The 144,179-nt window shown below is 41.8% G+C and overlaps 3 protein-coding genes across 3 annotated transcripts; 2 read left to right on the top strand and 1 right to left on the bottom strand.

The window, feature by feature from the left end:
- Positions 1-83,093: 83,093 nt before the first annotated feature.
- On the top strand, positions 83,094-118,007 carry LOC143746344 (uncharacterized). Its single transcript, XM_077238171.1, has 10 exons — positions 83,094-83,331; positions 85,206-85,508; positions 86,005-86,301; positions 87,234-87,365; positions 88,039-88,328; positions 115,025-115,091; positions 116,760-117,113; positions 117,233-117,250; positions 117,387-117,490; positions 117,883-118,007. The coding sequence occupies exons 1-10, from the start codon at positions 83,094-83,096 to the stop codon at positions 117,898-117,900; spliced, it is 1,821 nt and encodes a 606-aa protein (XP_077094286.1). The 3' UTR covers positions 117,901-118,007.
- Positions 113,657-121,862, top strand: LOC143746341 (uncharacterized). The gene is made up of 8 exons (XM_077238170.1): positions 113,657-113,705; positions 116,766-117,113; positions 117,387-117,474; positions 117,883-117,917; positions 119,414-119,479; positions 120,371-120,718; positions 120,987-121,090; positions 121,551-121,862. Exons 1-8 carry the CDS (start codon positions 113,657-113,659, stop codon positions 121,584-121,586), a joined length of 1,074 nt encoding a protein of 357 aa, XP_077094285.1. The 3' UTR covers positions 121,587-121,862.
- An 11,170-nt stretch (positions 121,863-133,032) lies between these two features.
- slc2a1c (solute carrier family 2 member 1c) lies at positions 133,033-140,185 on the bottom strand. The gene is made up of 11 exons (XM_077238162.1): positions 140,086-140,185; positions 139,889-139,926; positions 139,633-139,731; positions 138,893-139,053; positions 137,897-138,137; positions 137,621-137,783; positions 137,325-137,509; positions 135,786-135,890; positions 133,744-133,845; positions 133,454-133,657; positions 133,033-133,366 (listed from the first exon to the last, which is right to left on the bottom strand). Exons 1-11 carry the CDS (start codon positions 140,087-140,089, stop codon positions 133,187-133,189), a joined length of 1,482 nt encoding a protein of 493 aa, XP_077094277.1. The 5' UTR covers positions 140,090-140,185; the 3' UTR covers positions 133,033-133,186.
- Between the last annotated feature and the right edge of the window lie 3,994 nt (positions 140,186-144,179).

Here is a 144,179-nt window from a genome sequence, read left to right as displayed (position 1 = left end):
TATTGTCTGAACCCTGGTTTATTGAGTACTTTTATCAAGCATATAGTGATCTCACTGTATATGATCACAGTACAAAACACATGTTGCATAATAGACATTGCATTTGTGTGCAAATAAAAGCAAATATTTTCAATCCTCAAACCTAATAATAAACTTCAGTAACCGATCTAAATATTTAATATGGCCGTATGTACCTCATTGGTGCAATTACTATAAAGTCCACTAGGAGTCTCTTTTCAACCTGATATAAAGACATTTATCAGAGGAAGTGGGACAGGTTTCTGTGTCTCAGAAAACACTGAGAGAGTTTGTAATGTGTGTTTTATTCTGTGTATCACTGAGAGCTACAGCACTGAAGCTTCAACATGACATTTACAGTGTGTTTCATTTATTTCACAGCACTGCCATTCTTGATCTCAGGTATAGAATCATTCATTTATGTATTTTCATATGGCTCTAGACTTCCTCGTTGTTTTTAATGCACTTTTCCGTCTCTTTCAAACAGGGGAATCACAGAGTGACAAAGTTCATCAAACACAGAAAGATCTGCTGGTTAAAACTCATGAACCTGTTACTCTCACTTGCTCTCACACAATACCAGACTATTACATGATATTATGGTATGAGCAGCTGAAGGGTGATACTGCACTGAATCTCATTGGATATGTACTTTACACAAATCCGACCATTGAAAGTAAATACACAAATCAGTTCAAGATTGCAGGAGACGGTGCAAAAGAGTCTACTCTTGATTTCAAGCTGAATATATCTGGGATTTCTGTTATGTATTATTGTGCTGCCAGTAAAGCACAGTGTAAGAGATCATTCAATCTACCTACAAAAACCATCTGTTATTACCACAAACCAAAACTTTTAGCTGTGTGCATATACATATAGTGCTAATTATGAAACTAACCATAGCATGGATGGATGGATACTGTAATGAAACATTTTATGTCTTATAGATTTGGTTGGATACAAAAATAAATAAAGAATACGGTGATTTCACAATAAATGATTCTGACAAGGATATTAAAGTTGTTGAAACTGTAATACATAATGTCATATTTGTGAAAGTATGTGAATATTTTTTTTAGCGTAAAGAAACGTCTACGGTTACGTATGTAACCCTCGTTCCCTGAGTAGGGAACGGAGACGTTACGTCGGATGACGACGAATGGGGTTTCGCTTAGAAAGCCTATCAACTTCGAGTATTACAAAACGAGCCAATGGCAAAGAAATGCCATGGGTCTGCGGAATTTGCATGGCGTAACTCCGCCCCACCTCGTGGGTATAAAAGGAGGAAGCCGGCAGCAAGCAGATATGTTTCTTCGCTGAGGAGCCAAGACTGAGCTCAGGCGATCCCCGCGGTACAGCGGAAAGTGGCAGGCAGACGTAACGTCTCCGTTCCCTACTCAGGGAACGAGGGTTACATACGTAACCGTAGACGTTCCCTTTCGTTGTCACTCCGAGTTACGTCGGATGACGACGAATGGGGTTACCAGTCTAATCACGCCACCTTCTCAGCTGTCTTCCAGTGCCCTGCGTAAATCGAGATCCCTGTCAGCCTGGACAAAGGACTCCATATAACACAGGAATACCAAGGTACACTGGGAAGCATATCCCAAGCTTAGGGGAAGTATGCAATTAATGCCAGCCCGGAGGGGGGGGGACTTAGAGAATACACATATGACCCGAAGGAAGCATATGGAAAACACTGGGGTGTCCAGCCGCAGGTGGAATATTTCAACCCCAGGGGTGGCAAGGTGGCTTGCCAAGGGAAAGACACACGCTCAGAGAGGCTTACAGTGGAAATACACATGTGGGGGTCGCTCAGAGGAGGGACCATGCACACGGGAGGCACCTAGCCGACGCACAGGCAATAGACACTGGCGCCGACGTCAGGAGTGCTGGAGGAGCTCAGGGCTTTCGGAGAAGCTCACCTGAGGAAAGTATCGCACGTATCCAGTCCGTGGAGTGGAATGGCGAGCAAGCGAAGACACCTGAGCGGGTCCGGTACTAGCTGGTTGAAGCGAGTACACGAGAGGACACAGGCTCCACTCGGAGATTATAGAATCTGGCGAATGTGTTAGGTGTCGCCCAGCCTGCAGCTCTGCAGATGTCTGTTAGCGAGGCGCCATGCGCTAGAGCCCAAGAGGACGCCACACTCCGGGTGGAGTGGGCAGTCACACCAAGGGGGCACGGTCGACCTTGCTGCTGGTAAGCCAAAGCAATGGTGTCCACTATCCAGTGAGACAACCTTTGCTTGGAGAGAGCCTTTCCCTTCAGCTTCCCACCATAACAGACAAAGAGCTGGTCTGAGGTCCTGAAACACTGCGTTCTGTCTACATAGGCGCGGAGAGCGCGTACTGGACAGAGCAGTGCCAAGGCTGGGTCTGCCTCCTCCGAGGGCAGCGCTTGCAGGTTCACCACCTGGTCCCGAAAGGGAGTGGTAGGAACCTTGGGCACATATCCAGGCCGGGGTCTCAGGATCACGTGAGAGGAAGCCGGCCCAAATTCCAGGCACGCTTCGTCAACGGAGAATGCGTGCAGGTCCCCAACCCTCTTGATGGAGGCCAGTGCAACCAGGAGCGCTGTCTTCATAGACAGGAACTTAAGCTCGACTGATTGCAGGGGCTCAAAGGGAGCACTCTTCAGGGCAGTTAGAACCACTGAGAGGTCCCAAGAGGGAACGAGAGGAGGACGAGGAGGATTTAGTCTCCTCGCTCCTCTCAGGAACCTGATGATCAGGTCGTGCTTCCCCACCGACTTACCTTCGATGAGGTCATGATGTGCGGCAATGGCGGCAACATAGACCTTCAGGGTGGAGGGAGACAGCCTTCACTCCAGCCCCTGTTGAAGGAAGGAAAGCAAAACACTGATCGAGCATCTCCGGGGGTCTTCTCGGTGAGAAGAGCACCAGTCGACGAAGAGGTTCCACTTCAACGCATAGACGTGTCTCGTGGACGACGCTCTAGCGGAAGTGATGGTAGCCACCACCGCTGGTGGTAGGGTACTCAAACCTGCCTCGTCCCATCCAGGAGCCACACGTGGAGGTTCCAAAGATCGGGACGAGGGTGCCATAGGGTGCCCCGTCCCTGAGAAAGAAGGTTCTTCCTCAGAGGGATCGGCCAGGGAGGTGCTGTCGCGAGGAGTACTAGTTCGGGGAACCAGGTCCGGTTGGGCCAGTAAGGGGCAACCAGAATGACCTGCTCCTCGTCCTCCCTGACCTTGCGCAAAGTCTGCGCAAGAAGGCTCACTGGGGGAAACGCATACTTGCGGCCCTGCGGCCAGCTGTGCGCCAGAGCATCCGTGCCGAGCGTGCCCTCGGTCAGGGAATAGAACTGGGCGCAATGGGTCGAGTCGTGAGAGGCAAACAGATCTATCTGCGCGTCCCCGAACTGGTCCCAAATCAGCTGAACCGACTGGGGATGGAGTCGCCATTCTCCAGGGAGGGGCTGAAGCCGTGAGAGCTCGTCGGCTGCACAGTTCAGCGCTCCGGGAATGAAGATGGCTCGAAGCGACCTCAGATGCTTCTGACTCCATAGGAGGAGGTGGCGAGCGAGTTGTGACATACGGCGGGAGCGTAGACCACCTTGATGGTTGATGTATGCTACAGTGGCGGTATTGTCTGAGCGGACTAGTACGTGTTGACCCCAGAGCAACGCCCGGAAGCGGTGCAGGGCAAGGCGTACTGCCAACAACTCGGGGCAATTGACATGCCACAGCCGCTGGGGTCCTGTCCAGGAGCCCGCAGCAGCATGTCCATTGCACATGGCGCCCCAGCCCGTGGTGGAGGCATCTGTTGAGACAACAACATGCCGGGAAGCTCGTGCCAGGGGGACACCGGCCCTGAGAAAATCGAGGTTCGTCCACGGGGTGAAGAACTGACGGCAGGTCGGAGTAACTGGTACTCGGAACGTGCCGTGTTGCCATGCCCACCTCGGGACTCGGTCGCGAAGCCAAAGCTGAAGCGGTCTCATATGAAGCAATCCGAGCGGCGTGACCGCGGCTGCAGATGCCATATGCCCCAGGAGCCTCTGAAAAAGTTTCAGTGGAACCGCAATCTTGCCCTCGAATTGTCTTAGGCAAGTCAGCAGTGACTGCGCGCGCTCGCTCGTAAGCTGCGCGGACATGGCGACCGAGTCGATGTCCATACCGAGAAAAGAGATCCTCTGCACGGGGCAAAGTTTGCTCTTCTCCAAGTTGACCCGAAGGCCCAGACGGGCTAGGTGCCGAAGCACTAGGTCCCTGTGTTCGCAAACCTGATCTCGAGAGTGAGCTAGGATCAGCCAGTCGTCGATATAACTCAGGATGCGAACCCCTTGCTCTCGAAGGGGAACAAGGGCCGCCTCGACGACCTTCGTGAAGATGCGAGGAGACAGGGCTAGCCCGAAAGGGAGAACCGCGTACTGGTATGTCCGTCCCGCGAAAGCAAACCGGAGGAACGGTCTGTGTCGAGGAAGAATGGAGACATGAAAGTAGGCGTCCTTCAGGTCGATCGCTGCAAACCAATCCTGGGGCCGTATGCATTCGAAAACGCGTTTGGCGGTGAGCATCTTGAACAGCATCCGGTGAAGGGAGCGGTTCAGCACGCGCAAGCCCAGGATTGGCCGTAACCCACCGGTTTTCTTGGGGACAATGAAGTAGGGGCTGTAGAAGCCGGACCTCATCTCGGCTGGAGGGACAGTCTCGATTGCACCCTTCGCCAGCAGGGTGGCAATCTCTGCTCTCATGATAGGGGCATTGCCACCGACCAAAGTGGAGCGGACTCCCCTGAAGCGGGGAGGAGACTGTGCGAACTGAATCGCATAGCCGAGCCTGACGGTACGCGCGATCCAGTGGGACAGACGGGGAAGCTCTAGCCAGGCTCCCAGGAACTGAACCAACGGGATCATGCAAGCCACAGGCGTCCCCCCGGAGGGGCAGCGAAGCGGAGTAACTGGCCCAGATGTGGACGGCATAGCGGCCCGGAGAGGGGGCACAGTTAGCAACCGCGCCCTGGCAGAGGGGGCCAGGGGAGGACCAGTATATTGTCTGAACCCTGGTTTATTGAGTACTTTTATCAAGCATATAGTGATCTCACTGTATATGATCACAGTACAAAACACATGTTGCATAATAGACATTGCATTTGTGTGCAAATAAAAGCAAATATTTTCAATCCTCAAACCTAATAATAAACTTCAGTAACCGATCTAAATATTTAATATGGCCGTATGTACCTCATTGGTGCAATTACTATAAAGTCCACTAGGAGTCTCTTTTCAACCTGATATAAAGACATATTTATCAGAGGAAGTGGGACAGGTTTCTGTGTCTCAGAAAACACTGAGAGAGTTTGTAATGTGTGTTTTATTCTGTGTATCACTGAGAGCTACAGCACTGAAGCTTCAACATGACATTTACAGTGTGTTTAATTTATTTCACAGCACTGCCATTCTTGATCTCAGGTATAGAATCATTCATTTATGTATTTTCATATGGCTCTAGACTTCCTCATTGTTTTTAATTCACTTTTCCGTCTCTTTCAAACAGGGGAACCACGAAGTGACATAGTTCATCAAACACAGAAAGATCTGCTGGTTAAAACTCATGAACCTGTTACACTCACTTGCTCTCACACAATACCAAGCTATAACATGATATTATGGTATGAGCAGCTGAAGGGTGATACTGCACTTAATCTCATTGGATATGTACTTTACACAAATCCGACCATTGAAAGTAAATACACAAATCAGTTCAAGATTGCAGGAGACGGTGGAAAAGACTCTACTCTTGATTTCAAGCTGAATGTATCTGGGATTTCTGTTATGTATTATTGTGCTGCCAGTAAAGCACAGTGTTAGAGATCATTCGATCTCTCTACAAAAACCATCTGTTATTACCACAAACCAAAACTTTTAACTGTGTGCATATACATACAGTGCTAATTATGAAACTAACCATAGCATCGATGGACGGATTGATACTGTAATGAAACATTTTATGTCATATAGATTTGGTTGGATACAAAAATGAACAAAGAATACTGTGATTTCACAATAAATTATTCTGACAAGGATATTAAAGTTTTTGAAACAATAATACATAATGTCATATTTTTGAAATGTGAATATATTTTTAGTGTAAAGAAAGATCAGGTAATAGTCTCAATTCTCAGGTCTTCATATGATATCAACATCTTCTCAGATGTTTCTCCTAACATTCCCTTTGAATAAAAATACTACTACTGTATGTAATAAAACGTTTATCTGAGTAATACAATTAGCAAAAGCTCAGATAATTTAGTCTTGTGAGAATGTGATGATGAGAAATGTTAAAATTGAAAATGTTATTGCTGTGTCAGAGACACAATTGAGATATTAAATAGATCTCAGTTGTGATTTTTATTCCTGGAGTAAAAACATGTCACTTCCTGTCGCTTGTCATGACTTTTATTTTGTCTCAGTGTTGTCAGTAGGTGTTGAGGTGCTTTCCATCATACACTGACTATGTGCAGAATATCCTCATGATGATGTAACCTTTACATTTGCTAGTTCGTTATTTTATTTGATTTCACTAGTGGATTATTTAATTTGGGAAAAAAGAAACAGATGTCAAACAATAATAATTTAAGAAAATGTTTTATACATTTTTATTTGTCTTATACAAAGTTTTATATATATTGGTGTAGAGGTTATTTTGTGCTCCTGCCTCTTTAAGGCAGAGCGCGCTGGGGAAAGAAAAAAAAAAGGAGAGAGGGGAAGTGAGTTGTATGCGAGACGAGTTAGGCAGCTGTTCATGCTGTTATGCCGATGCTTCTGAGTAAAGAAGAAACGTGAATTATCACCATTGTAACCCGTGTTTTATTTATGTTACCCACGATGAAGAGACTGGAGTAATCGCCGATGCGGCATCAAGAAATAAGGGTTACAATGATAATGTTTGTCATATTCTTCGTTTTGTTGACAGGTAAGATTGCCCAAAGCATGTTCTTTAACAGAAAGAAATTAATGTTCTGAAAATACAATGTACCATTCACCATTTCACTCTGTTTAGGTCTTGCACAAAGTCAGAGAGTTGCTCAGTCTCCTCCAGACCTGATGAGAATCCTCACAGAATCTGCTGTTCTCACTTGCTCACATTCTGACCAGAGCTTTGAACGCATTCTCTGGTATAAACAATCTGATGACAGGGGATTCATTTTTCTTGGTCATCTCAACAATAATTTTAAAAATCCAGAAGATGATTTTAAAAACAAAATCAGCTTGGATGGAGATGGCAGAAGTCTGCCACACTAACAATCCACAATCTGACATCAGTCGACAGCGCAGTCTATTACTGTGCAGCAAGAACTCACAGTGTGTTAAATCCCCACAATCCAGCGCAAAACACATCTAACACATCAGAATATCTGCAGTGTGCACTTACACAGGTGATACCGTTCGTTCACCTTCTACAAACCACTAAACCTGTATGCATTTCACTGTAAGATTCACAAAAACAAACTACTTCTCTGCCCTTCCTTGTGACTGATAATGTGGATCTTTGACCATTAAATATGGCGGCAAATCAATGCCTTTTAGATCCCTGCAGTTCATTACAAAAAGCATCTCTTTGACTCTGTGATGAAAAGATAAACCAACAAGAAAGTGTTCATTTACACCTGTTCCTGTGGTGCATAGAGACTCAACCATGACAGTTGTCAGTGAGAGGATTTGTCAGACTTAATGTAATATGTAATAGTTTTATTGAAAGCTCATGTTGCCAGCGGTGAAGTAACTCTTTAAAGGTATATGAAAGCAAAAAATTGTCAGGCCTTAAATATAATGCTGAAAGTCTTTTTCATTAAAGAGCAGATTTTTTTTTTTATAACGCAACACTTTTATCAGTTGTAGTAGCCTGGCAAGTCAGACCCACATCAAGATGTTGGGTCAGGGAACTCACCATTGGCATGCCTCAATCCGAGGGGCGGGATAAACGGTTGTCTTTCAAATTCCCTCTGAACGCAATAGGATAGCGCTACAACCAACCAGAGCAACGAACGGTTGTGGCTGAGTGAGTCCCATGCGTTTTCCCACCAGCGGAGCAAGTTGATATTAAACTTTTGCCGTATCCGGTCAGCAAAACTCCGACATATATCTTCCTTTAAGAATGACTTAAGTGTCGTTCTTTATTATTTTCTCAAAGAAAAGCTTAACTCCAAGTCTAGAGTCGCGGCCAAAGCCGATTTGAAAGACCGCTGTTCGCCAGCAGCACCGGTCATCTTCTTTGTTTTCAAGTAGCAGGGAATTCACGCGGAACCATCGCAACTCTGCCGTCATTATGTTAAGATGGCCCACCGACTCTATACACAATGTGATTGGCCTGACTAGAGTTTGTTTTTTTGAGCTCGCAAGCCAACAGAGAGTTGCTAGACGACACTGGCTGCAAAATAAAAATTGCTGCTGCTAGGATGCTTCTAGATTACTAGGCTACAGTTGTACTGCTCTTTGAAAACATATTTGGTGCAATTACTATAAGTCCACTAGGAGTCTCTTTTCAACCTGATATAAAGACATATTTATCAGAGGAAGTGGGACAGGTTTCTGTGTCTCAGAGAACACTGAGGAAGTTTGTAATGTGTGTTTTATTCTGTGTATCACTGAGAGCTCCAGCACTGAAGCTTCAACATGACATTTACAGTGTGTTTCATTTATTTCACAGCACTGCCATTCTTGATCTCAGGTACTGAATCATTCATTTATGTATTTTCATATAGCTCTAGACTTCCTCATTGTTTTTAATGCACTTTTCCGTCTCTTTCAAACAGGGGAATCACTGAGTGTCAAAGTTCATCAAAGACAGAAAGATCTGCTGGTTAAAACTCATGAACCTGTTACACTCACCTGCTCTCACACAATACCAAGCTATAACATGATATTATGGTATGAGCAGCTTAAGGGTGATACTGCACTAAATCTCATTGGATATGTATATTACAAGGCTACAACCACTGAAAGTAAATACACAAATCAGTTCAAGATTGCAGGAGACGGTGAAAAAGAGTCTACTCTTGATTTCAAGCTGAATGTATCTGGGATTTCTGTTATGTATTATTGTGCTGCCAGTAAAGCACAGTGTTAGAGATCATTCAATCTCCCTACAAAAACCATCTGTTATTACCACAAACCAAAACTTTTAGCTGTGTGCATATACATACAGTGCTAATTATGAAACCATAGCATGGACGGATGGATGGATCCTGTAATGAAACATTTTATGTCTTCTAGATTTGGTTGAATACAAAAATAAACAAAGAATACTGTGATTTCACAATAAATGATTCTGACAAGAATATTACAGTTGTTGAAACCTCAATACATAATGTCATATTTGTAAAAGTATGTGAATTTTTTTAGTGTAAAGAAAGATCAGGTAATAGTCTCAATTCTCAGGTCTTCAATGTCAACATCTTCTCAGATGTTTCTCCTAACATTCCTTGAGAATAAAAATAATACTATTACTGTATGTAATCAAAAGTTTATCTGAGTAATACAATTAGCAAAAGCTCAGATAATTTAGTCTTGTGAGAATGTGATGATGAGAAATGTTAAAATTGAAAATGTTATTGCTGTGTCAGAGACTGATTTTTATTCCTAGAGTAAAAACATGTCACTTCCTGTCACTTGTCATGACTTTTATTTTGTCTCAGTGTTGTCAGTAGGTGTTGAGGTGCTTTCCATCATACACTGACTATGTGCAGAATATCCTCATGATGATAATGTTTGTCATATTCTTTGTCCTGTTGACAGGTAAGATTTCCCAAAGCATGTTCTTTAACAGAAATAAATTAATGTTCTGAAAATACAATGTACCATTCACCATTTCACTCTGTTTAGATCTTGTACAAAGTCAGAGAGTTGCTCAGTCTCCTCCAGACCTGATGAGAATCCTCACAGAATCTGCTGTTCCCTTTCGTAGTCACTCCGAGTTACATCGGATGACGGAGAATGGGGGTTTCGCCTAGAAAGCCAATCATCTTCGTGTATTATAAAACGAGCCAATGGCGATGAAATGCCATGGGTCTGCGGAATTTGCATAGCGTATGTCTGCCCCACCTCGTGGGTATAAAAGGAGGACGCCGGCAACATGCAGATATGTTTTCGCTTCGGAGCCAAGAGCTTCTCTTCACTCCACAAGCCAAATCCTGTGACATCATCTTCTTCGAGACGAGCGAACTCTCCGGTGATGGTGTGACGGCGGTACCCAGCAAGTTCACATTGCCTGCGATCTGAGCAGTGATCTGCCAGTCTGTGTGTTTCTCCCTGGTCACCTCAGCATCGCTGAGTTTTTCTCTAAAAGAGCTGCACGTGGCACGTCTTTTTAAAGATGTCTCGCCTGTGTTCTTCTGGGTGCGGTCGTTTCCTGTCTTCCTTCGATGGGCACAATCGCTGCTTTGCGTGTTTGGGCTTAGAACACGCTAAAGCAGCGCTTGTGGATGACTCATGTTCCTTCTGTGGGAACTTGGCCATCGCAACGCTAAGGTCTAGACTCAATGATCTCATTCGAGAGAGAGTACCCTCATCCACACCCCGATCTACATCCTCCACGAGAGGCTGTACTTCGGCTGGTGGACAGGGTGACTTGAGGGTGACGGTGTGGGACAATCCGACGATGCGTCCTCGGGCCACGCCCCCCTCTACAGTGTTGCAACCCGCGAGTGCTGCGGTGATTCTACCGGGTTCATCTTCTGATGCCCCGCGTGTTTCATTCGGCGCTCCAGAGGAAGACTTGATGTCGATCGCGGCATCACAAGGCGGGCAAGAGTCATCGGGAAGTGACGATGCGGCTGCGTTGCCTCCTTCTGGAGTTCTAGAATATTAAAGTTGTTGAAACCTCAATACATAATGTCATATTTGTAAAAGTATGTGAATTTTTTTAGTGTAAAGAAAGATCAGGTAATAGTCTCAATTCTCAGGTCTTCAATGTCAACATCTTCTCAGATGTTTCTCCTAACATTCCTTGAGAATAAAAATAATACTATTACTGTATGTGTCATGGCGGGGAACAGAACACAGGAAGCAATAGCAAGTTACTCAATTTATTAATGACAAAACCAATGACACGGGCGTGGAATGATGGCGCAGGGACTTCGATGGTCAGAAGTGATGACAGGAACCGTGAAGTGGTGAAACACAGAAGACGGAATCCACACAACCCAAACGATAATCCACAACGAACGACGAATCCACGAAGAACACGAACACCGGACGAGCGGGATGACAGGACTGGAACACCGACACAGGAGACATCAAACAACGATCTGACAAAGAGGACAAAAACCGGTGAGTATAAATAGGGTGAGGAAATGGACTGCAGCTGGTGGTGATAAGATGATCAGCTGGAGCGGATCAGGTAATGACACCACACTCACGCCCAGTACGCACGTGCATTCATACAACAACATAAACACGAGACGAGAAGGAACCAGAGAATAGTATACCGTGACAGTATGTAATCAAAAGTTTATCTGAGTAATACAATTATCAAAAGCTCAGATAAGTTAGTCTTGTGAGAATATGATGATGAGAATTGTTAAAATTGAAAATGTTATTGCTGTGTCAGAGACTGATTTTTATTCCTAGAGTAAAAACATGTCACTTCCTGTCACTTGTCATTTCTTTTATTTTGTCTCAGTGTTGTCAGTAGGTGTTGAGGTGCTTTCCATCATACATTGACTATGTGCAGAATATCCTCATGATGATAATGTTTGTCATATTCTTTGTCCTGTTGACAGGTAAGATTTCCCAAAGCATGTTCTTTAACAGAAATAAATTAATGTTCTGAAAATACAATGTACCATTCACCCATTCACTCTGTTTAGGTCTCGTACAAAGTCAGAGAGTTGCTCAGTCTCCTCCAGACCTGATGAGAATCCTCACAGAATCTGCTGTTCCCTTTCGTAGTCACTCCGAGTTACGTCGGATGACGGAGAATGGGGGTTTCGCCTAGAAAGCCAATCATCTTTGTGTATTATAAAACGAGCCAATGGCGATGAAATGCCATGGGTCTGCGGAATTTGCATAGCGTATCTCCGCCCCACCTCGTGGGTATAAAAGGAGGACGCCGGCAACATGCAGATATGTTTTCGCTTCGGAGCCAAGAGCTTCTCTTCACTCCACAAGCCAAATCCTGTGACATCATCTTCTTCAAGACGAGCGAACTCTCCGGTGTTGGTGTGACGGCGGTACCCAGCGAGTTCACATTGCCTGCGATCTGGGCAGTGATATGCCAGTCTGTGTGTTTCTCCCTGGTCGCCTCAGCATCGCTGAGTTTTTCTCTAAAAGAGCTGCACGTGGCACGTCTTTTTAAAGATGTCTCGCCTGTGTTCTTCTGGGTGCGGTCGTTTCCTGTCTTCCTTCGATGGGCACAATCGCTGCTTTGCGTGTTTGGGCTTAGAACACGCTAAAGCAGCGCTTGTGGATGACTCATGTTCCTTCTGTGGGCACTTGGCCATCGCAACGCTAAGGTCTAGACTCAATGATCTCATTCGAGAGAGAGTCCCCTCATCCACACCCCGATCTACATCCTCCACGAGAGGCTTTACTTCGGCTGGTGGACAGGGTGACTTGAGGGTGACGGTGTGGGGCAATCCGACGATGCGTCCTCGGACCACGCCCCCCTCTACAGTGTTGCAACCCGCGAGTGCTGCGGTGATTCTACCGGGTTCATCTTCTGATGCCTCGCGTGTTTCATTCGGCGCTCCAGAGGAAGACTCGATGTCGATCGCGGCATCACAAGGCAGGCAAGAGTCATCGGGAAGTGACGATGTGGCTGCGTTGCCTCCTTCTGGAGTTCTAGCGTTGCCCGCATCAGATCCCATGATGACGGCCATGCTCTCCCGGGCCGCAGCGAGCATCGGGCTTGAGTGGAACCCTCCGCCCTGCCCTGAGCGCTCGCGGTTGGATGATTGGTTTTTGGGTGCGGCTGCCGCCTCACGGCCACAGCCAACCCCAATGCCATTCTTCCCGGAGATGCATGAGGAGTTGACGAAATCATGGAAGGCTCCCTTGACCTCGCGTGTACGTTCGACAGCTTTCTCCGCCTTTCCTCCCCTCGATGGGGCGGCCGCCCATGGGTACACTGGGATTCCCCCGGTTGAACGCTCTGTTGCCATGCAACTATGTCCTCAGAGTGCTTCATCTCGTGGTAATCCTAAGCACCCGCTGGTTCAGTATCTGACAGCTTGGTTGGAGCGTCCCAGCCTTTCTCGCTGGGTTGCCCGAACTATCAGGCTCGGCTATGCGATTCAGTTCGCACGGTCTCCTCCCCGCTTCAGGGGAGTTCGCTTCACTATGGTCGGTGGCAATGCCCCTATCATGAGAGCGGAGGTTGCCACCCTGCTGGCGAAGGGTGCAATCGAGACTGTCCCTCCAGCCGAGATGAAGTCAGGGTTTTACAGCCCGTACTTCATTGTCCCCAAGAAGACCGGTGGGTTACGGCCGATCCTGGATCTACGCGTCTTGAACCGCTCCCTTCACAGGCTGCCGTTCAAGATGCTCACGGCCAAACACATTTTCGAATGTGTGCGGCCACAGGATTGGTTTGCAGCGATAGACCTGAAGGACGCCTACTTTCATGTCTCCATTTTACCTCGACACAGACCGTTCCTACGGTTTGCTTTCGAGGGGCAGGCATACCAGTACGTGGTTCTCCCCTTCGGGCTAGCCCTGTCTCCGCGCGTCTTCACGAAGGTCGTCGAGGCTACCCTTGTTCCCCTTCGGGTACACGGGGTTCGCATCCTGAACTATCTCGACGACTGGCTGATCCTAGCTCACTCTCGAGACCAGGTTTGCGAACACAGGGATTTTGTGCTCCGGCACCTAGCCCGTCTGGGCCTTCGAGTCAACTAGGAGAAGAGCAAACTCTGCCCCGTGCAGAGGATCTCTTTTCTCGGTATGGAGATCGACTCGGTCGCCATGTCCGCGCAGCTTACGAGCGAGTGCGCACACTCGCTGCTGACTTGACTTCGACAGTTCGATGGCAAGAGTGCGGTCCCACTGAAATTGTTTCAGAGGCTCCTGGGGCATATGGCATCTGCAGCCGCGGCAACGCCGCTCGGATTGCTTCATATGAGACCGCTTCAGCTGTGGCTTCGCGATCGAGTCCCGAGGTGGGCATGGCATCATGGCACGTTCCGAGTCCCAGTGACTCAGACCTTCACTCCGTGGAGGAACCTCAGTTTTCTACGGGCCGGCGTTCCCCTAGAACGAGTTTCCAGGCATGTTGTTGTCTCCACAGATGCCTCTTCCACGGGTTGGGGCGCCATGTGCAACGGACATGCTGCCGCGGGCTCCTGGACAGGACCCCAGCGCCTTTTGCATGTCAATTGCCTCGAGTTGCTGGCAGTACGCCTTGCCCTGCACCGCTTTCTCACGTTGCTCAGGGGTCAACACGTACTAGTCCGTTCAGACAATACCGCGACAGTAGCGTACATCAACCGTCAGGGTGGTCTACGCTCCCGCCGTATGTCGCAACTCGCACGCCACCTCCTCTTATGGAGTCAGAAGCACCTGAGGTCCCTTCGTGCTATCTACATTCCGGGAGATCGGAACTTTGCAGCCGACGAGCTGTCACGGTTTCGGCCCATCTCTGGCGAATGGCGACTCCATTCCCAGTCGGTTCAGCTGATTTTGGACCAGTTCGGGGACGCACAGATAGATCTGTTTGCCTCTCACGATTCGACCCATTGCGCCCTGTTCTATTCCCTGACCGAGGGCACCCTCGGCACGGATGCACTGGCGCACAGCTGGGCGCGGGGCCTACGCAAATATGCGTTTCCCCCAGTGAGCCTTCTCGCACAGACCTTGTGCAAGATCAAGGAGGACGAGGAGCAGGTCATTCTGGTTGCGCCGTATTGGCCCACCCGGACCTGATTCTCCGAACTGATACTCCTCACGACAGCACCTCCTTGGCCAATTCCTCTGAGGAAGGATCTCCTTTCTCAGAGACGGGGCACCCTATGGCACCCTCGACCCGATCTTTGGAGGCTCCACGTGTGGCACCTGGACGGGACGAGACAGGTTTGAGTACCCTGCCACCAGCGGTGGCGGCTACCATCACTTCCGCTAGAGCATCGTCCACGAGACATGTCTATGCGTTGAAGTGGAACCTCTTCGTCAACTGGTGCTCTCCTCGTCGAGAAGACCCCAGGAGATGCTCGATCTCTGTCGTGCTTTCCTTCCTGCAAGATGGGCTGGAGCGAAGGCTGTCGCCCTCCATCCTGAAGGTGTATGTGGCCGCTATCGCCGCATATCACGAAGCAGTTCAAGGTAAGTCTCTGGGGAAGCACGACCTGATCGTCAGGTTTCTGAGAGGAGCGAGGAGACTGAATCCTCCTCGCCCTCCTCTCGTTCCCTCTTGGGACCTCTCAGTGGTCTTAAATGCCCTGCAGAGGGCTCCCTTTGAGCCTCTGCATTCAGTTGAGCTTAAGTTCCTGTCTATGAAGACAGCGCTCCTGGTTGCTTTGGCCTCTATCAAGAGGGTAGGGGACCTGCACGCATTCTCCGTTGACGAAGCGTGCCTGGAGTTTGGGCCCGGTCACTCTCACGTGATCCTGAGACCCCGGCCTGGATATGTGCCTGAGGTTCCCACCACTCCCTTCCGGGACCAGGTGATGAACCTGCAAGCGCTGCCCCTGGAGGAGGCAGACCCAGCCTTGGCACTGCTCTGTCCAGTACGCGCTCTCCGTGCTTACGTAGACAGAACGCAGTGTTTCAGGACCTCAGACCAGCTCTTTGTCTGTTATGGTGGGAGACTGAAGGGAAAGGCTCTCTCAAAGCAGAGGTTGTCTCACTAGATAGTGGACGCCATTGCTTTGGCTTGACAACAGCAAGGCCGACCGTGCCCCCTTGGTGTGACAGCCCACTCCACCCGGAGTGTGGCTTCCTCTTGGGCTCTAGCGCATAGCGCCTCGCTGGCAGACATCTGTAGAGCTGCAGGCTGGGCGACACCCAACACATTCGCCAGATTTTATAATCTCCGAGTGGAGCCTGTGTCCTCTCGTGTACTCGCTTCAGTCAGCTAGTACTGGACCCGCTCAGGTGTCTTCGCTTGCTCGCCATTCCACTCCACGGACTGGATACAGGCGATTATTCCTCAGGTGAGCCTTCCTCTCTGAAGCCCTGAGTTCCTCCAGCACTGTTGACGCTGGCGCCAGTGTCTATTGCCTGTGCGTCGGCTAGGTGCCTCCGTGTCCTTGGTTCCTCCCCTGAGTAATCCCCACATGTGTATTTCCACTGTAAGCCTCCTTGAGCATGTGTCTTTCCCTCGGCAAGTCACCTTGCCTCTCCTGGAGTTGAAAGTTGCCACCCCACGGGCTGGTCACTCCAGTGTTCCTCCATATGTAGCCCTCCGGCCATATGTGTATTCTTAAGTCCTCCCTACGGGTAGGTATGCTGCGGCATATTTATTCTGAGATATGCTTCCCAGTGTACCTTGGTATTCCTGTGCTAAGTAGGACTCCTTCGTCCGTGCCAGTATCACGACAGGGGGATCAGACTTTCGCAGGGCACTGGAAGACAGCTGTGAAGGTGGCGTGATTACACGGGGACCCCCATTCTCCGTCATCCGACGTAACTCGGAGTGACTACGAAAGGGAACGTCTCGGTTACGTATGTAACCCTCGTTCCCTGAGTAGGGAACGGAGACGTTACGTCTCCCTGCCACTTCCGCTGTACCGCTGGGTAGACGCCTGAGTTCAGTCTCGGCTCCTCAGCGAAGACATATCTCCATGTTGCCGGCGTCCTCCTTTTATACCCACGAGGTGGGGCGGAGATACGCTATGCAAATTCCGCAGACCCATGGCATTTCATCGCCATTGGCTCGTTTTATAATACACGAAGATGATTGGCTTTCTAGGCGAAACCCCCATTCTCCGTCATCCGACGTAACGTCTCCGTTCCCTACTCAGGGAACGAGGGTTACATACGTAACCGAGACGTTCTCACTTGCTCACATTCTGACCAGAGCTTTGAACGCATTCTCTGGTATAAACAATCTGATGACAGGGGATTCATTTTTCTTGGTTATCTTAATTTGAATTTTCCATATCCAGAAGATGAATTCAAAAACAAAATAGTCTTCGATGGAGATGGTAGAAGTCGTGGCACACTAACAATCCACAATCTGACATCATTCGACAGCGCAGTCTATTACTGTGCAGCAAGAACTCACAGTGTGTTAAATCCCCACAACCCAGCGCAAAAACCCATCTTTAACACATCAGAATATCTGCAGTGTGCACTGACACAGGTGATACCGTTCGTTCACCTTCTACAAACCACTAAACCTGTATGCATTTCACTGTAAGATTCACAAAACAAACTACTTCTCTGACCTTCCTTGTGACTTATAAGGTGGATCTTTGACCATTAAATATGGCGGCAAATCAATGCCTTTTAGATCCCTGCAGTTCATTACAAAAAGCATCTCTTTGACTCTGTGATGAACAGATAAACCAACAAGAAAGTGTTGATTTACACCTGTTCCTGTGGTGCATAGAGACTTAACTATGACAGTTTTCAGTGAGAGGATTTGTCAGACTTAATGTAATATGTAATAGATTTATTGAAAGCCCATGTTGCCAGCGTGAAGTAACTCTTTAAAGGTTTTGCTTTACATGAAATCAAAAAATTGTCAGGCCTTAAATATAATGCTAAAAGTCTATTTCATTAAAGAGCAGATTTAAATATTTTATAATGCAACACTTTGATCAGTTGTACTAGCCTGGCAAGTCAGACCCACATCAAGATGTTGGGTCGGGGAACTCACCATTGGCATGCCTCAATCCGAGGGGCGGGATAAACGGTTGTCTTTCAAATTCCCTCAGCACGCAATAGGATAGCACTACAACCAACCAGAGCAACAAACGGTTGTGGCTGTGTGAGTCCCATGCGTTTTCCCACCAGCGGAGCAAGTTGATATTAAACTTTTGCTGTATCCGGTCGGCAAAACTCTGAACACATCTTCCTTTAAAAATGACTTAAGTGCCGTTCTTTATTCTTTTCTCAAAGAAAAGCTTAACTCCAAGTCTTCCAGAGTCACGGCCAAAGCTGATTTGAAAGACCGCTGTTCGCCAGCAGCTCCAGTCATCTTTTTTGTTTTCAAGTAGCAGGGAATTCACGCGGAACCATCGCAACTCTGCCGTCATTATGTTAAGCCGGCCCACCGACTCTATACACAATGTGATTGGCCTGACTAGAGTTTGTTTTTTTGAGCTCGCAAGCCAACGGAGAGTTGCTAGACGACACTGGCTGCAAAATAAAAATTGCTGCTGCTAGGGTGCGTCTAGATTACTAGGCTACAGTTGTACTGCTCTTTGAAAACATATTTGGTGCAATTACTATAAGTCCACTAGGAGTCTCTTTTCAACCTGATATAAAGACGTATTTATCAGAGGAAGTGGGACAGGTTTCTGTGTCTCAGAGAACACTGAGAGAGTTTGTAATGTGTGTTTTATTCTGTGTATCACTGAGAGCTCCAGCACTGAAGCTTCAACATGACATTTACAGTGTGTTTCATTTATTTCACAGCACTCCAATTCTTGATCTCAGGTACTGAATCATTCATTTATGTATTTTCATATAGCTCTAGACTTCCTCATTGTTTTTAATGCACTTTTCCGTCTCTTTCAAACAGGGGAATCACTGAGTGACAAAGTTCATCAAACACAGAAAGATCTGCTGGTTAAAACTCATGAACCTGTTACACTCACCTGCTCTCACACAATACCAAACTATTACATGATATTATGGTATGAGCAGCTGAAGGGTGATACTGCACTAAATCTCATTGGATATGTATATAACAAGGCTACAACCACTGAAAGTAAATACACAAATCAGTTCAAGATTGCAGGAGACGGTGCAAAAGAGTCTACTCTTGATTTCAAGCTGAATGTATCTGGGATTTCTGTTATGTATTATTGTGCTGCCAGTAAAGCACAGTGTTAGAGATCATTCAATCTCTCTACAAAAACCATCTGTTATTACCACAAACCAAAACTGTAGGGCCTTCCGTTAAACTATTGACAATTTACAGTACATTCGGGAAGGTGATAAAAAAACTATTAATGTCAGTTTATTTTGTTATATGCCAGCCACATTAAAACAGCATGGGGAACCTTTTACCAAATCTTCTGCATTTTAAGATATAATATATATTGTATAGATTGTTTTGTTCTACTGTACCCTAACAAATGTTCAGTACCATATAAAAGCCCATTAGAAAAAATAGCAAATTACATTTTAAAAACTATAAAAATCTAGAGTTAATGTCAAAAGCAAATTTTATTTTTTGAAAATAATTTATATAATATTTTTGTTAAATTAGGTTTAATTTAATTTCAGCAATATTTAGGTTGTTTAATTTAAGTAATATATTTTATAATTTGTAATACTATATATATATATATATTAATAATTATATTTTATTACAAATGGACAAAATTATGGTTCACAAAAATGACAAAGGTGACATTTGACCTTTCATTCATTTGACCTTCAAAAGTGTGTTAATTTTTACTGGTACAATCAAAATATCTAATCACTAAATTGCATTGTTTTGACTTAATTGTTAGTATATGAATATGTGAATATAGCATATGAAGTAGTGCAACATTACAACATTTAAGAAAGACCACTGTTGCATTACTATCAAAACCAGTAGAAGTCTATATACTAGACATATTTAAAATAAAGACATATTTAATATATTTTTTATGGGGGTGCAATGAAGTCATATATCATACTGCAGTCACGGGCTGCATCGAAAATAGCAGACTTCCTTACTATAGTAGGCGAAAAACAGTAGTGACACACCAAACAGTACGTGAGACACCAAACCCCCTCATGGGGAAAAAAGCAGTATTTACAACTGTGAGTGCTTAACAGAATCAACTATATGCTGGATTTTCAAAATATGCCAAGTAAACTTCATGGCATAGACTCTTTAAAAGACATCCAAGAGTTGTACACACCTGTCTGTTATTGTAGGGACAAAGACTTTACATTTCCTATACACCTAAACATGACGCTGGACAAAACGAACTGTGATTGGTTACTCTACATGTCAGTCAGACGGCCTCTGGGCCTTAGCCAATGAAAGCTGCGATAGAGTCCAGACCTTCTGAAGGCTTCATGAGATTATAGTGTCAGAGAAACAATCACTCATGACTGTAAGATTCATCTCTTCACAACTCAATATCATCATGAGAGTTTTCAGCATAATTACTGTTACACTAATCATTTTCTCTGGTAAGATTGTATTGTTAACCAGATCCAGGTAGTAAAACAATTCATATTCTTTTTTTAGAACTGCTTTTTTTCTTTGTTTACAGGCTTTTCTTACAGTTATAAAGTCGACCAGTCTCCAGCTGACGTGATCAGGAAACCAGAAGAAATAGCGAGACTGCAGTGTTTACACAGTGTGACCAGTTACAATCAAATCAACTGGTACAGACAAAACCAGGACCAAGGGTTCACACTGATGGGAAATTTATTCTTAACAACACAGAACAAAGAAACAGATTTCACAAACAAAATAGAAATGTCTGGGAATGGAAATAGCAATGGATCTTTGACCATTAAAAGTCTCTCGTCTAAGGACAGCGCAGTGTATTTTTGTGCTGCATATTACACAGTTTTTCAGATCCCTGCAGTTCATTACAAAAACATCTCTTTAATTCTGTGATAAAAAAAAAAAACTAGTCTTAATCCACACCTGCTTCTGTGGTATTCATTTCAGACTTCCTGTTTTATAGCAAACAATTCAGTTTCTGAAGTTTTTCTTTTGATGTCAAGTGATTCACAGTGAAGAATAAATCTAGTAAAATATACAAAAGGATGCCATAACTACCCAAACTCTATAATCCAGCAAACAAACTATAAAAGCACTTGAACAAAGATTCAAAGCCTTGGCTTGATGAACACAATGTTATTCCGTCTTTTCAACAGGTGGCGCTGTTTCACAACACATCGTCTCAAGAGGAGGAACATTGGACCTGTGAAAGAGGTTCAGATTCTAATTCAGATGAATTTGCAACAAAAGGAGAAGACGGATAAAAAAGCTAAGCTGTTTTGATAACTTATAGGCATAAGTATTTTTTTCTCTCTATATAAGTTTTGATAACTTATAAGTAGCCTGTGTTCTAAGAACCCTGTAAGAACTTGATAATGATGAGAAATCCAGTTCTATTCTCATATTTGCTCTGTTGGCATTTTGGTAAGTGAATTTAAATGCTTCTTTTTGGACACAAATTTCTGTGCACTCTTGTAACCTTATTTGGTGAAGTCTTTTTCTTCAATGCACAATGCAGTAATATTGTGATTTTATTTACGTCTGTTTAGCAGGACATTGTTTCAGCAGTGTTGATCAAAAGCCTGCTGCGGTCATCGTGAGTTCTGGAGCGTCCTGCACTCTCTCCTGTTCACACAGTATCTCCAGCTACAACACCATACTGTGGTACTACCAGCGTGGGCAAAACATGCACATTATTGGATATTCCTTTCATTCGACCCCCAATCTGGAGAATGCAGCAGATAAAAAATATGATCTGAAGGGCGATGCCAAGAGTTCTGTGACCCTGACAATCTCAGAGCTCATGCTGAATGAAAGCGCAGTGTATTTCTGTGCAGCAAGTGCACAGTGCTCTAGGGTCCCCATAAGCCCTACAAAAAGCCTATCATCTTTTGTGCATCTTTCAGTAACAGTTCACGCACTTGAATGGTTTCCATGAGAGGTACATGACAACTCATATTCATACTGATTACCCATGTGTTCTGTTGGCTTCTGTTTGAGCTTGTTTTCACGGATAGACATTGTGATTCAGATTCAGTCAGAGAAGAGTCGTGCTGTAATCTGGTGACTGTCAGCGTTGGACTATGTGAATTGGCCTTTATAAGTAAAAGTTCCTTTAAGGCCCTGACTGAGTCTGGTTTCTACCAAGGTTTTTTCCTCCGCTATACTGTCACCTGATGGAGTTTTGGTTCTTTGCCACTGTAGCCTTTGGCTTGCTCAGTTAGGGATTAAAAAGACAATTTTTCAGCAGGACTGGGAGACAAAAATTGAATCACCTTGCTATCGCAATTTTTTTTAACGATTTTAAAGTCTATTTTTTATTACAGAATAGACCCCTTTTCAGTTGGTAAACATGGTGACTTTTTTTTGTGGGCGGAGCTTAGGTGGAGGCAGAACGATCCCTCTGGCCGCTTCCCTAACATTAGTTTGCAAGTTTTGTTAGCTTGTTTTTTAACAATGACTGGAGAAAATCCAATTTTATCTTAATGTGCAAGGTCACTCACTATCCAGAACCGCGATTGTTATTTGCAAAAAACGGAACCAGATTGGCTGACCCGTACACGCTCACTCAATGGATCAGACATCCCAACCGACAAGAAATCATTTCAGGGAGGTGTCTCTTTTTCAATTCTCGATTCAAACCCCCACGATATCTTCTTCTGATTCATCTGTTTATTAAACCTTTGACAAAATCATATCGCAACATCAAATCTGTGTTGACCCAGAGAGAGTTGTCATGAAACTGTTGTCATGAAAGAGTTGTCAGCTTCACAAACAGGCTTTTCAACCTCATAGTAACATTATTTCTGTGGTACAATAGTTTGTATTATCATAGAAGTATGGCTACTTGGATAAAAGTTTAAAGTTCAAGAAAAAGAAAAGATAAGAAAATGTGTCTGATAGGTAAAGCCAATAAATAATGGATTATTTCATTTTGCTGAGACATGTTACGCACTGTTCACCATTATGGGCTTGAAATATGATTGGAATCACTTAAAAATGTAAATAGCCTATAGTTGAGTGCAACATGTGAAAGTGAATTAATGAAAGTCTGTCATATGAACTACATAAAATTATGATGAGAAAATAATTATAATTGTGTGCTTAGGACATGGAATTTATTGGTGAGAGTTTTGGCTCTCAAAAATTATATACAAATTTGGATTTAGATTTATCGGCTTTCAAATATAAAGAATTACCGGTTATCAGTATCGGACAAAATGTTCACATCGGTGGATCCTTATTGTTTAATGAGTACCAATGTACTCCACTATCCATTATCCTGAAAAGGGCTCCACCAATCAGAGGAGTCACTGTGGCAGAAGCGGGATCTGCAAATAGCTCAGCAACAACAACATATCTTTCTGATGAATTTGCAAATGGTGCAGTTAAGCCACTCTCCCTGCACACTCAAACTACTTATATATTTGTACATATGAAAATTTTGCAATACATTTAAAAATATTGATTTGTATATTAAGACTGAATTAAGACTTTTATGACTCAATCAGGTCATTTAAATGTTTCAGAAGAACAGTAGTTCATTCCCTCATATATATATATATATATATATATATATATATATATATATATATATATTGATCCTAACCAAAAAATTTTAATCTTAAAACTGGTTGATTTGCTTCATGCCTTATATACTTTTTATTCTATTGAGAAAAATGGTCCTGCCCATTAATTTCAACATGACATCACTTCCTGTGTCTAGTCCTGCTGCTTTACTGAAGACCTCAGTAGTGTTCCATGGCACGAGCATCATCCAACATGATTAGATTTGTATTTAAAACCATCTTCTTCCTGAGCTGGTTTACAGGTATCTTGATTTTAGTGAAATTATAAATACAATTGCAGATTATTATATAAAAGCTACAAAGACATCAAACTGAGTATTTGTGGCTAATAATATTTGATGTCTTCTCAGGTTGCCTGATTTGTGAGAAGGTACACCAGTCTCCTTCAGATGTGCTGTGTGAACCCAAGGAGTCGGTAGAGCTGACCTGTAAACATAAAATTAATAACTATGACACAATATTGTGGTATAAGAGGTCATTTGGAGATTCTAGCCTGAAACTCATCGGTTATGCACGATATAGCAACTTAAAGGACTATGAGGAATCGTATAAGGGTCATTTCAGTTTAACTGGAAATGGAGAAGAAGAAGTTACTTTAAAGATTCTTGAAGCAAGACCAGACCAGGACAGCGCAGAGTATTTCTGTGCAGCGTCGTATGCACAATGTCACAAAAATCCTCTCTTCCATGACAAAAACTGTTCTCTTATCTTCAACGCATCATGGTATACACCTGCATGAAACCACGTAAGCAAGTTCTAGAAAACATCACTGAACACAATAAGCTACCATGGACTGAAGAGAAAACACATTTATATGAATCATTTAATACAATGCATTTATTGTGTATATGTTTTTAAAATACCTGTATGAAATTACATTGTAACACATTTTGGTAGTTACATCTATAATTAAACTGTTACCCCACCTCAATAGCATCAAAAGTTTTGCAATACAACATTAAGTACATTGTATCTAACAATTATTTTTTAATGCAAGTTCACTGTAGACAGCGACACCTATATAGTGTGAACAAAAAGAAAAAACCCTAAATTATGGCAGCCGTCAGTGTTGTCATTGTGATGTCATTTCCTGTCTACAAGAAATGAGCTCAGTGCATCTCAGTGTAGTCGAGGACTCAACATGATGTCTCGCCTCTCCATCCAAGTTGTGACAGCGCTATTGCTAACAGGTGTCATATTTATTTACACACATACATATATATGTATCAGTTTTTAGTTTCAGATTTCAATTTTACAATTTAAGAAAAAAATACATGAATTGATTTTGCAACTTTTCTGTAACAATCAAGCTCTTCTCTCTGTACAGTCCCGGCTGTGTGTAAAGACGTGGATCAGTCTCCAGCTGCAGTGTTGAGTCATCCTGACAGTCTGGTTAAACTGACATGCAGTCATTCCATCAAGAGCTACGACACTATATTATGGTATCAGCGCTCTGGTGGAGACACACAACTGAAACTTGTGGCCTATATGTACTATAGAACCCCAAAGACTGAGGATCCTTTTACAAATCACTTTAATGTATCAGGTGACGGTGAAAAATCTGCTTCACTTCATATACAATGTAGCAAAGAAGCCAAAGTCACGGGCATGTATTACTGCGCTGCCAGTATCACACAGTGCTGCAGGAGTTCAGCCCTCTTTACAATTACCTTCCTCTGGGTTTGCTACACCTGCACAGACCCGCTCTGGCTCACACTCATCTGCTGATCACCACACATCTCACTATCATTGTGCTTATTATTGCGGTGTATGAGCAGGAGGTTCACTGCAGATTAGAACATGTTATTCTAAATGATAGGATAAACAATGATGATTGTCTTTTTATGGGAGTCAATAGGTGTCCTGAATTCAGAATTCATATAGGTATCTTGAGTAAGCTGATTATCAACTTCTTCATCAGGTCATAATTTGTGGGATTCTATCGGATCATCCTTCAGTCCTACTGGAAGTGTTATGAGCTTCATCTCGAATCGTTCCCACCTTTCACCCTATTAGTGAAAGCCCTGAATATTCATATTTTTAAAAAAATGTATGAAACAATTTACGATTAAAATGTACAGTAGTTTATTTTTAAAATAGGTTTCATTTCATTTTGATGGTTCGCTTAGGATATTCTTCCAACAATGACTTTACAACTACGTCAACTAACTCTCATTAGAGTATTAGTAGATGAGTAGGGTTAGAATAATTTGACATGTAGTTTCAAAGTTACTTATAGTCAGTAGAATGTGTGTTAGGGAGCATCACAATAAAAAGTTAGCAGATATTAAGCAGACAGTCTACTAATACTCTGACAGTTAGTTGACATGTAGTAGCAAAGTTACATAGTAAAATGTCTAAAGTGGACCATCAAAATAAAGTGTTAACTAAAAATTATTATTATTTCTCACTCACTGTATAACATTGTATAATATGTGGGAAAAAAATCAATGACCTGAATTAAAGTAATACAACTAAATTTGTTAAAATTATATCAAATTATTTAATCAAAATAAATGTTCTGATTAATTAAATTATTAAAATAGTCTAAATCAGGGGTTGCTATAGGCTGCTTCATAATGTCAGCAGTTGTAAGTTAAATATCAGGAAACATTTTGCACACATTCTAAATATTTTTATTTCTTTTAGAATATTGACATATTCTATAAAAAGACAAATATGTATTAATATTAAAATATTAACATATCACAATTGTCAAGCAAGTTGCAGCTTGTTATGCCCTTCAAACTGATGGGGCCGTATACACAACGTTATCAACTAAAAAATATTATTTTGTAAAAATTATGCACTTTGGCCGTTTTGCATTTATGTTCACTGCTCTTTATAGACAGAACCCTTTAACAGACGTTGTTTGTAGGAGGTGCACATTACCCATCACCCACTGCAGTATAAAATAAGCCACTTTAAAATGTCACATGCTGAATCTCCTCCTTACTTTTATGTGCACTGATATCTGGTCTTTAACATACATACCTGTACAACATGACAGGATCTCTTGTTTCTTCAACCACCGTGATTTGTTTAATAGGTAATACTATAAGATGTTTGGTCCTTTACATTTATATCCTACTGTACTTTACTGTTATCTTTAAATATACTTGTTCATTTTAAACTGAACTAGCTTTACGCTGAATTTGTAGCATTTGTCTTCATGTCTTCACAGGTATTGTGTTTTCTAGTAAAGTTGATCAAACTCCTTCTGCCATTTTTTGGAGTCCTGAAAGACCGGCTGAAATGTCCTGCCGTCATCAAATAACTAACTATGACACTTTACTTTGGTACCAGCGTTCACAGACAGACACGGAGCTGAAACTCATTGGTTATATGTACTATGCTCAAAGAACTGTTGAGAAACCATTTGAGAAGCATTTTAATGTGAGCGGTCATGGTCAAACACACTCCACACTTCATCTCATCCAGCTGAGAAGATCTGAAGACAGTGCCGTGTACTACTGTGCCGCATATTACCACAGCGGTGTTTCCTCCCTTTCCATCAAACAAAAACCCACCTTTAATAATCGCATGACAGAGAGCAGTTCTGCACAGCTGTCACATGATTTGATACATGATAGGAACGTTGTGTTTAAACATTTTATTTCTCCCAGCTCAGAATCACCATTACCAGGTTTTTGAAAAGCAACATATTGTTTTGTTTGGTAGTTAACCTATTAAAGATGTCTGTCTATAGATAAAATTATAATATGCACTATTAAATGACCTAGTAACCACCCAGAACACATTAGCACACACCACAATAAGCAATAACCTAGCAACCACTCAGAACCCCTTAGTAACAGCTCAGCAAATTCCTAGTAACCCCTCAGAACACCATAACAACCACCTAGCAAGGATTATATAGTCTTCAAAAAGTTATATTTTAAATATCTCTTTTAGGGTCAGACTTACTAACAGCATGCGCCAGTGCAAACCCCCCTTTGACATTAAAAAACTACTGTCAGGATTTACTAAAGATACGCAGTGAAAAATTTGTGCTGAAAAGGCGCGGACAATTGTTTTTGTGGCTTACCTTGCATATTTATTTGTAGGATTTTCCCTTTCACGGTATTTAAAGGAATCAAAGTGAAAAGTAGATTTACAGGTATTTGCACCATTATTTACAACCCATAAAAAACCAAGTCTTAAACCAGACGCTAATTTGCGCTGTTCTTGGTAGATTGTGTTGGTCATTATGGAAATGATCCGGCTGTGTCTGTGTTCTTTAATGTGTTCGTCGTCAATAGATCCCGCAGAACTTTCGGTAACACTTCATTTTACAGTCCTGATTCCCATGTACATACTATGTACTTATTATAGTAATTACAATAACTGGGTAATAACTGGGTCATAACTAGGTACTAACCCTGAACCTACCCCTAAACCTAACCTAAACCCCTGTACTTACCTTATATTACCCAGTACTTTCTAGGTAAGTACACTGTAAGTACTGTACTGTAAAATGAAGCGTTTCCGAACTTTCCACTCCCATCGTCGCTTTTATGGGATTGTGCTCTCACTCTAATTTACCGTTTAGTAAATCTGGCCCTTACAGTCTTTTCCATTGTTATTGTCTAGGCAAAATCTGTCAAACCAGCATTTGAAGTGTCAAACTTTCCTTTTCAATTGGTTTATTTTACTGTTAGAAAACAGGGTTTCACTTTATTTTACATTGTGTGTACTTAGAGTGACCTTATCCACAAAAGTACTCAGTAATGCAAGTTAACTTGAGTTAAGATAAGGTTTAGGGGTTCAGGGTTAGTACCTAGTTATTAGTTAGTGTAAGTGTAAGTGTAGTGTAAGTACATAGTATGTGGTAATGCGAAACAGGACTGTAAAATAAAGTGCTAGACTAACAGAAAAAAGGTAACACCGGTTACAATGCCATTGTTACATATTGTATATACACTTACAGTAGTTCTAACTATAAATGCAAATTTAAGTCAAGTCAAGTCAAGTCACCTTTATTTATATAGCGCTTTTTACAATACAGATTGTATCAAAGCAGCTTCACAGTGATAACATGAAAATAATATAACAGAGTTTGTTTCTAAAAGAAAACTGAGTCAACGTCCACCTTAAGTAAGGCAGATCAATAATATTATTTAATATTAAATGTCCCCAACTAAGCAAGCCAAAAGCCAAGGCAACAGTGGCAAGGAACCAAAACTCCATCAGGTGCCAGAATGGAGAAAAAAAACCTTGGGAGAAACCAGACTCAGTCGGAGGGCCAGTTCTCCTCTGGCCAACGAAGGAACAGTGCATGATTTATGATTCGGGCAGCATTACAAGGCAGATTGGATCGGAACATTTAGAATATTTATCCATTTCCATCTTTTAGAAGTCCAAGTAATCACTCTGGTGTTGAGACGAGTTGTTGAGGATCAGTGCCGTCCACCATAGAGGGTCCATATCGCCGGTGTTGAGTCGTCTCTTCGCAGGCTTTGTGATTGGGGTATCTGAAGTCTCCGTGAAAGGCTGGATACAAACTGGAGCATTTACATGCATCTAACACTAAACCACACCCTAACCCTATAGTAAGTACATGTTAATTAATATTACTCTATACTTAAATATTAGTTACACTGTAACAAGGACACCTTAAAATAAAGTGTAAAAAAAAAAAAAATGTTTGATAGCATAGCAGATTTTGCACACCAGAGGGCAGAAACAGTTTTCTTACTGATAAAGTTATCTTCTTTTCTGACATGAAAAAAAAAGTTTAAGAATGGGTTGGTTTGTGCTATCTTCATCATTTGTCTTTAGGTTCAACATGATTATACATTTGATTAACACTGCTATCTTGTTGCTCTTTTTGACAGGTAATGCAATGTTTTTAAACAGTATTTATCTGGATCTGGAGTTACAGTACAGAGCTACCGTTACATCAGATTTATTGTTCATTAATGAACAGTATTGCTACTGTAAATGCTTCTTTCTCTTAACAGGCTTCTCAGTGAACTCTATTATCACACAGACCCCTTCTGACCTACTGCCCCAAACCAACACAGAATCAGTGAGTCTTCACTGTTCTCACAACAGTTCAAGCTTCAATGTCATCCTCTGGTACAAGCTGCCTCTTAATGGAGAAATGCAGCTCATGGGGTATCTATACAGAGCAAATGACAACGCAGAACCAGTTTTCAAGGAGAAAATCGAGCTATCGGGGAATGGTGCAAGTAACAGCAATTTAACACTGAAAAGCCTTTCCTCAGATGACAGTGCAATATATTACTGTGCTGCAAGAGAACACGGTGCTGTGGGTTTCCTGCACTTCTGTACAAAAACCTTATCATGAATCTCCTATCCATTACATCACAATGTCACTCGTTCTTAATGTTAAGAGGGTAGGGTACAACAGGGCTAAAAGCGCACCGGGGTAAAAGGCGCATTGGACTTTATTCTCTTTTAAACCACTAGATGGCACAAAAATTGAGCTCAGCACTTTTGATGCACGTGGAAATTTGCAGTAGGGGTTCAATCTTCAGATGGCTGGCAGGAGCCGCCACTGGCATGTCACGTGACCCGTCAGCGGCTGGCTGGCAGTCTACCTTGGCAAGTTTAAGAAACCATTTATTTTTGCCAGTTTTTGTGTTTTGTGTTCCTCCCTCTCTAGCTCATTTAATATGCATCTGTTGATATGATTATGCTCTTTTGTATGATTGATGTTTTGGGTCCGGTTATCAGGCCGTCAGGCCAATCATATTGTGTATAGAGTCTGTGGGTTGACTTTAGATAATGACGGCGGTTGCAATGGTTCCGCGTAAATTCCCTGCTTCTTGAAAACAAAGAAGATGACTGGTGCTGCTGGCGAACAGCGGCCTTTCAAATCGGCTTTGGCCGCGACTCTGGAAGACTTACAGTTAAGCTTTTCTTTGAGAAAAGAACAAAGAACGGGACTGAAGTCCGTCGCTCTCACGACGTCACCTTCTTCGCACTCTGATTGGTTGTAGCGCTATCCTATTGGTGTAGAGGAAATTTGAAAGATCCCGCTGCTCGGATTGAGCCCTGCCAATGTAGTCACAATGTTGTGTCAGCTTGTCAGGCTAATGGATACCGCTAGTTGTGACGATTTTAATTGTTGCGTAAAAAGTTGTGTAATAATGTAGATGCAGAGTAGCCAATTAAAACGTGAATTAATCCCAATGACATGAATCTTTGTCATTGCTTTGAGCATTTTCTGCGACAACAGGACAATATACAGCAGTGCTTTTAAATAATTCAATAAAAGAAAGCCAACTTAAACTGTAAAATCACGGAGTTACACTCGCAGTTCAACCATGTCTTGGCGGCTGGCTGGATTGAGCGTCCAGCAAGCGTCAGTAAGCAACCAGTCGTGATCACAGCCATTTGACTGCTTTAATTGGGATAAAATTCTCTAAAACGACAATCATACAAAAGAATAAATGCAATGCATGAGATTACATTCATAAAAAGAAAACAATGTATTTCCTTGAAGCGAGACTGACAGACAACACGTTATACTCGCAGTTCTACTGCGGCGGGCTGGATTGAGCATCAGTAAGCAACCAAGTCGTGATCACGGCCATTTGACTGCTTTAATTGGGATTACCGGCCCCAAAACATCGATCATACAAAAGAACAATCATATCAACAGATAAATATTAAATGAGCTAGAGAAGGAAGAACACAAAAACTGGCAAAAATAAATGGTTTCTGAAACTTGCAAAGGTAGACTGCTAGCCAGCCGCTGACGGGTCGCGTGACATGTCAGTGGCGGCTGCTGTCAGCCAGCTGAAGATTGAACCCCTACTGGGAATTTGGCTGATCTTTGATGCGACTGTGGACATCAACGCAAAGTTGATTCTGCGGTAAATGGATCGAATGATCAGTGTCTTTTAACATGTAGATTTATGTTGCAAATGAGATTCGATACAATTATTGTCTGTATTTTGAGACAACAATCTTAATGTTTTTTGAGTTTTGTACAAGGCAATTAAAGCAACAGTTCTTCAATAATTGAAAAATATGTAAAAATATGGTATTTGGGGTAAAAGGCACAATAATGAACATGATAATGAACAGCCCACTGACTTTTTCATTTGTTGACATGACATGGTTAGATTCAGATCGTAAATATCATATACTAAGTTGGGTGTCCACCTTAAAAGTGACACCATCTTATTTAAAAATATGATATTAATAATAATTTGTTACTACTGTAAATATATATTAAATCATTATGGGATCTCATTTGATGCTTTCAGAATCTTTACTTTTTAAAATAATTTTGTTTTTGTATTTTTAAAATGAACATTTTAACGATAGTATATTTATTGAACAAAAATTTATAAAAATAAATACTTATCATAATAACTGTTCAATAAAAACCTATTTTTTCCTGCAATCATACACTAGTGAAAAGCATTTTTCGGGTGTGCCGTTAGCCCCGTTGTACCCTATATGTGTTGTGACCAACATTTATTTTAAACATGTCAAATGTAAAAGGTTACAGGGCCGGGCCTAGCCGTTACACTCCAGTGAATAATTCTCAATGCACATTTTTTGACAGACCATTTCTGTATAGTCACATCCTCTGGGTCTCAAGGTCCATGTATCCACCGGGGGGCAGTAGATGTAAAATCACATAGATGTGAACTGCATAAACAGGCTCCACCCACTTATCCATTAAACCAGGCTAGCTCCCTCATGAGTTCACATTTAAACCAGAATTCAACATGAGTGAATTTCCAGTCAAATGTTTCCTTCTTCAGTGTTGCATTGGTGAGGCGTGTGACATTACTTATGAAAGTGAACACTTATCTATAGCGTCACTGCAGTTTAACTTGTCTAACTGTCTTTCTACTGGCCTTACAGGGGTGTCTATGGCTTTAAAAGTCACACAGACACCTATCGACCTTTTCTTAGTCATTGGAGCCAGCATGAACATCACCTGCATACACAATGACAAAAGCTATGACAAAATCTTCTGGTACAAGCAGCCAGATGGGCAAAGTCTCGAGCTCCTTGGCCTCCTTTCCTTCAAACAATCCTTGGCTGACAGAGAGGGTTTCACGATAACCGGAGATGCAGAGAAAGAGGCGAATCTGCTGGTTTCGTCTGTGAAAGCTGAGCACAGCGCTGTGTATTTCTGTGGAGTCAGTGATACACAGTGCTTCAAGTTTATATGAGACTGCGCTCAAAAAACCCTCCCCCATCACATGATACATGTGCACCTGGATTGACAGCAGTCAAATGAGGTGAACAGTCTCGACCTCAAGATACGAGATAGCTGTACTCTTAAGACTGCGGACGAAACGTATATTTAGAGAGGCAACCATTGCACAGTGAATGTATTCTTCTGTTGGTTGAATGTTATCAGCATGATCAAAGCACTCATTTTAACCATAATCACTCTTTGCTGGTCAACAGGTAAGGATTCCCAATGCAATACAGTCTAAGTTATTTAATGTACATGCAGTACTTTGCTCTCACACTATTGTAGTGTGTGTGGTCTGTTCTCCTGTCATTCAGCAGTCTCCCAAACATCTTCTACAGACGGTGGAGGAGAAAGAGGCAAAACTTTCTTGTCATCACGGTGACAGCAGCTATCCATACCTGTACTGGTATCAGCAGAAAATCAATAGTGCTTCTTTAGAACTTATTGGAATGCTCAGATTTGGAGATGCTTCTCCAGAGGATAAATTCAAATCCAGATTTACAATATCAGGACATGCTACAAAAGATGCATTCCTGCTCATCTCCAGCATTTCTGCTGAGGACAGCGCAGTGTATTTCTGTGCAGCTAGTGTGCACAGCCGTACAATTTGTTATAATTGCTGGCAAAAAACTGACTTTGCACCTGTTTGCATCTTCATGCCAAAACAGGTAATAAGAACTTTTACAAATAGAGGGCACTAATGAAAAGTGGTGTTTCAGTATGCAACTATTTAAATTAGGAGTTTAATGGAGAACAGCAGCATAATGGCTTGTGCATTGCTCTCGACATACGATGAGCGTTTTTGGTCATTGGTATCGAGGTTCAAGACCAAACTGGGACATGTTGCAGTCCAGTTCCATCTCTTTCTTCTCGTACTTTCCTGGAATCAAATGAAGGCAAATAGGCAATAAACTAAGAAAGAAAGAATGCATACAAATGCTGGTCATTTTTTAATCCATTTTTATCACTTTTCAAAAAACATATTATAATTTATGGAGTGTCTATCAAGTGCAATTAGCCTTGTTGGCAGAGGGTATTTACACAAACTTTGCAGAAGACGAAATTACAAAAGAAATCCTGCTGATAACCAGTGCAGTGGGGTTAACTTTTGAAGTGACCAACTCAAGTTCAAATTCTCCTTTTCCTGAAACTCATTCTTCTCCCTTTCCCCATTGCATAACATCACTGAGAGACTTTGCTTTTAAATAATTAAGAAAATATTTTGAAAAATAGAAATCAAGCACCTAAGGGATATGTCACAGTGGAAATAAAGTGTTTAATGGCTATGGTGTAGGGGCTGTAGGGACAGGGACATTTACATTTATTCATTTAGCAGACGCTTTTATCCAAAGCGACTTACAAATGAGAACAATAGAAGCAATTAAACTAACAATAGGACAACAATATGCAAGTGTTTTGACCCTTCCCAGTTTAACCTAACGCAGTACGTGTACTGTTTTTTTGTAATAAAGATAACAGATATAGAATAGAAAATAAAGTGTTATTATTAATGGATCAAGTGTTGTCGTTACAAATAATGTCCCAATAAAGCAGCATCCATTTATGAGTTTAAAAAATATAATCATTAATACAGAATGTTGTTATTATTGCATACTATTTATATACTACAATAAACTGAGAAGCAAACAGTATCAGCCACTATTTGCAATAAGTATAAATAGCATCTAATAACTATTTACACTTAGTGCAAAGAAAACACTGCTATTTTTACTTAGTGTAAGCTTCTGCCTAAAACTTATTGTAAAAAGTTAATGTTTATCTGAAGACCAGCCGTGTTAGCTGCCAACTCCTACAGTAATCACACACAGTCCACATACTCTACATCTCTATACATACAGCACATACATAATCTTTGCATATAGAACATGAAGGAAGATCCATTTACTTGCAGTGAAGGAGGATCCACAGCTAACGTCTATAATCTCATAGACACTTGAGGGTGGGCTCTTTTGACTCGGACCAATAAGCAAACACGGAGCATCTAGCATTTTAGTGGTTGCTTTCTGAGGTAAAAAACAGTCTCGGCCTCAAGATATCAGATAATTGTAATATTTATGACTGCATAGGAAACAATTTAGAGGAGAAACCATTGCACTGTGAATTTATTTCTTCTGTTGCTTGGTTGAATGTTATCAGCATGATCAGAGCAACCATTTTAACCATTATTACTACATTATGGTTAACAGGTAAGCATTTCCAGTGCAATGCAGTCTAAGTTCTTTATTTTAATCGCACTGTATGCTCTCCTCACCCTATTGTAGTGTGTGTGGTCTGTTCTCCTGTCATTCAGCAGTCTCCCAAACATCTTCTACAGACGGTGGAGGAGAAAGAGGCAAAACTTTCTTGTCATCACGGTGACAACAACTATCCATACCTGTACTGGTATCAGCAGAAAATCAATAGTGCTTCTTTAGAACTTATTGGAATGCTCAGTTATGAAGCTCCTTCTCAAGAGGATAAATTCAAATCCAGATTTAAAATATCAGGACATGCAACAAAAGATGCATTCCTGCTCATCTCCAGCATTTCTGCTGAGGACAGCGCAGTGTATTTCTGTGCAGCTAGTGTGCACAGTCGTACAATTTGTTATAATTGCTGGCAAAAAACTGACTTTGCACCTGTTTGCATCTTCATGCCAAAACAGGTAATAAGAACTTTTACAAATAGAGTGCACTAATGAAAAGTGGTGTTTCAGTATGCATCTATTTAAATTAGGAGTTTAATGGAGAACAGCAGCATAATGGCTTGTGCATTGCTCTCGACATACGATGAGCGTTTTTGGTCATTGGTATCGAGGTTCAAGACCAAACTGGGACATGTTGCAGTCCAGTTCCATCTCTTTCTTATCGTACTTTCCTGGAATCAAATGAAGGCAAATAGGCAATAAACTAAGAAAGAAAGAATGCATACAAATGCTGGTCATTTTTTAATCCATTTTTATCACTGTTCAAAAAACATATTATAATTTATGGAGTGTCTATCAAGTGCAATTAGCCTTGTTGGCAGAGGGTATTTACACAAAATTTGCAAAAGACGAAATTACAAAAGAAATCCTGCTGATAACCAGTGCAGTGGGGTTAACTTTTGAAGCGACCAACTCAAGTTCAAATTCTCCTTTTCCTGAAACTCATTCTTCTCCCTTTCCCCATTGCATAACATCACTGAGAGACTTTGCTTTTAAATAATTAAGAAAATATTTTGAAAAATAGAAATCAAGCACCTAAGGGATATATCACAGTGGAAATAAAGTGTTTAATGGCTATGGTGTAGGGGCTGTAGGGACAGGGACATTTACATTTATTCATTTAGCAGACGCTTTTATCCAAAGCGACTTACAAATGAGAACAATAGAAGCAATTAAACTAACAATAGGACAACAATATGCAAGTGTTTTGACCCTTCCCAGTTTAACCTAACGCAGTACGTGTACTGTTTTTTTGTAATAAAGATAACAGATATAGAATAGAAAATAAAGTGTTATTATTAATGGATCAAGTGTTGTCGTTACAAATAATGTCCCAATAAAGCAGCATCCATTTATGAGTTTAAAATATATAATCATTAACACAGAATGTTGTTATTATTGCATACACTGTAAAAAATTCACCCGTATATTTACAGTAAAGAACTGGCAGCTGTGGTTCCAGCCCTTTACCGTAATTTTACAGTTTCAACAATACTGTAATTTCACAGTAAAGTACTGGCAGCTGTGGTTCCAGCCCTTTACCGTAATTTTACAGTTTCAACAATGCTGTAATTTTACAGTAAAGTACTGGCAGCTGTGGTTCCAGCCCTTTACCGTAATTTTACAGTTTCAACAATGCTGTAATTTTACAGTAAAGTACTGGCAGCTGTGGTTCCAGCCCTTTACCGTAATTTTACGGTTTCAACAATGCTGTAATTTCACAGTAAAATACTGGCAGCTGTGGTTCCAGCACTTTACCGTAATTCTACAGTTTTTAATTTTACGGCTGTGCTGTAATTTTTAAAGTACTGGCAGCAATGTTTCCAGCTATAATTTTACAGTATAAAAAAGTTAGAATATAAATACTGTTTTCTATTTACTCTATTGTCTGATATCTATTAGCATCCCTATATGTAGCATAATGTATACAGACATTCCACTCAATGGAAAAAATAAAGACAAAATAGAGTACATTCTTTGACATTTATTTAAAACAGGTACATGTTTTAACAATACATTAACATTATTTAAGAAAATAAAAAAAATAAAACAATCACAGAAAATACATTTTAAATTCCAATGAGAGGATCCAAAAACAGAAACCTTACGAAGAGGTAAAAAAACCAACAAAAAAAACAGCCAACCTCAGCCACCATGCCAGAGAAGAAGTCTGGGACATAATCAAGTGAACCCAACGTAGGAAGAGGCGAAAAACAGCCAACGCGTCCCACATCATCTTTTGACATCTGGTCTGAGGGGAAATCCAAGTCTGAGAAGAAAGAAAATCAAGAAAATCTTAGTGGTAAAATAAAGCACATGGCAAAAACTAGTGATCACATACTCTGCAAACACTTTTAAAAGATACATAAAATTATCATGTTTTCGTCTCTGGTCAGTATAAAGTACCTGTGAATTGTAAGTCTGAAAGAGGTCATCACTTCGCAAAACATCAATAATGGCACATATATCCCTTTCAGCAAGCTGTAATGCAACTAATTTGTCTCTTAACTTGAAAAGCAGGTGTTCCTTACTCATGTCATGAATTTCTTGAAAGTGACTAACAATTATTTGAATTACAGATGATGGAAGTAGACATTTAGCTTGTAATTTGAGATAAAATAAAGCAAGATGTCTCAAAAACAATGCTTCGTCAACACTTTCTGCACTGTCATCTTGTTCCATACTATGGCTTTCATCACATGGAGCCTCATGTAGTACTTCTGACAGGTGGTCAGAGCTCTCAGTCAGGCTACCAGGATTAACAGAAACAACCAGATTTCCCTCAGAACAATCACGATGTTTTCTAGACAAGTGTGCAGTAAATGTGGAAACGTTGGAAAACACTCTGCCACATCCCTGAAATGGACATGGAACTATTTTTCCCTCCTTAATATGCATCTTTATATGCATGTAAAAGCTTTTCAATGACTCACACCTGACCCGACATAACTCAACATGACATGTTAGGTCAAATGAGGTGAAGGACCTAGCACTATACTCCGTTTGGCCCTCTCCATGTCTATAGCTGTGAGACTTAAAGGCTTCAAACTTTCGAAATGTTTTGTTGCAACCAGGCAGAGCACAACTAAAAGTTATATTAGAAACATGCCTGTGAATTCGCATGTGCCTTACAAATGCACAAATGGTACTGCATGCTTGTGCACAAAGTTTGCAAGTATACATGGTGTGAAACTCACCAAAGATTAGGGCTGTGTATGGTCTCAGTAAAACATTAACGTCATCAAGTGAATAATTCCTAGAAAAAAAAGAAGAAGAAAATAATTATTTCGAAATCTTTAACCAAGCAAAGAAATTCGACGTCAGAGCACGGAGAACATTGAATAGTGATGTCTCAGCTGCTGAGATTGAACTGTCTGTCTGCAAAAACGCGTTTCGCGCCTAAAAGTGCAGTCAATAATATCCACCTCGTCTTTCAAAAAACAACCTCTTTGACTTTTTAATACTATGTGCATGTCAATCTCACAAAAACGCAGGTACTATCACCACTAAATCGAATATATATAAATATCTAACGTTATTTTGCTTTTGGGAATTTTAACAGCTTTACATTATTTGCATGGGAACTAACGTTAAACAAATTGACCACTAAATTTTAATTACTATAATGGTTCTGGATATTTCGAGTAGTTTTATAATTATTCTCCATCTTATGTGCATGATATTATGCGAATAAAATTAATGCATCTGGTAATTGCTAAGAAATTCGACGTCAGAGCACGGAGAACATTGAATAGTGATGTCTCAGCTGCTGAGATTGAACTGTCTGTCTGCAAAGACGCGTTTCGCGCCCAAAAGTGCAGTCAAAAATAGCCACGTCTTTCAAAAAACAACCTCTTTGACTTTTTAATACTATGTACATATGAATCTCACAAAAACGCAGGTACTCGCACCACTAAATCGAATATATATATATATATATATATATATATATATATATATATATATATATATATATATATATATAAATATCTAACGTTATTTTCCTTGTGGGAATTTTAACAGCTTCACATTATTTGCATGGGAACTAAACAAATTGACCACTAAATTTAAATTACTATAATGGATCTGGATATTTCGAGTAGTTTTGAAATTATTCTCCATCTTATGTGCATGATATTATGCGAATAAAATTAATGCAGTAAGATTCGCATCGTGTAACGTTAGGCTACTGAATCAGAAATTAATTTTAAATCGAGGTAAGGGTTAATACAAAAGAAAGCCAAACTAATTTATAAATGGTAACTTAACTTTAACCAAGCAAAGAATTCGCAGTCATAATTGGAGCTCAGAGAACATTCATGAGCAGGCGAAAGGCCTCGACCGTTGAGAGCTCTGTCTGCAAAACGCGATTCGCGCTCAGTAACTTAGCACAGTCAAAAATACCTCGTGAAAAAGGCGATTTTACAGGTTGGGAGCAACATAATAGAATAACAGCAAATAAATAAACTTACCTTAAACAGTGTCCTTCTTTAAAACAGCCTAGAGGAGTGCTGCGAAACAATTCTGCTCTTTGACGAAAATAGACGGCGTTGAATATGCCCCGCCCCCACGTGCTATTTTTTACAGTCCAAGACTGTTTTTTCCAGGAAAAAAATGGGTTTACACGTAAATGCTGTAAATTAACCGCAGGTAATTAATTTATGGAACATAGACTGTAAATTTACAGGATTAAACTGTTTATTGAAATAACAGTATTTTACTGTCGGAAATTGGCTGTATTTTTACAGCAATTTTTAACAGTGTACTATTTATATACTACAATAAACTGAGAAGTAAACAGTACCAGCCACTATTTACAATAAGTATAAATAGCATCTAATAACTATTTACACTTAGTGCAAAGAAAACACTGCAATTTTACTTAGTGTAAGCTTCTGCCTAAAACTTATTGTAAAAAGTTAATGTTTATCTGAAGACCAGCCGTGTTAGCAGCCAACTCCTACATTAATCATACACATTCCACATACTCTACATCTCTATACATACAGCACATACATAATCTTTGCATATAGAAGATGAAGGAAGATCCATTTACTTGCAGTGAAGGACGATCCACAGCTAACGTCTTTAATCTCATAGACACTTGAGGGTGGGCTCTTTTGACTTGGACCAATAAGCAAACACGGAGCATCTAGCATTTTAGTGGTTGTTTTCTTAGGTAAAAAACAGTCTCGGCCTCAAGATATCAGATAATTGTTACATTTATGACTGCATAGGAAACTATTTAGAGAAGCAACCATTGCACTGTGAATTTATTTCTTCTATTGCTTGGTTGAATGTTATCAGCATGATCAGAGCAACCATTTTAACCATTATTACTACATTATGGTTAACAGGTAAGCATTTCCAGTGCAATTCAGTCTAAGTTCTTTATTTTAATCGCACTGTATACTCTCCTCACCCTATTGTAGTGTGTGTGGTCTGTTCTCCTGTCATTCAGCAGTCTCCCAAACATCTTCTACAGACGGTGGAGGAGAAAGAGGCAAATCTTTCTTGTCATCATGGTGACAGCAGCTATCAATACCTTTACTGGTATCAGCTGAAAATCAATAGTGCTTCTTTAGAACTTATTGGAATGCTCACTTATGGATCAGCTTCTCAAGAGGATAAATTCAAATCCAGATTTAAAATATCAGGACATGCTACAAAAGATGCATTCCTGCTCATCTCCAGCATTTCTGCTGAGGACAGCGCAGTGTATTTCTGTGCAGCTAGTGTGCACAGCCGTACAATTTGTTATAATCGCTGGCAAAAAACTGACTTTGCACCTGTTTGAATAGAAAAAATTAGAAAGCCACAAGGGTTCTTGCATCTCGTGCCAAAACCGGTATTAAGAACATTTACAAATAGAGGGCACTAATTAAAAAATGAGAAGTTTCAGTATGCAGTGTTTAAATGAGGGGTTTAATGGAGAACAGCAGCATAATGGCCTTCATCACAGTCGTGTGCATTGCTCTCGATATGTGATGAGAAGTTCTGAGGTGGGATATGGGTAAGGTTAGGGACAGTTCCCTTTCAGTCGATAACGTCGGACGTAGTCGACGCCGACTGAAATGGGATCACGCTAGGGAGCCTATCATCTTCGATTACTATTGAACGAGCCAATGGAATTTGGCGTGCGTGATTTGCATCACACACTCCGCCCCCGCGGCGCGGGTATAAATACGGAAGTGGATGCACGCACTAGTTGCCTTTCGCTTCGGAGCCGTTCGTCTTTGATGTCTCTGAAGAGTGCTGTTGTGTTCAACGAGCGAGTGTGTCGGTGTTCTTGCGGGAAGACCTCTCCAGTGTTGGTGTTCTACAGCGTGGTGCAGCGGTGATCGCGAGCTTCTCAGCTCTCAACTGCTGTTTTAACAGCATCAAATTTCTACTGTTTGTTTGTGTGTTGACGGTTGGTTAGAGGGCGAGAAGTGAGTGCTTCACTGTTAGTTGAAAGACTATTCAGTGTTTGCCGCGGTCATTCCCTGTGTGCTCCGGCACTGGTGACGGTCCCATTTCCTAAAAGTGCAACACGGGTGTGAGTGCGTCTTTTTCAAGATGCCATTCCATCCGTGCGTTTCTGGGTGCGGTCTGGCACTATCCCCTTCTGGCGGTCACGAAAGTTGTGTCGCATGTTTGGGCTTACAGCATGCTGAGGCAGCTTTCGTGGATGAGTCATGTTCTCACTGCGGGAACATGTCCATCTCGGTGTTGAGATCTAGACTCGCCTTCGTCAAAAGCGTTGGTGCACTCCCCACCTCTGGGCCCCGCCCCTGTTCTTCCTCTGGGTTACCTTCCCAGAGGAGGACTGGGGTGCCGTCCAAGCTGGGTGATCTGAGGATCACAGTGAGGGGTAATCCGCCCGGCCACGCCCCGTGGGTCCCTCACTCCTCTTTCACACCGCAACCGGTGGAGCTCCCCATTGATCCCGCTGGTCCCTCTGTAATGGACGGGCCAGCCGTGTCATTTGGGGCCCCTCCAGGGGATACGTTGTCAATCGCAGCATCGGAGGGGGAGCTGAACTCTGGAGATGATGACTCGGCTGCACTGCCTCCCTCCGGGAGACCAGTGTTGCCCGAGCCAGATCCAGAGATGTCAGCTATGCTGAAAAAGGCCGCCGAGGCGGTAGGGCTCGTGTGGAACCCTCCACCGTGTCCCGAGCCGTCTCGGTTGGATGATTGGTATATCGGGGCGGGCCGTACTGGTTCTCAGTCCGCCGCCCCGGTTCCTTTCTTTCCTGAAGTGTATGAGGAGCTTACGAGGGCATGGATGGCACCTTTCTCTGCCAGAAACCGCCTGAGTAGCTCCTCCCCCCTCACTACCCTTGATGGGGGAGCGGTGAAGGGTTACGAGGCTATCCCTCCGGTGGAGCGGGCCGTTGCGATGCAGTTATGCCCAACGGCGGCCGCTTCCTGGAGAGGTGATCCTCGTCACCCCTCTAAAGCCTGTAAGTTCTCGTCCGCTCTTACGGGCAAGGCTTACAAAGCTTGTGGGCAAGCCGCTTCCTCCTTGCATGCCATGGCGTTGCTCCAGGTCCACCAGGCCCAGGCACTCATGAACATGCACGAGGGTAGTTCGGACCCTGAGCTCATGGGTGAGCTCCGCACTGCAACTGACCTCGCCCTCCGGGCGGCGAAGGTTGCAGCTCGCGCGGTGGGTTCGGCGATGTCCACACTAGTGGTCCAGGAGCGCCATCTCTGGCTCAACCTGGCCGATATGAGAGATGCGGACAAGGTTCGGTTCCTGGACTCTCCCATTTCCCAGGTTGGGTTATTCGGCGACGCTGTGGAGAACTTTGCCCAACAGTTCTCTACAGCTCAGAAGCAGACGGAGGCCATCCGGCACATCCTGCCTCGGAGGGACGCTGCTGCCTTCACCCGGCCCCCGAGGTCAGATCCTCCGCCTGCTCGTCGCCGAGGGCGTCCGCCTGCAGCCGCCTCAGCTCCCGCCGGACCACCGCAGCAGCCTTCACCCAGGTTCCGGCGCGGAGCCGGCCGCGGAAGGGGCGCCCAGCCCGCTCCAGGCGCTGCCAAGCCAGGTGGTAAGCTCCAGCGCAAAAGAAAACGCTGAACCTGGACGGGCTCTCAGGGATGGAAGAGTTGCTTGTGGAGTGGTCGCCGATCCACTCCCTCTGGCTGGTTGGAGGGCCGGCTGGAGTTTTTTGTTATGTGTGTGTCTGTTCCGCCGCCTGGCCCCTATAAAAACGGGGTCAGCGGTACCCACATATTCAGAAAAAGAGCAATTTTTCTATTCCTGAGTCCCAAGTGGGCCAGTATGGCGGGTGTGACCCTGTATTAGCCTTACATCCCCCAGCTTCCCTTGGTCGCCAACAGGCAGCTTGGGGCGTTCGAGGACCCGGTCATCCGCCTTCTCACGTCCCCTGCCACTAGTGGAGACAGGTAAGTGTTGCACTGCACACTAACACCACTACCTCTACTTTGCTGCCCCACCTCAGGCTGGGCTACCCCGCTCAAGTCAGTGATAGTCATCACATTAGGTGTTGAGCAGACGTGCTCCTGAAAATTCAGTGATATTCATCACACCGAGTGTTGAGCAGTGCTCCTGACTTGTGCGTGCTTATCTTATCCTGCTGGCGAAGGATTTGATATAGCCGCTCCTCCAGCCGGTACGAAGGCCAGTTGTAAACTCGTTCTTCGTGCTACTAGGTGGTGGGTCGTGACCATCTTGGCCCAAGATTGGTCTGCAGCTTTGACCTGAAAGACACGTAGTGTCCTTCCCCTCGAGTGCTCCAGAGCCCGTTGGGTCTTCAGGTCAACTGGAAGAGAGTAATCTCGCCCACGGTGAGTATCTCTTTTTCAGTTTTGGAGAGGTACTCGGTCCAACACGTCTCTCCAGTGAGAATGTGTCCAGCTGGTGTTGAAGTGAGAAAGGGTCCCACTGAAAAGATTCAGAGGCTCCTGGGGTAGACGATAGCCGCAGCCTTTGGCTTCCTCCGTATGTGACCGCTTCAGCGCTAGCTTTATGATCGAGTCCCGAGGTGACCGTGGCAGAGCAGCTCACCCTGTGTGACTATAGTTCATCCCGGTCGGCTGCCAAACCCTCCTCAGCAGAGGGGCCATGTACAAAGGGCGTGTTTTAACGGGGGCCTGGGCGACCCCCGACTACACGGGCATTCGTGCCCTCGAGTTGTTAGACATTGCGGGTGTCACAAACTCTCCCGTCACCTCCTCCTTGGAGTCAGACGCTTCTGAGGGCGCCTTGTTCCACTCCTCCCGCTTACTCAATCGTGCCGCCATCGAGCCTCACGACAGTTATAGCCAGGGCAAGTGGAGACTCCATCCCCTGGGTCCGCTGGGTCTTGACCATTCCGGGGCCGCTCAATTGCCCCCCCGGTTTTATTTTTCCGCCAGTGTTTGGGTAAACCGAGCGGACTACCCTTGGACAAACACTGGGTCCCAGCTGCCCCGGGGGCCCGCAGAATACGTTTAACCCCAGTGAGCCTTCTAAGAAGTGACTGCGACTCAGGGTCGCCTTGCGCTGCTCAAGTCAGTGAGATCATCACACTTCATGTTGAGCAGAGTTGCTCCTGAAACTCAGTGAAGTTCATCGCACTCAGGTGTTGAGCAGCAATGCTCCTGTAGCTCAGTGAGTCCATCACAGGTAGCTCAGTGAATTCATCACACGCAGTGCTGAGCAGAAATGCTCCTGGTGCTCAGTGAAGTTCCTCGCACTCAAGTGTTGAGCAGAAATGCTCCTGAAGCTCAGTGAGTTTATCACACTCAGGTGTTGAGCAGTAATGCTCCTGAAGCTCAGTGAACTTGTCACACTCAAGTGCTGAGCAGAAATGCTCCTGTCGTTCAGTGAAATTCTTCGCACTCAAGTGTTGAGCAGAAATGCTCCTGAAACTCAGTGAGTTTATCACACTCAGGTGTTGAGCAGGAATGCTCCTGAAGTTCAGTGAACTTGTCACACTCAAGTGCTGAGCAGAAATGCTCCTGTCGCTCAGTGAGGTTCTTCGTACTCAAGTGTTGAGCAGAAATGCTCCTGAAGCTCGGTGAGTTTATCACACTCAGGTGTTGAGCAGGAATGCTCCTGAAGCTCAGTGAACTTGTCACACCCAAGTGCTGAGCAGAAAATGCTCCTGCAGCCCAGTGATCTTCACATGTTGTGTTGAGCAATGCTCCTGTCTTTTGCGCCCGTCACTTGCACCTACGTGCCAAGTCAGGAGAGGAACAGGTCTTCATAGTTGCCCCTTATTGGCCCAACTAGACCTGGCTCCCATCAACAGCCTTCCTGACTTCCCCGGAAAACTCTTCGGGGGCGGGGCACGATGGCACACGCGTTCTTCCCCCGGGGATTCCGGGCGGTCTTACATCTGAATGCGGAGGTTCAGGTGGCTATCACAAGAATGTCGTTGAGTGCGTCTTCTCTCCAGAGGAGATCCTGAAAGCTTTCGATCACTTCAGTGCTCTCTTTCCTGCAAAATGGGTTGCAGTAGGCTGTTTTCCTTCACCCGCAAAATGATGTTGCCTCGGTGTTTAAACGACGCTCATCGTGTTGCAGAAGTATGCAGAAGCACGTTCTGATCGTCAGGTTCCTGAGGAGCAAGGTCTTGTAAATCCTTGTGTCCCTCTTTATCCTCTTGGGCCTTGTCCCTGGTGCGACTGCACTGCAGAGACCGCCCCTGAGCCACTGCAGGTAGTGAGTTAAAATTTCTGTTATATCAGTTCTCCTGCTCGCGTGGTCTCTACTAGAGGGTAGGGACTTGCTCGCTTTCGGTCAACGTATTGTGCCTGGAGTCTGGGCCGGCTAACTCTCACAAGTTGAGACCCCGGCTCGGATTGTGCCCAAGGTTCCTACCTCTCCAGTAATAGGAGCAGGTGGTGAGCCTGCAAGCGCTGCCCTGGAGGAGGCAGATCCAGCCCTGGCTTCTCTGTCCGTTCGCTTGGACGTGTACAGAATGCAAGTCATAGACCTCAGACCAGCTCTTCAAATATCTGTTGGAATTCAGCAGAGAGGGAAGGCTGTTTCCATGCAAAGTTGCACTTAGTGCTTGCCTTCATTTCGGCAAAGATCCGAGATGCAACATGTCCACTTAGGTGTTGAGCTCCGCTATGATGAGTGTAAAGTGCTCCGCCTGGGCGTTGACAATATACTTTGCTAAACAGATTCTAGAGTGGGGGGCTGGACGACACCTAGTTGAACCGCTGCTTCCCGTGGGCTCCCTTCTTATGAAGCCAGTTTCACCGTGAGCCCGGTTCAAGTGTCGGCTTGCTGCGCCATTCCCCTCCTATGGACTGGATACGTGCGCCTTTCTACTCCAGTTGAGTTCCCTTAAAATTGAACCCTGTTGAGTTCCTCCACACCCCTCCGACGTCGGACGTGCGGAACGTCTGGTGTTAGGCCTACCACTCGTAAGCAGTGTGGAACCTGTGTTAGGCTGGGTCCATATGTTGCGGTCCCTTCGGTGACCCCATATGGGTATTCTTCCACGATACGGCTCCCTGCGGTGAGCCCGTGTCTTCCCTCGGCAGAGTCTCTCTGCCGTCACTGTCCGGTGTGTCTCCCCCCGTCTTAGGCTGGAGCCACCACAGTGACATTCCATATGTTAGACTGCCCGGTTTCCGCCCAGTTCATATGTGTATTCTCCACATTACCTCCCTCGGGTTGGATGTGGCTCCGCAGCGTCCCTTCCTTCCAACGTACGGGGAACGCTTTCCCAGTGGTCCTGTAGGAACAGCAGTGACTTCCCTGGCCTAAGCCCTGTCTTTCCCCGCCTTAAGTTTGCGGGGGCATCAGGAGGCTTTGGTTTAGGCACTGGAAGGTGGCAGCGTTAGTGGCGTGTTCAATGGTTGATCCCATTTCAGTCGGCGTCGACTACGTCCGACGTTATCGACTGAAAGGGAACGTCCTGGTTGCGTATGCAACCCACCGTTCCCTGAAGGAGGGAACGGAGGACGTAGTCCCCTTGCCACTACCGCTGGACCACCGCTGACCCCGGGTTACTCTCGGCTCCTCAGCGAAAAGCAACTAGTGCGTGCATCCACTTCCGTATTTATACCCGCGCCGCGGGGGCGGAGTGTGTGATGCAAATCACGCACGCCAAATTCCATTGGCTCGTTCAATAGTAATCGAAGATGATAGGCTCCCTAGCGTGATCCCATTTCAGTCGGCGTCGACTACGTCCTCCGTTCCCTCCTTCAGGGAACGGTGGGTTGCATACGCAACCAGGACGTTTTGATGGAATGGTTAGGTTTAAAGATGGGTTAACGTGTAAGTCAAGGGGCAACATTGGAATTATAGAAGTAATTACAGAAATTAAGTACAGCTGAAATTACATGCAGGCAATATAATACAATGTAAAACATGTATGTGTAAGTGCATTGTATCAAATTATTCATTTAAATGTTAGTTAATAGTAATTAAAGACACCTAATATAAAGTGGGACTCAATTTATTGTAAAGTTTGATGTTTATCTGAAGACCAGCCATGTTAGAAGCCAACTCCTGCCTGCATTAATCATAAACATTTCACATATTACATCTCTATAATACATTATATAGAGACAGAACTGGATTGACCTTTTGTCTGTGAACTGAAACAGATTTGAATTAATACATAAAGACTTAGAATATGCTCAAATTCAAATTCAGTGTTTAACTCAAGCTGCGCAGCTCGTACTACAGACATGACAATGCCTCAAATTGTGGAGCTTTTTGCATATAGGTGTGCTATTACTTTTCTTAAATTATTAAACTTACAATTATTGCAGACAAAAGATGAAGCAAAATGAGAAAAATCCCACTTACTTGCGTTGGAGGAAGAGCCACAGCTATATAATGACTTAAATATCACAGACACTTGAGGGTGGGCTCTTTTGACTCGGACCAATAAGCAAACACTGAACATCTAGCATTTTAGTGGTTGCTTTCTGAGGTAAACAACAGTCTCTGCCTCAAGATATCTGATAGTAGTTACATTTATGACTGCATAGGAAACATTTCAGAGAGGCAAACTGCATTGTGAATTTAATGTTTTTTACTTTGTTGCTTGGTTGAATGTTATCAGCATGATCAGAGCAACCATTTTAACCATTATTACTACATTATGGTTAACAGGTAAGCATTTCCAGTGCAATGCAGTCTAAGTTCTTTATTTTAATCGCACTGTATGCTCTCCTCACCCTATTGTAGTGTGTGTGGTCTGTTCTCCTGTCATTCAGCAGTCTCCCAAACATCTTCTACAGACGGTGGAGGAGAAAGAGGCAAATCTTTCTTGTCATCACGGTGACAGCAGCTACACATTCCTGTACTGGTATCAGCAGAAAATCAATAGTGCTTCTTTAGAACTTATTGGAATGCTCACTTATGGATCAGCTTCTCAAGAGGATAAATTCAAATCCAGATTTAAAATATCAGGACATGCTACAAAAGATGCATTCCTGCTCATCTCCAGCATTTCTGCTGAGGACAGCGCAGTGTATTTCTGTGCAGCTAGTGTGCACAGTCATACAATTCATTACAACCACTGACAAAAAACTGTACAACTGTACACTTTGCACGTGTATGAATGAAAAAAAAAAAAAAGACACCTGGTGGCTTTTTTTCTTCATGGCAAAGCTGGCAATAAAAAAAGTTTACAAAGAGAGGGCACTATAAAAATTGGTGTGATGTTTCAGTGTGCAAGTATCTCAAATGTACTAAATCAAAACAACCAGACTAAAGTTAAACAAAACAAGACAAAAACCATGGAGTGATGGAAGGAAAACAACGACTTTTTGCACTCTACATATTGTATTTATATTTACTCTAATAACGGCAAATTAATTTAAGGCTCCGGAAAATCCATGTATATTTAAATAAATGGCAATAATAGTATTGCGTTAAAGATATTGCCCAGAAACATTTTAATTCGTGCATATTACTGTGTGCCATATGTACACATCAACTTTAGAATGAGTACAATATTTTTTTTTTGCTTAAATCCTATGAGAATCTCACTGACAGGGTGGGACTTAAGCCATGAATGTCCAATCACAGATGAGAAGTCGTCACATGTTTCCTAAATGCTTTAGTTTCAGAGTCTGCATCACAATAAGACTTTATTCCAAGCAAGAATGATGCTGCTTATCTTAATATCCCTCTATGAGCTGTTCTGGTTCACAGGTAACTTTTGTACTCTTCTTAATGCAGAATTTTTATAGATACAAATGAAGTAAAAAATATTGATTCGTTTGAGATTTGATGGCATCAACATGTGTTTTTCCCTGTAAAGACATTTCTCTGGGTGCATCCGTTGATCAGCCTGCTGTCATGATGACTCATCTGGGAGAGTCTGTGAACATCAGCTGCAGCCACACTTACAGCAACTATTACTACCTTTACTGGTACCAACAACCAACACAAGAAAATTCCTTCAAACCTCTTGGGCACCTTTACCAAACGAATTTCAATCCCGAGAAGGATTATGATCGCTTTCATATTTATGGAGACGCAAAAACCCAAGCAACACTTCAGCTCTCCAGTGTTATTTCAGAAGACAGTGCAGTGTATTTCTGTGCTGTGAGTGACACAGTTTGACAAGACACTGCTGTGTAAAACAAAATGCCTCCCCTTCTCATAGAGGCTTTGAGCAGTTCAAGGCTCTTCAAAGCTGTTGTTTTTAATTTTCAATATGTATATATATATATATATATATATATATATATATATATATATATATATACAATATATAAACCTCTGTAATCATGATATTTCTAACAATTCGAAGTAATGATATCATTGCTCTAATTTCTTTAAAATAATTAAAGAGTTCCTGCCATTATATGTTACTTGCTATATTAAATATGAAAGACTCAATGTTTAAGTTCAGAACTTCAGCCATATACTTGTAATTACTAAATAACTTTTACATTTGCCCCAAACTCACAGCCATAATAAAATGATTCATGAAAGCTACCAATGACCGTTTACCCTTGTGAAAAAAGTACATTTTAGCACAAGTTTAAAAAGATTTCTTATTGCGGAAACTATAACCATTAAAGGAATATACTCAAGTGTGAACTGAATTTTTGAGTCACTTTATTGCCTGTTAATTGATATTAACTTAAAATGTTTTATAGTTTAAATTAAACAAAATTAGTTAAATTTGAGAGTGCTTTTTTGACCCACTTAAGTAGAACTTAAGTTGTACATCTTTATATATAATTTCATAATTACATATTGTCTATAATTACTACATAATTACTTATTAAATATTGTCTTTGAAATATTTGTTGCTTGAATACTAACAAGCATTTATGGTATACTGACAAGTAAACTAAAACATACTTAACTGTAATATCTATTGAACTTTTTTACTGCACTTTAGACATTCTACTAACTATAGTAACTGCACAACTACATGTCAACTAACTCTATTAGTAGACTGTGGGTATACTGTAAAGGTTAGGGTTTGGGTCTGTAGAATAAGTTGACATGTGGTTACCGATCTTACACATTTGACCGATTTCAGCTGCAGCTTCAACATCTATTTGAGGCGGGCGGGACGCTTTAGATTCCAGAGAGCGTTTGATTGGACAGAAAATTTGACCCTGAAGTGTTTTTTTGAGAACCTGAAGTGCAGAGTGATGTCATCAAAATCGTTGATCCATATTGACAGAAGTAAGAGACTAAGTTTTGAACACTTATATCTTCTAAATGCGAATTTTGTCATTGTTTTGGAGCACACTTGCTTATAGATAACGGTAAGGTTAACATATTCATACTAAAAGCCAAAATACTTAAATTTTGATTTAATGGAAACTAAGTACACTTAAGTGGCTTTTATTTAATTCATATTATCTAAAAGTACAGTGTTTAAAAACTGCTTTTAGAATTTGAAGTACAATACTAGTGCAAATTCAATAAAATTAAGCACACATGGATAAGCAATAAGCATCAGTCAATCATGATAACTTTTAACCAACATATAGATAAACTAGAAATAAGGTTCAATTCAAAGGCACAAAACTTTAGAGAGTGCAACAAAATATTTATTTTATACACCAAAATTCTTTTAACAAAATGTTGTTTTAATAAGCATTACTATATTGTCTAAGTGTACAATCTGTGGTATTGTACATCTGCTTATCCATAACTCCAGCTTTGGGGTGTAGCAGACGGTAGGGGGAGGTGTAATTCTAGTGAATAAACTTACAGTAGAGATGCTGCTAAATCTTACTCTCTCAAAAGCTTCATGATAAAAGGATGTGCCGTGTTGCTTATAGACTAGCCATTTTTATCATCTTATATGCACGTATGATACTCTTGAATTATTTTACACAATTCATTCTCTTTTAAAAAACTCACTTTCTAAGAAAAAGATAACTTAATTTCATTTTCTTCATACAGGTCTGTCAGACTGTGTTTGGTTTGATCAGCCTTTGTCTCTCTTCAGAAAGCAAGAAGACAAGGCAGTGATCTCCTGTAGTCATGATGATAACAACTTGGATATCATGCTGTGGTATCAACAAGTTCATGACAGCAAATCGCTGGCCCTCATCGGTTACGGCTATGGCGCAGCTGACCCAAGCTATGAATCTGGGTTCCAAAAGAGATTCAAGCTGACCAGAAAGGACACCGTGACTGGAGCTTTGTTAATCTCTAAACTGAATTTTTCAGATTCTGCTGTCTATTACTGTGCTGCTAAAAGGCACAGTGTTATATTCTCAATCACTTGCCTGACTAAAAACCTGCGCATTAAAACAGGAAATGGAACCGTATCTGTGGTATATGGTTTAAATTACAGTGTAGTTTATAATCTGATAAACAGGCTTATGAGCTGAAATTCGTAAAGAGGGTGATTATTGGCAGCTATAATTAAGTGAATCACACAAAACTTTTTTATCTCATAAAAACTGTGAAGAAAAGAATGGAAACTTGTTTCTGCCATGGAATAAAATAAAAAGGCAATAGTGACTATTTCACAATTCAGAATTTTTTTCTTACAATTGCGAGTTTAGGCCTCGCCTAATAATTCTATAAACTCCCAACTCTGAGAATATAATTCATATAATTTGTTCCCTTTCAGTCGATAACGTCGGACGTAGTCGACGCCGACTGAAATGGGATCACGCTAGGGAGCCTATCGTCTTCGAGTATTATTGAACGAGCCAATACACATTGGCGTGCGAGATTTGCATCTCACACTCCGCCCCGCAGCGCGTGTATAAATACGGAAGTGGATGCATGCACCATTTGCCTTTCGCTTCGGAGCCGAGCTTCATGTCTGGATCTGAAGAGTGTTGTTGTACAACGAGCGAGTGTGTCGGCGCTTCTTTGGGAAGTCTCTCCTGGTGTCGGTGGTTACAGCGCGAGTGCAGCGGTGATCGCGAGCTTTAAGCTCTCAACTGCTGTTTTCACAGCAACCAAATTTCTGTTTATGTTTGTTTGTCTGACGGTCGGTTGAGGGCGAGAAAGTGAGTGCTTCACTAGCACAGGGTGCACCATTCCTGTGTTAGTGTTGCCGCGGTCATTCCCCTGTGTGCTCCGGCACTGGTGAGAGTTTTTCACTTCCTAAAAGAGCAACACGGGTGCGTTTGCGTCTTTTTCAAGATGTCATTCCGCCCGTGCGTTTCTGGGTGCGGTCGTTCCCTGTCTCTCTCTGATGGTCACAATTGTTGTATCACGTGTTTGGGCTTACAGCACGCTGAGACAGCTTTTGTGGACAGCTCATGTTTTCACTGTGGGAACATGACTGTCGCAGTGTTGAGGGCGAGACTCGCCTTCGTCCGCGGAGAGCGAGTCCCCATTACCATGCCCCACCCCCAGGTGCTGCATGGGATGGGTGACCGGAGGGTAGTGTTGGATGTCCCGCCCGGTAACCATTCCCTGTGGGCTCCTCACCCCTCCCTTCCACTGCTACCATTGGAGCCTCCGGTGTTATCTGCTGGTCCATCTGTAATGGGTGGGCCAGCGGTTTCACTCGGGGCTCCCCTGGAGGACAGGATGTCGATTGCAGCATCGGAGGGTGAGCTGATGTCTGGAGATGACGACTCGGCTGCGTTGTCTCCCTCCGGGAGTTCAATGTTGCCCGAGCCGGATCCAGAATTATCAGGCATGCTGAAACGGGCCGCCGAGGCTGTCGGGCTCGAGTGGAACCCTCCACCGTGTCCTGTTCAGTCTCGGTTGGATGATTGGTATCTCGGGGCGGGCCGTGCTGGTTCTCAGCCCGCCGCCCCAGTGCCCTTCTTTCCCGAAGTGCATGAAGAGCTTACTTGGTCGTGGACGGCATCTTTTACTGCTGAAAACGACTTAAGTAGTTCTTCCTCCCTCACTACCCTTGTCGGAGGAGCGGTGAAGGGTTATGAGGCTATCCCTCCAGTGGAGCGGTCTGTTGCGACTCATTTATGTCCAACGGCCGCTGCATCCTGGGTGGGGGATCCTTGTTTCCCCTCGCAGGCCTGTGAGTTCGCGTCAGGATTGGCGGTCAGAGCTTACAGAGCTTGCGGGCAAGCCGCTTCCTCTTTGCATGCCTTGGCGTTGTTGCAGGTCTACCAGGCCAAGACACTCATGGACATGCACGAGGGTAGTTTATATCGGGCGCTCATGAGTGAGCTCCGCACCGCTATTGACCTCGCCCTCCGGGGTACGAGCGTCGCGGCGTGTGCGGTCGGTCTAGCAATGTCCACCTTGGTGGTCCAGGAACGCCATCGTTGGCTCAGCCTGGTTGAGATGGCGGATGCGGACAAGGTTCGGTTCCTGGACTCCCCAATTTCCCAGGTTGGGTTGTTCGGCGACGTGGCGGAGAGCTGCGCCCAACAGTTCTCTGCCACCCAGGTTCGGACGGAGGCTCCCCGACACACCCTATCCCGGCGGCCCGCTGTTGCCTCCACCCTGCCGCCGGGGATAGTCCCTCCGCCCGTTCGTCGCCGAGGGCGCCCCCCTGCCGCTGCCTCCGGTTCCGCGGGGTCTCCGCAACAGCCTTCACCCAGGCCCCAGCGTAGAACCAGCAGCAGGCAGGCCGCCCAGTCTGTCTCAGTCACTGCCCAGCCAGGGGGCGAGTGTCAGAAACGTTCCTGAGACAGGCCACCCAGGGATGGGGGGACTAACTCTTCAGATGGTTACCGTTCCACCATTGGCTCTCCGGAGTCCAGTGGTACCCAAATTATCAAAAGAGCGAATTTCTCCGTCCCTGGGTCCCAAGAGGGCGAGGCTGGCGGTTTGCGACCCTGTGGAACAGCCTTGCCCCCCCCACCCCCCTCTTGTTCGCCAGCCGGCAACACGAGGCGTTCGAGGACCCGGTCATTCGCCTTCTCTCCCATCCTCTGTTGCCCCGTGGAGACAGGTAAGTGCAGCACGGCTCACTCAGAGGTCTATGAATCCATTGGACTTGTCTAAATTGCACTGACATGATTACAAACTTATGGAATACATGATTTTGTGAGATTACTGTAAGGTTTTATCTTAGTTTGGGGTGAACCAGATATGTAAACGAATTAGCCTATGTCATGTAACTCCTACTCAGCAAGTGTTTTTGGACACGTACCCTTTTTTTGCTAAAACACAGACTTGGCATTCAATGTAAAAGTTATTGAGCCCAAAAGTAACTTAAATTGGATTTGTATAACTTAGATCATAAAAAACTTATAACGAATTAGCCCGAACAGAGGCCTGTGTGTGAACCCTCTAAAATGGTCACTCATTTCAATTTGAATAAGGTAATACATATGTAATGCATCCTCTATAGATGTTTTTGAGTATAAAGGGGGCATTATACTAAACCCAACAAAACTAAATTCACAATTTTCAGCAATTGACATAGTTGAATTAGCTTGAGGAAAATGTACACTCCTAATGCAATTTTGACCATGAGTCATGTTGTTGTAAACCAAGAAACTTGCCCCATTTGCTGTAAAAACTTAAGAGATGGCTCTGATGTGGTTGAGGTTCATCAGAAGGGAGCTGATGGAATCAACAATGCAAGTGTACAAAGAGGCGATGACATACACATTTCCGCTGGTGAAATAGTACACTCAAAATGTCGACAGAAGTACATAAATAAAAAAGATATTAAAATCCAACAAGAGAATAAAGCTGAGCCACCAAAAAGAAGTGCCAGAGTAGCAACTGGTCCTTTCAACAGCCAAACCGATTGTCTTTTCTGTGGGACTACGATAACACATGGAAGTAAAGACACAAGTAGTGTTAAGACTGATACGCTCCGCAGAGTCCATTCTTGAGTGTCGTGACAATCGTGCGGATCAATGGGCTTTCACTGTGAAAGGCAGGATTGAGTATTATGGCCGGAATCTACATGCTGCAGACTGTGTTTACCACCACTTATGCAGTAGTAGTTTTCGTAACGGATATAACATACCGATACAGTTCCAGAAAGACCCAGAGGCAAAGCGCAGAAAGTTTGGCCGGACCAAAAATGAAGATCAGGACCACGCATTCATGAAAGTTTGCTCTTACCTCAAGAGTAATGATGAGGAACAGTTGACAATTACATATCTTTGAGAAAAAAATGAAGGAATCTCTGACAAACCCGGATTCTGAACCATATGGAAATCAATACCTCAAGAGAAAATTGAGGGAACAGTACCAGGACAATGTACATTTCACTGAAGGGGAAGGCCTCCATGACATAGTGACAATGAGAGAGAAGACATCACAAATACTACGATCTTATTTCAGCGAACAAGAAAAGGATGAGGAATCCCAGAAACAAGCGTTCATTCAAACAGCTGCGCGATTGATCAAAAGTGATATCAAGTCCAATGTCCCATCCGTTACGGATCAGTATCCGAGCACAAAGTCACTTGAGCTTGACTTCTGCCCTTTCGTTTGTTCCTGAGACTCTCAGTACACTTTTGAATGGTCTATTTGTGGGTAAGGAGACCCGCCGAAAGGCAGCACGACCACGTGCTGTGGTAGCTCCATTACAACTTGGCGTTGCAGTGCAGGCACATCATATGTATCGGTCACAATTCCTGGTGGATACCCTTCATGGAATGGGATTTGCTTCATCATACAAGGAAGTTTTGCGTTTTGAAAAGAATGCTGCAGATTCAGTAGCCCCAGATATGTTAGCGGATGACATAGATGTGCTGGACATGGCACTTCTTTTTGCTGGGGACAATGTTGACCACAACTTCCTTACTATTGATGGTAAGGGGACCTTCCACGGAATGGGAATCATAGCATCAATCAATCCAGGGCGAAGAAAGGACTGTATCATACCAAGGAGACACATTACCAACCACATTACCACATTACCACATTACCAACACATTACCAAGAACGTCTGCCTCCAACTGAGTCCTCAACCAAATACCACTGCCAAAGAGTTTACTTCCAGATCATGGTTTGGATTGGAAAGGATGGTGACATGAACACAGTGGATTGGGGATGAAAACTGGTGGACAACCGGTTCCTGCCAGTTATGACCAGTAAGACTGCTGCCCCACAAAGCCTCCTGCAGATGATCCACTGTAATTGCACAACTGCCTGCCAAACACGACGGTGCAGTTGCAGGGCATATGGACTACCATGCATGCCTGCTTGTGGACCATGTCAAGTTGGGAATTGTGAGAATCACTATAATCAACCTCTATGGGAGGAAGAGTGTGATGACTAATGGTAAATCTAGTGAAGGTCACAGTACAAAAAAGTATAAAAAAATAAACCAGAATAAGAGGAAACAACTGAATAAAATAGAAAAGTATAAAAAAATACTAAAAACAAAAGGCAAAAAAAAAAAAACATTATAAAAAAAATAAAACACAAAAAAATAAAAGGGGTTAGCGGTACTGAGCCTTCACGTGGCAGCCCTGTTTTGACTAATTTTACAGTGCCACACAGTTCTAATGAATTTATTCATTATTGGAATCAAAAGAATGGTTATGAACCACATGAACCACAGAAACCACCAACACTAGGCAAAACGATATGAGAAAGGAGAAATATCCAATTACTTAAGGGAAATTGTACTTATTTTTCACATAAATATGCTTGTAACCAATTGCTTTAATATATATTTGTACTTGAAATCACTTATCTACCATGCAAATATGCTATTTATAATATTACATGGCCAAAACATGTATCAGGCACCAGTATTCCTGGTCTAGGAGGAATACAAAGGAGTAATGGTCATTTTAAGGACCTGACAGCCGCCATTTTGAAAATAGGGCCTTTCTTGGAGTCAAACTTTGGTAAACTTTCAGTATGTTTTTAAGTACATCTGATACTACTGTAAACCACTGAGAAACCTTTTGTTAGAATTTTTTTGGGGTCAAGCCATATTTGCAGCTGACTACAGTGGCATTCGCCACACTTCGGTATCGAGCAAATCTGCTCCTGTCATGCGCGCGGAGATCGCGGTCCTGCTGGCGAAGGACGCGATAGAGCCGGTGTCGGTAGCCGATATGAAGGCCGGCTTTTACAGCCCGTACTTCATTATACCCAAGAAAGGGGGTGGGTTACGACCAATCCTGGACCTGCGAGTCCTGAACCGGGCCCTTCACAAGCTCCCGTTCAGAATGCTGACGCAGAAACGCATCTTCCAATGTGTCCGTCCCCAGGATTGGTTTGCAGCGATCGACCTGAAGGACGCGTACTTTCATGTCTCCATCCTGCCGCAACACAGGCCATTCCTGCGTTTCGCGTTCGAGGGTCAGGCGTATCAGTACAAAGTCTTACCCTTCGGGCTGGCCCTGTCACCCCGTGTCTTTACGAAAGTCACGGAGGCAGCCCTCGCTCCCATGAGAGAGCAGGGCATTCGCATTCTCAACTATCTCGACGACTGGCTGATACTAGCTCAGTCTCGGGAGCTGTTATGCGAACACAGGGATTTGCTGCTCCAGCACATCAGCCAGTTGGGTCTTCAGGTCAACTGGGAGAAGAGCAAACTCGCCCCTGTGCAGAGGATCTCTTTTCTCGGTTTGGAGCTGGACTCAGTCCAACACACGGCGCGCCTCACAGAGAATCGCGCCCGGTCGGTGCTGAACTGCCTGAATTTTATCAAGAGCAGAACAGTGGTTTTTCTGAAACATTTTCAGAGGCTCCTGGGGCATATGGCAGCCGCAGTCGCAGTTACGCCGCTCGGCCTGCTTCATATGAGACCACTCCAGCACTGGCTTCGCGACGAGTCCCGAGGTGGGCGTGGCAGAGAGGCACGCTCCCTGTGAAAATCACCCCGGCCTGCCTCCAAACCCTCAGCCCGAGGTCGGACCTTTCGTTTCTCCGGGCCGGTGTGTCCCTAGAACAAGTGTCCAGGCATGCTGTGGTTTCCACATACGCCTCCAACACCGGCTGGGGGGCCACGTACAACGGGCATGAAGTAGCTGGCACCTGGACGGGGTCCCACCTGCATTGGCACATCAACTGTCTCGAGTTGTTAGCAGTGCTCCTTGCTTTGAGACGCCTCAAGACGACGCTGCTCGGCAAACATGTACTGGTCCGTACGGACAACACTGCGACCGTTGCGTACATCAACCGCCAAGGTGGTCTACGTTCCCGTCGCATGTCACAACTCGCCCGCCACCTCCTCTTATGGGGTCAGAAGCATCTGAGGTCGCTTCGTGCCGTTCACATCCCTGTCCTGCTCAATCGTGCCACCGACGAGCTCTCACGACAGATTGTGGCCTCGGGAGAATGGCGGCTCCATCCCCAGGCGGTCCAGCTGATATGGGACCACTTCGGGGCCGCACAGATAGATCTGTTTGCCTCTCCGGACTCGTCCCATTGCCAGTTGTTTTATTCCCTAGAAACGGATGCACTGGCTCACAGCTGGCCCCGGGGCCTCCGCAAGTACGCGTTTCCCCCAGTGAGCCTTATTGCACAACTACTGTGCAAAATCAGGGAGGAAGAGGAGCAGGTTTTGCTAGTTGCCCCTTATTGTATTGGCCCAACCGAACCTGGTTCCCCGAACTTTTTCTCCTCTCGACAGCTCCTCCCTGGCCTATTCCTCTGAGAGAGGACCTACTCTCTCAGGGACGGGGCACCATATGGCACCCGCGTCCAGACTATTGGAGACTCCATGTGTGGTCCCTGGACGGGACGCGGAGGTTCTAGGTAGTCTACCACAGGCAGTCGTAGATACCATCACTTCAGCGAGAGCTCCCTCTACGAGGCTTGCTTACTCCCTGAAGTGGGAACTGTTCGTTGAGTGGTGTGCTTCTCAAGGAGAAGACCCCCGAAGGTGTTCGATCATTTCCGTGCTTTCTTTCCTCCAAGAGGCTTTGGAGCGTCGGCTGTCCCCCTCCACCCTCAAAGTGTATTTCGCCGCTATTGCCGCACATCACGATGCAGTAGACGGGAAATCCCTGGGGAAGCATGACTTGATCGTCAGGTTCCTGAGGGGAGCGAGGAGATTGAATCCGCCTCGCCCCCCCTCTATACCCTCTTGGGACTTATCTCTGGTGCTAAGCGCACTGCAGAGACCGCCCTTCGAGCCTTTGCAGGTAGCAGAGTTAAAAATTCTGTCCCAAAAGACAGTTCTCCTACTTGCTTTGGCCTCCATCAAGAGGGTAGGGGACCTGCACGCATTTTCGGTCAGCGAATCGTGCCTGGAATTCGGGCCGGCTAACTCTCACGTTATCCTGAGACCCCGGCCTGGATATGTGCCCAAGGTTCCTACCACCCCCTTTCGGGACCAGGTGGTGAACCTGCAAGCGCTGCCCCCGGAGGAGGCAGACCCAGCCCTGGCTTTTCTCTGCCCCGTTCGCGCTCTGCGCTTGTACGTCGACAGAACGCAAAGCTTTAGGACCTCAGAGCAGCTCTTCGTCTGTTATGGAGATCAGCGGAGGGGAAAGGCTGTCTCCAAGCAGAGGTTGGCCCACTGGATAGTGGATGCCATCATCTTGGCGTATGAGTCCCAAGGTGAACCCTGTCCCCCCGGACTGCGAGCTCACTCCACAAGTGCGCCATTCCCCTCTTACGGACCGGATACGTGCGCCGTTTCGCTCCGGTTGAATTCCCTTGTCCGGAACCTGTTGAGCTCCTCCGCACCCCCCCAACGTCGGACGTGGCGGAACGTCTGGTGTTAGGCCTACCACTCGTATGCAGTGTGGAACCCGTGTTATGCTGGGTCCATATGTTGCGGTCCCTACGGCGACCCCATATGTGACCCGTCACAGAAACCAGGGACACAAGTCGGCAGCACAACTTTCGAGCAAAATGAGAAAGAAGAGTTTTTTTTCAAAATTGGTGATTTTCAATTTTTTGGAGAATCTGTTAATTGAAATCACGAAGAAGCCTCTCCATGTTTGAGATAGCAGTATTGGTATATTTAAAAGCTTACATTTTGAGGTTGAAATCGGCTTGTTTTCGGAGATTCTACCATGCAGTAGGGGCGTGGCGTGTCATTGTCTGTGTGTATTTCCATACTGAATAACCCGGCGCTTTTGCCCCCGCCCTCCAAGTCAACCACATGGCTACTTATTATGCTGTGCTCTGGCCAGCTCTCTCTGATATCAAAATTCAATGAAGATGGATGCCGCAAAGATTGTCGCAGACGAGATGAACCGTCTGGCAGTTACACCGAAAATGTTTTCGCCGCACTTCGTGGGCTCGGGAAACTGAACCGGAGGTATGGGCGCAGCGCGCTCGCCCTCAGTGCTTCAATACGGCGGCTCGGCTCGCTGACAGCGGTGGCTGGCTGTTTCATATGTGACGGAGAATCGAAATAGAGGATGCAGTTAAGACCTTTGCTGCTGCGATGAAGGCCTGCCGTGCGTGTTTCTGAAATGTAAGTTAAGCTTCATTTGCTCTTTAGTCGTTATTTAAGATGCTGAACCTGCTGATGATATAATGTGCTTACGGACATTTCATTTGTGTGTGTATACGCACATAAGAAAGTGGTGTAAAGAGATTTGCAACAGTAATTTGAGGAGGTGAAATGTGATTATTTGGAAAATTGCAGAAATGACTGCTTAAAGAAAAATGCCAGCAGGCATTTGCCTCCTACATAAACTTTAATATTGTTGACATTTTGGGCACACGAGCGTTGCGTACTATTTGCGCTATATGTAGGCCTATGGCTTATTGGTCTTTGTTTGTTGTTGTTGGTTTTGCGTTATATGTATATGGCATATTGGTCTTTGTGTGTTGTTGCTGGTTTTGCGTTATACTGTATGTATATGGCATATTGGCCTTTGTGTGTTGTTGCTGGTTTTGCGTTATATGCAGGCTATATGGCATATTGGTCTTTGTGTGTTGTTGCTGGTTTTGCGTTATATGTATATGGCATATTGGTCTTTATGTGTTGTTGCTGGTTTCGCGTTATATGCAGGCTATATGGCATTATTGGTCTTTGTGTGTTGTTGCTGGTACGTTGCAAATAGAGGGGCAGCACAATTGTTTTTCGCCTAGTGCGGCAGAAGTGCACTCATTCGAAGTGTAAAAAAAGCTGTAAAGCACATGGAGGAGCTTTACAGGGGGTATGGCTTATCTAAATGAGATGTAAATGAGCCCTATTGTCACCCCCAGCAGCAGAGACAGGTGAGAACTGCACAATCTTTAGCTCGTTTTCTCCTCTTTGAGCTTTTTTAAGTGCCTACTTTAAAATGGCCACAACTTCTCCAAATATTATCAGATTTCCACATGTTACACATCGTTGGAAAGCTTGGATATTACACTCTCAGAATCTATGAATAACTCAAAATGCCCCAGAACCGACTTGTGTCCCTAGTTTCCGTGACTGGTCACATATGTGTATTCTTCCACGATACGGCTCCCCAAAGTGAGCCCGTGTCTTTCCCTTGGCAGAGTCCTGCCGTCACTGTAAATTGGTGGGTCTCCCCCCTCTCTAGGCTGGAGCCACCCCAGTGACATTCCATATGTTATACTGCCCGGCCCTCCGCCCAGTTCATATGTGTATTCCCCCCCCCCCCCCCCCCTTTTCGGGTTGGTTGGGCTTCCGCAGCGTCCCTTCCTTCCAATGTTGGGCACACTTTCCCAGTGTTACCAAGTCTAACTGAGTGGGTCTTGTGGAACAGCAGTGACTTCCTGGCCTAAGCCCTGTCCTTTTCCGCTAGAACGTCGGGAGGATCAGAAGGCTTTTGTCTAGGCACTGGAAGGTGGCAGCGTTAGTGGCGTGTTCAATGGTTGATCCCATTTCAGTCGGCGTCGACTACGTCCGACGTTATCGACTGAAAGGGAACGTCCTGGTTGCGTATGCAACCCACCGTTCCCTGAAGGAGGGAACGGAGGACGTAGTCCCCTTGCCACTACCGCTGGACCACCGCTGACTCCGAGTTACGCTCGGCTCCTCAGCGAAAAGCAAATGGTGCGTGCATCCACTTCCGTATTTATACCTGCGCTGCGGGGCGGAGTGTGAGATGCAAATCTCGCACGCCAATGTGTATTGGCTCGTTCAATAATACTCGAAGAAGATAGGCTCCCTAGCGTGATCCCATTTCAGTCAGCGTCGACTACGTCCTCCGTTCCCTCCTTCAGGGAACGGTGGGTTGCATACGCAACCAGGACGTTATAATTGCTGGAATAAAACTGACTTCGCACCTGTTTGAATAATAAAAAAAAAAGCCACAAGATTTCTTGCATCTTGTGCCAAAACCGTTAATAAGAACATCTACAAATAGAGGGCACTAATTAAAAAATTTGAAGTTTCAGTATGCAGTGTTTAAATGAGGGGTTTAATGGAGAACAGCAGCATAATGGCCTTCATCACAGTTGTGTGCATTGCTCTCGATGTGTGCATTGCTCTCGATATGTGATGAGAAGTTTTGTGGTGGGATACGGGTAAGGTTAGGAACAGTTTTGGTGGTATGGTTAGGTTTAAGGATGGGTTTAACGTGTAAGTCAAGGGTCAACATTGGAATTATAGAAGTAATTACAGAAATTAATTACAGCTGAAATTACATCCATCCATCCATCCATCCACGTTCTTCCGCTTATCCGGGGTCCGGTCGCGGGGGCAGCAGCTCCAGCAGGGGACCCCACACTTCTCTTTACCGAGCCACATTAGCCAGCTCTGACTGGGGGATCCCAAGGCGTTCCCAGGCCAGTGTGGAGATATAATCTCTCCATCTAGTCCTGGGTCTTCCCCGAGGTCTCCTCCCAGCTGGAAGTGCCTGGAATACCTCCCTAGGGAGGCGTCCAGGAGGCATCCTTACCAGATGCCGAAACCACCTCAACTGGCTCCTTTCGACGCAAAGGAGCAGCGGCTCTACTCTGAGCTCCTTGCGGAGCATCTCTAAGGGAGACACCAGCCACCTGCCTGAGGAAACCCATTTCGGCCGCTTGTACCCGCGATCTCGTTCTTTCGGTCATGACCCAGCCTTCATGACCATAGGTGAGGGTAGGAACGAAAATTGACTGGTAGATCGAGAGCTTTGCCTTACGGCTCAGCTCTCTTTTCGTCACAACGGTGCGGTAAAGCAAGTGCAATACCACCCCCGCTGCTCCGATTCTCTGGCCAATCTCCTACTCCAGTCTCCCCTCACTCGTTAAAAAGACCCCGAGGTACTTGAACTCCTTCACTTGGGGTAAGGACTCATTCCCTACCTAGAGTTGGCACTCCACCGGTTTCCGGCTGAGAACCATGGCCTCAGATTTAGCGGTGCTAATCCTCATGAACAGGGGAACCACCACCCCAGTCTGCCACTCCTTGTGCACTGTACCCGACTTCCACGCAATGTTAAAGAGAAGTGTCATCCAAGACAGCCCCTCCACACCCAAAGCCTTTAGCATTTCTGGGTGGATCTCATCAATCCCTGAGGCTTTGCCACTTTGGAGTTGTTTGACTACCTCAGTGATTTCCACCAGGAAAATTGACGAGAATCCCTGCCTCCCACTCTGTCTCTACTAGAAAGGGCGTGTCAGTTGGATTTAGGAGTTCACTATTTCAGTTGAGGTCAACAGAGTCCCATCCTTACTGTACACTGCTTGGATGGTTCCCCGCTTCCCCCTCCAGAGGTGGTGGGCAGTTCTCCAGAAGCACTTTGGTGCTGACCGAAAGTCCTTCATGTCTTTTCCGAACTTCTCCCACACCCGCTGCTTTGCATCTGCCACAGCAGAGGCTGCAGTCCTTTAGGCAAACAAGATGGTCACGTTCCACCACCTAGTAGCATGAAGAACGAGTTTACAACTGGCCTTCATACCGGCTGGAGGAGAGGCTATATCAAATCCTTCACCAGCAGGATAAGATAAGCACGCACAAGTCAGGAGCACTGCTCAACACTAGGTGTGATCACTGGATATCACTGGATTTTCAGGAGCACGTCTGCTCAACACCTAATATGATTATTATCACTGACTTGAGCGGGATTGCCGAGCCTGAAGTGGGGCAGCAAAGTGGAGAGTGTGGTGTTAGTGTGCTGTGCAACACTTACCTGTCTCCACTAGCGGCAGGGGGCACGTGAGAAGGCGGATGACCGGGTCCTCAAACGCCCCAAGCTGCCTGCTGGCGAACAAGGGGCGCTGAGGGGTGTAAGGCTATACAGGGTCAGGAACAGATTCATTTGCACTTTCTTTGAAGTGTGGGTACCGCTTGCTCTGATTTTTTATTTATTTTATTTTTTGGGGAGCCAGCGGCGGAACAGACACACACACAAACAAAGACTCCACCCGACCAACTCCAAGAGCATCCTCATCCACCCCTGAGTGGCTTGGCAGTGCCCGGAGCAGGCTGGGCGTCCCTACTGCGGCCGGCTCCATGCTGAGGCCTGGGTGGAGGCTGCTGTGGAGGCCCAGCGGGAGCGGTGGCCGGGGAACGCCCTCGGCGATGAGCAGGCGGAGGAACTGCCACCGGCGGCGGAGTGGATGCAGCAGCGGCCGCCGGGGCAGGATGTGCCGGATGACCTCCGTCTGCGCTTGGGCGGCAGAGAACTGTTGGATGCAGTTCTCCGCCGCGTCGCCGACCAGCCCAACCTAGGAAATTGGGGAGACCAGGTACCGAAGCTTGTCCGCATCCGCTTTATCAACCAGGCTGAGCCAACAATGGCGCTCCTGGACCACTAAGGTGCGACACGCCACGACAATCGTGCTCTGGAGGGCGAGGTCAGATGCAGTGCGGTCCTCACCTATGAGTGCACAGTCTGGGCTACCCTTGTGCATGCCATGGGTGCCCTGGCCTGACAGACCTGTAGCAGCACCATGGCACACAAGAGGAAGCGGCTTGCCCAGAGGCTTTGTAAACTCTGCCCGTCGGAAAGGACGAGAACTCACAGGCCTTATGGGGGGACGAGGATCCCCCCAAAAGGCAGTGGCCGCCAGACACAGGTGCACCTTTGTCGTGACAGACCGCTCCAATGGAGGGATACCTCGCAACCCTTCACCGCTCCTCCATCAAGGGTAGTGAAGGGGAAAAGCTATTCAGGCAGTTTCTGTCAGAGAAAGGTGCCGTTCACCACCTGATAAGCTCTCCATGCATTTCGCGGAAAGAAAAGCACTGGGGCAGCGAGCTGAGAACCAGCACGGCCCGCCCCCAAAATACCAAACCTCCAACTGAGACCGAACAGGACACGGTGGAGTTTCCACTTGAGCCTGGCAGCCTCAGCGGCCCGTTTCAGCACAGCTGACATTTCTGGATCTGGATCTGGCAATGTTACACACCCAGAGGGAGATAACACAGCCGAGTCGTCATCTCCAGAGGCCAGCTCACCCTCCGATGCAGCTATCGACATCTTATCCTCTTGGGGAACCCCCATTGAAACAGCTGATCAGTCCATTACAGAGACACCAGCATGCTCAACAGGAACTCCATCGGCTGCAGTGTGATGGAGGAGTGAGGAGCCCACAGGGAATGGTTACCGGGCGAGACATCCATCACTATCCTCCGATCACCGATCCCACACGGCACCCGAGGGTGGGGCATGGTAATGGGGACTCGCGCTTCGCGAACGAGGGTGAGTCTCGATCTCAACACCGTGACAGTCATATTCCCGCAATGAGAACATGAGCTGTCCACAAAAGCTGCCCCAGCGTGCTGAACATAAAAATATATATACACACATATTTATATATACATAAGTATATAGCTCAACACGTGATGCAACAATTGTGACCGTCAGAGAGAAAAAGGGAACGACCACATCCAGAAAAGCACGGGTGGAATGATGTCTTGAAAAAGACGCAAACGCACCCGTGTTGCTCTTTCAGGAAATAGGACCCATCACCAGTGCCGGAGCACACAGGGGAATGACCGCGGCAACACTGATCAGTGAACTGAAGCAGTGAAGCACTCACTTTTCCACCTTCTAACCAGCCGTTAACACATACAAACCCTTAGAAATTTTTTGCTGTTAAAACAGCAGTTGAGAGCTCAAAGCTCGCGATCACCGCTGCACTCGCGCTGTAGAACTACCAGCACTGGGAGAGTCTTCCTGAAGAACACCGACACACTCGCTTGTTGTAAACAACAGCACTCTCAGAGACATCAAATGATCGGCTCCGAAGCAAAAGGCAACTAGTGTGTGCATACACTTCCGTATTTATACCCGCGCTGTGGGGGCGGAGTGTGTGATGCGAATCATGCACGCCAATTCCATTGGCTCGTTCAATAGTACTCGAAGAACATTGGCTCTCTGACGCGATCCCATTTCAGTCGACGTCCACTACGTCCGACGTTATCGGCTGAAAGGGAACTCTATAATACATTATATAGAGACAGAACTGGATTAACCTTTTGTCTGTGAACTGAAACAGAATTTAATGAATACATAAAGACTTAGAATATGCTCAAATTCAAGTGCATTACTTTCTAAGTATTCAAATTCAGTGTTTAACTCAAGCTGCGCAGCTTGTACTACAGACATGACAATGCCTCAAATTGTGGAGCTTTTTGCATAGAGGTGTGCTACTACTTTTGTTAAATTATTAAACTTAGAATTATTGCATACAGAAGATGAAGCAAAATGAGAAAAATCCCACTTACTTGCATTGGAGGAAGAGCCACAGCTATATAATGACTTAAATATCACAGACACTTGAGGGTGGGCTCTGAACATCTAGCATTTTAGTGGTTGCTTTCTGAGGTAAACAACAGTCTCTGCCTCAAGATATCTGATAGTCGTTACATTTATGACTGCATAGGAAACATTTCAGAGAGGCAGACTACATTGTGAATTTAATGTTTTTTACTTTGTTGCTTGGTTGAATGTTATCAGCATGATCAGAGCAACCATTTTAACCATTATTACTACATTATGGTTAACAGGTAAGCATTTCCAGTGCAATGCAGTCTAAGTTCTTTATTTTAATCGCACTGTATGCTCTCCTCACCCTATTGTAGTGTGTGTGGTCTGTTCTCCTGTCATTCAGCAGTCTCCCAAACATCTTCTACAGACGGTGGAGGAGAAAGAAGCAAATCTTTCTTGTCATCACGGTGACAACAACTATCCATACCTGTACTGGTATCAGCAGAAAATCAATAGTGCTTCTTTAGAACTTATTGGAATGCTCAGTTATGAAGCTCCTTCTCAAGAGGATAAATTCAAATCCAGATTTACGATATCAGGACATGCAAAAAAGAATGCATTCCTGCTCATCTCCAGCATATCTACTGACGACAGCGCAGTGTATTTCTGTGCAGCTAGTGTGCACAGTCATACAATTCATTACAACCACTGTACAACTGTACACTTTGCACGTGTATGAATTGAAAAAAAAGAAGACACCTGGTGGCTTTTTTTCTTCATGGCAAAGCTGGCAATAAAAAAAGTTTACAAACAGAGGGCACTATAATTGGTGTGATGTTTCAGTGTACAAGTATCTTGAATGGAGTGATGTAAGGAAAACAACTACTTTCATTGAATTTATATTTACTAATTTACTAATGGCAAATTAATTTAAGGCTCCGTAAATCCATGTTTATTTTAATAAATGACAATAATAGTATTGCGTTAAAAATATTGCTCAGAAATTGTTTAATTTGATAGCTGTTTGAACATTTTAGTTTGTGCATATGTGCACATCAACTTTAGAATAAGTAAAACATTTTTTAGCTTAAATCCTATAAGAATCTCACTGACAGGGTGGGACTTAAGCCACGAAGTCATCACATGTTTCCTAAATGCTTTAGTTTCAGAGTCTGCATCACAATAAGACTTTATTCCAAGCAAGAATGATGCTGCTTATCTTAATATCCCTCTATGAGCTATTCTGGTTAACAGGTAACTTTTATACTCTTCTTAATGAAGAATTTGTATAAATACAAATGAAGTAAAAAATATTGATTCGTTTGACATTTGATGGCATTAACATGTGTTTTTCCCTGTAAAGACATTTCTCTGGGTGCATCCGTTGATCAGCCTGCTGTCATGATGACTCATCTGGGAGAGTCTGTGAACATCAGCTGCAGCCACACTTACAGCAACTATTACTACCTTTACTGGTACCAACAACCAACACAAGAAAATTCCTTCAAACCTCTTGGGCACATTTACCTAACAAATTTCAATCCCGAGAAGGGTTATAATCGCTTTCCTATTTATGGAGACTCCAAAACCCAATCAACACTTCAGCTCAGTGTTATTTCAGAAGACAGTGCAGTGTATTTCTGTGCTGTGAGTGACACAGTTTGACAAGACACTGCTGTGTAAAACAAAATGCCTCCCCTTCTCATAGAGGCTCTGAGCAGTTCAAGGCTCTTCAAAGCTGTTGTTTTTAATTTTCAATATGTAATATATATATATATATATATATATATATATATATATATATATATAGATAGATAGATAGATATAAATATAACTTATATATATAGGAGCAATATAGTAATTATACAAACTGTTTGTGGCTTTAGTTTCAACTCTGAAATCATGCTAATTCTCAATGTTTCAGTTCAGAACTTCAGCCATATACTTGTAATTACTAAATAACTTTTACATTTGCCCCAAACTCACAGCCATAATAAAATGATTCATGAAAGCTACCAATGACCGTTTACCCTTGTGAAAAAAGTACATTTTAGCATAAGTTTTAAAAGATTTCTTATTGCAGAAACTATAAACTTTAAAGGAATATACTCAAGTGCGAAGTCACTTAATTGCAACTTAATTGATATTAAATGAAGTGCTTTTTTGATCCACTTAAGTAGAACATAAGTTTTACATCTTTAAATATAATTTCATAATTACTTATATTGTCTTTGAAATATTTGTTGCTGTGTAACACTAGCATTTATGGTATACTGACAAGTAAACTAAAACATACTTAAAAGTAATTTCTACTAAAATGTTTTTTACTATACTTTAGACATTAACTATAGTAACTGTGCAACTACATGTCAACTAACTCTATTAGTAGACTGTGGGTATACTGTAAAGGTTAGGGTTTGGGTCTGTAGAATAAGTTGACATGTGGTTACCGATCTTACACATTTGACCGATTTCAGCTGCAGCTTCAACATCTATTTGAGGCGGGCGGGACGCTTTAGATTCCAGAGAGCGTTTGATTGGACAGAACATTTGACAAGAAGCTGAAGTGCAGAGTGACGTCATTAAAATCGTTGATCCATATTGAAAGAGACTAAGTTTTGAACACTTATATCTTCTAAATGCGAATTTTGTCATTGTTTTGGAGCACACTTGCTTATAGATAACGGTAAGGTTAACATATTCATACTAAAAGCCAAAATACTTAAATTTTGATTTAATGGAAACTAACTTAAGTGGCTTTTATTTAATTTATATTATCTAAAAGTACAGTGTTTAAAAACTACTTTTAGAATTTGAAATACAATACGTGCACATTCAATAAAATTAAGCACACATGGATAAGCATCAGTCAATCATGTTAACTTTTAACCAACATATAGATAAACTAGAAATAAGGTTCAATTCAAAGGCACAAAACTTTAGAGAGTGCAACAAAATATTTATTTTATACATCAAAATCCTTTTAACAAAATGTTGTTTTAATAAGCATTACTATATTGTCTAAGTGTACAATCCGTGGTATTGTAAGCCCGATCTCATGAAAGTGCATATCAATACAACGAATGTTATTTCTCGTGCCATTTATACGCCTAAAAGAGTTTTTGCGTGTATATGATACACAGTTTGCGCGTGCATATGATACGCACTTTATGGCGTGTAATGCGCACGCACCCCCTCCCCCCTTCCCCTAATCCTACCCAAGGGGATTTCAGTGCAGAGCATATACACGCAAAAACCATTTTTGGCGTATAAATGGCACGAGAAATAACATTCGTGGTATAGATGCGCACTGTCATGAGACTGTGTCGGTATTGTACATCTGCTTATCCATAACTCCAGCTTTGGGGTGTAGCAGACGGTAGGGGGAGGTGTAATTCTAGTGAATAAACTTACAGTAGAGATGCTGCTAAATCTTACTCTCTCAAAAGCTTCATGATAAAAGGATGTGCCGTGTTGCTTGTAGACTAGCCATTTTTATCATCTTATATGCACGTATGATGTTCTTGAATTATTTTATACAATTCATTCTCTTTTAAAAACTCAATTTCTAAGAAAAAGATGACTTAATTTCATTTTCTTCATACAGGTCTGTCAGACTGTGTTCGGTTTGATCAGCCTTTGTCTCTCTTCAGAAAGCAAGAAGACAAGGCAGTGATCTCCTGTAGTCATGACGATAACAACTTAAATGTCATGTTATGGTATCAACAACTTCATGACAGCAAATCGCTGGCCCTCATCGGTTACGGCTATGGCACAGCTGACCCAAGCTATGAATCTGGGTTCCAAAAGAGATTCAAGCTGACCAGAAAGGACACCGTGACTGGAGCTTTGTTAATCTCTAACCTGACTTTTTTAGATTCTGCTGTCTATTACTGTGCTGCTAAAAAGGCACAGTGTTATATTCTCAATCACTTGCCTGACTAAAAACCTGCGCATTAAAACAGGAAATGGAACCATATCTGTGGTATTTGGTTTTAAATTATAGTTTATTTTATAATCTGATAAAAAGGCTTATAGCAGAGCTGAAATTCTTAAAGAGGGTGATTATTGGCAGATTAAGTGAATCTCACAAATTGAAAACCTTTTAATCTCATAAAAACTGTGAAGAAAAGTATGGAAGCTTGTTTCCGCCATGGAATAAAAAAAAAAGGCAATTGTGAACATTTCACAATTCAGACTTTTTTTTTTCTTGCAATTGCGAGTTAAGGCCTCGCCTAATAATCGTATAAACTCCCAACTCTGAGAAAAAAAGTCTTTTCCCCCTCAGAATTGGACTCCGTTGCGATTTATATCTCACAATTCTGAGAAAACTGGTCGGTATTGCAAGATATAAACCCGCAATTGTGAGAAAAAAGTCCAACAAGAAAATAATTTTATTAATATGATTTCTTGTTGGACCCATATACTGTAATATGAAAATATGAAAATAAAATATTGTATAAAATAGTGTGTAATCTTTTGAACTGGACTTTTTTTATGCTGAATTTGCTGAATTTAAATAGTGATGTTTTTTATTTATTATTTTGATCTTTTTCATTTCATAATAAACTCACTCAATTACAGTATATCCTATTTTAACCCCAAGCATGATGTAACAAAGGGGAGTGGCTCATAAATCTCTAGTTTGTCAAGTAGTGAATAATATAAGAGGACCAGAGAACAGATCGCAGAGGCAAATTTAAATGGCAATGTTTCTTCTTCTATCCATGTCACTGCTTTTTCTCAAAGGTATTAAACTGTAATATCAAGGCAAGATTTGTATGTTTTTTCTGATTTAGACTTTATTGGGATGACAAATCTGATCTATTATTGTATTTCCAGCTGACTTCAGTGACAGTGTTTTGATCACTCAATGGCCGGAGTACATATCCAGCCTTCCAGGATCTTCAGTTGAAATGCACTGTTACCAGAATGATACAGACTATGACTACAAATACGTGTACAGGCATATAAAAGGTGAAGGGCCAGTTCTGGTTGGAAGCATCGTCGGGACTTCTGATTCTCTTGAGAAGGGTTTTGAAACTGGCTTTAAAGTGTCGGGTACAGAGACAAAGAAATGGACCCTGACTGTGGATGTTAAGGAGGGGATTGATGCTGTGTATCTGTGTGCTGCTAGTTTACACAGTGAATAAAAGACAATAAACTATATTACAAAAAACTCTTTGGATGGCAACCTGCAATCACACCTGCCTCAACCACAAATAAATGAACTCATATCTTTACAGACAAGTCAGTAGTGCCTGAGAACTCACACATACACTTGTATTGATGATGTTATACTCCTCCTTCCCCAAAAAACACCTTCACAATAAGACCTCTTTGATACAGTCAGTAGGGGGAGATGTGTGTTGTTTTTATCAATGCAGAAGATTCCTCTCTTATCTTTAGTAAAGTCACACTCTCTCATCACATTATTTTGGCTGTGTTTGACCCATGCATGTGTGCTAGAGTTTTTCTAACCCTGCTTTAGAAGAATGTTCAGAGTTGTCTATAGTCTGTGCATATTTTTCTTCTTGTATATAGGTAATATGTTATTTTTGCCAGCAATACGATCAAGTACTATTTTTCTTTAATACTTTTTGTTATTGTCTTTTGCTTGGAAATTGAATGTCTCAAATGTACAATGTTCTTCACAGGGAAGGCGACATGTGTGAAAGTTCAGCAGAACCTGACACCAATATTAGCCAACAAGAATAATAAAACAGAGATAAGGTGTAGTCATGATGACAGTAACATGTTATACATGTATTGGTATCAGCAAAAGGATACAGCCATGGTTTTAATAGCGTTAAGCTATGGTGCTACAAGTGACCCAACCTATGAGGATGGATTTAAAAAGCGGTTTACATTTAAAAGAACAGATACAATGAAAGGAGCTCTGGAAATCTCTGAACTCAGTCTATCAGACTCTGCTGTTTATTACTGTGCTGTCAGTATGCACAGTGCTGTAGTCTTTATTACCTGCCTGACTAAAAACCAAACCACTAAACACACACACACACACACACACACACACACACACACACACACACACACACACACACACACACACACACACACACACACACACACACACACACACACACACACACACACACACACACACACACACACACACACACACACACACACACACACACACACACACAAATTCATATAAAATGTACATTTGGGTTTCTATTCAAAAGATTTGTTGCAGGGGTTCATTTCTACATTAAAAAAGATCTTTGAATATTCTCTCAGTGTTTAATAGGCGACACAATCAGATGTAATATTAAGCGCTATCATATCAGGTAATGTATCCTTCAAAGATAACGCAATACTACACTGCAACCATCCCAGTGAAACAACTGAACCAAGATAGTGGACAGTCGAGAACATTTTTGACAGTAAATACTTAAATTGGATGCAACGTATCGATAAGAGTTGTTAGTAAATAGTAATATATCTTAGAAGCAACTCTTGCAGTCTTTGGCAATAGTGTTTTTTATCTGGTAATCACCAAGGCTGTGATTACCCGAGTAATATTGCTTTTTTACAACATTTCGACAAACATGAAGTCATTAATGAGTAACTTACTGTCAATATGTCAGTTTGTTTTGATTTCTGTTATTGTCTGTGGTTGCTTAATCTGTCAATTAGTTCAGTTCTGTCTTCCTCCGCCCCCTGCCTGTTTGTTTCGACAGTTTTTGATTGATTGTTAGTTCAGGTCAGGTGTGTCTTGTTAATTTGCTCTTCAGTTCTGTCTATTCAAAACGTCTCGGTTACGTATGTACCCTCGTTCCCTGAGTAGGGAACGGAGACGTTACGTCGGATGACGACGAATGGGGTTTCGCTTAGAACACCTATCGACTTCGAGTATTACAAAACGAGCCAATGGCAAAGAAATGCCATGGGTCTGCGGAATTTGCATAGCGTATCTCCGCCTTACCTCTTGGGTATAAAAGGAGGACGCCGGCAACAGGCAGATATGTTTCTTCGCTGAGGAGCCAAGACTGAGCTCAGGCGATCCCCGCGGTACAGCGGAAAGTGGCAGGAAGACATAACGTCTCCGTTCCCTACTCAGGGAACGAGGGTTACATACGTAACCGAGACGTTCCCTTTCGTTGTCACTCCGAGTTACGTCGGATGACGACGAATGGGGTTACCAGTCTAATCACGCCACCTTCTCAGCTGTCTTCCAGTGCCCTGCGTAAATCTGAGATCCCTGTCGTGAGACTGGCACGGACGAAGGACTCCTATTTAGCACAGGAATACCAAGGTACACTAGGGAGCATATCCCAAAGTTTAGGGGAAATATGCAATTACTGCCAACCCAGAGGGGGGGACTTAGAGAATACACATATGACCCGAAGGAGACATATGGAGAACACTGGGGTGTCCAGCCGCAGGTGGAATATTTCAACCCCAGGGGTGGCAAGGTGGCTTGCCAAGGGAAAGACACATGCTCAAAGAGGCTTACAGTGGAAATACACAAGTGGGGGTCGCTCAGAGGAGGGACCATGCACACGGGAGGCACCTAGCCGACACGCAGGCAATAGACACTGGCGCCGACGTCAGGAGTGCTGGAGGAGCTCAGGGCTTTCGGGGAAGCTCACCTGAGGAGAATATCGCACGTATCCAGTCCGTGGAGTGGAATGGCGAGCAAGCGAAGACACCTGAGCGGGTCCGGTACTAGCTGGTTGAAGCGAGTACACGAGAGGACACTGGCTCCACTCGGAGATTAAAGAATCTGGCGAATGTGTTAGGTGTCGCCCAGCCTGCAGCTCTGCAGATGTCTGTTAGCGAGGCGCCATGCGCTAGAGCCCAAGAGGATGCCACACTCCGGGTGGAGTGGGCAGTCACACCAAGGGGGCACGGTCGACCTTGCTGCTGGTATGCCAAAGCAATGGCGTCCACTATCCAGTGAGACAACCTTTGCTTTGAGAGAGCCTTTCCCTTCAGCTTCCCACCATAACAGACAAAGAGCTGGTCTGAGGTCCTGAAACACTGCGTCCTGTCTACATAGGCGCGGAGAGCGCGTACTGGACAGAGCAGTGCAAGGCTGGGTCTGCCTCCTCCAGGGGCAGCGCTTGCAGGTTCACCACCTGGTCCCGGAAGGGAGTGGTAGGAACCTTGGGCACGTATGCAGGCCGGACTCCAGGCACGCTTCGTCAACGGAGAATGCGTGCAGGTCCCCTACCCTCTTGATGGAGGCCAGTGCAACCAGGAGGGCTGTCTTCATAGACAGGAATTTAAGCTCGACTGATTGCAGGGGCTCAGATGGAGCACTCTTCAGGGCAGTTAGAACCACTGAGAGGTCCGAAGAGGGAACGAGAGGAGGGGGGCGGATTTAGTCTCCTCGCTCCTCTCAGGAACCTGATAACCAGGTCGTGCTTCCCCACCGACTTACCTTCAATGAGGTCATGGTGTGCGGCAATAACGGCAACGTAGACCTTCAGGGTGGAGGGAGACAGCCTTCGCTCCAGCCCCTGTTGAAGGAAGGAAGGCACAACGCTGATCGAGCATCTCCGGGGGTCTTCTCGGTGAGAAGAGCACCAGCTGACGAAGAGGTTCCACTTCAACGCATAGACGTGTCACGTGGACGACGCACTAGCGGAAGTGATGGTAGCCACCACCGCTGGTGGTAGGGTACTCAAACCTGCCTCGTCCCATCGAGGAGCCACACGTGGAGGTTCCAGAGATCGGGACGAGGGTGCCATAGGTGGCCCCGTCCCTGAGGAAGAAGGTTCTTCCTCAGAGGGATCGGCCAGGGAGGTGCTGTCGCGAGGAGTACTAGTTCGGAGAACCAGGTCTGGGCGGGCCAGTACGGCGCGACCAGAATGACCTGCTCCGCGTCCTCCCTGACCTTGCGCAAGGTCTGCGCAAGAAGGCTCACTGGGGGAAACGCATACTTGCGGCCCTGCGGCCAGCTGTGCGCCAGAGCATCCGTGCCGAGCGTGCCCTCGGTCAGGGAATAAAACTGGGCGCAATGGGTCGAGTCGTGGGAGGCAAACAGATCTATCTGTGCGTCCCCGAACTGGTCCCAAATCAGCTGAACCGACTGGGGATGGAGTCGCCAATCTCCCGGGAGGGGCTGAAGCCGTGAGAGCTCGTCGGCTGCACAGTTCAGGGCTGCAGATGCCATATGCCCCAGGAGCCTCTGAAGAAACTTCAGTGGAACCGAACTCTTGCGCTTGATAGTCTCAGGCAAGTCAGCAATGGCTGAGTGGAGAAGGCGACCAAGTCCATACCGAGAAAAGAGCTCCTCTGCACGGGGCAAAGTTTACTCCTTCCCCGGTTGACCCGAAGGCCCAGACGAGCTAGGTGCCGGAGCACTGGGTCCCTGTATTCGCAAACCTGGTCTCAGGAGTGAGCTTAAGACAGCCAGTCACCGAGATAGTTCAGGATGCGAACCCCGTGTTCCCATGGAGGAACAAAGGCAGCCTCAACAACCTTGTGAAGGCGCGAAGAGACAGGGCTAGCCCGAATGGGAAAACAGCGTACTGATATGTGCGCGCCCTGACAGCAAACTGTAGGTATGGTGTGAGTCGAGGGAGAACGGAGACATAAAAGTAGGCGTCCTTCAGGTCGATCGCTGCAAACCAATCCTGTGGCCGCACACATCCAGAAATGCGTTTGGCCAGGAGCATCTTGAACGGCAGCCTGTGAAGGGAGCGGTTCGGACCAGGATTGGCCGTAACCCACCAGACTTCTCCGGGATAATGAGGTAGGGGCTGTACCCCTGGACCTCCTTTCGGCTGGAGGGACAGTCTCAATCGCACCCTTCGCCAGTAGGGTAGCAACCTCCGCTCTCATGATAGGGCATAGCCATCGACCAAAGTGGAGCGGACTCCCCTGAAGTGGGGAGGAGACCGTGCGAACTGAATCGCATAGCCGAGCCGATGGTTCGCGCGGAAAAGAAGGGAAGCTCTAGGCAGGCTCCCAACTGTGCCAGCGGCGTCGAGAACCACAGACGTCCCTCCGGTGGTGCAGCGAAGCGGAATGACCGGCCCAGACGTGGACGGCATAGCGGCCCGGTGTGGGGGCAAGGTCAAAACCGCACTCTGACAGAGGAGGCCAGGGAAGGACCAGCGTTCCACGGGGGCCTGCTCTGTCAAGGGTCTGGCGACAGAGGGGGACAGGGGCGAAGCGGTCGTGGACGGCACGCCGTGTCAACCACCTCCGGGACAGAGGGGGACGAGGAGAGCACGGCATGTGGGCGGCGCTCTGTGTCGTCCGAACTCTCTGTGCTCAGAGACGGGAGAGTCAGTTCTTTGGAGAATAAGGATTCTTCCCCGGCCCTCACCCGGGGAAAGGAGTGGTCCTGCTACCAGCTCCTGGAAAGAACTGAGTCCCATCTCTGAGGAGCCCATCCCAAGAGCGCCGCTTAACCCGGCGTGTAGCGGGGGGCGGGGCTGGAGAGGACTGTTTTGGCGTCCGACCGCGGCCTCCAGAGCCGGCCCGGCTGAGCGGGCGGGATGGGAGCCGCGGGGTGGCGCCCACGGCGGTGGGCAGACCGAGGGACCTGAGCGGACAGCAAGGCCGCCGGGACAGAATCAACGTCAGTCTGCTCATGAGCGGCTGAGAGCTGTTGGTCAAGCCCTCAACCGCACAGCCGGAGAGGCCGACCTGGGATATGGGAATGTCGGACAGACGGGTCCGTGCGACATCCAGCACATCAGACAGGTTCAGCCACAGAATGGTGAGCATCACCTGACCCAGGGAGTGTACGGCCACTTTCGTCGCTCGGAGAGCAAGGTCAGTGACGGCGCGCAGCTCAGTGAAGAGCCCTGGGTCAGTCCCGCCCTCGTGCAGGTCCATGAGCATCTGGGTCAGGTGGACCAGCAGAATGACCATGGCATGCAGAGAGGCGGCTGCCAGTCCCGTGGCACTATAGGATCTCGCCACAAGCGTAGACGAAAAACTACAGGCCACGGGCGGGTGCTTAGGATTGCGCCGAGAAGAAGCACTCTGAGGACACATAGCATCGCAACAGAGCGTTCAGCCGGGGGAACCCCAGTGTACCCAAGGGCAGCGGCCCCATCGAGGGGAGGAAAGGCGGATGAGATCAGCGAGCGGTCCTGCGAAGACAAGGGGGTCTTCTAGGACTTCGAGATCTCATCATGCACGTCCGGGAAGAGAGGTATTGGGGTTTGCCACGGACGAGGGTCGGTGGCCTTACCCAAAACCAATCGTCCCAGGAAAGCATGACCGTCATCTCCGGATCAGACTCAGGCACAGCCGTATGCACACCGGAAGGTGGCAGCTGTGACGAGCCCTCACTTCCAGAAGACTCAAGCCCACCTAGTGATGCTGCAACAGACATGGCATCTTCCTCTGTAGCTTCAACTGAAACACGCGGGCCACCAGAGGGTAGACTCGCGGGAATCAGCAGTTCACTAGCGGGCACCGTCATTGAAGAGGGGGGCTGGGGTCACGGACACGTAGTCGGCGCCTTGTTCCAGACCGTAACCCTCAGGTCACCCTGGCCACCAGCCGAAGATCGGGGGGTGGATGAGGGGACTCTCACTCTTGCGAGTTCACCGAGTCTTGACCTATATATGACGCGATGATCACGTTCCCTTGCGAGAAGATGAGTCACCCACGAGCGCTGTTCAAGCATGATCAAACACACTAGACAGCGCTCGTGCCCATCAGAGTCCGATACCAGTCCGCTGCAACCAGAAATGCACGGGCGAGCCGTCTTTAAAAAGACGTGCCGCGTGCGAGCTCTTTTATGAGAGGAGAGAAAAAACTCCGCGATGTTGAAGCGCACAGGGAGACACACACACACTGGCAGATTACTGCACAGATCAGCAGGCACTGTGAGCTCGCTGCAGATCACCGTCACACCAACACCGGAGAGAGAAGCTCGTCTCTTAGAGCGAAGTCAGAGATGACTGTGGAGTGAAGAAATACTCTTGGCTCCGAAGCGAAAACATATCTGCCTGTTGCCGGCGTCCTCCTTTTATACCCACGAGGTAAGGTTCAAATTCGGTAACAAATTCCGCAGACCCATGGCATTTCTTTGCCATTGGCTCGTTTTGTAATACTCGAAGTCGATAGGTGTTCTAAGCGAAACCCCATTCGTCGTCATCCGACGTAACTCGGAGTGACAACGAAAGGGAACCTGTGTTCTGTCTTGCTCTTTGTCAGTTCTTAACATTGCATTGTGTTGGTTGTTCTGTTCCCGATCTTGTTCTTGTTCCTGATCCTGAGAATCTGTATGGTAAAGATTTGAGTTTATTTGTAAATAAAGACTGCTGCAGTTAGATCTTGTTTTGTCTCTGCTGCAACCTCTGCTGTAACACTTACATTTTTGACAACATTTTTATGGCTACTTCACTTGTTTTTGTTCCGTCAATGAAAAACGTTTCAATCATAGCCACAGCACAATGTTCAGTTGCTCTGACCCTCTCCAAGCAACACACAGAAGTGGTGTTCAAGAATGAACTAATTGGTTTAGTGAATAATTCAAAGATTCACTCAAAGACAGTAGCTTTGAATTTGGAATAGCATGCTACTCTTACTATTTGTGCCATATAAATACTGTATATGGGAGAAACAGTAAGATTATTAAGCTAGAATATTTGTATCTGTTTGGTTCAGTGTGATGTCGGTCATCATCCATATAAGACATGTTGAAGTTATCTGTTATCTTTCTGAGTATTCCAGTTCCTTTAAGGACTATTTAGTTCAATCTCCTGTTTCAAGTTTCTATGACCAGGACAGGATGCAACTAACTATTATTTTGATAATTGATTAATCAGTCGATTATGTTTTCGATTAATTGGATGAAAAATATAAAAATTATACATTAAAAAAATATATATTTTTAATTAAAAAAAAAAAAAAACATTAAAACATTAATAATTCCAAACTTTTGTAAACTGTAATATATATTAAGGGTCCATATTTGTGTCTTTGCTGTTTTTATTCTTATTACAGCATTAGCTTTGCAACATGCTAATGTTGAACTCCACTGGTATCTGCTGTTTCTTCATTTGAAATCAGTCATTTTAAAGAAGGCAGCTGCATAGACAAGAGGTCATAAAAAGAGGTCATTTTTCCACCACCATTGACTTAACAACAAATGGGTGTGTCTTAAAGAACAATGTTTTTTTTGTCTTTATGTCATTAACGGAACATCTGAGAACATCATATTTCATGAATAGCATCTCTAAATGGACTCCTTTCTACTTCTATTCACATTGCTTTGTCTTAAAGGTATTAAACTATAACTTAAAATATGAACTGACAGTGACGTTCGTGCTTTTGATCAAATGCAGATTTATAATGAACAGCGTAACCTGTGTTCGTTAACATATCTTTGTATTTCCAGCTGACTTCAGTGACAGTGTTTTGATCACTCAATGGCCGAAGTACATATCCAGCCTTCCAGGATCTTCAGTTGAAATGCACTGTTACCAGAATGACACAAACTATGACTACAAATACTGGTACAGGCATATAATAGGTGAAGGGCCAGTTCTGGTTGGAAGCTACATTGTTAACTCTCCTTCTAATGAGAAGGGTTTTGAAACTGGCTTTAAAGTGTCGGGTACAGAGAAAAAGAAATGGACCCTGACTGTGGATGTTAAGGAGGGGATTGATGCTGTGTATCTGTGTGCTGCTAGTTTACACAGTGAATAAAATACAATAAACTATACGACAAAAAACTCTTTGGATGGCAACCTGCAATCACACCTGCCTCAACCACAAATAAATGAACCCATATCTTTACAGACAAGTCAGTAGAACCTGTGAACTCACACATACAGATCTCATTAATGACGTTTTACTCCTCCTCCCCCCAAAACATTTCACATCGTTGATACAGTCAGTAGAGGGAGATGTGACTGTTAATTTACTGTGGAGTTTTTTTTCTCGCTCTCTTTTAGTCAAGTCTCACACACTGTCTCTCTTGTCACTTAATCTTTGCTGTGTTTATGACCAGAGTTTTTCTCACCCTATTTCAGAAGGATTTCTGAAGCTGCATATGGACTGTGCATATTTTTCTTATTGTACATATGTAAGATTTTCTTTGTTATAAAAATCATCAGTAATTATAATTTATCATGTTTGTTATTGTCCTTTGCTTTGAAGTAGAATATCTCTAAATCTAAATCCTTATCTTCTTTTTTTCCCCACAGGGAAGGCGAGTTGTGTTAAAGTTCAGCAGAACCTGACACCAATACTAGCCGACAAGAACAGTATAGCAGAGATTAAGTGTATTTATGATGACAGTGGCAAGCCAAATATGTTATGGTATCAGCAAAAGGATACAGCCATGGTCTTAATAGCGTTAAGCTATGGTGCTACAAGTGACCCAACCTATGAGGATGGATTTAAAAAGCGGTTTACATTTAAAAGAACAGATACACTGAAAGGAGCTCTGGAAATCTCTGAACTCAGTGCATCAGACTCTGCTGTTTATTACTGTGCTGTCAGTATGCACAGTGCTGTAGTCTTAATTACCTGCCTGACTCAAAACCAAAGCACTAAACTGACAGGAAACACACACATTTGTGGGTTTTATGAAAATTACATTTAGGGATTTTATTTTCAAAAGGCTTGTCACAGAGTTTGCTGTCAGAGAGTACACACGTTTACATTTTCAATATTTAATAGAGGACACAATCATAAGATAAAAGCTCTGTTTAAATACTTAGTAAACTGTCTAATTTAGAGGCCTTTGCTCCTGGAGAGCTTCCTTCCTGCAGAATTCAGCTCAAACCCTGCTTCAACATGCCTTCCTGTAATTTTCAAGGAGCTTGTCCCAATACCCATACTTGTGGTCTTTGCCCTATTAAGTTGGTGCCTCCTTTCAGGGAAACTGAGGTGAATGCATACGTCACTGCCTTTGAGCGGGTTGCAGCTACCCTGAGATGACCCAAAGAGATGTGGGCATTGCTACTGCAATGCAGGTTTGTAGGCAAGGCCCAGGAAGTGTGTATTGCTTTACCAATTGAACAAAGTTTGGATTATGAAGTTGTGAAGACGGCTGTGGTAAGGGCTTATGAATTGGTACCTGAGACCTACAGACAGCAATTTAGAACCCATGTGAAATCAGCTAATCAAACCTTTGTGGAGTTTCCCCATGAGAAGCAAGCTTTGTTTCAGAAGTAGTGTGTAGCTAGCCAAGTCTCCAATTTTGCACAACTGTGTGAGTTGTTATTGTTGGATGACATTAAAAGTTGTCTGCCAGACAAAGTTGTGTTTCATGTGAATGAACAAAAAGTCTCTTCTCTCTCTGAAGCTGCAGTCTTAGCCTATGAGTTCTACCTGACACACAAGACCATTTCCACCCTAGAGAGTCAGCAGGAAGATATCTGTTTAGACGCTGCTTCAAAAGAATAAAGATAAAAAAAAAATATCCAGGGTTGCACATAACTGGTACGCAGGTACGCATGCGTGACAAAAATCAGAAATGCATAACGCCACTTGTGTTACTACGCGCCTTTGTGTTCTTAACCGATCTTCTCATCTAACCTTACACATGACATGTTGCTTGTCAACTACTGTCAGAGATGTCCAAAAAGCAACAGACGTTAAGCAGCTTCTTTGGCGTTTCGCCACCTACAAGGAAACGCCAACTGGAGCCAGAGCCGAAGAAAATACTTCTTTCGGAAAAGTGGCTGTAAGATATGCAGTGGCTTGAAGCTAATGATGAGCGCACTGAAATGTGGTGCAAGATTTGCCGCTCAAATCCACATCTAGCAGACAAAACAGGTGCGTTTTATAAAGGCTCAAAGAATTTCAACCATCCTTTATTTGACAAACATGAAAAGAGCAAGGAGCACACGAATGTGGAGCAAGCCATTGCTATTAAACAAGCTAGCCGAGAAGAAATGTCCAGTCGCCCACTTGCCAGATGGCGAGACAAGCTGAATGAAGAACAGCGGCAAGCTCTGTTTAATATTTTTCTCCTCGCCTTCCATAAAGCTAAGCACGCACGTCCCATGTCTTTCTAGGACGCAGGCTTGGATGACTGGAGAACAAAGTTGGTCGCTGTGTGCACAGACAAGGCTGCTGTCAACGTCGGTATGTACAATGGCGTTGCGCTAAAACTCCGGCGACTTGCTGCGGTTGGAGACTCCCTTGTGCACATTCTGTGCACCGCACACACACTGGAGAATTGCGCAAAATCAGCTGATTGCAACACTGTGAGACATTTAATTGCTCTGTGGTCAAGATGCTGCAGTTTTATTTACAAAAGACGTGGAGCAAAAAAAAAAAAAAAACTGCTATGAAGAAGCTGTGTGAAGAAAATGGGATCTCCTTTGTGAAACTGGGTAAGTTTCATAATATCAGATGGTCTGCATGGAGGCATTAGACACTTATAAACATCAAGACGATTGCCAGCCATTAAAATGCAACTGGCTACGAGTGATAACAGTGACTTGCTGCATATCTGCACAGAGCGTTTTCAGTGCTTTCTGTCAAACATGCTTGACATTGGCAACATTTTGAAGATCATATTCACTAGGTTTCAGAAGGAAAAGCTGACCATTGAAGAATGTGAAGACGAACTCATGGTGGCCATTGGACAGTTCACACTTCTGGTTAATGGTGAAGGCCACAGGGCACACACTGTTTCTAATGCTGATGCTGACAACGACAAGACAAACTTACTCAGGGGTTTAATTGAAGAGTTTGAAATCAGATATGACTCCCTCAAGTCATGTGATCATTTCTTAGTATTTGATCCTTCAACATGGCCTCAGGAAATGCAAAACATCCACAGTTTTGGAAACACAACAGTTTGAAGGATTCAAGAAATATGAGGCCACCTTTCAACTTGACAAAGACACCACTGTGACAGAATGGATGCACTTAAAGCATGCAGGAAAACGCCTGGGAGCATCCTCTGTGTATGACTTGCTCCAAATAGTAAGTAACCCAGATGCTTACTGCAACATCAACAAGGTGGTTAAGCTGTCTCTTACACTGCCTTTAAGCATTGCAGCTTGTGAAAGGGGATTCTCATATCTCAACATAATAAAAACCAAGTACAGATCTCGTCTGTCACATGCTCGTCTCTCAGCCCTGATGCACATTCACCTGTCAAAGCAGACCACAGAGACATTTGACCCAAAGCCAGCTGTTTACCTGTGGATGGAGACAGCTAATCGGAGGCAGTGAGGAAGACTGCACTTATTAAGACCACGCTACATATGGGGTGAGTACCAAACACAATCTCCTGATACTCACCAGAGTAACTCACTGAAAAAGTTATGAAACCCCTGAAAATGTCCATGTTTTCTCTACTGAAATCCACCCAAAGAAAAAACACAAGTCTGCCCACCATTATAGTGGTAAAATGTGTGTTTGTTTCTATTGTCTTGAGCCAGATCATCTTCTGTGAGGCCTGGAAACGGAGAATTCTATGTATAATCTCTATCACTATCTCTATCTCTATCTCTCTCTCTCTCTGCTGAAAATTAGAGTTAAAATGTCAAACATTCGCTCACATTTAATGACACACGGATATCATTAAAACCTTTTTCATTTATGGAGTGTTGAAATAACGAGTTAATACATATGAGAAAATGTATTGAATTTAACCAAAAATACTTTACCACAAGAAAAGACAGTAACACGCAGAGACCTTCCGTGCTGGTTGGATGCCGGACTTTGGGCCGACCGAGCGCGAGATTACACACACACACACACACACACACACACACACACACACACACACACACACACACACACACACACACACACACACACACACACACACACACACACACACACACACACACACACACACACACACACACACACACACACACACACACATATATGTTTTCCATTAATCGGATGAAAAATATAAAAATGATACATTAAAAAATCGTATTAATTAAAAATGTATTTTTATCCATTATTTTAAACAATGTTATTCCACATAGTTGTTGCAGCCCTAACATATACAGTATATATTTTTAAATGAACCAATCAAAATTGCAAATGAACTCAACTGCCAGTAATTGCCTTACAGTTTCATGGATGGAAACTGCAGTAAGAACATTTTAATAACTGTACGTAAATTTCCCAGCCAAAAAAACATTAAAAAAATAATAATTTCAAACTTTTGTAAACTGTAATATATATTAAGGGTCCATATTTGTGTCTTTGCTATTTTTATTCTTATTACAGCATTAGGTTTGCAACATGCTAATGTTGAACTCCACTGGTATCTGCTGTTTCTTTGAAATCAGTCATTTTAAAGCAGGCAGCTGCATAGACAAGAGGTTTAGGAACAGAACAAGTGTCACTGTTTCTCCACCAAGACTTAGCAACAAATGGGTGTGTCTTAAAGAAAGAACAATAGTTTTTTTGTCTTTATGTCATTAACGGAACATCACAGAACATCATATTTCATGAATATCATCTCTAAATGGACTCCTTTCTACTTCTATTCACATTGCTTTGTCTTAAAGGTATTAAACTATAACTTAAATATGAACTGACAGTGACGTTCGTGCTTTTGATCAAATGCAGATTTATAATGAACAGCGTAACCTGTGTTCGTTAACACATCTCTGTATTTCCAGCTGACTTCAGTGACAGTGTTTTGATCACTCAATGGCTGGAGTACATATCCAGCCTTCCAGGATCTTCAGTTGAAATGCACTGTTACCAGAATGACACAGATTATAACTACAAATACTGGTACAGGCATATAATAGGTGAAGGGCCAGTTCTGGTTGGAAGCTACATTGTTAACTCTCCCTCTAATGAGAAGGGTTTTGAAACTGGCTTTAAAGTGTCGGGTACAGAGAAAAAGAAATGGACCCTGACTGTGGATGTTAAGGAGGGGATTGATGCTGTGTATCTGTGTGCTGCTAGTTTACACAGTGAATAAAATACAATAAACTATACAACAAAAAACTATTTGGATGGCAACCTGCAATCACACCTGCCTCAACCACAAATAAATGAACCCATATCTTTACAGACAAGTCAGTAGTGCCTGAGAACTCACACACATCTCATTAATGACGTTTTACTCCTCCTACCCCAAAAACATTTTACATTGTTGATACAGTCAGTAGAGGGAGATGTGACTGTTAATTTACTCTGGAGTTTTTTTCTCGCTCTCTTTTAGTCAAGTCTCACACACTGTCTCTCTTGTCACTTAATCTTTGCTGTGTTTATGACCAGAGTTTTTCTCGCCTTGTTTTAGAAAGATGTCTGAAGCTGCATATGGACTGTGCATATTTTTCTTATTGTATATTGGTAAGGTGTTCTTTGTTAACAAAATGATCAGTGATTATAATTCTTTATCATGTTTGTTATTGTCCTTTCCTTTGAAGTAGAATATCTCTAAATCTAAATCTTTTTTCCCCACAGGGAAGGGGAGATGTGTGAACGTTCAGCAGAACCTGACACCAATTTTAGCCAAAAAGAACAGTATAGCAGAGATAAAGTGTAGATATGATGACAATAGCAAGCCGTATATGTTATGGTATCAGCAAAAGGATACAGCCATGGTCTTAATAGCGTCAAGCTATGGTGCTACAAGTGACCCAACCTATGAGGATGGATTTAAAAAGCGGTTTAAATTGAACAGAACAGATACACTGAAAGGAGCTCTGGAAATCTCTGAACTCAGTGCATCAGACTCTGCTGTTTATTACTGTGCTGTCAGTATGCACAGTGCTGTAGTCTTTATTACCTGCCTGACTCAAAACCAAAGCACTAAACACACACACACACACACACACACACACACACACACACACGGACACACACACACAAACACAAACACAAACACACACACACACACACACACACACACACACACACACACACACACACACACACACACACACACACACACACACACACACACACACACACACAATCTATTACACTAACAAGGGTACACTAGCGGTCTTGTACCTCAGGTAATCACAGTCATGTTGATTTTCTGGAAAAACACTATATTTTGTGACTGCGATATAAATATATGGGAGAAATAATATGAGTAGTACAGTGTGCTAATACTATTACCAATGTAGCCAGTGACTTGAATAATTCCTGTATAAATACAAATTTTGTACAACTCAGTTAAATTATTTAATGACCCACTCTTTTACAGTATTATCATTCTTTACATTATCTTTTTACAGTATTATCTTTTCAGTATTATCTTTGCAACATGCTAATGTCAAACTACACTGGTGTCCAGTGTGAATCAAGCACTATTTTGGCCTGAATTGCTGTCTATGTCAAGCACTTGTATTCAGTCACTCAGTCATTCAAAAAACAGCTGACTATGAGGTCAAGAGCTTCTGGAAAAGAAGAATGGTGTCATCCTTTTCCACCAATGACTACTCAACAAAGGGGTGTGTCTTAAATAAAGATCCACAATTTTTTGTCTTTGTGTAGTTAACTGAACATCAGAGAATAATTCACGAAAACCATCTCTAAATGGAGTCTTTTCTTCTCTTATTCACTTTGCTTTGTCTTAAAGGTATTACTTTAACTTACAGTGATTCCCTTGGTTTTAACCAAATGTAAAATTTTAATGAACAACATATCTTGATTTTGATAATAAATCTTTGTATTTCCAGCAGATTTCAGTGACAGTGTTTTGATCACTCAATGGCCGGAGTACATATCCAGCCTTCCAGGATCTTCAGTTGAAATGCACTGTTACCAGAATGACACAGACTATGACTACAAATACTGGTACCAGCAAATAAAAGGTGAAGGGCCAGTTCTGGTTGGAAGCAACAATTTTAACTCTCCTTCTAATGAGAAGGGTTTTGAAACTGGCTTTAAAGTGTCGGGTACAGAGAAAAAGAAATGGACCCTGACTGTGGATGTTAAGGAGGGGATTGATGCTGTGTATCTGTGTGCTGCTAGTTTACACAGTGAATAAAAGACAATAAACTACGACAAAAAACTCTTTGGATGGCAACCTGCAATCACACCTGCCTCAACCACAAATAAATAAACCCATATCTTTACAGACAAGTCAGTAGTGCCTGAGAACTCACATGTACACTTGTATTGATGACGTTATGCTCCTCCCTTCCACCAATAACACCTTCTCATTGATGTAATACAGTCAGTAGGGGGAGATGTTACTGATTATTTTAATATAGAGGTTTCCCACTCTTTCTATCTTTACTAAAGACTCATACGCTCTGTCTTGTCACATTATTTTTGCTGCATGTGTGAGTTTGTGGAACCCTAGTTTAGAAGGATGTTAAGAGCTCTATATGGACTGTGCATGTTTGTCTTCTTTTACATGGGTAAGAATTAATTTGAGATAGCAATCAATATTTTTTTTATCAATACTTCATAGGTTTTTGAAGTGGAATTTGGTTAATTTGAAGCAGAATGTTTCTTAAAGCCTGACTTTTCTTTTCATAGGGAAGGCGAGATGTGTGAAAGTTGAACAGAAGGTGATGTCCTTATTTGCCAACAAAAATGACAAAACAGAGATGGAGTGTAGTCATGATGACACTAGCATGCTAAATATGCTATGGTATCAACAGAAGAATACAGCAATGGTTCTAATCGGTTACACCTATGGTGTGAGTGAGCCCACTTATGAGGATGAATTTAAAAAGCAGTTTACATTGAAAAGAAAAGATACACTGAATGGAGCTCTGGAAATCTCTAATCTCAATCTAACAGACTCTGCTGTTTATTACTGTGCTGTCAGTATGCACAGTGCCACAGACTAAAACTAGAGCTCAACTAAAACTCAAGCACACAGGAAACCAAAACATTTGGTATGCAAGTCAGCGATAATGTACATCCAGCCAGTTATTATCGCAGAATAACCCTCTTCAGGATGATCAGGGATCTTTTATCACCCTGATGGGATTTATTCTGCGATAATAACTGGCTGGATGTTGATTATCCCACTGATTACATGGCTATTTCCCAACGCATTCTCATCCTTTGGCGTCATATAGGTGACGCCATATGACATTTCGTCGAAATCTTACGCACATGGCATCCTTTAGCGTCAATATAACACACACTGTTATGTGTAGGTTTAGGTCTGGGGTAGGGTACGGTTATGACGCCTTGGGATCTGCGTCTCATATTCACGCTAAAGGATGCCATATGCGTTGGATTTAGACGAGAGTCACCTGTATGACGCCTTGGGTTCTGCGTCTCATATTGATGCTAAAGGATGCCATGTGCGTAAGATTTCAACGAAATGTCCAAAGCGTCACATGTATGACGCCAAAGGATGAGAACGGGCTGCTATTTCCCCACATGACATAAGTAAATAATTGGATTATTTTTTAAAAATATTTAATTAGCTCACTAAACTGAAAGATTCCCCGAAGAAAACAGTTGCCTTGCAACTGAACAACTTCAAACTAGACAAAAATTTCAGGGATGGAAGTACAGTCATACCACTTATTACACAGCTTTTCGACACAAGCAAGAGTGAGTCCGCCGTGTGATATGAGAAACATGAAAGACATGCAGGCTTCAGATACACGGATGGGCGGTATGTCATTCAGCATTGCTAATGACGACATGAATCGGGGAATAACATATGTCACAATTGACCAATCAGAATCAAGTATTCCAGAGAGCGATGTATAATATACTTTATTACACGGCTCTATGGAATACTTGATTCTGATTGGTCAATAGCCCCATCCAGCGGTAAGTTATTCCCAGATAACAACCGCTCAAAACAGATAACGCAGGCTCATCCGGGTCACTGAAGTCAGCAGGGCTATACGCCAGCTAGGAACGTTTTTTCTTAGTGGAAGTTTTGTGTTTGGTGAGCTAATTATATATAAAACTCAGTTGAATCAATATTTTGTGTACAGTTATTTAATTATACCATCCAGTATCGTGGACTCGCAGCTGCTGCCATTTTTGTTTTGTACACTGTTGGATTTGGAGATACAAACACGTACGATTTTAAAACAGTTTAATCTGAAATCAATATATCTTATCCCCATAATTATTTATGTGGTGAAATGCTGTGTAATAAGTGATTTGAAAAGCTCTCTCCACGGAAGCTTTGCGTTTAAAGCCCTAATAAAATATTTTAACTGAGATCAATATTTCGTGTCAAATTATTTACTTATGTGGCAAGTAGCCGTGTAATAAGTGGGATAATGTACATCCAGCCGTGGTTTTCTCAAAATAACCCCCTTCAGACTGATCAAGACCCCTCCGCTTCGTGTCGGGGTCCTCATCATCCTGTCGGGGGTTATTTTAAGAGAACCTTTGGCTGGATGTACATTATCCCTTGGATAAACTAGTTTTTCTCAATCTTTTGACTCGAAGACAGCCGTTGTTCATCACAATACTTGAAGGCCCACCCTCATACAGACTAAAACATTTTTACATTTAAAATAACTGGAAGTGATTCATTTTGTGATTCCAGTGGTTTTACATTTACATCTTGACTTTCAATTAAGTTTCAATTTGATGTCATCCTGGTGGGCCCTGGTTCAGAAACACTGCTTTAAACCATCACAATAAGTTAGTCACAGATTATAGCCAAGTCATTCTGCTATCAACATTTACAAAAGTGACTTTTAATTCATGCACTACATTTTAATGATGCCATTGGTGATCATTAACAATTTGTTTTATTCCTCTGTTGAGGGGTGAGGTTACTAGACACAAAGTATATTATAATTATAGATAATATAGACTTCTACAGAAAAATATAATTTAAATAATGCTGAGAAACATGAAAATTATTGGAATACATGAGCATTTGAACAAAGAACTGTGGGCCAATAGGGGGAGACGTAACACGGGTTTGTGACATTGATGTCTCTCTCTCTCTCTCTAATGTCTCTATGTATCTCTATAACACTTTCAATCTCTGTAACACTGTACTTCAGAGATGTATGGGGTTGCTTTTAGGCTGGGCATTTTTCTCATCATATTTTTAAGTATGCTTTTAAAGTAATTAATCAATTTTGACAGAATGTTGATTTTTTTTCCAGAATGTTTTCTAACTTTACAAATATTTTCTCCACAGGGACTGCAGATTGTGTACAGTTTGAACAGTCTCCACATTTGATTGCCAATCAAAATGGCAAGGCAGAGATCAACTGCAAGCATGATGACAGTAGCTTAGTTGTTATGCTATGGTATCGACAACAGAGAACAGGCATGTCTCTAGATCTAATCGGCTACGGTTACTCAGGATCTCCAGCAAACTCTGAGCCAGGATTCAAAGAGCGATTTACACAAACTAGACAGGACACAGTGACAGGATCTCTAATCATCTCAGAAATCACTCCGTCAGACTCGGCTCTTTATTATTGTGCTGCTAGTACACAGTGCTGCAAAATCAATAATTACTAACAGAAAAACCCTCTACCTCTATCTAAGATGTTTTTTTTTTCTTCAGTTTTATGTTACTGTAAAATATTGAGATATGATTTTGATGCAAGTGGTGAACCACTATCAGGAGTGTTACACAAACCATGACTTAACTGCCAGTACTAAATGAGCTTCCTTTCAGGTGAGAAGTAAACAAAAAGTTTACTAAAATTCTCTAAAAATGAATTGTCTGCTGTTAGTGCTGTTTATATGCACATGCTCATGCCTTCTGTGTTATTTTAATGTCCGATTTATTGAAGAAATTATGCAAATGCTCAATTTGAAGGCATAGTTTTTGACCTTGTAGCCAGATCTGAGTGCTACAGGATGCAGCAGATTACTGTGTTACAAGACTGTGTTATTTACCTCCCCACAAACCTGTTTTAGCTTATCAATATTTCTAGGTCTCCTTGATAGAACAGTCTTCTTTAGGTTATGTCACTGCATCTCAACTGGCTTAAAAGTCAGGAAAACACATATGTTCCTTTTTTTTTTAACCACCCTAACGAAAAAGAAGCATATTCAAGTGTGCTTTTAGTATACTTCTTATAAACTAAAAAAACTTTTTATGTAATTCTCAGAAATATACTTTATGTAATTCTAAGAAATTTACTTATAATTGCACTGAAGTATACTTGACTTTTATTGACAGAAAAGTCTAAGTATATTTGGCCTATACTTGTACCCAATCTTTTGACCGAGATATACTTAAAGTGTAATTAAGTATTCTAAGTATACTTGACTTTTAGTTGTGTTTACTCTTTTGATTGAGTAGCCTATTAAATACTTTTTTCACATAGTTTTACATCCGGTCTTATAAACTTACATTGTTTGAAAATATTGATTTATAAAGAAAAAAGGTATGTCCCTAATTCTGAGTATCTGAATTTTTTTTTAGGCTAGTCCACTGGTAGTGTACATAGTAATGCACTTCAAATCTACTTTACTCTTTCCCTACCATTGACTGAAATTTCAGGCTATCAGTTCACTGCTATACAGTAGGGGGCGCTATTACACCTCTTCTGTGATAGTACAGAATCTCCGGATCAAAGCACAGGTGAAGAAGAAGAAGATCGCTTACCCAAATGTGAAATAACGCGATCCTCAAACATTAAACAGCATTTTAATCAAAACGTTACTGAATGAAATGTTGACCCAGGAAGGGTTAACGACTGTGAAGCTTTGAGGGTGTTGATGGATTCGATCTACTCCATCTGTGTTTTGGTCATGCGATATTCTCAGCTTTTTGTTTAAAATAATAAAACTTATCCACATTCAAGTGTTGATAAAAAGGATGCTTGAAGCTACCTCGTCAATGATCACTCAATGTCTTCAATACATTTTCTGAGAAGTAGATGTATGTTAATTTAGATTATATCTTTAATTGTAACTTAGATGAAGTTAAGATGACATTTTATGAGTATTCAATGAAGAAATTCAAATATTTTCAATATAATATGTGAAGCTTCTATGGTACACACATTTGTCTTAGATTGAAAACTCAGCTGGGTGATTTGTAGTATGCAATTATTCTGCAATGTTACACTATTTCTCACAACATGACTTTTAACATAAGATTTTTTGATAGATGAAATTTACAATGCAATAAATGCTGCACACAGAAACAGAATTGGTGATAACAAATTGGTAAAGGCAAAGTTATGAGATCCCATGCCATACTCTGAACGCCAAGTGTATTTACACAAACTGAGAAAATCAAAAAGTATTACGTTGTGCCCCGCTTTCCCCTACTTGTGATTTTCATTCATATCTCTCTTAACATTATACTTTTTTCCATTTTGTTTAGTTTTGTTTGAACAATGGCCATGAATCATCATCTATAAAGCACAGCTCCTCCTCTTAGAGTATGTTACTTTTTGTAACTTCCACTTCCACTTGATCTTGTCTCAATCTACTGAGAGATGAGGAACAGCCGCATCTCAATATTTCTACTGAAATTGCTCCTTATTATCTGCAAAAGTGAGTGTCATATCTGCAATATGGATATTTACACAGTATGGACAACTTTTTTATTTATTCAAGACAAACAACTTGCTGAGCACATGCTAGACAACTATGCATGACATTATTCATTAAAATAAGTGCCGTCTCAGTGTTATTGAGTTATCTAACATTTGAATTTTTCTGTAGGCCAGACATCGGCTCATACCGTGCTTCAGTCGACACGTTTCATATCAGCGCTGCCAGGAGCTGAAGTGACTATAGACTGCAGCATGGCAGCAGGAGTGAGCATGAGTAGTTACACTATGCTTTGGTACAGGCAAGTCCACTATGGACAACCAGTAGAATATATTATAAAAGAGTATGAAAAAGCAACGCAGAACTTTGAAGCCATTCTAAAAACAAAGGACAGCTTGTTCAGCCTGATTGTTTCGAACCTCACTGCACAGGACAGTGGCACATATTACTGCGCTGCGAGACACAGTGAAGCCAGAACTGAGCACACTCTAACAAGAAGCTTGATATAATTGACACCTGATCTAAGAGAAACTTTGCTCTAAGGATATCCTGGTTGAAAGCCGTTGTGATTATAAGACATGGAAAATTCTGTAATCCATTTGCTGTGGTGTTGGGGAGCTGCTAAATAAAAGAAAAATTTTCATTGGAGTAACAGGCTACTTTGAGTTGTCAATCATGTAGTGAAGCTCTAAACGTAAGTTTGGAAGGAGGCTGATCTTTCGGTCCTGCCAATCATCATCATCATAAGCTCATATAAGCGGCCACTAGTAGTGACAATTCTTCTAACATTCCTTTTCAAGCCCAAATCCTCTATTCCAATTTACCTAATGTTATCAAAATGCATAGTCTGCAGATCAGCTCAGAGTTTGAGTCTGCTTCCTTTAAAGGAAGATGATCCAAATGTGTATACCTTTATTTATTTTAAGACTGGATGGGCAGTGAACTCTTGAAAGCCAGTTTGGTGAACGTTCTTTTGAATGGTTCATGTATCATTTTAAATTAGAAGTCTCTTTTGTTCCCTTTCGTAGTCACTCCGAGTTACGTCGGATGACGACGAATGGGGGTTTCGCCTAGAAAGCCAATCATCTTCGTGTATTATAAAACGAGCCAATGGCGATGAAATGCCATGGGTCTGCAGAATTTGCATAGCGTAACTCCGCCCCACCTCGTGGGTATAAAAGGAGGACGCTCGGCAACATGCAGATATGTTTTCGCTTCGGAGCCAAGAGCTTCTCTTCACTCCACAAGCCAATCCTGACTTCATCTTCTGTGACGAGCGAACTCTCTGGTGTTGGTGTGACGGCGGTACCCAGCGAGTTCACATTGCCTGCGATCTGAGCAGTGATATGCCAGTCTGTGTGTTTCTCCCTGGTCGCCTCAGCATCGCTGAGTTTTTCTCTAAAAGAGCTGCACGTGGCACGTCTTTTTAAAGATGTCTCGCCCGTGTTCTTCTGGGTGCGGTCGTTTCCTGTCATCCTTTGATGGGCACAATCGCTGCTTTGCGTGTTTGGGCTTAGAACACGCTAAAGCAGCGCTTGTGGATGACTCATGTTCCTTCTGTGGGAACATGGCCATCGCAACACTGAGGTCCAGACTCAATGATCTCATTCGAGAGAGAGTCCCCTCATCCACACCCCGATCTACATCCTCCATGAGAGGCTGTACTTCGGCTGGTGGACAGGGTGACTTGAGGGTGACGGTGTGGGACAATCCGACGATGCGTCCTCGGACCACGCCCCCCTCTACAGTGTTGCAACCCGCGAGTGCTGCGGTAATTCTACCGGGTTCATCCTTCGATGCCCCGCGTGTTTCATTCGGCGCTCCAGAGGAAGACTCGATGTTGATCGCGGCATCACAAGGCGGGCAAGAGTCATCGGGAAGTGACGATGCGGCTGCGTTGCCTCCTTCTGGAGCTCCAGCGTTGCCCGTATCAGATCCCGAGATGACGGCCATGCTCTCCCGGGCCGCCGCGAGCATCGGGCTTGAGTGGAACCCTCCGCCCTGCCCTGAGCGCTCGCGGTTGGATGATTGGTTTTTGGGTGCGGCTGCCGCCTCACGGCCACAGCCAACCCCAATGCCATTCTTCCCGGAGGTGCATGAGGAGTTGACGAAATCATGGAAGGCTCCTTTGACCTCCCGTGTACGTTCGTCAGCTTTCTCCGCCTTTCCTCCCCTCGATGGGGCGGCCGCCCATGGGTACACTGGGATTCCCCCGGTTAAATGCTCTGTTGCCATGCCATGTCCTCAGAGTGCTTCATCTCGTGGTAATCCTAAGCACCCGTCCAAGGCCTGTAGATTTTCATCCACCCTAGTGGCGAGGTCTCACAGAGCTGCAGGACAGGCGGCTGCCGCTCTGCATGCGATGAGCACCTTGCAGGTCTACCAGGCCCAGCTGATCAGAGATATGCATGAGGCGGGGACTGACCCAGGGCTCTTCAATGAGCTGCGTGCCGCCACTGACCTCGCTCTCCGAGCAACGAAAGTGGCCTCACGCTCCCTGGGTCAGGTGATGGCCACCTCTGTGGTCCAGGAGCGTCACCTGTGGCTGAACCTGGCTGATATGCGGGACGCCGAGTGAACCTGTCTGCTCGACGCCCCCATATCCCAGGCCGGCCTCTTCGGCGGAGCGGTTGAGGACTTTGCCCAGCAGTTCTCAACCGCACAGGACTCCTATGTCAGGACGCGGAGCATGACCGCGCCCCCGCACCGGGCCGCTTTGCCACCCTCGCCTGGGCCGGTCACTCCGCTTCGCTGCCCCTCCGGGGGGACGCCTGTGGTACGTATGACCCCGCTGGTTCAGTATCTGACAGCTTGGTTGGAGCTTCCCAGCCTTTCTCGCTGGGTCGCCCGAACTATCAGGCTCGACTATGCGATTCAGTTCGCACGGTCTCCTCCCCGCTTCAGGGGAGTTCGCTTCACTATGGTCGGTGGCAATGCCCCTATCATGAGAGCGGAGGTTGCCACCCTGCTGGCGAAGGGTGCAATCGAGACTGTCCCTCCAGCCGAGATGAAGTCAGGGTTTTACAGCCCGTACTTCATTGTCCCCAAGAAGTCCGGTGGGTTACGGCCGATCCTGGATCTACGCGTCTTGAACCGCTCCCTTCACAGGCTGCCGTTCAAGATGCTCACGGCCAAACGCATCTTCGAATGTGTGCGGCCACAGGATTGGTTTGCAGCGATAGACCTGAAGGACGCCTACTTTCATGTCTCCATCTTACCTCGACACAGACCGTTCCTACGGTTTGCTTTCGAGGGGCAGGCATACCAGTACGCGGTTCTCCCCTTCGGGCTAGCCCTGTCTCCTCGCGTCTTCACGAAGGTCGTCGAGGCTGCCCTTGTTCCCCTTCGGGAACACGGGGTTCGCATCCTGAACTATCTCGACGACTGACTGATCCTAGCTCACTCTCGAGACCAGGTTTGCGAACACAGGGATCTTGTGCTCCGGCACCTAGCCCGTCTGGGCCTTCGGGTCAACTGGGAGAAGAGCAAACTCTGCCCCGTGTAGAGGATCTCTTTTCTCGGTATGGAGATCGACTCGGTCGCCATGTCCGCGCAGCTTACGAGCGAGCGCGCACACTCGCTGCTGACTTGCCTTCGACAGTTCGATGGCAAGAGTACGGTCCCACTGAAATTGTTTCAGAGGCTCCTGGGGCATATGGCATCTGCAGCCGCGGCAACGCCGCTTGGATTGCTTCATATGAGACCGTTTCAGCTGTGGCTTCGCGATCGAGTCCCGAGGTGGGCATGGCATCACTGCACGTTCCGAGCTCCAGTGACTCCGACCTGCCGTCAGTCCTTCACTCCGTGGAGGAACCTCATTTTTCTACGGGCCGGAGTTCCCCTAGAACGAGTTTACAGGCATGTTGTTGTCTCCACAGATGCCTCTTCCACGGGTTGGGGCGCCATGTGCAACGGACATGCTGCCGCGGGCTCCTGGACAGGACCCCAGCGCCTTTTGCATGTCAATTGCCTCGAGTTGCTGGCAGTACGCCTTGCCCTGCACCGTTTCCTCACGTTGCTCAGGGGTCAACACGTACTAGTCCGTTCAGACAATACCGCGACTGTAGCGTACATCAACCGGCAGGGTGGTCTACGCTCCCGCCGTATGTCGCAATTTGCACGCCACCTCCTCTTTTGGAGTCAGAAGCACCTGAGGTCCCTTCGTGCTATCTACATTCCGGGAGATCGGAACTTTGCAGCCGACGAGCTGTCACGGTTTCGGCCCATCTCCGGCGAATGGCGACTCCATCCCCAGTCGGTTCAGCTGATTTGGGACCAGTTCGGGGACGCACAGATAGATCTGTTTGCCTCTCACGACTCGACCCATTGCGCCCTGTTCTATTCCCTGACCGAGGGCTCCCTCGGCACGGATGCACTGGCGCACAGTTGGCCGCGGGGCCTACGCAAATATGCGTTTCCCCCGGTGAGCCTTCTCTCACAGACCTTGTGCAAGATCAAGGACGACGAGGAGCAGGTCATTCTGGTAGCGCCGTATTGGCCCACCCAGACCTGGTTCTCCGAACTGGTACTCCTCGCGACAGCACCTCCTTGGCCAATTCCTCTGAGGAAGGATCTCCTTTCTCAGAGACGGGGCACCCTTTGGCACCCTCGACCCGATTTCTGGAGCCTCCACGTGTGGCTTCTGGACGGGATGAGGCAGGCTTGAGTACCCTGCCACCAGCGGTGGCGGCTACCATCACTTCCGCTAGAACATCGTCCACGAGACATGTCTATGCGTTGAAGTGGAACCTCTCGTCAACTGGTGCTCTTCTCGTCGAGAAGACCCAAGGAGATGCTCTATCTCTGTCGTGCTTTCCTTCCTGCAAGATGGGTTGGAGCGAAGGCTGTCACCCTCCACCCTGAAGGTGTATGTGGCCGCTATCGCCGCATATCACGAAGCAGTTCAAGGTAAGTCTCTGGGGAAGCACGACCTGATCGTCAGGTTCCTGAGAGGAGCGAGGAGACTGAATCCTCCTCGCCCTCCTCTCGTTCCCTCTTGGGACCTATCAGTGGTCTTAAATGCCCTGCAGAGGGCTCCCTTTGAGCCTCTGCATTCAGTTGAGCTTAAGTTTCTGTCTATGAAGACAGCGCTCCTGGTTGCTTTGGCCTCTATCAAGAGGGTAAGGGACCTGCACGCATTCTCCGTTGACGAAGCGTGCCTGGAATTCGGGCCCGGTCACTCTCACGTGATCCTGAGACCCCAGCCTGGATATGTGCCCAAGGTTCCCACCACTCCCTTCCGGGACCAGGTGGTGAACCTGCAAGCGCAGCCCCGGGAGGAGGCAGACCCAGCCTTGGCACTGCTCTGTCCAGTACGCGCTCTCCGTGCTTACGTAGACAGAACGCAGTGTTTCAGGACCTCAGACCAGCTCTTTGTCTGTTATGGTGGCAGACTGAAGGGAAAGGCTCTCTCAAAGCAGAGGTTGTCTCACTGGATAGTGGACGCCATTGCTTTGGCTTACCAACAGCAAGGCCGACCGTGCCCCCTTGGTGTGACAGCCCACTCCACCCGGAGTGTGGCTTCCTCTTGGGCTCTAGCGCATGGCGCCTCGCTGGCAGACATTTGTAGAGCTGCAGGCTGGGCGACACCCAACACATTCGCCAGATTCTATAATCTCCGAGTGGAGCCTGTGTCCTCTCGTGTACTCGCTTCAGTTAGCTAGTACTGGACCCGCTCAGGTGTCTTCGCTTGCTCGCCATTCCACTCCACGGACTGGATACGTGCGATTATTCCTCAGGTGAGCCTTCCTCTCTGAAGCCCTGAGTTCCTCCAGCACTGTTGACGCTGACGCCAGTGTCTATTGCCTGGGCGTCGGCTAGGTGCCTCCGTGTGCATGGTTCCTCCCTGAGTAACCCCCACATGTGTATTTCCACTGTAAGCCTCCTTGAGCATGTGTCTTTCCCTTGGCAAGCCACCTTGCCCTCCTGGAGTTGAAAGTTGCCACCCCTCGGGCTGGTCACTCCAGTGTTCCTCCATATGTAGCCCTCCGGCCATATGTGTTCTTAAGTCCTCCCTATGGGTAGGTGTGCTGCGGCATATCTCATCTGATATATGCTTCCCAGTGTACCTTGGTATTCCTGTGTTAAGTAGGACTCCTTCGTCCGTGTCAGTATCACGACAGGGGGATCAGACTTTCGCAGGGCACTGGAAGACAGCTGTGAAGGTGGCGTGATTTCACGGGGACCCCCATTCATCGTCATCCGACGTAACTCGGAGTGACTACGAAAGGGAACGTCTCGGTTACATATGTAACCCTCATTCCCTGAGTAGGGAACGGAGACGTTACGTCTACCTGCCACTTCCGCTGTACCGCTGGGTAGACGCCTGAGTTCAGTCTCGGCTCCTCAGCGAAGACATATCTGCATGTTGCCGAGCGTCCTCCTTTTATACCCACGAGGTGGTGGCGGAGTTACGCTATGCAAATTCTGCAGACCCACGGCATTTCGTCGCCATTGGCTCGTTTTATAATACACGAAGATGATTGGCTTTCTAGGCGAAACCCCCATTCGTCGTCATACGACGTAACATCTCCGTTCCCTACTCAGGGAACGAGGGATACATATGTAACCGAGACGTTTTTGAAGAAGAATATTTACTTAAGGTGAAAATCAAGTTTTTAATGTTGCTTATGTCTATGTGGCGTTTCTAATATGATTTAAGACAAACTATGTGGAAATTCATAAGTCAACACCATTGCTGAGTTTTTTCTCCTTGAACTGCAGTGAAAAAAAGATTGAACTGGCGGTTTGAAATCGCCTCTGTTACTCACATTACAAACTACCTTGTAACCAATCACGTCATTGTGCGGTTATGCCCAATAACAATTGTGGTTCCGAATGTTGATGGGTCGACAGATACGCACTAACTTACCCATCCACCAGGCTCTTTTGACACCTACAGGAGCAAACAAAATCAAAGCAGCAAAAAAAAAACATAATATCAAACAAAAAGAGAAGTTCAACAAGAAAGCAAAAACCCTGCAAAGACTCAAGCCTGGAGATAGAGTTTGGATCCTAATCCATTCAGGAACGGGGGCGCAACAAGGGTGCATTGAAAGAGAATAAGTGCCACGTCATTTAGACCGCATTAAGTCAGACCGCGGTCATTAAGACCGCAAATGACTGTTCAAGAAGTGGAGTTGCAACCAAATGACAAAGATGAGTCTGACATATTCACAAGTTTACAAGTTGACAACAGTTCTGTGAGTCACACTGAGTCAGATCTGTCACCGCTCTTCCTGGGAACTATTGCAGACCATAACACACTCTTAGACCTCCTGAAAGACTAATTGAAAACTGTTGAGTAAAAGTAAAAGTAAAAAAAAAAAAACGTTCATTGTAAAACATTTGTTATGATGTAATGAAAGTGTACTTTTTGGTATAAGAACAAATTGATAGAGCAAAAGATTTAAAAGGAAAATGATTTACTTTTAAAGGGGGGAAGATGTGCTGTTATGCCCGATAACAATTGTGGTTCCGGTATTGTGTGGCAGACACAGTGCTGGTGCTGTACCATCTGGTAGAGTTGAACGCTAAGTGTGTGTGCATTTAATAAATGATCAAAAACTATAGTGAGTCTTTGTCCAGTGACATTCATAACATTACAGTCATGAGGGAGGCGGGCTTTAGCATATCATTACTATGCTCCAGGAGTCTCAAGAGAAGCCCGGTCATCCCGGTATATTTTAAAAAATCCGGTACATTTAGCAATATAGTCTGTGAATTATGTTCATGATGTATATTCCAATGTTATGATGAAATATATGCTTTTCTCCACTGACGTTTTGAGTTGTTTAAAGCGTTTCTGTGGATTCTGATTTTTAGAAGGCTGTCTGACTTTGAGACGGTGAACGAGAACATGGTTTGTTTAACATTAGCAACACATTATTAGCTGTTTGAAAACATAGTCAAGCAAAAGGCTAATCATATTAATTACTGTTATGTGTCTGATGTTGTGTAGAGCGATACATAAAATGCATTTGCATTCTTATACATGATCCACTTGTATTCAAGCTTGTATAATTCACTTTTCCACTTCTTCTGGACCAGTTTCTGGTTCAAACATATATGGCTGAATTAAACCAGTATATCCACTTGCCATCGTGCAGCATTTACTAAAGTTCACAGAGTGGATCAGCTGTAAGGCCGGGACTAATTTGCATATTCATAGTTCCACATACCGGTATACTAAATGAAGCAAAGATGTAAAGTAACATTCAAGCTATTTTAAGGCATGAAGAATTTTTTTTTCACAGGAAAAAACATTTAAATATGTAATTTTGGTGAGTTTTAAAGGATAAAATTATTGACTACAGGAGAACAATCCTGCTTTTCATCATATTTTAGATTTTTTTTAAATTTATTATAAATATATCCCCTCTGTTCAATACAATGAGATATTTATTGAGTTGACCTCTTAATAGCTATATTTATTATTAGCCACGTTTTTAGAAACTTGCAGTCTACTTCTCTGAAAAATGGTAGGGTATTGTACTTTAAATATGCATGTATATAATTTCTTTTTACTAGAAATTATGAGTAGCTTGGTGTGTAGCTCATGAGCGCTGAAGAGGTGTGTTGTTGTCACGTGCTTTTCTTTTCACAGGAAGTTGACATCTGCCATACTGCAGACCCATAACTGTACAGGAAGTCAGTCACAGCATCACATCATTCATTCATGGGGCAGAATGGAGCTCAGCTGGCTCATATTCACGTTACTGCTGACTGTCTGTAAGGCTATTGGATTTAGATTTTTTTCAACCTTTTATATATTTATACATTTCCTTGTGAAGAAGTACAGCTTAGCATACTTTTAAAGAGCATTTACGGAAATAATATACTTTATATATTTTTGTGAAGTGAATTTAGTTTTCAGTTTGCAATTAAATGAAAATGTTTTATAGTTTAAATTTATATTAAATGCAATTAATAGAACTTTAGAGTGCTTCTTTACATTCTTAATTAGGATGCAAGTACATTTCACAATTGCTTGTAGTGTTTTTGAAAATTTGTTACTGCTTAATGTACTGACAAGCATTAATGGTGAACTTAATTATATTTAATGTAATTTCTTTTGAAACTTATGTATTTAAATATTTGTAACATTTGAATGTTTAGCCACTTTAAAATTTGAAGTTTAATTCAAATGTTACTTGCTTTTTCTTTATAATTATTTATAGAATTTACTCGCAATGTCTAAGGTAAACTTGTTTCAAAGTAAATACTACACCAAATTGTTTTCAGTGTATATTATCTAGAAGTATTTTTTTTTTAAATATGAGCCTATACTTTTTAATATTTGAATTACACTACAAGTGCTCATTCAGTACAATAAAGTGCACTTCTTTTTCACAAGGGTTACCAACAACATGATAGCAGTTATTTTTATCTTTATCTACAATCCTGTTTTCCAGATAAATCCAATGGAGAGATTCGTCAACAGCCAGAAATCTTTGCCAGTAATTCTTCTGTGACATTAACATGTGAACATGATAATCTCGATCACTACAGATTGTTCTGGTACAAGCAAACAAAGGTGGATGTGGGTTTGACTTTACTGATATTTTCTGCTGGCCAAAATATGGTGGTGATTGAATCACCATTTGATACTTCTAAGTATGAAGCAACCCGTCCTGAAATAAAGAAGTCCACACTGCAGATTATGAAACTAGAGACTGAAGACTCGGCTTTATATTATTGTGCCACAAGCACACAGTATCATACTCCAGCTGCACTGCTAAACAACAACCACAACTCCAACACTGTGCCGAGAACACGAGGATGAAAAATATAGACATTCATCTATATCAGTTAGAATAATGATGTGAATATGAATAGGTTGATAGTTGAAGACATGAAACCATTGCTTTACCATTTTGCAAAGTGGTTAATAATCCTTAAAGGAGTAGTTAACTTTCAATTAAAAATTTCCTGATAATTTATTCACCTCCATGTCATCCGAGATTTCCATGTCTTTCTTTCTTCAGTCAAAAAGAAATTAAGGTTTTTGAGGAAAATATTCCAGGATTTTTCTCCATATATAGACTTCAATGGCAACAAACGGTTTGAAGGTTCAAATGTGAGTTTCAGTGCAGCTTCAAAAGCTCGACACGATCCCAGCCGAGAAATAAGGGTCTTATCTAGCGAAACGATCAGTCAGTTTCTAAAAAAGATAAAAATTATATCATTTTTGGTTACACTTTATATTAAGGTGTCATTGTTACAGTGTAATTATATATGTAAGTACTAGGTAATATTAAGCAACTACATGTACTTACTATAGGGTGAGGGTAGGATTAGGATTTGGTTGAGGTTTAGTTGCATGTAGTTATGCATAATTTACTGTTATTACTTTGGTAAGTACATGTAACATATGTAACAAGGACACTGTAAAATAAAGTGTTACCTAATTTTTTAACGACAAACGTCCATCTTGTACCATCTCTGAGATGCACCACGCATTATGTCATCACGTTGGAAAGATCATGCGTGACGTAGTCGGAAGTTCCGACCCAGTGTTTACAAGTTTGGAGTAGGAGAACCGTTCAAAGTTATTGTGTGTTGAATGACACATATTTATATGTATTTGTGTCAGTTTTTGTTTAAAATGGTCCTTACGTGTGCATATCCTGGATGTTTAACAATGTCAAGCGTGACCTTTCCAACGTACTGACGTAATGTGTGCCACATCTCAGAGATGGTACAAAATGGGCATTTGTGGTTAAAAAGTATATATATATATATATACATTTTATGACCACCAATTGTTTCGCTAGATAAGACCCTTATTTCTGGGATCGTGTCGAGCTTTTGAAGCTGCACTGAAACTCACATTTGAACCTTCAAACCGTTTGTTGCCATTGAAGTCTATATATAGAGAAAAATCCTGGAATGTTTTCCTCAAAAACCTTAATTTCTTTTCAGCTGAAGAAAGAAAGACATGGACATCTCGGATGACATGGGGGTGAGTAAATTATCAGGAAATTTTTAATTGAAAGTGAACTACTCCTTTAATATGAATAATATTAATATTTTATAATTGGTGTTATTGTTTGTAAGTTGTAATCTTCAAGTAAAAAACTATAGTTTAATAGGACTAAATCAGACTTCATTATAGGTTAGAAAAAAGGGAAATAATGAAAAAGGTTAGATCAGGTAAAAATTGCACTGTTTTTCTTGTATGTATACCACATATGCAAGGCTTTCATATTGCATTTCCTGTTTCCTTTGTTCACTCACTAAATAGGGCAGTCAAATCTATCTAGAAGGGGTGAGAGACAGCAAGGGGTTGATTCTCCTCTTTTGTGTCATGGGACTGCTGCGTTTGGGGTTTATTTTCCTACTAGTTATTAGTAAGTTTATCCTGTAGTCAAACATTTATGTAGAAATCTTATTGTTGTAATACAAGTTGATATAATCAATTGTTTTCTACTCAACAGAGTCATTAGCAGCAATAACCATCTCTCAGAATGATCAAGTTAGTAAAACTCAAGTGATTACCCAACGGGATCAACCGGTTATTCTCAAGTGTAACCATGATGATGGCAGCTATTATTATATGTATTGGTACAGACAGAGAAGTCAAGGTGAACTGACCCTTGTTGCTATTTCTCTGGGAAAAGATACTGTAGAAATAGTTGCCCCGTTCACAGACACCAAATACACAATGAAACGTCCCGAGATTAAAGAATCTTCGCTGGAGATCAAGGATCTAGTAGAGGACGACTCAGGCATTTATTTCTGTGCCTCCAGCATTACACAGTACCTTAACTTAACCAAGCACCTGAACAATAACCCCAATCTGAGCCACAATGATCAGAGGGGAAAATACATGATAATAAAGGTAGTTGTGGGATATCCTCTCTTTGATCTCCCTATCATATAGCAAAGGGTACTAATCATATGGAATCTAAAAATATATATATATTTATAAAAATATGTATGAAATTATGAATATATAAGGAGTTTGAGGAATAATTACATAAAATACTCACACATAAATATACTATAAATTACCATACTTTTACTTATATGCATGTGTGTTAATATAAAATATTTATTATGAATTTAAGTTAAATTAGAAAGCTCTAAACTGAATGATAAATGTCTGTTGCACTGCTCAGCTTAATATGTTAAATGTCCACACAGTTATTAACAAATATCTATCTACCTTAAAGTTACACTAAGTAACATTTGGCCCTCTAGCGGTTAAAACATAAAACTGTATTCATTTTGCAGAAGAACTTGCTTTGGTTGTGCTTCAGCTCTACTGTACGGATGAATCTTAACAAAATGAATCATTCTTTCTCATTACAAAATTAATAATATATATATATATATATATATATATATATATATATAAAATAACCAGTTTAGATGGAAAGGATCTCAAGCTGACTAATTGAAGAGATAACTGTTGCTACACACATTAATAAACGCACTTCCTTCTTGCAAATAAATTCTAGCCCAGCGCTATACAACCTTAATGAAAGGAACCTTCACAATAGATAATTCTTTACAATGCTTTACAATATGGCAATTTATCTGTTCAATAGAATACATTAGTGACCTGTTGAGTTATAAAAGCATCATCATCTCCAGCCTCCACATCGCTTTTACAACATTTCAAATCCCTCAGGTCTCATCTCCGAAAAGCTAAGCCAATGTTGATCCTCGTTTTATTAAAAGCTCTGTCCTGTTCTCTTGTCGTTTTCTCCATTGTTTAAAACTGAAATTCCTTTGAGGTTCATGATTTAGTTGCTCCATGTCAAGCTTTCTCGCTCGTTGTGACAACTTACAACACCATACACGCCTTGAGCGACTTTTCATTATGTCGATATGACGAAACACCCAGGGGCGACAATGACGTGTGACGTGTGTACGTAATTTCCCGCGAAAATCATCCCGTCAGGTCTAAAACACTTATAGGCTTACCATTGTAAATCGGGGTAAGACATAAACACGAAAGAGGATTTGATGATGTATTCATTATTTAAATTTTGTTGATTTTTTAAACAAAAATGTACATAGTGTAGGCCTACCTATCCTTAATCTATTTTTAAAAATATGTATATTGTTAAAAAAATTACATTTATAACATTTGGCATTAAATTGAATCTTGATGACATCTTCATATTATGGCTGCTATAATGCATCTCTCTGTTTTCCTCTTTTGGAAAGTTGCCTAATTAAAATACAACACATTAAAATACTATTCAAATAGTGTTTTTCATCCTTTTTTTCCTCTTTGCTGTTGGAAACATAAGTATATGTACAAGTACAAGACATGTACAAGAAAAATAAAGCAATGTATGGGTTGCTCAATGCTTGGGTAAACAGAATGTGTGAATCTGTGTTTTTTTATGTGTATGAGTAATGATTCAATTCATTGCTCAAAAAGATGGTCATTTGGTGCCATCTACTTGAGAAAAAAATGTAACCTGCAGAAATAGAAACATCAGAAAAACAACAGAAAAATCCCTGTCACTAAAGCCTAATTCCTAATACACAGACAGACTGCAAACAATAAAAAAATCCCAGTGCTTATCCATGGACTACATTTCCATTCTCTTGGAAAGCTGTTCAGATTCAAAGTGACTTAATATAATCAGATGTACAAATATCTATTTGGGTTCACAATTATATTTTCATATTTTTCAATGTTTTTTTTTTATTCTTCAAAGTAATGTATTTTATACAATTTTTTTTTTTTTTTTGCTATTTCATAAGGTCATACAGGGGAGCTCTTGATCACACAATCCCCCCCAACAGCTTGGCTTTGAAAATCAGATAAATCATTTGCAATCTTATCTCTGGATCTGCACGTGTTCATAACCCATACAAAACAGATGCAGATATAATTCATGAAATATTTCTTGTCTATTAATCAATATAGCCGTGAGCTCTTCGTGCTGTATTCTGACATTAATACAGACAACTTTCAGAAGAGCAGTAAAGTTTAATATGAATTAATCATCGTCTGGATTAAAGATCATATGCTGACCTCTGCAGGATGATATGAGTAACTTTACGGCTGTTTTTATACTGTATTTTGATTTCCACATTCCCCACTGTAATTTTTGTTCTGTAATATTTAGAAAGATTGAGATCTTTTAAAACTATACTGAAAATAGCATTATTAACGAGCAAGTATTAAAGAGTTAACATAACTATATTTGATTCTTCTGTGGTCATTGTTATCATATGGCAGTTGTTTTATTTAGAGAGGACACATGCTGAAGTGCCCCATAAACTGCAATATTAAATGCATTTATGCAAATCTCTTTTACATACATTTTTTTTGTCTTTATGTTAAATAGATGTTAATTACAGTTTAATTAGTCTTACATGGATTTACACAATATTGAGAAAATATAAATGTTCCCAGTGCATAATATAATAGAATTGCAGAATAGGCCAACTGCATTTCTTCAGCTTTTATATACACAGGTAACAGTTATTTTATTGCAGTCATTAATTTTTTTGGAAATGTTTATAGCAATACACATGTATTTATGCATATAACAATTTTGATTAATGTGTTTTTGAAAGGGCAAAAATCTATAATTTTTGGAAGAATATTGAATGCTGATCATTAGTTGAATTAGAGGTGAATTTTATTCCAATTTCCAGTACATAAGTACATAACTAGATGGTAATAATTGTTAATTTAGTTAGTTTTTATCAACTATTTTTCTTGGCTATTCCATGTCCTTGTTTCAATGTTATAAATAACACATTTAAGTACTGAGTAATATTAACTAACCACATGTAGGCTACTTACTATAGGGTTAGGATTGGTTTAGGGTTAGTTGCATGTAATTATGCATAATTTACTATTAATTAATTTACTAGTATAGTTAGCACATGTAACGTGTATCAAATACAATTCTTTGAATAAAAAATAATCAATAACACTTTACAGTAAGGTCCCACTAGTTAACTATGTAATGCATTAACTAGCATCAACAATGATAAATACATTTGTCACAGTATTCTATCTATCTATCTATCTATCTATCTATCTATCTATCTATCTATCTATCTATCTATCTATCTATCTATCTATCTATCTATCTATCTATCTAATCTCTATCTATCTATCTATCTATCCATCTATCTATCTATCTATCATCTATCTATCTATCTATCTATCTATCTATCTATCTATCTATCTATCTATCTATCTATCTAATCTCTATCTATCTATCTATCTATCTATCTATCTATCTATCTATCTATCTATCTATCTATCTATCTATCTAATCTCTATCTATCTATCTATCTATCTATCTATCTATCTATCTATCTATCTATCTATCTATCTATATATCTATCTATCTATCTATCTATCTATCTATCTATCTATCTATCTATCTATCTATCTATCTAATCTCTATCTATCTATCTATCTATCTATCTATCTATCTATCTATCTATCAATCTATCTATCTATCTATCTGTCTATCTATCCATCTATCCATCTCTATCCATCCATCTATCTATCTATCTATCTATCTATCTATCTATCTATCTATCTATCTATCTATCTATCTATCTATCTATCTATATATCTATCTATCTATCTATCTATCTATCTATCTATCTATCTATCTATCTATCTATCTATCTATCTATCTAATCTCTATCTATCTATCTATATATCTATCTATCTATCTATCTATCTATCTATCTATCTATCTATCTATCTATCTATCTATCTATCTATCTATCTATCTATCTGTCTGTCTATCTATCTATCTATCTATCTATCTATCTATCTATCTATCTATCTATCTGTCAATCCATCCATCTCTATCTATGTATCTATCGATCAACTATCTATCTATCTATCTATCTATCTATCTATCTATCTATCTATCTATCTATCTATCTATCTATCTATCTATCTATCTATCTATCTATCTATCTATCCATCCATCCATACATCTCTATCTATCTATCTATCTATCTATCTATCTATCTATCTATCTATCTATCTATCTATCTATCTATCTATCTATCTATCTATCTATCTATCTATCTATCCATCCATCCATCCATACATCTCTATCTATCTATCTATCTATCTATCTATCTATCTATCTATCTATCTATCTATCTATCTATCTATCTATCTATCTATCTATCTATCTATCTATCTATGAAAACATTAGTTAATAAAAAATACATGTTAGTTTTTAATTTAATTTTTAATGTTAATTTTCTTTTTACATGTTACAGTAATTCAAGTTAATTTTTAGTTCATATTAGTTCAGGACAACGTGTGACTTTAGTAATGTATACTGTAAGTAAATGTTGAGATTAACATCAACTAAGATTAAGATTGATAAAATATTTACATTTTAGATCATGTTACTGTAACTAATTTAGTCAACTAATGATAAACAAATAGAACAAAAAATAAAATAAATTACCCGATAAATTATAACATCTAAATTAACTGGTTTACCTCGTCAAAAACATTTTTAATATCAACCTAAATTAATATATGCAAACAAATTTGATTTTTATGAGTTAAATCAAGTAAAACTAGCTCATTAAGGTATCAGTAGGCAGGTTACCACTTCTTAGAATGTTATTGTAAAGTGTTACCGAAGTGCATTACAGACTCAACACATTGAACAGATCCCGTTCTTGTATTGTTCCCACACTCTGATGATTGTTACATGAGGATGTGGGAGGGGTCGGCAAACTGTCATTGAGACATTTTTAGGTGGAGGAATCTGCACCTGCCCAAATTCTCAGTAATCACAGAAATAGCAACATAGACTTTATACAGATAGACATAAAAAAAGAACATGTGCAAGAGAATGATGAAAAATAAAGATAAAATGGGGGACGGGGGGAGAGTGGGGGGAAAGAGAGCAAGAGAAAGTTTTGTTTTTGTATAATGTTTTAGCACCGTGGGGACAGGGGGCCACGGTGATACAATCCCATAGAGCCGCTGTACAAAAACCTCCTGCCATGTACAGTCAATTACACAGCGACAGAGAATACAAACACTGCACTGATTTCTATTGGATTTCAACATTAAATATAATTGATATCTAGGAAAGAAGGAGCAATAATATTTCGAGTTATTCCAACATTTTAATAAATTTGATCACATTTTATTGGTGGTAAATACGTGTTCTTGAGGTTGGACTTGATTGGATAATTTGATATTTTTCCTGAAATATATATTTCACATTTACATGCTATTACATTGAACAGCCTTCTGGGAAACAACTATTATGGAATTAATGGATTTTTATATGACCGTGGAAAAAGAGGAATTCTAATGCAAATTTCGGAGCACTCGTTTACAATGTGCCTCTGGCTCACAAGCATACTTTGGAAATGGAACAAAACTGACCGTTCTAGGTAAGTTTGCTTGATTTAATTGTTTAAATGCTCTAACTGACCAGTGTTCAATAGATTAATATTGTCCTTTCATATGTTTATTATGACTTAACTATGAAAGCAGTAGGGAACAGGCCCATTCAATCATAATTGTGTTGAAAATTTGTGCATACCATCTCACTGTGACAATGCTTACCAAGCTCACTTTGGAGATGGAACAAAATTAACAGTTATTGGTAAGAAACACTTTTAACTATGCTAATATGTTGGCCTACATTGGGAATATTAGACAGTTACAAAACTATAAGTGGCTGATGATTGTCAGTTAAGACTATGCTGAGATTTTGTGTAAAATACAGTGTGATTCAAGTATTCAATTTGAGACTGTTTTTGACATGACATTGGTATGCTGTGCCAATTATCAAGCCTATTTTGGTAACGGCACCAAATTAACTGTTCTTGGTAAGTACTTCATCCTCCATTGGAAACTTTTACAAATATACTGTACAACTGTCTTATGAGTGGATCATTTAAACTAACATGATTGAAAATATAAAATATGTCATTTGGGAAAACCGAGAGCACAAATATATCACAATACTGTCAAAAAGAACCACATATAAGTTTAGTAAATGTAAGGGTTATGCAGTCGAAGTAATTTTATCAGTGAGCCCGCATGCTGTGCTTTGGATCCAGCCAGGCTGTCTTTGGCGAAGGGACAAAATTGACTGTTCTAGGTAAGTAAATGTAAAAGACAATGCAATAATGCCTTGGACATATAATTACCAATGGGAATTGCATGATATAGTGGAATAAGATTTCGTAAGGTAGAAGTTAGTGATACGGTCTTGATACTCTGTGCTCAAACACGCCAGCATATTTTGGAAACGGCACCAAACTCACTGTTTTAGGTAAGAAAAACAATGATTGTAATTTTAAATCGTCTAGAAATACAAAGTGTAATGATACAAAAAGTATCAAAACATCAAAAATAGTGTGTCATTGTGAATTTGTTCGTGACCAAGATTTTGCTAAATATTTTTAGCCAGTGTGTTTGTATCATTTTTTATTCACCATGTTCTATTAAGTCGTTCCTCATAGAAGATGTTAAAGCCAGTGTCAGTTGGATGTAGTTAGTATAAAATCTTTAGTGGAGTTTTTTACCGTCGCTAGACATCAGTGTAATCAGTACAGTCCTGCACACTTTGGGAGTGGAACTAAACTTACAGTAACAGGTGAGATACTTTTGACTGAGTTTGTTGGATTAGTATTATTATGTACTGAAGTTTGAGGATAATTCTTTTGGAAAAAAGTCTATTGATCAATCTCCAGACCTGGCACATATCCTAGGCATTTTATTAGTGCATACGTGTGCTGTGTCTACTACTACTCCGGCTTATTTTGGTGAAGGAACGAAGTTAACTGTACTTGGTAAGAAACACACCTCATACTGTTTAAATGATAGAGCTTAATCAAATGTAAGGCTTCTATTCAAAATTGCTGATTACATTTGTATGTAGACATTGGTCAATTCTACTATATATTGGAGTTAATGCATTTTGAGGGTTCTTTCTGACCCAAAACTCTTCATTGTTAATTTGGTCTTTATTGTGGAATTAGTGACGGCATGTAGTTTGTATTAAGAGAAGTGGAGGTTTTATCTGTAGCGTAGAATCAGTGTGAACAACTACAACCCTGCATACTTTGGATATGGCACCAAACTCACAGTACTAGGTAAGAAATATTTTGACCTAATGTTGCATAGCTTGCTGTAACATTGCAAGAAAACTAATAAACAATGTCTTGGATGACATTAGGCTTCAAGAAACATTGTGTAATTTTATCATTTGTAAAATAAGTAAAATGAGTAAAAAATCATCTTCCCCAGCGTAGATACAATGGCTAAACAGCATTTCTGAAGCTTCAATGATTAGACTTAAGTCCACAAAGTCTGAGTAATTTTATTATTGCACATGTGTGCTGTGACACTGGTGGAGGTGGACAAGCTTTCTTCGGCAATGGAACAAAGTTAACAGTTCTTGGTAAGACATAAAACTAAAAGCTGACATGTGCAAAAATATTGTACTGTAAATATTAGAAATGCCTTGTAGCTCAACAAACAGGCTTGTTGCATTTTCTGAACACTCTTTAGTGTTTGACAGTATACATAGACATTTCATTGTCAATTGTTATACCATTCTGAGAAGTGTTGGTGTTCTCCAATTACTGGGAAAAAAACAGTTAAATATGTAAGAAATAGCTTGAGAAGGTTTCATCTGTAGCATAGAATCAGTGTGATCAATACGACCCTGCATACTTTGGAAAAGGCACTAAACTTACAGTTCTAGGTGAGTGAGTATCTTGATGTTCAGGCCTAAAGAAATGTTATTTATTGAGTACACTATGTAGAATTTTTTAAAATAATATTGCTTGAATGACATAGATATAGCATTTGATTTGGCGTCTTGAGTAAATTTGTCAGTGCACATGTGCACTGTGACTCTGGTGCTTCTCAGGCTTACTTTGGCAAGGGAACAAAGTTAACTGTGTTAGGTAAGAAAAATCTATTTTTATAATTATCTCGGATAATACGAGTGGCAAAGTCTACATGATCTTGATAGCTTGAGGTTTTAACTGTAGCTAAGCATCAGTGTGAACACTGGCAATCCTGCATACTTTGGCAATGGCACTAAACTTACAGTCCTAGGTGAGTAATTTCAGTATTCTGTGTGAAATGTAAAAACTTATCAAGAAATTACAGAAATTAATCTATGTGGTGTTTTGGTATTTACTGACATTGATATCCAATGAATATTCTAAGTTATGCTGTTCGTGTATTATATTTATGAAATGACTTAAATGAGCACACTAAGTAATTGAAGTAAATTTCATTGATGTAGTCGAGTTGCATTCATGAGGCATTTAAGTTAAAACAGAACTGGCATTTGCCGAACTGAGTGAATTTGTTAGTGCACATTAGTGCTGTGACTCTGGTAGTTATCAAGCTTACTTTGGCAATGGAACAAAGCTAACTGTCCTGGGTAAGAATATTCAAAAAATATTCATTCTACTTCATTGATTGCCATTGATATGTCGATGTTAAACAGTAAAGCACAATGGACTTATGTCAAATGGAAGGTAATGTGTTATCTAAAATGATATTAAATTGGAAATATTTGAATTGGAATACTTCTCAGTAATCTTGAGATAATCCTTCTTCGAAATTAAGTCTGTATTGAGGTAAGTAGTGTAATTTATGTAATTTATTAATTATTTTGACTATCTGAGGTATTAACAGTTGCATAGAATCAGTGTGACCATGGGTAGTGAAGCACACTTTGGCGAAGGTACTAAACTTACAGTCCTAGGTGAGTAATCTGATTAATATTCATAAACTTACGTGAATATTTAGTAACATATCCAACCTATGTGTTGTTCAGGTCTAAAATTCTGTAATTTTTTGAGAGCTTTCTAAATTACATCGTTATATATGGCTCAGATGTACAAATGACTATATGGTAAATTACTGCCAGTAATTGTTCTATAGTAGATATTTTTATGATATTCACAGGGCGTTCAAGTAAAAACAGATGCTAGGACTTTAGCATTTGGTGTCTTGGGTAAATTTGTTAGTGCACATGTGTGCTGTGACACTGGTGTTGGTCAGGCTTATTTCGGCAATGGAACAAAGTTAACTGTACTGGGTAAGAAACATTAAACACTTCTATGCAGTTTTATTTATTTGCATTGATAATATCTGTATGCTAGACTTAAAGCACAATGTGATTTATTTCACATCATTGGAAGTCATTAACAAAAGTAAAATAGAGGAATTGGTATTGGATCAAGTGGCAGTTCTCGAGAATCTACTTATGCCTTTAAAATTTGGTTAGATATAGTTAGCACTATTTATGTGAATCAACTGTAGCTGAGGTTTTAACTGTTGCATAGAATCAGTGTGAACTCTGGATATCCTGCATTCTTTGGCAATGGCACTAAACTTACAGTTTTAGGTGAGTAATTTGAGTATTATGTGTGATTTCTAGAACTTCTGATACTTAAGTAAGTTATTTAGGATTGTGGCGTCCTCATGAAGTAGAAGAACTGGAAAAGTCTTTAAACAGTTGTAGTTAGATGATACTGGGATAAGTGGCAATGTTCACATGCTCTGCAGTAAAGTCTAAGTTTTAACTGTGGCTTAGAATCATTGTGAACAATCGCAGCCCTGCATACTTTGGCAATGGCACTAAACTAACAGTTCTAGGTGAGTAAATTTAGTATCATGTGTGATATTTATAACCTAATATTTTAATAGAATATCTAATTTTGGTATGCACATGCATCAGAAGAACTGGAATAGCTGTAATCTTTAAAAATGAAGTCAGAAATAGTGAGATAAGTTAGTCAATGTACACATGATCTGTATAGCTGAGGTTTTAACTGTAGCTTGGAATCATTGTGAACAATCTCAGTCCTGCATACTTTGGCAATGGCACTAAACTAACAGTTCTAGGTGAGTAAATTGGGTATTCTGCTATTTAAAAGGACGTTTATCAGGATATCTAAAAGTATGGCGAATTAGAAGAATTGGACTTGTTAACTCATCTTTAAGAATAAACAAATAACTAGTGGGATAAGTGGCAATGTTCACATAATCTACTCCATATAGCTGAGGTTTTAACAGTAGCATAAAATCAGTGTGAACAATGCCAATCCTGCATACTTTGGCAAAGGCACAAAACTTACAGTTCTAGGTGAGTAAACTGAACTTTACTGAACTGAACTAATCTTTAAGAACTTAAATGATTTTAAGTTAATGATGTTAATTAAATGATGTTAATTAAAGAACTGGAGAAAAGAATAGAGTTCGATAAATGTCAATATTACATGATCTCTGTAGCTGAGGTTTTAACTGTAGCTTAGAATCAGTGTGAACTATAACAACCCTGCATACTTTGGCTATGGCACCAAACTTACGGTTTTAGGTAAGAATATGTATTTTTGTTTACTTGTATCTTGGTATTTTATCATCAGTTTGTAAGTATGTTCTGTGAATGTGTTGGTAAAAATAATTCGTGTAATTGAATGAGGAGTGTTGATATGAATTACAAATTATAGGATAAGAGTAGAAAATTGTCACTGTTCTTCTTCTGAGAATATTCTGTGCATTCTAATTCTGAGTCTGAGGCACCAAAATTACAGTTTTAGATATTAAACTGCCTTTAGAAAAGCTATTTGCCTAACTCAAATCCTTCATAATGTTTAATTTGGTGAAATGGAAGCTTGTTGTTTTTCTGAAAAGTTTTTATATATAGGCTACTTATTACATATGTTATTAAAATTAATGTTATTGGTCTACAGCAGTGTTTAAAATCTTCATTGAGTGTTATATTAATGCATAGAATGCAGTCAGATTAAAGTGATAGGAAGAGTTTTACTGTAGCTGTTGAGCAGTGTGAACAACAGACCTGCATACTTTGGTCAGGGGACCAAACTCACTGTTCTAGGTAAGAAAGTACATTTTTTGAGTTCGTTTGGGATAATTGTGAAGTGCTTTGCATTGTCAGAGTAGTGTCAGAGTAGCCAGTGCCAATAACTGAATATATAGATGATGTAAATATAGTTATAGGTTCTCTAGATCTGAGTGTTGCACCTAGCTGTTCATTGGAAACTCATGTTATTGTGCACTATGAATCAGTTTTTTATAAACCTGTAATGCTGTTGCTATTCTCTATAAAGTAAGATATGAGCTGCATATAAATATGAGGTGTTGAGTGCAGATACATCAGTTACATGTAAAGTTGTCTGTGGTTTTCCTGTTGAAGAAGCAATTGAGCACAAAAACTGTAGAAAAGCAACCTTATTATTTACTAGCTTCCGTTCAGTAAAATACATGGAGTTGAGTTTAATATGGTATTTTTTTTACTATTCTTGCAGAATTTTGGGTCCGACTTTATATTAAGTGTCTTTAACTATATTTTCTATCATTTAAATTAATAATTTGATACAATGCACTTATACATACTTGGTTTTGCACTACATATAAAACCTGCATGTAATTACATCTGTAATTCATTTCTGTACTTACATTTATAGTTACACTGTTGACACTTCCCGGTTACACTTTATTTTACTGTGTCCTTGTTATACATGTTACATGTATTCTATAATAATAACTACAGATTGTGCATAATTACATGCAACTAACCCTAAACCTAATCCTAACCCTATAGTAAGTTATTATAACTCTTTATTACACTGTACAAGGACACCTGAAATATAATAATAATAATAATAATAATAATAATAAAGTTAACTTCATAAAACTGAATAATTCTTCAGATTCAAAATTGTTAATGTAAATATGAATAAATTATGCATTTCTGACTGTCATAATTCTTATTATATATATATTTTTTTTTTTACAGAAAATGAAGTCAGCAAAAGAAATGAGATAAATGTCACAATTATAAAACCCTCTGAAAAGGAGCTGTGTAAGAAGACGGTCACTCTTGTGTGTGCGGCCAAGAACTTCTACCCAGACCATGTCAGCATAACATGGACAGTTCGAGGCACACCGAGAACCGACGGAGTAGCGACAGACCCTTATGCCACCAAAGAAAAAACAGGAAATAAATACACCATATCCAGCAGACTTAAAGTCACTAAAAAAGAATGGAACAACGCCAAAAACGAATTCAGCTGTATATTGAACTTCTACAATGGAACAGACACTTGGAAAGTTCCCAATGAAAATCAGGTCTTTGGAATTGGAGGTATGCACTAGAGATAAATAGATAAAAAAAGAAAAGAAAAATAAACTGCTGACTGTGAATATAATATGTTTACATATTTTAATATTTGGGTCTTATAATTATTTACCATCTAATTGCAGGGGGTGGTTATACCCGAGGTAAGGATATACTATTTTCTATTTGTATGACTATGTGCAAGAGATGAATATTAGGAATTAGTGTCAGAAGTCATAAGTTGATCAGTAATGCGAGATAGAAATATGATATGTTATAATTTGTTCTCTTCATCTCCAGAGGACTATGTAAAATCATCACAGTGGGTTAAGCTCTCATATGGCATGGTCATTGCCAAGAGTGGACTCTATGGCCTTGTCATCTTTGTGTTTGTATGGAGGAAGGTAAGGCTGATTAACTTGTGATTAGTTTTAATAATTTCAACCATAAGTATTGGAAGGATGTTAACATCATCAGCAACTTGTTGTTTTTGGTTACAAGTGTATTTGTTACTAATTGTTACTACAGACAGACAGACAGACATAGATGATGGATGGATGGATGGATGGATGGATGGATGGATGGATGGATGGATGGATGGATGGATGGATGGATGGATGGATGGATGGATGGATGGATGGATGGATGGATGGATAGATAGATAGATAGATAGATAGATAGATAGATAGATAGATAGATAGATAGATAGATAGATAGATAGATAGATAGATAGATAGATAGATAGATACAAAAAATGTCTGAATGTCTTAATGTTTATGTGATATTTGTTTTACAGGGTTCACATGGAAAGTGAAGAACTGAAGATGTCCTGTTTGATGAAGTTACCAAGAAAACTCTCCATTTACTTCATCCAGGAGAAGAGATGCTATATATATATATATATATATATATATATATATATGACTGCAGATTCTCTCTAGTTTTATTTCTATCTTTCTGCTCTTTTCTGAATCTTGATCACGTGTGAAGATGCTTAAGATCAGATTGATCATAAAATCTAGTTGTGTTACTGTTTTGATATTTTTTTGTCTTGCTTGTTTCCTTGCTATTTAGTTATAATTTGATAGCAATTGCATACTATTATACTAGGGAAAAAAGACTTAACAGAAGTAAAAATAATTAGTTATTTTACTCATTGAGATTTAATGTATTTTGTTTTTATTTTAATTTGTTTTATAGCCTATACATAATATAAATAAAATCTATGATGCATGGATATTATCTCCAAAGAAAATTCTCATTTATTTTATAGGCACATTGTTTTGTATTTTTTTAGCTGCCAAACTGATAGAGTGAATGGCACTAGTAATGCAAAGGTCATAGGTTTGATTCCCAGGAACAAATAAATGACAAATAAAATTACAAATAAATTGTATATACCTCGAAAAGTCCCTCTGTAGTCAATAACCTTTATAGGACTTATACTGATCGCCCAACTACTTTGTATCAAGTAATAACATGGTAACAAATATATAAGTGGTAGTTTATTTTCTGTAGCCTACAGTATGTGGTCTATGAGAAGCCCTCTAGTGAATACACTGTAACTGAGCACTAAACATTGTTATTAGCAATACATAACTTTTAAGTGATCCCACTTCAACTCCAACCTTGAAGAAACATATTCTAGTTTCTTAAAGTTATTAGCTGACTGAAGGAGAATTGTTCTATCGTATCATCTGAATGAAAATGAAAGCAATGAAAAGCACATAGCACATTATGTTTTATTATTTATTTCCATTTCCAATTAATAAATGGGATTTAAGATCTACAGTTTATGAATGCTGTTTATCAGTTAATCATCAGTTTATGAATGCTGCAGACTTGCACCCGGACACTTTATGAAGGTTTTTGTCAATCTGTATATACTATAAATCACATACAATGCATTTGGACACTTTGTGATTGTCAAACGTAAATAGAACATGTTCATAGTTAATATGATGAACTACACCTGTGGAAAATCTGCTAAGGTACCTGTGTGGACTTCATATCCACCAAAACTGGATGCCCAGTTGGTTAAATTAATTGCAAAAAAATTATAAGAACAGTGAGGTTACTTCTTAAAAAATCTCTGGCATAATTTCCCTACAGATGGTATTTGCTTTGATATACATTTTCATTAGTTTCAATTAGTTGCACATTAGAGAAACTACATTTCAAACTATACCTTCAGCTCACAAGTGGCCTCTCTGGGTAACAGCTGGGAGGCCACTATGGCTTTCATGGTCTCAAACTGAAAAGGGGCCCCAAAAACAGTGTACCATTGCCCATTATTAGCTGCTAGTTGTTGAGGTTTAGGTAACGAGATAAATCAACGTGTACTAGCTACGCAAAACTAGAATTTGGAGAAGGGACTAAACTGACGGTTCTGGGTAAGTTTGAATTTTTCAACTCTGAAATAGTACTTAAGTAGACATAATTCAATAAATGCACTTGTTTGATTTGTGAAATGCAGTAAATGGGTCATAATGCACATGGCAAGCAAATGAAAAATAGATTGGCAAAAGAAACAAGGACCATATAGGCCACTAGAAAATGTTTATTTAATAATTAATTTAAGAATGATCAGTGTTTTTATTATTAATAATATATTAATTTCCTATCTATTTTCAATGAGTAAATTGGGGGACATTTACACTGAAATAATAATGTAACTATCTACATAATTGTAATAATAAAAGGATTTACAATAAACTACAGGTGTTCAAAGCGTAAACCTATTGAAAACAGTATACAAATGAAATCATCTAAACATTTAAATGTATGTTTAAACAAAGCATCTAGACTACGTAAGTTGCTATGTGCATTTTCCTTTGGGATGGATACAGTATTTCATCCACGTACTGTATTAGCATAAATCACAAAATACATGAAAGTAGCATCAGTGTGTGAAAACATGAAACATCATTGTACAAAAAATATTACTATGCTACGAATGATCAATTTAAATCAAGCATTTCATTGAGCCATTTAATAATGACAGTAGTAATAACATAGTAATTGTTGTATAATAAACCCTTTATAACACTTTAATACTGGTAATACTTTAGTTTAGTGTCCTTGTTACACGTTACATGTGGCTACTATAGTAATTCCTATAAATTGTGCACAATTACATGTAACTAACCCTAACCCACATCCTAATCCTAGCCCTATAGGTACATGTAGTTGATTATTATTACTCAGTAAATGAAGTACACTGTAACAGACACCTTAAAATAAAGTATAATCAAACTTCCTAACACTGTGATCTCCTTCTCAAGCTACAAACATCACTCTACCTAAAGTCAAGATCCTGCCACCATCTCCAAGGGAAATCTGTTCCCAGAAAGAGACAGATTCAAATCTAACGTTAGTGTGTGTGGCGACGGGCTTTTATCCTGATCATGTTAGTTTGACCTGGAAAGTGAACGGCAAAGAGAGAGAGGACAGTGTATCAACTGACTCCATAGCCCATCAGGACAATATGACATTACTGTACCATATCAGCAGCAGAATGAAAGTTTCTAAAAACGACTGGATGGATCCAGGAAGTATATTCACCTGTACTGTTCGATTCTACAATGGAGAAGATTATGTCAATGTTGCAAACACCATAAAGGGTCAAAAAGGTTTGTGAAAATGCACCAAATCTATATAGACAGATTATTAGACTGTAATGCTTGGATATAGTTGCTTCATAATTTCTTTGCAGATTCCACTTTGTTTCATAGCTTTATCTATTGAGATTGCAGTGAGATTGATAGTGTTTCCTACGTATATCTTTTTTCAGGCCTGTATAAAACAACATAGATTATTGATATTTAATTGTCTTATTTGACAATCATTACATTCATGACTTCAAGTGATATATCAGAAATGTTGTATTGGTGCTTTTAGAGAAGCCAAAGGGATTGAAACTGCTTGGCCTTGGCTACATCGTGTTACTCTTCAAGAGCCTGCTGTATGCGCTGGTCGTGTCTGGTGTAGTGTGGAAACTCAAGGTAATCCCTGATAAACATAATGCACATCTCACACATCAAATATGTATTTAGAGTATAAAGATATATATGACTTAGGGTACGTTTACACGACAACACGGATCCACGAAAATTATTACAAATGCTGTATTCTGCTGTCAGGCCAATAGTTGCTGACGTCAATTTTTTATGAAAAACTTTGCACCTATAGACTAAACATGTAATTTGCATGTGCATGGCGTCACTGTTTTCACAAATTCGCATTTTTGCAGTTTACACAGATAATGGTATCATTTTCAAAAATGTACACTTTGAAATACGTTTTCAAAAGTTTGCACATTCAGGCCCCCTAAACACTGTTGTCGTGAAAATGGAAGGCCATAACTCATATTAAGTTTAAGTTTTTAGTTGAAAACTGTGTTGTGTAAACGAAAGACAGATACATTATGATCCCTTAAGTTAATATGAATTTATTTCCTTACAGTTTTCAATGAAGATGAAACCATTACCAGAGTACTGACCCTGATCGTGTCTACAAACTTTCTCCTTGAGAGGCCAGAAGTGTCTTTATTATTTACTAAATCTGTAAAATTTCTGTGTATTTTTTATTTGACTATATATTCATGTAGTTTTGTATGACTTCAAATCACATGTATGATTTTATCTTTCTAATTTTTAATAATAAAATTTTACAAATACCTCCTAAATCCTGAACACGTTTTTTGCACCACACAAGTTTAATGCATATAAGTGACTAGTTAGCCTGAAACATTAATCAGGAATGAACAACTAAAAATGAGAAAAATATTAGGCAGAATGTAATGGAAGTTTTAGATTCTACTTTCTGCGATGACTAAAACATCCTGTATTTAACTTTTAGACCTTTGATTTTATGAGAAACAGAGGATATTTGCATAATTTTGTGCAGTGGAAAATATGTGCTTTTGGAAAGTGTGGGTTGTTATCTCAGTTATGTAAGAATCTTCCACTGCAATAAGAAAATGAGACTTTATATGACTCGTGACCTTAACGTTTCTCATAATGTGAGCTCTAATGCTTTTGTATAATTCCTGGAACAAGGCACATCAAAAGTACTGATAACAATGACTGCAACTGAAAATAAAAGCAACAACAACAACAACAAATGGTTACCCTTTATTTCGACGCTCCACTTTAGACATTCTATTAACTATAAGTAACGTTGCAACAACATGTCAACTACCTCTCATTAGAGTATTAATAGACTGTTAGGGTTCGGGTTAGTAGAATAAGTACATGACATGTGATGCAAAGTTGCTTATAGTCAGTAGAATGTCTGTTGGGGAGCATCAAAATAAAGTGTTAGCAGATATTAAGCAGACAGTCTACTAATACTCTAATGACTAAAAGTTGACATGTATTTGCAAAGTTACTTATAGTTAGTAAATTGTCTAAAGTGGACCATCGAAATAAAGTGTTACCAAAATGATTGTTTTTTTTACTCTTATTTTTTACTCTTACCAAAATGATTGGAGTTTTTTACTCTATTTTTTACACCTCAGATGAATGATTGTAGTTTGAATGGTGTCTAGATGAGTTTAAGCATCAGGTTGCTGTAGTTGAAAGCAGGATGTGGTGTCAGCTCTTTTTGAGCAGTGTGAAGGTGTTGAGGAGGATGTGGTCAGAGCGTTCTCGAGATGTTCATGCTCAATCCTGCATCTTTCACACACCTGCTGCTGCACACAAGCCTCAAAGCTCAAACATGTCTACAGACTTAACCAATCAGAAAGAGAAGAGCTGTTGGAAACTGGTGCAGAGCTGATTCATTCGAGGAGCATGTTTGCAGGTTATTGTATCAACAGTCTGCACCACACACCCACACATCTGTATTGTTTTTCTGGAACATGTTTAACTCATGCATTATGAATCACTTGCTCAGTCTGAGTAAAATGAAGCCTAACACATTCAAATGTTTTTTGAAAACACTAGTGGTTTAGAAAGTATTTTAATAAAGTTTTTATTTAAACATTATGTTATATGTTTAAAATGAATTACATTTCCAATAAATTATATACATAATAAAATGCAATATATTTTTACATGCTAGACTGATGAACACAATGTAGCAGTTACCAGTTGCATTTGATAACCGTCATTTTTACTGTAAAGTCTAATCCTACATTAACAGGGTTAATGCTTCAATGATATAATTCAAATGGGTTTTGCATAGGTTGGAAAAACATATTTAAAGAATTTGAAAGAAAATAATAAGGTTAAATTGATTATCGTTACATAAATTATTTGGGTCTCTGGGACCCCAAATATAAAAACAGTGAAGGGAATCTTAACACAAGAGTTACATTTTACTGTAGATGATAAAAATAAAATAATATGTCACCTCTTTGTCAACTAACTCTCATTAGAGTATTAGTAGACTGTTAGTGTACTTTAGGGTTAGGGTTAGTAGAATAAGTTGACGTTACAAATTTACTAATAGTCAGTGTCTGTTGTGGAGCATCAAAATAAAGTTGAAAAAAAAAAGTGATGAGTCACCTCTTTCAATCAAGTAATTTAAGACAAGGCCCAAATAAGCTTCACATTAACTCAAAAAGTGGTTTTCATCTCTGAGGGTCTGTTTACACCTGGTATTAAGATGGTCGATCAGATCACAAGTGGACGACGCTAAATACAAGTGTACACAGGATCTGAAACGTTTTTGAACTTGTCCAATTTCGACCACTTCCAGAGTTGAAAACGCACTCGACCGGATTTCTTTGGTAGTGCAAATGCTCATGTGGTCGAATGTGTTCGTACAACCAAAAAAGACTGTCTACTCTCCGCCTACTGAACTAATGCGTAAATTAGCCAGCTTTGTCGGCTGGAGACCCAAACTTAGTTTGAAGACAAAAAACGTACCAAGCACAATGTTCTCTCACCATTCCTGATTTCTAACACACACACACAGCCGGTCTTGCGGCTGTCAGACCATAAACCAGAGCTGATGCTCTCTTTATGTTTTTCCGTCTCTGGTTGTGTTCTTATGTAAATTGAGTGAGCTTATTTCATCCATTAGATCAAAAGTATGAAAAAACCTTACATTTACCCGACCATAGACTCCCCTTGATGAAATCAGGACAGAAGTGGTTGAAAGTGGACAAAAGATATGGATTAAAACACCAGGTGTAAAAGGGAATGTGTCTCCAATGTCTATATGATCTGATCGACCAAAACCATCCTAATACCAGGTGTAAACATGCAGGGCCTTAGAGTTTTTGTACAGCTTTCACTATAGTCTGTCATGCTGTGGGGACTGGCTGCACAATACCAAACAGCAGAACCAACTTGGGTTACACTCTTGGACTCCAGCAGTATCTGAAGAGACCCTGGTCTGTTAGAGAAAAAATCCCCCACGCTTTCTGGATCCACCTGTCCCTTACCCAAAGAAGTGAACATCAGCTTGAAACCGTCTGTTGAGGTCCAACGGTACCAGTACAGGTTTGGGTTATCAGTGCCTGTGATGGAGCAAGTGACTTCAAGAGGTACACCTGGTAGAAGAATAAGCTCCAATGGGTTTTGGGTTACCTGAAGACCTGAGATAAAAAGAATTGGAATGAGTAATTTAAGATTCAAAACAATGCAAAGCTGGTTTAGATCAAATCAACAGCTTACACATAGTGGCAGGCCATTGTAATGATACAAAAAATATGGCAAAATGCAAATGCATCATGGATAGCTGAACTTAGCAAAGTCTTGATGCTTAAATAAACACGATGTGCCTCTACAGGCGAGGTCGGGTGCTGTAGTTTAATGGATAAAGATCTAGGTTGTTCTAGGGGAAATCCATCGTTCCACACTTGAACGATACTGAACCTCAGGTTGGTCAAGGGGGATGTTCATGTATAAAGTGTACTATACTGTAAGTCACTTTGTATGTACATTTTTATACAAAGTGACAATCACTTTAAGTTAATTTTACTCATTAAGGAAAAAAAGACAGTGAGTGTATTGCTTGCTCACTACCATAAAAAACAAGGTGAATTTAGAGTAAGACTGAATTGAGGGTATAATTACATCCATCTTAGTATGCATGAAAGAATAACCATCTTATGTGGTCTGAGCAATAACAGCAGTGCATTTCTATATTTTAAGTTGCATAGTGTTTGATTAGCTCTCTGTTAAAAAAAATTATATTAATTACTCAGTATTTTGCTAAACTATGATATCTGGTTATTAATTCAGTGAGATAAATAATTTAGAGATAAAGGCACCAATACTGCATGCATTAAAAACAATGATTAAGCTGCAGTGTAATATATAGTTGCATTAGTAACTTTAACAATGATATGTTCTGATGCATCCCATTTACCTCATCCCATTAAATATTGTCCAAATATTCAGTTTCTAAAATTCAGAATAATTAAACATTACACCATGAAGCCATTGTTTTGTAATTATTTCAGAACTCAGTTTCACAAATAATGTGGAGAACAGATTTTAATTAAAGATTACACAAACATATTACTTGTAGTTAACAGCTTAAATATTACTTGTACTGTAGTTAACAGCTTGAATATCACTTGTACTGTAGTTAACAGCTTGAATATTACTTGTACTGTAGTTAACAGCTTGAATATCACTTGTACTTCAGTTAACAGCTTGGAATATTACTTGTACTGTAGTTAACTGCTTAAATGTTATTTGTACTTCAGTTAACAGCTTGGAATATTACTTGTACTGTAGTGCTGATTGAATATTACTTGTACTGTAGTTAACTGCTTAAATGTTATTTGCAGTTAACTGCGATCTAAGAATTTTTCCAACTAGGTGTGACAAGCTTTTTCTTGTACAGTCTGCAGAAAAAAAGAAGAAAAAAAAAATATGACAGAAGCCTCTACTCTATGCCTACTACTTCTCAGCAGAACATAGAGGCCTTAGTATAATGACAATTAAATAACAAAAAATGTTGATGTCTAAACATCATGTAAGCAATAATCATAATGTTTGATTATACCCATAATAGATAGCCTAGTTAAAGAACACCAAAGAAGGCTGGTGCTAACTTTATCAGTGCATGGCCTGAACATGAATAATTGGACTGGATAGAACTAGATCCACGAGGTTACAAAAAAATCACGTGACACTATATTTCCTCTAACTAACTGAGATGTTACAGCAATCTGATTTCTGTGAGCCACTTCCTAGTCCATAATATTGGTAATGTTATATGTTAGTGCCATCTGCTGGATTCATGTCCTATTGCAGCTCAAATTTATGAAAGCAAAGACATAATTAGTACATATTACTATATAGTTAGTATCTCATATAGATGATTTGTAGTTACATATTTTTTGGATTAATTAATTCACTTGCTTATGACAGGGGTGTCCAAACTAGGTCCTGGAGGGCCACTGTCCTGAGAGCTTAGCTCCAACTTGCCTCAACACACCAGCCTGGCAGTTAGCATGTCTGGTAAGAGCTTGAGCTGATTCTGGTGTGTTTAGTTGGGATTGGAGCTGAACTGCAGGACAGTGGCGCTCCAGGACTGAGCTGGGACACCCCTACTTTATGAACTTGCTGTGTAAATGGCTGAGATGGTTCTCACTGCGGAACATGAAATCCGTGGGGAGGAGTCGGATCCAGATCCAACTCCTCCCACCTAACATACACCTAAACCTAGCCAACTCCGCCCCCTGATCCCTAAACACACCCTTCAACCCTAAACCCAACCCTAATCCTACCCATCTCCACCCCTTGGATCTTGATCCGACTCCTCCCCGTGGATCTCATGTACTGCATTGAGGTGCTACTGAAATGGCTTGTAATGTTCCTCATTTATAAATCTCTTTGGATAAAAGCAAATGTATGTACTTATATTTATTTTCCTAAAAAGTCACATTATTTGTAGGCTCGCATACATAATACACATCTTTGGGGTTCATATACACTGCAGTGTCGTTTTATGGTATGTTATGACGTTAAAGAAGTTATAACGTTTGTCATCTTGTAATAGGTTTTTGTACAGCAGCAGAGCAAGTCTGTGTCACTGTGCTCACTCACTGCACAGAAATACACACCACTGTCATCAGGCTCCAGCTTACTCACTGTGAAAGATCCACGTTCAGCTACAGTCTTATCAGCTGAGTATTTATCTTTAGAAAATTCACCAAAGTCTGGATTGCTGTTTGTCATTGTGAAAGCAATGAGTCTCATTGTCTCTCCCTGCCGTTGTCGGAACCAGTACATGTAGAAATAGGTAGCACCCTTAGTATGACTGCAGTTCATCTGTGCAGATCCACCCTGTGAAGCCCATAATATTGGAGTCTGTGTAACATCACTGGCTTCTGAAAAATAATAATAAATTAGTTAGATTTTTTTTCCCAGTTAAGTCCAAAACAATGATATAGGAAGTTAATGACATCCTACCTGAAATATGTTGCAGAATTATCAGTTTAATGATTATTAGCATAATCATGTTAGTTCTCTGGATAGACTAGAAATGCCATAAATAGAAGGAAATCATGCATGCTTTAATGGAGAGGCACAGGAAGTGACATCACTACGACTGAGTCTGTTCTTTGTTTTTTAGCAGACTCAATGAGTCAGACTCTGTTGTAGATAAGAATATAGAGCCCGTTCTCATCCTTTGGCGGCATATGTAACGCCATATGACAAAACGGCGAAATACTACGCACATGGCACCCTTTAGCGTGAATATAACACGCGAACCCAAGGCGTCATAAAGTTGACTGGCATCCTTTAGCGTGAATATGAGACGCAGACCCTACCCCACACCTAAACCTACCCATCACAGTGCGTGTTATATTGACGATAAAGGGTGCCATGTGCGTAGTATTTCGCCGTTTTGTCATATGGCGTCACATATGACGCCAAAGGATGAGAATGCGCTAGAATATATTAATATATTATAATGGGACACTAAATTTGCTGTTCAACAATATAGACCAATGCTACTTTTGCGCCATCGAAGGGCAACGCCCATTTTTGGGGGAAAACAAACTGATTCCTCTAAGAACAAAACTCGCTCGCTCTAGATCTGCAAAGTTTCTTGATAGCAACAATGGCACAAACATACTGTGACGATCGGCAGCTGTAGTGCCCTCGAGAGCCTCTGGAGGACACTCTCTCTTTATGCTGTTTCATTATGGACTCATTATGTTTTATTATGTTCAGCAGTGTTTCATTATTGGTTATTGAGTTTCTGATTTAAGCCCTGTGTTTCTGCCCTGTCTTTGTGAGTTGTTATATGTTTCAGGATTAACGTGAGTGTGGGTCGTTCCCTGTGTAAAGTTTTCTTGTTCCACGTTCTGAGTCTCTGTTTGAGTTTATAGTTTGTTTAAATAAAGCGTGTACACTGCGTTTGGATCCAGCCTCATATCTGCCTTCACCGCATCGCGTTACAGAACAACTCACCAAGACATGGATCCAGCAGTTGTCAGCAACCGGGCTCTGGGAGAATACCTGTCGACATTATTGCAAGAGGGCCAGTCCGTCCCAAGGTACGCGAAGGATTTTCTGTCCATTTGCCATCTGGGAGCGCTAGATGAGATCCAGCTCATGGACCTGTTTTGGAACGGGCTGGATTATAAGATCGCTGAATGGATGCCGAGGGATCTTACTGAATGGACTCTTGACCGGTATATTGCTCAGGCTTGCTCCTTGGATGATCTCTTCTCGATTACGGGCTTGTTCTACTCGACACCTCCCGGGCTCTCGTCGCCTCTCGTAAGCCCAACCGAGGCCACGCTTCACGTGAGCCTCGACGAGCATGCATTTCACGTGAGCCCCGACGAGCATGCATTTCACGTGAGCCCCGACGAGCCCGCACTTCTCGTCTGCCCCGCCGAGCCTGCGCCTCATGTGAGCCCTGCCGAATCCAGTGAGTCAAGCGCCGAGTCAAGTGCATCGTCCAGTGAGTCAAGTGCATCGTCCAGTGAGTCAAGTGCATCGTCCAGTGAGTCAAGTGCATCGTCCAGTGAGTCAAGTGCATCGTCCAGTGAGTCAAGTGCATCGTCCAGTGCATCGTCCAGTGCATCGTCCATTGCATCGTCCAGTGCATCGTCCAGTGCATCGTCCAGTGCATCGTCCAGTGCATCGTCCAGTGAGTCAAGTGCATCGTCCAGTGAGTCAAGTGCATCGTCCAGTGAGTCAAGTGCATCGTCCAGTGAGTCAAGTGCATCGTCCAGTGAGTCAAGTGAGTCTTCTGAGTCAAGTCCAGTGAAGCGCCGTCGCAGAAGGAGGACTCGCTCGGCTCATCAGGCTCCAGTGGGCGTTCCCTGGCGCCTCGCCCTGCCGGCCCCGCCTCTGCGCCTCGCCCTGCCGGCCCCGCCTCTGCGCCTCGCCCTGCCGGCCCCGCCTATGCGCCTCGCCCTGCCGGCCCCGCCTCTGCGCCTCGCCCTGCCTGCGCCCTTCAAGCTCCGGGAGGCCTTTCCTGAACCCGTGGATTTCCCCAAGTATTTTTTGGGGGGGGGGCCAAGGGTCCGGTGAAGTGACCATGAAGGCTGCGCCGCCATGGTCGCCTGCAGGGACCTCACCGCCCTGGCCTTCGCCTCGTCCTGCTCCGCCCTGGCCTTCGCCTCGTCCTGCTCCGCACTGGCCTTCGCCTCGTCCTGCTCCGCCCTGGCCTTCGCCTCGTCCTGCTCCGCCCTGGTCTTCGCCTCGTCCTGCTCCGCCCTGGTCTCCGTCTGAGTCGGCTCCGTCCTGGTACCCTTCCAAGTGTGTTCCACCCTGGTTGCCTTCCAAGTGTGTTTGCCCTGCTATAGTCTCCAGGCCCCAGGTCTCTCCATGGGCCTGACCTCCTGCCTCTCCATGGGCCTGGCCCTCCATCCCAGCCCCCGTTGACCTCCCCCCGGAGCTCTTAGGAGCATCTGGAAGCCGCTCCTTAGAGGGGGGGTTATGTGACGATCGGCAGCTGTAGTGCCCTCGAGAGCCTCTGGAGGACACTCTCTCTTTATGCTATGTTTCATTATGGACTCATTATGTTTTATTATGTTCAGCTGTGTTTCATTATTGGTTATTGAGTTTCTGATTTAAGCCCTGTGTTTCTGCCCTGTCTTTGTGAGTTGTTATATGTTTCAGGATTAACGTGAGTGTGGGTCGTTCCCTGTGTAAAGTTTTCTTGTTCCACGTTCTGAGTCTCTGTTTGAGTTTATAGTTTGTTTAAATAAAGCGTGTACACTGCGTTTGGATCCAGCCTCATATCTGCCTTCACCGCATCACGCTACACATACACACTCTCTTTGCCGGACTATTCAGACATCAACAACTATCTCACAAAGTAAGTAGCTTATTTTTTGTCATTAACACACTCACAGTATGATAAACTAGACGATGAGGCCATGAGGGATGTTCCATTGCGTCGGTTTGTATTTTGGTGAAGAAATGACTCTTTTTTTTTTTTTATCTGACGGATTTTTTTTCTTCATCTTCCGAGAATTCAACACCGGTATATACACTATTATATCAGACCATGCCTCTGTTCGTTCAAGATAGCTTGTAAAATGATATATTAAAGATGTTAACCAAACCTAAAGTGATGGGAAACGATGAGATGCCAGGAAAGATTAGGCTATAATAGTTTTTGCCTTTACTTGCATAACTTTTGTGTTAATATAGGCTATATATTTCCTCCCAGCTCTTTATTTCATTCTCCAAAGTTTCTCTGGGGAAATTTTCGTGGAAATTTTATGACCGAATAAAACTTTCTCGGGCAATTCAAAAGTTTTGCAAGTGAACGCAGAATAGAGATATAATTTGTTAGGATCACATAGACCAACGCTACATATTTTGCCGTACACTGTAAACCTTTTTACAACTTTCAAAGTCCTAGCACTTTCTAGACACAAGCAGAAAACAGCCAAGTCCACTTTAGTCCTAGCCTGCCACTATTTCAACAGTAAAACAGCCAAGGTAGTGTGCCTAGTGAGAGCTAATCACGTAGCTGCTAGCAGCTTTGACTTTCTAATTAGTACAGCTAGTCGACAGCAAAACTATGTCAATAGTTTAAATCAAGTTAAATATGATCCAAGTGACGTGGCCTCATCGTCTAGTTTGTCATACTGTGAGTGTGTAATGCCAAAAAAGTAGGCTACTTGGTGATTCCACGAGATAGTGGTAGATGTCTGAATAGCCCATATTTGGCCACTGCGTGGGGTCATTAATCCAGTTTTCGACCATTTCAAAGGGACACCTCTGTAACCACTTATCCAGTAGCTTCTTTTTCGACCGGCAAAGAGAGTGTGTATGTTTGTGCCATTTTTGCTATCAAGAAACTTTGCAGATCTAGAGCGAGTTCTGTTCTCAGAGGAATCCGTTTGTTTTCCACCAAAAAGGGCCGTTACCCTTCGATGACGCAAAAGTAGCGTTGGATCTATACAAGAGGTCATGCGCCTATTGTTTTCATTTAAAATGACATGTGTTTTCAGCTGTAAGGAAAATTATTTGTAAGGAAAAACCAAACAGCACACAGCCATACTAATACACACCATTACTGCAGAATGCAGTATTTTCTCTATACACTAAATACCTGGATGATGGTTCAATTTTCCCAAAATGTGCAGTAAACTATACAAAAGTGCATTGTGTGTCCCATGATGCAATGTCCTTGACAAATTAACTGGTAATATCAAGCACAATTTGAACAATTTTTTTTGACTCAATTATATATTTGTAGTTGAAACTGCATAAAGTATAACGTTATACAGTAGACTATAGTTGACCCAATCATTTGATTTGACCTAGACTTCAACAACTAAGAATGATTTCTCCCAACAAATTCACCATGTTTTAAATAAAGATTCAGAACCACAGAATGATTGTGAACAGTTCAAATAAACAAAACATTAATAGTAAGTAAAATATTTGAAGCAGAAAATGTGTTCTATTGATGATTGTCAAGCGGAAAGTGTCCAGACACTTATATCTTCATGTTGAGCATAGTCTCATCAATTCGTTTGATTTATTCATTTCTTTTTGTAATCTGTTTGCTTAATAAATTTCCTATTTATCTTAAGAATAAGAAATATAGTAAAATTGACATATCAGGTTCAAGCCAAAATTCAAAGGTCTGCCCTCTGAGTGACCCATAGTTTTTTGATCAGTGTTGTTTAACTGGCAGTTTACATTAGATTAAATATCTCTGGCGGTCTGTTGCTTATTTTCATGGAAAGTAATTAGGTATAACAAGCACATGCTTCACATGACTAAGTGACTGGATCTCCTCACGAAAGCAGACAGTTTCAAACGCTTCTCATTATTGGACTATGAGGGACTGTTAAGAAATGCTGCTATATTTTAAAGGTCTACTTAATTGAGCTGTAAAAATCTGTGGCTTCTTTCGAGTGCATTTCATTGTTCTACAGCGAAGACCGTGTTTGTTCTAATATGTATTTTTAATGAGTTCTGCTAAAGAGAAATTCTCCCTGCTCTTGTAATCTTGTAATTAGCTTGTTATGACAACATGCAGCAAGAGGGCGAGTTTTTTTTTCTCTTTGAGTCCACAAGATGTCCACAATGTCATGTCTTCACCTTTTCAGTTAGTGGGGTTTCTGCATGTTTCCGATGAAAGAAAGAAAAAAAGAAAGAAAAGGACAAATATAAGAGAGGTAAATTAGAGCAATGTGTAGCACTTCTTGGTAATTTGGAACAAAATGCTAAACTGCTCAATCTTTTATTTCATGTTTACAATCATTTTCACATGTTCTGTCAATGTTTAAATGGGAAAGAATTGTGGACTGCTGTGAAACACATTGCAAATATCTCAGGGAATGCATATAAATCAAAAACAGTTTACAGGGATTTCCTAACAAATATTTATCAAGTAGTTTTGCTGCTTTTATACCCGTCAATATCGTCAGTCAGATTGTTTGGTAAACTTGGATAACCACATAGATGTCTGGCAAGAGTGCACAAACCAGAGAATTTATAGATTTCACAGTGTGATAAAAACTTATAAAGTTTATGTTTTGTTTTAAAACGTCTTTGTATTTTAGAATATAAGTTGTTGGTTAATTTCCTTATTAGATATTATATGCAGAATCCTCATTCATATGTTGCAGAAACACACCAGTTGCATTTGAGTTGATCACGGTTTACTGGTCCCGATAACCCGAAAGCTTCAAGTGATCAGGTAAAAGTGTTAAATGTGGTCTTGTCATGTAGTGGAATGCCTTCGGCCCCACGGAACTCAGCCGCAATGTCATCAAAAGTGCGTCCCTTGGTCTCAGGAAGACGAAACATGGTGTAGGTGAAGGCGAGCAAGGCCATACACATAAAGAGGAGGTAGACGTACGCCCCACACATTTTCTGCAAACAAGGTTTAGCTGTTAAAGTAAACTATTTTATAAGTGTGCAATACAGATCTTGTGTGCTGAAAATAAGAGATGCACATACCAGCAGAGGTGGAAAGAGCAGTGCTAGTAAAAACTTCCCTCCCCAGTTAAGCATACTAGTGAAGGCCATGGCAATGGGACGAGCTGACTGGTCAAAAAGCTCCGCGGCAATGAACCAAGAGATTGGCCCAGGCCCCACTTCATAAGCTGAGATCAGGAAGAAAACCACCAGCACCTGAATATGACGGATGCCTGGAACTATGGTCTGAGGATAGAGAAGAGAGACGAGTAAAAGTCAAGAACTTTGATTCATCTCTGGTGTTTGGAAACACGATGGATGCTCAATCTCACCATTATGGAATATGTGATGGTCATAAGTAGGTTGCAGAGCGCTAGTGACAGAAATCCAGCAAGCAACAACTTCCTGCGTCCTGCTCTCTCCACCAAAAAGAACTTTGCAGAAGGGAAAAAAATATTTAAAATCTTTTATTTAATTACTTTACCTTTTAAAGTCTTTTAAAGGGCCCAAAGAAACTTTTTCTACAATAAAAGTGGTTTAGTTTAGGACTAAATAGCACGTGTCATGTAATGAACAGTCTCGTGATCAAATGATTTAAAAGACAATTAATATTCAGTCAATGTCATGTTATGTCAGTGTTTTGGTTTCATTCCTCGGTTGTCATTGGTTATTCATTGGTTGATTGATTTTTTACACCTGATTGATTTTTTACATTATTTCAATAGTTCTCTGTGTATTTAAATTGTCCCCTACTTTAGTATGTTAGCCTTAAGGTTATCTAGCCAGTGTGCTCCAAAACAATGACAAAATGTGCATTTAGAAGATATAAGCGTTCAAAACTTACAGTCTCTCATCTCCGCCAATATAAATCAATGATTTGATGACATCACACTGCACTTCACCTTCTTGATACATTTTCTATATTTTTCTATATAGATTGTCCAATCAAATGCTCTCTAGAATCTGAAGCTCCACCCCCTACATGTATAAATCCCCCTATAAATAGATACTAAAGCTGTGGCTGAAATCGGTCACTTGTTCACAAAATTACTATTTTCTACATGTTGAATGGCATATAGTGCATTATATAGGGGGATGGTTAACAATTCGGACAGTGTAAATATGCTTTCTATTGGGGAAAATATTGTCTGGTTTCACGTTAGTGTCGCGTGAACCGCTGCAGCGCACACACAGTCTGCTCCGGTCCAGAGACACGAGAGCACAGAGTGGATCATGTGTGTGAGTCGACGCAGACCACAAAACATATCGGACCCATTTGAATTCTGTACAATACACTGTATTTTAAAGTGATATGGAGGAGATCAGGAGGAGAAACAGACTCGGCATTAGAAACAGCACTGATGAGTAGAAGAGGTAACACACCGGTGCCATGCACCAAAGTTACACACTTTTCAACTACACATCCTCAGCATGATTATGTTCACTGTTTTGCTTTAGTAACAGTTTCATATTAAATATGAAAGGGGAATCTATTAGACTGTGGCTATCATTAGGTGTCAAATGCAGCTTTGCCAAGCTCAACAGCTCTGTCCGAACTGTGATATAAATGATAAAAAGGGGAGGAGCTGCATGATGTCCCGCCCTCTCTTCCTGTTTCAGTGGAAATTACAGTACATCAACACATTGAATAATGCTGCGAGTTTCAAGGCACTTCAGTGGGCCTTTAATGTCTTCAGTTAAGTCATTCTTTACTGTTTATTCATTCACACTGTTACGTTGCCTTTCTCTTATGTTGTATTATCGTTATGTTAAAATACACTCGTTTTAGTTAAATAAAGTTCACGCTCCATTTTAAGATCCTCTACGTCTCATCTTTATTATGCAACATTGATAATGATATTGAACTGAATTGAACCAACATTGAGCTGACTTGAACTGAATAAAGCCACTATTGGCTTCTTGAAGAGCTGCTTATAGCTGAACTTAACTGTTTTCATGAACTTTGCAACAGTGACACTAAAATGAGCTGAATAATGGCACTTCTGTAGAGCTGCTTTAAAGCTGAAATTGATGAATTTTACAACATTAACACTGTTATTTCCCTGTTTATTGAAGCTGCTTTAATATATATTGTATAAAGCACTATATAAATAAATGTGACTTGACATGATAGCCATATCAGACGCCTAGAAGTATTATTCTACATAAAGTGGGTCATGTTGAATTCACATGACCAGCCAAAAACACTCCTATTATTCTACTTTTTTTATCTTGGAAAAAAAAGAACAGCTACAACTATATAGGCCAGTAAAAGATAAACAATACCAAGAATAAAATAAGGATTATTTGAACTAATTTCAGTAATCACCAATAACAGCAGACTGAATTTGTAGATCATGCAATGAATACTCACTGCTACTATGGTGAATGCCACATTGACGGCCCCCACCCCTAATGTCAGATATTTGGCTTCATCAAAATTGGACTGGGCAAACATTTTTGTAGAATAATTTATGATCTGGAAGAAAAGTAAGACATGGGAAAAAGTTATTCTGGGCAATTTTACTTTGCTTGCAAACCCTTTGGAGAATCCTTGTGAAAGAACATTATAAGCACATTCATGCTTGTTATAATTTGAGATTAGATTCTTGATGAAAATAACTTAAGTGGAATTGGCACTGAAATTGGCTACAATATGGAATACATCACTTGTTCTAGAGACATTGGACAAAATGGGTAACAGGACTAGAAAAATTAATACTTAAGTACAAGGGATTTTTCTAATACTCAAAAGGTGTCAACTAAATCAGATACAAAAATAGTGTAATTCAAGCCTTGCATTTAAGAATTAAATATTTTCAGCCCCGTCTATTGAATTTGTCATCACCATCAGATTCATGGAGATATGGAAACAGGAATAAAAAAAAACTTCCAATTGTTTTGTTCACAACAAAAGTAAACTTTTAAACAAAACAAAAAAAAAGTGTGTTTAGCTCTGTAGTTGTATTCTTGCTTAAATAAATCAAACTACCAATCTCAGACAACTGGTCTGGAATACATTCTGTAGCCTACTTCAAGTATTTTCTTGAAAAGTAAAGAGTTAAATAATATAAAGTGTGTTTGCAGTAACTGCAGTAATTTGCAGCAAATTAAATAAATCAAACTCTAACAACGCCATGCGTTGCCATTTAATTCGCTATTAAATAAGAGATCTAGCACGAAAATGTGTTGTTTTACTAAAAACTACACATAGCCCCTTTAACACAAGCTGAGCGCTCGTTGTTGCGGCGATCAGTTGTATGGATACAGTGTTCTCTGTGGCGCGCAGTCTTCACTCGGACGTGCGCTTCAATCTATCGCTGTTGCAGAGACTCTTTATTCATTCAGGTGAAATCACAAAATAAAATGCACACAAACGTGTCCCTGTTTGATATATAGACTGTAACCACTGATGAACATATTGAGTTTTGATGAGAGAAAAAAACTATACGTGGGCGGATTCGAACCCATAAATTCTGACACGCTTGGCAAAAGATCTATCACTAGACCATTTAAGAACTCAAACAAATGTTGCAGATCGATGGATTTATTTACGGGTTGAGCAAACAGGCCGCACAGTTTGACAAGTTTGTACCCAGCACTTCTCAAAATGCACTTCCGAATGCGTGTCTGCCCCCAACACATTTCAAACCAAGTTGACGCCTGTGGTAACGCACTGCATTTAACGTCCAGTAACGTTAACGGCGTTGTAAAGACGGGAAAAGTAATTAGTTAGATTAGCTCGTTACTGAAAAAATAACGTCGTTACCTAACGCCGTTCTTTTAAACGGCGTTATTCCAAACACTGATCATAACTCAAAATCTAGCTAGGAAAAAGGAAATATGATCATGTTTAAATCAAATATTGCAGTGAGGGACATTCAGGCAAAGATTTTTCAGTTGGAACACCTACCGCATTGAATCCAGATAACTGGCTGCCCAGGTTTATGATGAGAACAAGTATTATCGGCTGCCTGTAGCGCTGCTTCTTGAGGAATTCTCTCACAGTCACTCCTGTTTCACTATGGGCTGCTTCCTCTCTCATCTCCTCCATTTCTTTCATCACCATCTCTGGATTTCCCCGAAGTTTTCTCAGGGCTGACAAAAGAAAAAAAGGAGGATGCTGGATCAAACTTCTCTTCACACCAGATACATGTTTACCTGGGCATGAGTCAACATTCTGTCCCAACGGAACTGTCATTAACTCACCCGCCTCTGCTTCTTTTTCTTTGCCCCTGTTGATGAAGAGGAAGCGGGGACTTTTAGGGCAAAAAGGAAGGCTTATATACTGGAGCGTTGCAGGAATAAGGGACAGAGACAACATCAGGGACCAGTATTTCTCTGTACCCAATACCGTTTCCAAGCCCACCACCTGAGATATACACACAACAAACCATCAGGCTTGCATTGATGAGTTCCAGGCCTGTATTTACGATTCCTTTTTAGGGCAAAGCTGGAAAGGGAATGGGAGCAGGTGTGTCTCACCATGCCCAGCAGAATGCCTGAGGCGAAGGAGACCTGGTTCAGAGTTGCAAAGGCACCGCGCAGGTTTGTGGGTGAGACACCCTGAATGTACAGCGGGTTCAGACTCATCACCAGGCCACAGAACAAACCAAAGATCAGCCGACCCATGATAAGCACTTCAAATGACCCTGTGGCTTTGCTCATGAACATCAGAGAGGCACCCACCACTGATAAAGCATTCACTATCAGAATTGCATTGCGCCTGCAAGGAAAGTATTGATAGAATTATTTCAAAATAGCACTCACATACAGAAATTACTTTTAAAAAATTTGATAGTCCACTTTATACATGCAAGTACCTTTGCAGGCATGTGTCAACTAACTCTCATTATAGTATTAGTAGACTGTATGCTTATTATCTGCTAACACTTTATTTTGATGCTCCCCAAACAGACATTACTGGCTATAAATTTGCAAGTATGTCAACTTATTCTACTAACTACCCCTAACTTAACAGTCTACTAATACTGTTAATAATAGTTATATGACATGTAGTTGCAAATAAATGAAAGTTAGTTGACAGGTAGTTGCAAAATTACTTATAGTTAGTACAATGTCTGAAGTAGAGTTTCAAAATAAAGTTCAATCAAAAGCACAAAGTACAAATTGTGAACATTGTAGAGTCATGAAGTTATTTTTTTTTAATTTTTAATCGTAATGATAGCAGAAAGATGTTTGTAAAGAGACATGCAATGGGTTCTTCATTGATGGATGAATGGATGGGATGGGATGGGATGGGATGGCATGGCATGGCATGGAATGGAATGGAATGGGATGGAATGGAATGGGATGGAATGGGATGGAATGGATGGATGATTATCATTATTAACCCTAATGCTATATGTCTGCTATATTTGATCCAAATAAATACATACATACATACATACATATTAAGGCACAAATGGCTTTTTTTTTTACCCCCTGAGAGTGGGATTCTTGAAGCATAAGTTTTCTCACCTCCCAAAAGTGTCAGCAAGACCTTTGACCCCAAGTGAACCAAGCAGTGCTCCAAAGTCCTTAATACTAACAGAGAGGGACCACAGGAACGTGAGACTGTGCTCTGGTATTGACTGATTGTGTCTGGATATCCATGTTGAATTGAAAAACTCCTCAATGACCTCAATGAAGAAAACCAAAAGGATGTAAATAAGATACAGTACTTGTACCACAACTTGCTACATGCTCACACACACACGCATGATACATGGTAAAGTCCGGCAATCATTGTTGATTCAGCAAAACTGTTGTGCATGAACACACTAAATATAGGCATTTGGCATAGTATTAGGCATAGTCAATACTTCATTTCAGACACTTCATTATACATCAACAAGCAAACAGCATACGTAATGCTAGCACTGCTCAGAGCAGCCTGTAATTTTAATACTTTACTCTGAATTTCACCTGCTTGAAAGACATGACTAATTTCTTGAGACCAGTCCCAATGTTTTCATAATGAAAAAACGACTGGAGGGAACTGGACTATATCCACACACAGACGATAAATCAACACAAGCTAGACATCATAGCTACCTGTGCGCAAATATGGAGCGTTCCAAATCCAATGCTGGCTGAAGAGAAATATTCTGTGACTTGGTAAAGTTTATTCAGTGTTTTATGAGGGGCCTGAGAAGTTTGTATGTAAACTGAGAAACCATGCTAACCAGCGGCTGGCCCCAAAAGTCGACTCTACTCACTCGGGCAGGGGCATTGATGTTGCCTGTGTGGTATCCTATCTGGAGGGATCCGAGCACCGCTGCCACGATGGAGGTCAGCAGCGGGACGGTCAGCTGATTCTGAGGCCAAGGATGAGGTTTATTGATTCAACAGGGCAAACACATACAAGGCACTCTTGGTAGTGCTCGAACTATATACCCAGGTATATAAACTGTATAATCTTGCTTACAGTTTATTATAAAGGGTGAAATGAATGAGTTACTGATATGCACTAACCTCCTTAAAAGTCATCGGCCTTGAATGAATCTCACCGTCTACAATGAATAGGGTGAAAATGTAGTTTCTTGAGTTTCTTGAATTGTATTATGAAGTGAAAGCAAATTACTTGGTCCAAACATTTAAAGATGCTCAAGTGGTTGCTTAGCAGAAATATAACACATTTTTTATTTGAAGTTTGATAAGTTCATTCATACCCATTGTCAGGGTTGGTTTTGGGTTTTGTTATCACTTTCATGTCTCATGTCTTTTATTTTGTAATTCTCACTGTCATGCTTCCTGGTTCCTTGTCATATGATTCCTTGCCCTCATGTGATCATATCTTGTGCTTCCCTTGTCTTATGTGTCATGTTTTGAATGGTTGATCGTCTTTATTGCTCACAGGTGTTTCTTGTTAGTCATTAGTCTTTTATAAATAGCCCTCATGTTTCCATTGTATCTTGTCTAACTTTGTTTGTGTAACCACTCTTTGCTGAGTTTTATGTGTCTGGCCAAGTCTTTGTTTGGATTAAATAAATTGCACATGGATTCAGTTAACTCACCTAAAGTGGACTACTTACACCCATCATGTGATATGTACATTGAAAAAAAATTGTGTAGAAACAATTTTCAATCATAATCGCTAGTAAATATCAAAAATCTGCAAGTAAAGCATTCACTGTAAGAAAAGTTGCTGCCTTAAATTTTTAAGTACTTTCAACTTGGATGTTTAAGTCATTTTAACTTAAATTACATTAAACTGACTTAAAGAATGAGTTGAAATTTGTATTACATTAAAAAAAAAACAGTTGAAAACCATTTTTACAGTGTTGAATTAAATGTGAAATTTTGAAGTAGAAAGACTGAAATAGCATTTTCTTGTAAAATCTTCTCTCTAATAATGTTTTATTTACAGTGTAACGTGAGCACAGAAGCACTGTGGAGTTAGCAGTTTCAAATATTCAAATTTCTAATATCACTTCATTTTATAACATACAGAGTTGGTGTTTTTATTCCCCAAAAAATGTCAATGAAGTATTTGTGCTGACAAGTTCTCCTCAATAACAAAATGACATATCGCTTACCGGTACGTAACAGTTGGGATCGGTTGTGGATGCCAACAGCTCTGCTCAGAAATGGCTGACAGTGGCTTAAAAATGTCCTCACTGTTCCCTGGCACCTCTTGTGTATGTCTTGACTTCATCCATGAAATTACACCTCACTGAAGCACCATTGGTGACCGGCGTTCTGCAGAATGGCATCCATCTATCCCAAACTCTCTCTGAAACCCCTCACACCCTTCTCCTTTTCCTCCCCCTTCCACCTACGGTGAGCCGTCCCTCACACCCCTGCACATACCGGGACTTACACCACCGTCTCTGGGACCCCTGGGCCGCGATAAAGTCACACCGGCCTGGTGAATTTGAGCTGAGTCTGATGGAATTGCAGCAATGAACCGTCACTGCTCATCGAGCTCTGGGCCTTTTGACCAGGCCATCATATTTAGCCTCAAAACACATTTGATTTACACATCTGGTGTTTTATCAAAATTACATCAGTTTTGCTGAAACATTCATAGACATTAACACTTAATCTCAATAATGGTGACAACCATTAAGTAAAAAGATTAGCTAACATCAGCACACAACAAATAACTGACCTCATGACATACGTAAAACAACAACTACAGAATAAATAAAGTCAGTATTTATGCTCAGCAATATTGTTTGATATGTAATTGATAGACAAAAGTTGTCTATGTATTGTCTATATTGAGGTAGAAATTAATGTTAAATAGAAGCATTTTTGCAGTGTCAGACTTCGGACTCCATTATGTGTGAATGTTAGATATCGTCATAAGTTGCCTCATATTGCTTAGTGCAAGCTAAGGACTGCTATGGTACGATGGTGCCATTGTTGCTTCAACCACTGTAAGACAGTCAGCAGGGCTGTATGAATAGTGCATAAGTATTATTGTGCGTCTATGAGTGAGTCCGTATAGGTCTCATGCATTTCACATGAACATGCAACAATTCACAACCTTTAGGGTTTAGCTCAGTTAATGTGTGAGTGTTTGAACCGCTCATTTGCAATGTATGCAAATGTTTCAAAGTTTTTTTAATTTCACTGTTAAGCAATGACAATTTTTGCACTGTTGAAGTGCAAAACAAAATTTTGCCAAATGAATGTTTGAAAGTCGATATGTTCTGTCAACAGTGTCCATTCATTTTGACTCATCTCTCAATTTTTTATTTGCTGCAGTTCTAGGCAGATTAACTTCTGCATTACATATTTGATCAATTTGACAAATTCATGACATATACCACTTTAATCAATAAAACCTATTTATAGGATATTTAAATACTTTTTCATGTTTTGTTATATTAAACCCCCAAAATGTCAAGTGGTGCAACTTTCCGAGCAAATAAACAGACTAAGAAACTATTTAAAATTGTGTCTTAACAATAAACAATTAGAAACTAAATACTATATGGCATCATTTTAGGTTTGAAACGTTTCATATGAACAAATTTGATAAATATCAGTAGTTTTAAAGCTGTTGAGATAATTGAAAAACTTTTTTCATGCAATTTGTATGCCAGGGTGGCACAACTGAAAACATATTATGAATTGACATAACAGGTAATAACAGTAAACATTATAAGTCATCATCCAGACGACCCCAACTGATCCTTGTGGCAGAGAGAAAGGCAGGTTGGTACACTTTCCATGTCAGATGGTACAACTACAGCATACATGAATCAATATACACATCCATCATGACTCAAAAATATGCATTACATCAGTTCCTATCAGGGAACTCGAGCTGCGTGAAACGCTGTGGGAACGCCCCTGCGTGAGTGCGTCATGAAGCACGTTTGAAATCAATCCAATGGCGAGACGGAACGTCATAGGCGGGTGACGTCATCGACCAGGAAACTATAAAGCACCCCCAAAACACAAGTGCAACAGCTTCTGTTACTTCAGCAAGCGCTCTGTGTGTGTGAAATCTGTCGATTACTGTGTTTTTGTCTGTCCTTAGTTGTTACTAGGCAGGAGTTTTTCAGTTATATATCTCAAATATATATAAAAAAACATTTATCATTATGGCGAGCGAGTAACATTTTAGGAAGTGTGTTTTCCCCTGCTCTCGTTATATCACGGGCGGGGATACACACCAACTATGTGTTGTTTGTTTAGGAGTGCAGCATGCCCAGTCAGCTCTCGAGGGGGCTGATTGTGAGCATTGCGAGCGTCTATGGACGCTGCGCTCCTGCCGATCGCTCTTTGAGGAGGGCGGTTCGGTGCGCGCTCCCCGCGGATCGGGTCCCGCTTCTGCCGAGGCTGAGCGGCGACGCCTGTCGTGGGGATCGCAGATGGATCTAACAGAGGGGTTTGAGATGGGCTCTGCCTTATCTCAACCTTTACCTGCTAGATCCAGTGCCTCAGTCCCGGGTGTGGAAGCACGCGCTGCGGTTTCTTCCCCCCAGGCTGAGGCACCTGTTCTTCATCCATCCAGTTCTGAGGAGCTGGATGTTGAAAGTGTTGAGACAGTAGAGACTGGGGACTCGTCACTTCAGTCTCCCGCTAGTGAGGAGCTTATGGAGGTGCTCACTCGAGCTGTTGAAAAGTTAAGCATTGAGTGGCCAGTTGACAGGCAGGAGTCTAAATCAAAGAGTAAATTATACGAAAGATTTTTGCCTTCCCGTGCTATGCCTCCACGTTGGTGTTTGCCCTTCTTCTCAGACCTTCACACTGAGGTGTCTAGGTCCTGGAAAAAACCTGTTTCATCCTGTATTTTTAGTCAGCAGACCTCTGTATATTCCAACATACCTGCGGCTAAATCTTATGGGTATGGGGCGATGCCAAAGGCTGAAGAGACTCTGGCCAGCCATCTCTCTCCTGATTCGGCATCGTCTTTTAAAACACCGGTTTTGCCCACCAAGCCTTTAAGAAATACCTCGGCTCTGGTGGGCAAAGCCTATTCGGCGGCGGGTCAAGCAGCTTCATGCCTTTATACTATGTCTATTCTTCAGGCTTATCAGGCTGAGCTGTTAAAAGATGTGAGTGAAGGGGAAGAGATAAGTGCGGACGTTATTCGTGAACTTCGTCAGGCAGCAGATTTGTCTCTCCGTGCCACCAAGGAGACGGCCAAGTCAGTGGGCCGTTCTATGGTAGCCCTGGTGGCCACGGAGAGACACTTATGGTTAAATCTCTCTAATATGAAGGAGAAAGAGAAAACTTTCCTTCTGGACGCCCCGCTCTCACCTGCTGGCCTCTTCGGTGACTCTGTAAATTCTGTCATCAAGAG

The sequence above is a fragment of the Siphateles boraxobius genome, unplaced genomic scaffold (assembly GCF_051911475.1).
Source record: "Siphateles boraxobius isolate OS27281-9 unplaced genomic scaffold, OSU_SipBor_1 22, whole genome shotgun sequence".
Lineage (NCBI taxonomy): Eukaryota > Metazoa > Chordata > Actinopteri > Cypriniformes > Leuciscidae > Siphateles > Siphateles boraxobius.
This window is presented reverse-complemented; position numbering and strand designations above follow the sequence as displayed.

Excerpts from the sequence above, each read along its gene's own strand:
- LOC143746344 (XM_077238171.1), top strand. The coding sequence starts at position 83,094 with ATGCTTGACATTGGCAACATTTTGAAGATCATATTCACTAGGTTTCAG. Across the intron at positions 83,332-85,205 it reads ATATGACTCCCTCAAGTCAT|CTGACTTCAGTGACAGTGTT; the intron begins GTGATCATTTCT and ends CTGTATTTCCAG. Across the intron at positions 86,302-87,233 it reads TGTTTATTACTGTGCTGTCA|ATTTCAGTGACAGTGTTTTG; the intron begins GTATGCACAGTG and ends TATTTCCAGCAG.
- LOC143746341 (XM_077238170.1), top strand. The coding sequence starts at position 113,657 with ATGGGTAGTGAAGCACACTTTGGCGAAGGTACTAAACTTACAGTCCTA. Across the intron at positions 119,480-120,370 it reads GACTAAACTGACGGTTCTGG|CTACAAACATCACTCTACCT; the intron begins GTAAGTTTGAAT and ends CTCCTTCTCAAG. Across the intron at positions 121,091-121,550 it reads GTGTAGTGTGGAAACTCAAG|TTTTCAATGAAGATGAAACC; the intron begins GTAATCCCTGAT and ends ATTTCCTTACAG.
- slc2a1c (XM_077238162.1), bottom strand. Across the intron at positions 139,732-139,888 it reads GGCCGATGACTTTTAAGGAG|AATCAGCTGACCGTCCCGCT; the intron begins GTTAGTGCATAT and ends CCTTGGCCTCAG. Across the intron at positions 137,784-137,896 it reads CAGGCATTCTGCTGGGCATG|GTGGTGGGCTTGGAAACGGT; the intron begins GTGAGACACACC and ends TGTATATCTCAG.